The 144,179-nt window shown below is 43.6% G+C and overlaps 3 protein-coding genes, 2 long non-coding RNA genes and 1 pseudogene across 5 annotated transcripts in view; 5 read left to right on the top strand and 1 right to left on the bottom strand.

Annotated features, from left to right (window-relative positions):
* LOC138957210 (uncharacterized) overlaps positions 1–10,251 on the top strand; it is a 14,785-nt gene extending 4,534 nt beyond the window's left edge. Inside the window, exons 4-6 of the mRNA XM_070328362.1 lie at positions 1,723–1,950; positions 9,790–9,919; positions 10,233–10,251. Coding sequence (XP_070184463.1) covers positions 1,723–1,950; positions 9,790–9,919; positions 10,233–10,251 — 377 coding nt within the window. The remainder of the gene's footprint in view (positions 1–1,722; positions 1,951–9,789; positions 9,920–10,232) is intronic.
* Positions 10,252–23,117: 12,866 nt separating this feature from the next.
* LOC138957208 (uncharacterized) lies at positions 23,118–44,703 on the top strand. The gene is made up of 3 exons (XR_011452964.1): positions 23,118–23,191; positions 40,026–40,091; positions 44,613–44,703. It is a non-coding gene; the product is annotated as an uncharacterized lncRNA (long non-coding RNA).
* Positions 32,251–32,369, top strand: LOC138957212 (5S ribosomal RNA; annotated as a pseudogene).
* A 26,027-nt stretch (positions 44,704–70,730) lies between the features above and the next one.
* On the top strand, positions 70,731–73,737 carry LOC138957205 (uncharacterized). Its single transcript, XR_011452963.1, has 3 exons — positions 70,731–71,922; positions 73,076–73,212; positions 73,593–73,737. It is a non-coding gene; the product is annotated as an uncharacterized lncRNA (long non-coding RNA).
* A 5,840-nt stretch (positions 73,738–79,577) lies between these two features.
* LOC138957209 (polyamine-modulated factor 1-binding protein 1-like) lies at positions 79,578–142,649 on the bottom strand. The gene is made up of 13 exons (XM_070328361.1): positions 142,590–142,649; positions 141,530–141,610; positions 139,862–139,963; positions 133,851–133,955; positions 118,988–119,083; positions 113,515–113,613; positions 112,387–112,485; positions 111,728–111,865; positions 106,712–106,804; positions 96,004–96,108; positions 94,444–94,539; positions 91,169–91,344; positions 79,578–80,616 (listed from the first exon to the last, which is right to left on the bottom strand). Exons 1-13 carry the CDS (start codon positions 142,647–142,649, stop codon positions 80,397–80,399), a joined length of 1,470 nt encoding a protein of 489 aa, XP_070184462.1. The 3' UTR covers positions 79,578–80,396.
* On the top strand, positions 99,733–100,656 carry LOC138957207 (tigger transposable element-derived protein 4-like). Its single transcript, XM_070328360.1, is given in 1 exon segment — positions 99,733–100,656. A coding segment is annotated over 1 exon segment (924 nt).
* Positions 142,650–144,179: the final 1,530 nt, after the last annotated feature.

Genomic DNA, 144,179 nt, shown 5'->3' with positions numbered 1-144,179 from the left:
GAATATAAAAAAAGTGTTTTCCAAAATTGTTTGGGCTCTGACCAGTGGCAAGGCTACAGTTTGGCAATGGTATAACTTTTTCGATTAAACAATTTATTAAAATTCGACAAAAAAGCGCTATAATTTGTAAAAGGCACAACCCCCCACTTTTAAGGTTAAAATAAGAAAAATCCTCACAATAGGCGCTTACCCTGTATTGGCCGCACCTCAAAGGAAGATTACAGAGTGGAACTGGAAATAGTTTTGCTCCCCATGTGCCCTGAGATCAATTTTAGGAACTGCATTGTAAAAGCTGGTTGACCTATGTGACGTCAGGTCCATGACCAATACTTGCCAGCTGAGACTTATATGCCCTAGTTTACAAATTACAGACACTGACAATGAGACTGCCGCCTTTGATGTCTGAGAGGAAACTTTGCCAACGGTCATATATATACCAGAGACATAGATAGAAGAGATGTGAAGCGCTGTCTTCCCGCTCGCGTTATCTTCGCCTACGGCAGGGGCAAGTAATCCTCCCACTGGCGCCAAGCTGGCAATTGTTCGCGTTATCTTCGCCTACGGCAGGGGCAAGTAATCCTCCCACTGGCGCCAAGCTGGCAATACATGTGTTTTTAAAGAGTTATAACTGTTTCATAGACAATCATAGATAATAAAACATGCAAGATGTTGATTATTTACACTCAAGAGAAACAGAAAATCACAAGAAGAAGATTATTGCATTATTTGGTGATTAGAAGATGAATCCTAAAGTAAGCAATTTCGCTCATTTTATCCACACACCAGTGTAAGTGCGGGAACCACTTGAGTGAGACTTAAAAGCATCATATTTAATTACAGCGCGTCAAAAATTATACAAACAGATTAATGTATACACCAGTAATGCATTTGCCAGTTAAGGGAAAGCAAAGTTGCGCACAAAAGAAAATATTAGCTCCCAAACATTGCCTCCACGCACAATGGACTTAGAAACAATGGCCGCAAGAACCGAAGGAACCGTTTTTGACTCACTTCGGGAAGCCAATCCTCTCAAATGCGTTCGTGTGCACACTATTGAAGCTACAGAATATGAATCAAGTTTACTTACCACTGATATCTCTCGTCTGAAGCTGGATATATCCAAAGAAATATGACAGAAAAGCACTTCAAATCGGTGTCAGAGAGCAAGCGAACAACAACTTAGTACGGGATGATGGCTAACAACCGCGAGAGGTCACGCTGACCGAGCGCGATAGCCCAAGAGTTCACGCGAGCGGCCCTCGCTTCGCATCTCTGTATTATGTCTCTGTATATACTAATAGTAGTAGAAAAGTGCTTATAAATCACTAGAGAGGGAATGTCAGCTTGTTTTGTGTTGCCGTGTGGGTACAAGTTTTTTTTTTAGCCATACACAAGGCGATAGCAATTAAAAGGGCACAGGGGTTAAAGTTGAGGGAAAAAGTTCTGAAAGTTCAGTACTGTACCTCCTTTTTAAAACCTGGTTTTCTCAGATTTTTGGAAGTCTTAACAGGAAGGTTCCACCAAGACGAGCACTGTCGGAACGAGCTTAAAAGATCTTTTTGTTTCAGGACAACAGATCAACTAAATCGTTTCATAATTATATCGCTTTATGTGACCAGTCTACAAATAATTTTGAAGGCAACAGCATTTTTAAGAATCTCCATGTTAACTTGCTCTGAGAAGAAAGGTGTGATTCGTTTTTGTAACTTTTTGTGTTTGCAGTGGAAATATTGACAGCCGCAACATGGGACGCATCGAAAAAATCCTTTCTCTGTTACTGGAAACATGAGTATGCCAGCAACTGCAGTCTCAGTGAAGATGGGAAAAAGATCATTTTAAAGCTGAAGCTGCAGCTATTCGACAACTACACTGTGCAGCTGAGGGATAGTTCAAGTGCAGGCGAGCAAAAAACAGCAAATCCAATTGCCTTTTCCTGCTCTGATTCATTTGGTAAGAACTTGTAGAAGCTCTGTAACTTTTAAGTTGAGCTCTACAGGAAGCTGGTACATATATATACTTTTCAAACAAAGTTAGGGACCGGTCATGAAATGTTCACAACTTTTAGAATATTCTTCAAAAATCAAGGGTTTGACAATTTGATTAAAACGTGACTTTTTTTAATTAACAAAAGGCGTCTTGGGCTAGGAACATTTTTGGCAGGCACAGTTACTGTGTCACCCTATACATGTACATGCGTAAATAGTGAGTTCAGGGGCCAGTTTCATAAGATAGCAGTGAACCGACTGACAGTCGATCGACTGCCCAGTCGATGGACTGTGGTTGATCGCCGGGTCACCGAAAAGCGCGTTTCATGAGCGAATCACTATCACACGCGGACAACCGCAGTCGACCGACTGTACAGTAATCCGAATGGCCAAGTCGAGGGCTAAATTTATCAACATTACCACTTCCGTTTGCTCATTCGCACGTGGAAATGGCCGATTTCGAAGAAAAAACAAGTCTCGGCCCGCTCAAAATAACAATGACCGAGACTTTCAGTAATTCCTTCGCGTGACGTCGAACCCTCTTACGCCATAATGTGACGTCTTCAAGACATAACCCTGACTTGTCTCCTGGATTACTGCGTCATGATAGATACATTTCGAAGAACAATCACAAGGTTTGGCTCACAATCCAAACAAGTGTGAGCATTCTGCCATTGACTGTGCGGATAATTACATTTATTTTCGGTTTACCGCAGTAAGCCGAACACAGTGTTGGGGGGAGAGCATCACCGTGTTTGGCCAACTTCCGGTGAGACGACCCGTGAAATTTTGTTCGTAAAACCCGATAACGTCGGATTACTGTGGTTCTCTCGGACAACTGCAGTTGGTCGACTGTGTTTCTGGCTTATGAAACTGGCCCCAGGGGTGGGAGTTTTTCCGTCCCAGGAAGAATTTGGGCAATATTCATTTTTTTTAATTTTTGTATAATCCCTGTCAGCTGTTGTTTACAATTGGGTCAGTTTGCCAGGTTAGCCACCTTTCAGAGAGAGAGGATTCTGAAAAGGTCATAGTACAAGTAGGAACAGGGATGTCAAATCATACTGGGGAACCTCTCTTAGTTGCAATCTATTTGAAAATTTGCACTAGCTATATGCACTCGGAGGGAATACAGGGGTCAGAATCTTGTATACACTCTGGCTTTAACTTTCGGTTGCGAAGTGAATTTGCCACTTTGCGATAGGATTAACGCAGAGCAGTTGATTTTAAGAGTACACAGAAATGAAAACAATCTGATGCTGCACGGCCTTTGTTGTAACATAGATTACATTTTCAACACTGAACTGCAACAACACTCGGAGCATCATTCGACACCATTTTGCGAAGGCACGCTTCACTTTCGATTCATGGTATCAAAGTACGCTGGGAACAAACACAGACAAAAACAAACACACACACGAAACTGTTGCTTCATGGAAGTTTATTGTTGGAGTTTGGAACACACTTGGAGTGTGTGTCGGCCTACTTCTGCTTCTTCTGCGTTCGTGGGCTGAAACTCCCACGTACACTCGTGTTTTTGCACGAGTGGAATTTTACGTGTATGACCGTTTTTACCCCGCCATTTAGGCAGCCATACGCCGCTTTCGGAGGAAGCATGCTGGGTATGTTCGTGTTTCTATAACCCACCGAACTCTGACATGGATTACAGGATCTTTTCCGTGCGCACTTGGTCTTGTGCTTGCGTGTACACACGAAGGGGGTTAAGTCACTAGCAGGTCTGTACATAAGTTGACCTGGGAGATCGGAAAAATCTCTACACTTGACCCACCAGGCTTCCGCGGCCGGGATTCGAACCCACGACCTTCCAATCAAGAGGCCGACGTCTTACCACCCCGCCACAGCGCCCGTCGTGTGTCGGCCTAGAAACGGAACTTGTATACTATGTGAATGTACATTATTTGCCAACCCTCAACACTCCGAAAAGGAGATAGCGGTAGTCCATACGTCAGACTGATTTTTTATTGGCTACTTCCTAATGACTTGTTAGGGGGCATTTCATTTTACAGATTTGTAACAGAGTTTTTTTATTGCCGGAGTGCGTATAGTGATGATAAGTAATGTTTAACGCCCTCATGGTACAGCAGTCCCTCTCATGAACGGACACCCTTGGGCCATAGCAAAACTGTCCGTTCATTGCAGGTGTCCGGTCACGGGAGGGGTGACCACACCACCCCCTCCCCCATACCGGCACTCACACAGAGACACTACACAAACAACAGGATTGAGTCTATGCTAATCACTTCTTGTGGCTACTAAACAATAACAATAAACTCCTAATACTTCTTTAAACGTTCTGTAAAAAGGATTTGTATGAAAAGTGTTGAAAAGAAGAGATAAAATAAATCCTCAAGGCAGTGAACACACTCACCATGCACTGACATACGAAAGCAGCCACACAAACACAGCACAGAGGAGCGTGTGCAGATGCTTTGCAAGAATAAGCTTGAAAACCAGTTTGAATAAATAGCAGCAGATAGAGCTGCATGTCATAATCAAGTAATTTATTTGTTTCTTGTCTGGCTTTATTGACTGCATGCCGATCATGTGGCATGGCAGTGACTTTTCACTCTTCAGTCGGAAATACACAGTACATAACACAGCTCCCACTCTCCCTCACTAATGCCTACCCCAAGCCGTGACAACTGATGCTTGGAAATTGTGTGGAAGAGTACACCTCTCTATTTCTCTCCAATGCTCTTCCTGCTGACATGCGGTGACACCGGACACCCCACAGAGTTTAGCCAGCTAACCCTCCACCCCCCCCTTTCTCTCTCTCACTCCCTCCAGCCATGTACTGTTGGGGGCTGTGGCCAGAGAGGTCAGCTGCACTGTTCACTCAGAGCAAAACCAGTTGACTGTGTCGTAACTTTTGACAAAGCAAGACAACTGAAGGGTTCATAGATTAGGCAACCGACTCACTGGTCAAGGCTGAGGGGAAACAAGAGTATCTTGTCAATGAAAGAGGTTACACACAGACACACGATGGGTACACGTGCACTCAAGTTATCAGTGACTGTCATCACACCATTGCGGCTGTGATCTTTGTACCAAGAGCCGGACTGCTCTGTTATCGATTTTGTTGTGGTGAAAATTTGACGATGGTCTGTCCGTACATTGTCCGGACCTGCTGTTGGGACCGAAAATGAGTGTCCGCGTCCACGTTTTGCAGGTGTCCGTTTAAGGGGGGGCAAATATAGAAGGAAAACACTCCGTGCCGAGCAAATGTGTCCGTACATGTCAGGTGTCCGCTCACGCCGGGGGCCGTACATTGCAGGGACTGCTGTAAAACCATTAGGGGCCATTCTGATCATCATCGGTCCATGCCGTATCGCCGGCATATCTCTCTGACCGGGTGCATAATTACTGCGCGGAATCTATCAAAATAAGAATACAGAGTTATCTCCCATGTTTTTTGCTAATGTTTCTGAGAATAGACGAACTGAGACGAAAGTGATTGCAGATTGGCCGACTTCTTCTTCTTCTTCTTCCATATTGTGACTACGGTCATTTTGGCTGACCATTATGTCACATTGTGGAGGGTTGCAGATTCCAAAGAGTGAGAAAAAAAAAAACAGTGATCTCCGTTCTGTTCACAGTTATGATAAAGACATGGTTCTAAGGTTAAAACAAGTCGAAATGTTGAGACTGTTGTTGGAAGGAGACCGTGATATTGTTGCATCACTCCCAACTGGTTACGAAAAAAAGTGTCGTCTGCTTCGTAGCCAAAGTTGATTATCACGTGACACTTTTGTCATAATTATTTAGAGTTGTTTGCACAGTAAATACACCCGCAAAAGATAGCTCGCTTGAAACTGTCTTACATATCAATTCCTTTGTAATTTAAAAATTATACGACACCATGATCGCGAATCTGCTTAATATCCATAACACTTTACGAAAAGCTCTAAATATGTAAAAAAAAAAATCGATTTCAAGTGGGCGATCATTATAAGACTTTCTACTCGCCCACACTCATTTCTGGTCGCCTGTGGCGAGTGGGCGACCGGTCTTGCTCATACCTGTTCTGAATTTTAAGTTTTTGTTCAAGCGCGGAGAGGTTTCTAAAACCCTTCTTGAAATGTGTTTACCTCTTGTTTTTGTTGACCCCCTAGCAAGAGTGATGCAACCAAAACACCTTCAAGTATAGAGGTTTTTGATTTTGTGCCCCCCCCCCCCCCCCCCCCCCCCAAAAAAAAAAGAAGCTTTTTTCAATTTTAAAGCCAGGAGAGGCTCAAATAGTCCCTCTTGAAATGCTAAAATTCATTTTCAGTTATGTGGTTACAAATACGTTCAAGTTTACATGATTATTCATATTATGCATCGCCAAAAAGCTTGTTTGTTCTTAGATTTAGAGTCAGGATATTTAAGCCACCTAAATCCTCCCTGAAATGCTAAAATTCATTTTCGGCTGGGTGGTTAAAAATACATTCAAGTTTACAAGATTGTTCATATTATGCATATCTAAAAAGCTTGTTCCTAGATTCAGAGTCAGGAGAGGCCCCCTAAACCCTCCCTAAAATGCTAAAATTTGTTTTTGGTTGGGGGCACTGCCCCCCCTCCCCCCCCTAGACCCCCCAGCAAGGGCGCTGCTCCTGCACCCCGCCGGGCCTTGGCGTCCCCCGGACCCCGGCCTTCCAAAATGTTCCGTCATGGCAACATGTTGGGCTCCCACCCATGAGTGAGTTATTCTTTAAAAAAAAAGGGGGCAGTTTTCGAAGTCCTATTAAATCGGTACAAGACATGCCAGGACAAAAAACAGTAATGCACGTGCTACAACAGGGTTCCAGCCACGAAATGTGCTTATAAATTTGTCTTTGTAAACTGATACACTGACAAAATAATGCAATGAAACAACATGCCCCTCTCACGAAATCAGAGCGACTCGGATCAGGTAAGGGCAGTTTGCTTGCTATAAGATGTTGTTTCTGCCAGGCAAGTGTTTCAGAGTGTTGCAGTGTCTCACTTCATCAAACTGAAGGAATGGCTTCAAGCAATAGGAAGGTTTCCGCCAGTTATCTCTTTGAGGTTTTGGGTGCTTACAGAGTACCGTGCCCCTTGTGGGGGCATCAAACATCAAGGTCACAAGCAGGGTCAAGGGGAAGGTCGGCTGGGCGGACAGGAGACTACAATAGGAAGGTTTCCGCCGGTTATCTCTCTTTTAGGTTTTGGGTGCTTAGAGAGTACCGTGCCCCTTGCGGGGGCATCAAACATCGAGGTCACAAGCCGGGTCAAGGGGAAGGTTGGCTGGGCGGACAGGAGACTATTGGCAGAGTACTGAGTTACAACAATGGTATGGTCGGCCTACAGTCACCACAACAATGAAAGATCGCCTCGTCCAAATGAAGGTCATGCAGCACACACAAAATGACTGAAAAGGTAGCAGGCATCGACCATGAGCTGCCTCCACACACTTTTGTCAGTAATCAAAGTGTTACAAACTGCTTACATGCTATTAACTTCAGGAAAAGACGCCCAATCCGCAAAACAGCATTGACTGCCAACCATCCAGCTACCCACTGAGCCTGGTGCACTCAATATGTGAGGTGCTTTTGCACGTTGGTCCTGCCTTTTCTAGAGTCCTGCTGATGGACACAGAGAGTTTGGAGGCATAGTAAAGAGCGCTTTACAGATAGCGCTGTTCTAGAATAAAAACGTTTGATGGGGGCTCTGTTATGGTCCCGGGAGATATCACCTCACATCATAGGGCATCTCACTACCCATTTGTGGATATCTTAACTAGTGATCACTGCCAGGATAAGATTTTGCAGTTTTTCGTTGTAAGGAATACATGTACTACTGTTCTGTATTTGAAATTGGAGGGTTATCTAGAGTTAGAAGCTCTAGCATTGTTTTCGCTGGCATGTTTGACGCCACATTTTCTGGAGATTGTCTTCAGTTCTTCATAAAACAATACAGACAAAATTAAACCATTTAACCTTAATTGTCATTTCTGTATGGAATGCGTTTAAAAAAGTGGTCCTTAACTTTTTTTGAAGGATATAATTATACCAAATTTTAATCTGACAGCTAGCTACAGCATCAGTTACATTGTTTGTACATGTATCATGTACGTGTTTTTGAAATGTTGTGCTTATGGGTGGGTCTCGCACACTACAAACACAACGGGAAAATTCCCACGATCTGAGAAAGGTTGAGAAATACATGTAGGAGGATCATTTGCTAGGGTAGTATAGTTTGGGAATTTCAGGTGAGTTTGTGACATTTTTGGAATACCAGCAATTGTGTACATTGTACTATATCGTTCGGCATACAAGGCGCATCTGTTTTATTCCATTCAGACTCCTGAACCTTTTCTCTGTCATTGAGTTATGAGGTAGGATTTTGCAGGACGTAAAATCTGTTTATTACGTTGCAGATTAAAACTTACCACAGCATTTAAATTTAGGAAACATAACTCGGTTATCTTGATCATTAAAAATCAATCACTGTGATCTGATTGGCTGTACGACATATTTTTTCTGGATTGAAGGTGAAAATAAAAACCAATGTGTAGATAAGTCCTCAGTTGCCAGGGCATTTACATACACAGTGATGACCCCTTTACTTCAAATTCAACACAGCCCGGCCCCACGCCATCAGAATAGGAATACACTTTTTTCTGCCTTTTTGCAGAGTATAGGCCGTACATGACCCAGGCCATCCGAATAAGGATAAACTCCATAAAATTCCTATTTTAATTCCACGATCCACACGATCCAGACTGTGTAGTTCACATTACGTCATCATTTTTTTGTTTTTTTGACATGAGATAATCCTGCAATAAGTAGTGGACAGGAAGGTTTTTGACTCACATGCGAAGCAAAAGTGAGTCTATGTACTCACCCGAGTCGTCCGTCCGTCCGTCCGTCCGTCCGGAAAACTTTAACGTTGGATATTTCTTGGACACTATTCAGTCTATCAGTACCAAATTTGGCAAGATGGTGTATGATGACAAGGCCCCAAAAAACATACATAGCATCTTGACCTTGCTTCAAGGTCAAGGTCGCAGGGGCCATAAATGTTGTCTAAAAAACAGCTATTTTTCACATTTTTCCCATTTTCTCTGAAATTTTTGAGATTTAATACCTCACCTATATATGATATATAGGGCAAAGTAAGCCCCATCTTTTGATACCAGTTTGGTTTACCTTGCTTCAAGGTCAAGGTCACAGGAGCTCTTCAAAGTTGGATTGTATACAATTATTTTGAAGTGACCTTGACCCTGAACTATGGAAGATAACTGTTTCAAACTTAAAAATTATGTGGGGCACATGTTATGCTTTCATCATGAGACACATTTGGTCACATATGATCAAGGTCAAGGTCACTTTGACCCTTATGAAATGTGACGAAAATAAGGTAGTGAACCACTAAAAGTGACCATATCTCATGGTAGAAAGAGCCAATAAGCACCATTGTACTTCCTATGTCTTGAATTAACAGCTTTGTGTTGCATGACCTTGGATGACCTTGACCTTGGGTCAAGGTCACATGTATTTTGGTAGGAAAAATGTGTAAAGCAGTTCTTAGTGTATGATGTCATTGCTAGGTTTAGCTGAAGGTCAAGGTCATGTAAAGGTCAAGGTCAAGCATGTGAGTCATATGGGCTTTGCCCTTCTTGTTTGGTGTTTGAGGATTACATTAAGTCTAGATAAAAAAAAAAAGATTTGAATAGTTTTAGAGATACATGACATGTACCACACTTTTGTGAAGCTCTGGGTCGTCAACAACCAAGGAAGCATGGTGAAGGCCAGGTTAATCAAGTTTTTTTTTTTTCTTGTTTCAGATGAACCTAAGCAAACAGTAGCGGCTACTCCTAGCAGTGAGTGGATGCCTATCCTGAGCATGGTTGTGAGTGGTTTTGCTTGCATTTTAACCCTCAGAAGTGAAATCAAGTGGATTTTTAAGCAGATAAGGTGAGTTTTTTAACAATTGTTTTTATTATACATGTCGCATGCATTTAGAAGCTTATTTCCCTTGGTTTATCAGAATTATTCGGAATTAATACTTGAAATCGGCGTATGCTGCCTGAAAGGCTGATCAAACTCCCCGGTTCACTTCTGGTTTTGCACGAGTGGGTTTTTACGTGTATGACTGTTTTTACCCTGCCATTCAGGCAGCCATACACCGCTTTTGGATGAAGCCTGCTGGGTATTTTTGTGTTTCTGTAACTCTTACATGGATTACAGGATCTTTTGCGTGTGCACTTGGTCTTGTGCTTGCATGTAGACACGAAGAGATCTGCTGATTGACTTTGGGCTGTACTGTAAAACAATGATTTGCCATTTGATTCTATGTCGATCAGGTCAAGATACTCTCAATGGAAGAATGGCATTGCCACGGATGAGCCTGATTCGAATTCCACTGATGCCACGGAAAGTCAGGAGAGCACAGTACATAGAAACAGGGACGATAGAACAATTACAGTGGACAACAAGGTAGGAAATTGCTCAAAAGCAACGTTGGAAAAGACTTTAATGTTATCTGCTGCTTAATATCTTGTAGACAAATTAGGTCTCATAATGGCGGGAGTCTAAAAATAGTCAAGAAAATGTACAGACTTTTTCAAGAGAAAATCTAGGAAAACAAAGGTTTTATTTAAACAGGGGGGATCTTAAAAGATCAGTTTTACTGTATACAGTTAAAAAAAAAACAAGTCGCGTAAGGCGAAAATACAACATTTAGTCAAGTAGCTGTCGAACTCACAGAATGAAACTGAACGCAACGCAACGCAGCAAGACCGTATACTCGTAGCATCGTCACTCCACCGCCCGTGGCAAAGGCAGTGCCAGTGGAATTGACAAGAAGAGCGGGGTATTCGTTGCGCTGAGAAGGATAGCACGCTTTTCTGTAGCTCTCTTCGTTTTAACTTTCTGAGCGTGTTTTTAATCCAAACATATCATATCTATATGTTTTTGGAATCAGGAACCGACAAGGAATAAGATGAAAGTGTTTTTAAATTGATTTCGAAAAAAACATTTTGATAATAATTTTTATATATTTAATTTTCAGAGCTTGTTTTTAATCCAAATATAACATATTTATATGTTTTTGGAATCAGCAAATGATGGAGAATAAGATGAACGTAAATTTGGATCGTTTTATAAAAAAAATATTTTTTTTACAATTTTCAGATTTTTAATGACCAAAGTCATTAATTAATTTTTAAGCCACCAAGCTGAAATGCAATACCGAAGTCCGGGCTTCGTCGAAGATTACTTGACCAAAATTTCAACCAATTTGGTTGAAAAATGAGGGCGTGACAGTGCCGCCTCAACTTTCACGAAAAGCCGGATATGACGTCATCAAAGACATTTATCAAAAAAATGAAAAAAACGTCTGAGGATATCATACCCAGGAACTCTCATGTCAAATTTCATAAAGATCGGCCCAGTAGTTTAGTCTGAATCGCTCTACACACACACACACACACACACACACACACACACACGCACATACACCACGACCCTCGTCTCGATTCCCCCCTCTATGTTAAAACATTTAGTCAAAACTTGACTAAATGTAAAAAGAAACAAGTCGTGTAAGGCGAAATTACAACATTTACTGATTTAGTCAAGCTAATTGCTGAACGCACTGCTTTTTTTTCAGCAAGACCGTATACTCGTAGCATCGTCAGTCCACCGCTCGTGGCAAAGGAGGTGAAATTGACAATCCAGAATAGCACGGTAGTGGTTGCGCTGAGCAGGATAGCATGCTTTGCTTTATCTCTATTTTTTTAAAACTTTCTGAGCTTGTTTTTAATCCGAACATATCATATCTATATGGTTTTGGAACCAGAAACCAACAAGTAATAAGATGAAATTGTTTTTAAATCGATTTCGGAAATTTTATTTTAATCATAATTTTTATATTCTTAATTTTCAGAGCTTGTTTTTAATCGGAATATAACATTATGTTTTTAGAATCAGAAAATGATGAAAAATAAGATGAAATAATAATTAAAATTTTCAGATTTTTAAAGACCAAACTCATCAATTAATTTTTAAGCGGCCAATCTGAAATGCAATACCAAAGTCCGGCCTTTGCCGAAAATTGCTTGGCCAAAATTTTCATCACCTTTATTAAAAAATGAGGGTGTGACAGTGCCGCCTCAACTTTTACAAAAAGCCGGATATGACGTTATCAAAGACATTTATCCAAAAAAAAGAGAAAAAAAACATTCACACAAAATTGATCCTACTGTCATCAGTGTATCAATCAATTCAGTTATCAAACCCTGAGAATATCCCACATATACAAAGACATTTTTTAGTCATGTCTGCTGATTATCAACACCTACAATTGTGTGCATTTTGGAGGCTCCCAAAATAACTGAGTAAATCTCAACGTAAAGTTTTACGAACATGACCCCGCTGTAAAAAAAGAATGTGACCGGGGTCAACTAAACTAGGGTCATATCGGCAGATTATCAAACCCTTGAAATGTTTAAAGTTTCAAAGCTCTAGCGTCAAAAACATTGGTGATAACCTAAACGTTAAGTTTTTATGAAACAAACAAGACCTCCTGTGACACCAACATTTGACAAGAGTCAACCAAACTGGGGTCACTTCGTGAGACCATCGAACCCTACAAGTGTGTGAAGTTTCAAAGGTCTAGCCTGTAAAACATCCGAGATAACCTCAACCTTAAAGGTTTTTTTGTCCACGGACAGATGGCCCTCCATTATAACAGATACATATGCAGACCTGTTTACCCTAAACCTGAGGCAAGAGTACTTTTTCAAAAAGTTGAGTGTATTTTTCAAAAAATTGGTGTACTTTGCAAGCAAAGCCATATGGGCTAGGGAAAACGTACGCGTGGGTGCAAACGTGTTTGTGTAAGAATAGCATGTCTTGTGAACATCTTCAGAATTTAACTCCTTCCGATACAACAGGGATAAAACAATTTTATTTACCTGTCAGTTTATAACATTATAACCAGTGTCTTCCAAGCAGATTGATAATGAAAAGATGAAGTTCGTGAAATAACATCTGCGGTTGACAGTGGCAAGTTCATTTTTGACTCACATGCGAAGCAAAAGTGAGTCTATGTACTCACCCGAGTCGTCCGTCCATCCGTCCGTCCGTCCGGAAAACTTTAAGTTAGTTTAACGTTGGATATTTCTTGGACACTATTGAGTCTATCAACACCTGATGTGGCCTGATGGTGTATGGTTACAAGATCTCAAAAAACATGTGCGGCAACTTGACCTCACTTCAAGTTCAAGGTCACAGGGGCCGTAATTGTTGTCTTAAAAACGACCATTTTTCACATTTTCGCATTTTTTTCTGAAGTTATCGAAAATGGCAACCTTAGCTATGTATGCTATACAGGGCAATGTAAGCCCTATCTTTGGACACCAGTTTGGTTGACCTTGCTTCAAGGTCAAGGTCGCAAGGGTCCTTTAAAGTTGGATTGTATACATATTTTGAAGTGACCTTGACCCTGAACTATGGAAGATAACTGTTTCAAACTTAAAAATTATGTGGGGCACATGTTATGCTTTCATCATGAGACACATTTGGTCACATATGATCAAGGTCAAGGTCACTTTGACCCTTATGAAATGTGACCAAAATAAGGTAGTGAACCACTAAAAGTGACCATATCTCATGGTAGAAAGAGCCAATAAGCACCATTGTACTTCCTATGTCTTGAATTAACAGCTTTGTGTTGCATGACCTTGGATGACCTTGACCTTGGGTCAAGGTCACATGTATTTTGGTAGGAAAAATGTGTAAAGCAGTTCTTAGTGTATGATGTCATTGCTAGGTTTAGTCGTATGGGCTTTGCCCTTCTTGTTACAATCTTCTCAGAAAAGATTGCTTCAGCACGGACTACAGCCTTTTTTTCTGGCAGGATTTGCTTTGCGGGAATGAACTTCATAATTCCTTGGCAGCTTTCAGCGGATTTCTTTGCAGCAACCTTGTCCATGTGAGTTTTGGAACTGCAGTGTCGTTCGATGTCATATTTCCCAGCATGGGCAACGGAGAAATCTGATTTACAATACTTGCAGTGTGCATACTAGACTTCACAATTCCTGGCTCTTTCTTATATTTCTCCAAGAAAATCTGCTGCTAATCTCCTGTTTAGACTTGGTACAGTCATCCGAAACTGGCACATTTTACCGCTTCATTTTGCCACAATTGTCCAGACGATCACACGTGCCAACAACTAAACAAGGTTTCCACAGCTGAAGACTCGCTGTCATGGTTATCTCCCTTCGACCGAAAACGGTATGAGTTGTACCATCCTGTAATCAGCACACCAACACCGGAAAACGTATTCTAGACTTTTTCTTATGCGTATTTTGTGCGTGTGTCGCGTATTTGCGTACTGATAATAATTTGGCGTACAAAATACGCCCAAATCGTACTGGTAAACAGGTGTGCAAATGAATACTAAGACTCACCCATAACAAGACTCGCCCATTACTCAGATTAGTAAAAAAACAAAAGACAAATTATTGTATTCAACGTTTTTGAAGCTAGATCTTTGAAAATGTACACATTATTAGAATTTGATGACCTTTAAGACTTGAACCAAGTATGCTTTATGCTCATGTATTTTCAAGGTGACAGAGGGGTTGGGTTAAAGTTGAAAAACAAAATGTTATTTTCTTGAATGTTTTTGAAGTGATATCTTCTTATTACACATAACGAGGGTTGAATCACCTGAGCATTTGCATTTCCTGTTTCCCATGATGCATCAATATCCTTTGTTTTTCCTTCCAAGAGGTGTGACACGTCTGCATATTTTGAAGATGTGGAATACGACTTTGCACATCATAAAAATGTCACGTGAAATTATCAGGGCCTATTCACGACTTGAAGTAGGGTTTGGGTCTTGGCACATGGTGGCCGCCATTATTATTGTTGGCTTTCCCCTTTGTTGGGGGACAACAAACTTCCGGTGTTTTTTTACAAGATTTAGAAATAGCGTCGTCGCAAATGTGTAAAATGTTCCATTACCTCATGTTTTTAAACAAAGGGACGTAATCGCTTCACGGTTTTTATTCTGAGCTGAAAGTGGTTGTAAATCTCTCACTGTCTCTGTGGAAAGAAAAATCACAAAGGTTTCCCCCTGTGATAATTTTGTGAGAGAATGTTTTATCAAGGATTTTAACTTTAGCAATAATGAGTAGCTGCAGCTTGGTTACGGCGAACATGCAGGGCTCCTGTGTGCTGATCATGAGTCCTGCAAATAAAACCAAGTTGTAGTGAATTTTCCACATGTTTTGTTCACATGTTTTTAACCGGAAGTTCATTGTACCCCAACAAACCTTCACCTTGGGTCTATTAATTATGCTGGGTCACGGGGTCCTGCAAGTCATGAATTGCTGAGCTGAAAAAAGAAAAAGCTGTTTGTACATGTATACAACTACTACGTACATTATCTCAGCTAACTGCAGTGTAATCAGCAGTGGGTGAAATCTGATGCCACCAAGATCATTTCATGGACATTAAACCACTGTAGGAGTCTAATCTTATAATCAAAACCACTTATTTTACAAACTTTGTTCATTGTCATTTAAACAGATGGAGGACCTGAAGGAAAGCCTTGGCAGCACCAACAAAGTTCTCGCAGGTAATAATGTGACATTAACTTCTATTCTAATCACAACACACATTTCCTTTTGGGTATTGATTCAATAATGTTGTATCATCATTGCATTTTTTTCAGTCTGTTATTTTTAAGTTTTGAACAGTTAATTTTAACTCAATGGTTAGGTTATGCAGTCACCTGCTCACTCCTCACATTTCTCTTGTTTCCTCTTTTTCCTTTATATATCGATTTTCCTCTTTTCTGCCTAGATGTTTCTCCTTGACCTTGTGAATACCTCAATTTTGAAACATATTTTGATACAGTGAAACCCCTTTTTAAAGATCCCCTGATTCAAGACCCCCTCTCCCCCCTTCTTTTGTTTTTAATATGTATTATTATATTCCTGATTTCTAAATAAACTTTAAAAAAAATGTATGCATATATATAGTCTTGCACAAGGTAGTTTGAAATGTGAATGTAACCATTTGCTTCGCTGACAATTCCCAAGAATTCTAAATTGTTACACTTCAGGCTTCACAGCGGTAATGGCAGCTGTCAGGTCTTTTCTACAATTGATGGAAATCAAGGATTGAACTTTTATCTCCAATAGTGGAGCTTCAAATATTTTATAATTACTGTGTCTTTTCGTTACGATTGACCATTTTTTTTATAAAATTCACAATTTGTTTCCTCTCTTTTGAATTACAGTTTAAAATGATAGCTTTTATTCACACCTGCCTGAAAAAAACTTAGTTGAAGGGCATATGTAGTTATTTTAGGCTACAAAATAAAATATTTGTACTGTTACCTCTTTACAGAACCGTTACGATTGACATACTGTGTCTTCAGCAGGCCGTTATGATTGACACACAAAAGTCTAAAAATCACCCAAAGCAGCATGTGTCTTGCTTCCCTTTTTGCAAAGTTCCTGCGGTTGGTATTCTTAATGATAATGAGCGCTTCTGCTGGAAACACGCTTCTCCGGGTTTACCGCTAGGTGGCGCACGAGAATCAGGCCTGTGCTCCAGCGGCGCGCCCGCAATTTCGCTTCGCTGCGGAAGAGTAACACAGTCGTGTCACTGACCGGGACACAGCGGCAGAGATAATATTTTGCGGAAGAATGCCGAACAAGTGTTGTGTAGTGAACTGCAACAAAGCAAAGGGATTTAAGTTTTCCAAAGATGTTGAGAGGAGAAAGCGATGGATGGTTAGCAGGCCACAGTCATAGTTGTCTGTGTGCTTTGCGCTTTGCAACTTCAGGAACAACGTCAGTCGTGTCTAAACATGCATAATGTTTGTTCTTGTTCTTTTAGTTAAATCCAAAGCGTGTTTTATGCAGGCATGCTCACACTGAGGTAGACGTGTCCTAACTTGATATGAATGCGTACTTTTCTTTCTACAAGTACTGCATAATACTACAGTCATTTGTGTTTTCTTGAGAAAATCATAAACTTTTTTTCACATCTGTTTCTAAAGGCATCTGGGATAGTGGTATTCACCTGAACATCATAGGGCACAAATAAGCCCTGTTGCACTGTTTTGTTCACTGGTTATATGAATGCAGCTGTGGATCAATGTATTAGTGATACTAATGGGTAAATTCCAAAATTCATTATCCGATTTGAGTAAAGACCAGTGATGGCGCTAGTATTTTTTCAAACCGGTACGCAAACTTTAATGATGCAAACAGTCCAGAAAAAAACGGTAGGCAGGTCGTTGGAACCAGTAAGAGTCCAACTCAGAGTACTGATTTTATTTTTTAACCAGCGAAAAAAAACCCGGTAGTTCTAAAAATCAATCTCGTCGGTCATACCGGCAGCCAATTTTGTTCCGGTATTTTCTCGTTTCAACCGGTAAAATACCGGTAATTAGCGGTTAACGCCAATACTGAAAGACATGAGCAGAGGTTATTTAGTATATGTGTGAGTGTGCTATATAGATATATGTGTGACTGTTCACAGTTCAGTGTACACTGAACTGTGAACAGTCACACATATATATTATAGCGTGTGCTCATCTATGCAGGTGTGAGCCATTGTGACTGACCAAATATCTGCTGCTAGCTGGAACTGTTTAGTGTGTGGTCACCACCACAGAGCCATAGTACCTGGAATGTCTGTTTAGTCAGTATGTGATATGGCAGGCTTGAATCTGTTTGCCAAGATATATTTCATATACTGAATGTTGTATAATGGTGCACATCACTGTTGTTCACTTTTTGTGCTGGTCTGTGTGTTTTGTTTAACTGTTGGTTATTACTGTACTAGTGATTAATCAACTGAAACTTTACACTTACATTTGTCTGTGTGTACAGTTTATTTTATGCATTGATTTTGTGAGCAGTGAATACTGAGTCTTGTGCGTGTGCTTATTTAGTTTTGTATGTGCATCAGTGAGTGAGAGTTAAGCCTACTCTATGAACCAGTACATCTTCAGTGCTAATATTCCATGCTGGCCATCATACAGACGTGTTTTCTCTTGCAAGATTACAAGCAGATAATAGCTATACAGTAGTTCATTCAATGCTCAAATTAAGATCAAAGTGATTATTCACAGATTAATATATTCTGCCAAATAGCACTACACAGTCTTAGCAATCTGATTCTGAATTCATAAACTCACATTTGTTTTAAACGATTGCAAAATGATTGACAGTGTGTTATGCATCCTCCTGATATTTCATACACAGCTAATGGATAAAGTTGAATTGACCGATCAAGTTCAGATACTAATTTTATCTTTTGCTGCAAACTGCAAAAAATATTATATTATCAGAAGTCTGCCCAAACACAAAATGCCATCCATGCATTGCACAATTCTTCGTTCATTTATCACTCTCATCACACACAGACATTCACCAATTCGTTCAGGCATATATATGACACTTTATTCATCACACAGTGACACAAGTAAACCATGAACAACTGAAACTAACCTGACCTGCAACAACTCTTAAATTTAAAGAATAGGGGTTAAAAATCAAGAGTCTGCGAAACCCGGCAAATGCAGTTGGCAGCCCAGAAATCCCTAAGTACCTCTCCCAAAGATGGTACTTTTCGGCTATATTTACAGTTTCAAGCTGTTTGGACAACTTCTTTGAATGTGTGATTGTATAGTGTTTTTTTGGGGGAAACTGAAAGGTAGCCTCGTCAGGGGACAACTATTTAAATCCATATCCTTATCATTTTGTTTCTCGATTGAGAATAATCATTTATAGATGACTATTACTCATTTCCCTTGTTGGGGTGTACTTGTATGTACTGGTGGTTGATTATCCAAATGTCCTCTCAGTGATTGAGGCTTATGTGAGGATCAGTGATTGTAAATTTCTCTGTTCCTTTAACGGGTTTATCCGGTATTTTTATGTGTACTTATCCCGTACGAAACGTTCTTATAAGAAATTGGACCCAATTTCATATAAGATTCTTATAAGAGTCTTGTATGACAATTTCATATATGTAGCTTATAGGTATTTTAAATGCAAATGAGGTAAATTCTTATAAGAAACTTATATGAATCATATATGAACCTATAACCTGAGCTCATATAGGTCTCTTATATGAATCTTATATTCTCTTATAAGAAAGCTATAGGTCTCTTATATGAAATGTTCATATATGAGACTTATAAGAATCTTATATGAAACCTACATCTCCCTTATAGGATTCTTATATGTCTCATATATGATATTTATATGTCTCATACTAGATACACGACCTTGACCTACATTTGTGTTTACAAGGGAAATAACACCTGCTTAACCCAATTTAACTGTCTTGACTTTGAATTATAATGAATCCAACTGCAAAATACCTTTTGGTTCAGTATATATACATATCTTTACTGAAGTTGTGTTTATTTTGAGGGCAAAAACAAACAGATCTCTAAATCACTGGTCACAAGAAGAGGAGTAAGACATGCATTGTCCTCTTCAAATTCAATACTTTGAAACTTGAAATTATGAACAAGAAACAACAAACAAGTTACAGCCACAAATAATTTTCTTGAATATGCACAGCTGTCACAGTTTCTTGTTTCTTGAACCAAAGTAGTGCTGGTAAACATGATTTGATCACCTGATGCAGAACCAGAACTGTAAAGTAAAACAAATAATGGAGGGAAATTCTGGATTTTGAATAAAAACACAAACCTGTCAGTGTCAAGCTGTTGGGTTGGTTGGGCTGCCAGCCACCCACAAACATCAGCATGACATAAACATTCTCTTCACATATTCATACATCAAGTCCAATTATTTCTGTAAGAACTTTGCATTTTAGTCCTGCTCTTTCACTGATTTTCTGCTAAACATCCTCACAGAGCTGCTGTCACAAAGATGGCCGTTCAGTCAGGGGGAGATAATGCTCAAGGCAAACCATCCACTTCCTGTTCATATATGAAACATATATGAAAGCCAGTATTGCCAGTAATTCAGCATTGTCCAATATTTTTTCTAAGTCCTGAATTCTCCTATGCAGAAACTAAGTGATGATTCATATAAGAGTCATATAAGATTCATATAAGAAACATATAAGAGAACTATAGGTTTCTGGAAGTGCAGGTTCTCATATATGATTCATATATGATTCTTATATGAATTGGGGTCTTTTTCATATAAGAGACTTATAAGAAACCTATTCCTACAACTGACATACATAGCTTTTTACTTGTCATATATGAAACTTATATGTTTCTTATAAGAAACTTATAGGTTTCTTATATGTCTCTTATATGTTCATTTCGTACGGGATGGTACAGGTAGATGTGGGGAGTGATGTAGTTGTTTGTTCAGCCCATCCCATAGAACTCCAACCTGAAATCACACAATGGGTATGAAATTAATGTGTGCATATTTAAATGTTCATATGTAAACTCTACAAGCAGTAGAGCTAATACATATAAACTAAATATAGCTGAATATTCAAAATATTGTCTTCTGTTATTTATGTTCTGGGACAGTCCAACCCCCCTCACCCCCCCAATAAAAAAACAATTTCTCAATGCATCACTGGGCCATGACAATGACTCAATGACTATAACTAAGTAATTAAGTTGCTAAGTCTGATTTTCACAATTTTAATTCTAATTATGATTTCTTTTTGTAGCAACGTGTCTGTATCTGCATTACATTTTAATTTAAACTAAGTCTTATCACACAGTGGAGGGAACATGACAGCTGATCGGTGGGAAGTGTAGTGGGAGAATATTTCACGAACATCTCAAAACATGCCTACTCAGTCAGCACAAGAGTCAAGAGTGCCACTATCATAGTAATCTGGGCTAAATTTTAAACAAGAACCTTTAATTTTTCCGCAGTAATTTTCTCCAAACTAAGCCCAAAACAAAGGCTACAAAACCGTGCCGACGTCAGTCTCAGTCAGTTTCGGCGATCACAAACTGACACACACTTGACAGAAATCACTGAACTTCAGTCTGAAGCAACTTTGAACTCACCTTTCAACCAAATCTGCTTTCCGACCCGAAGTTCGTGCATCCCGCTGTCGCAGTTCAGCTTTCAACTCGGACAAAGTCCAGGTACCATACGGCCTCGACATGTTTTGATGCGAAAAAAGTAAGAAGTGTCGAACTGAGCGTGGAGTGAACGAGTCCAAAGCGAAAGCGTAGATAGCGGACAGGCGGAAGTAAAAGCGAGTCCTGGTATTCGCGCGCCCCCAGCGGCGAAGTACCGAAGTGTTATCCTTCTTTGCCTAGCAGAAGCGCTCATTGAGAAAGATTTCAATGTGGTGTCTTGATGTCTTGTCACAGCAGTTATTCATTGTTTGGGACATTTTTAATGTCTTCCGGGACATGTTACAGTTGACACACAAAATTTGAAAACTCATCCTGTGTATGTTTCTCCTGTCTCATTTTGTATTCAAACAATAAGTATGATATAGCTCAGTTGGTAGCGCGCTGGATTTATATTCAGTTGGCCGCTGTCAGCGTGAGTTCGATCCCAGGTTCGGCGGAAATTTATTTGACAGAGTCAACTTTGTGTGCAGACTCTCTTCGGTGTCCGAACCTCCCCCCGTGTACACTACATTGGGTGTGCACGTTAAAGATCCCACGATTGACAAAAAGGTCTTTCCTGGCAAAATTGCTTAGGCACAGTTAATAATTGTCTACCTATACCCGTGTGACTTGGAATAATAGGCCGTGAAAGGTAAATATGCGCCGAAATGGCTGCAATCCCGGCCGCGGCTGCCTGGTGGGTTAAGTGTGGAGATTTTTCCGATCTCCCAGGTCAACTTATGTGCAGACCTGCTAGTGGCTTATCCCCCTTCGTGTGTACACGCAAGCACAAGACCAAGTGCGCACGAAAAAGATCCTGTAATCCATGTCAGAGTTCGGTGGGTTATAGAAACACGAAAATACCCAGCATGCTTCCTCCGAAAGCGGCGTATGGCTGCCTAAATGGCGGGGTAAAAACGGTCATACACGTAAAATTCCACTCGTGCAAAAACACGAGTGTACGTGGGAGTTTCAGCCCACGAACGCAGAAGAAGAAGAAGAAGAAGAAAAGGCTGCAATCTACTGGCCGTATAAAATTTCATCTCACACGGCATCACTGCAGAGCGCCTATACCCACGGAATATGCGCGATATAAGACTCATTGATTGATTGATTGATGAGTTACTTATTACTAATTTTGTCCAAAATTACATCTTTTTTTTTAAATAAGTGAACAATATGCTTTGAAACAAAATTTCATGTCTCGTTACGAGTGACACACAAATATGAGTATCTTAGTAATCAGAATAGAAATCCAACTAAGTTTGGATACCAAAACATTTACAATACCATAAATACAACATAGCTTCTTAAACTTTTGCTCTGAAACTATTTTTGGGTTTGTGAGAAGAAAATTTTGACTTGTTATGTGTCAATCGTAACGGAAGACACAGTGGTTACATCATTTTTTTAGTCCAGCAGTCTCAGCTATGTGAGCAATAGCAATATATCCTTAGCTTACAATGCATGTATGTATAAAAATGTGATTTTGAGCCATTTAACACTTTTTATGAACAAAATATTAAGCATAGTACTGTGTCCTGCGTTACAGTTGACACACATAAATATCAAGCTTTGTCCTGGCATTATCAAAAAGGTATGCTACCAGTTATCTTTTAACTGTCAAAAACAGAATCCTAAAACAGTCAAAATGACTATATTAAATTTGCAAAGCTCTGTTTGCATTCTGAATTTTGCATGTGAATGTCCCATTTCAAGGATCACCTTTTGGCACAGGCTCATATAGTCAATGTTTGTAAAGATTTTAGTCAAGCATTTTGTAAGAAATGTTAAGTCCTTTGTACTGGAAACTTGCATTCTCCCAGTAAGGTAATATATTGTACTACGTTGCAAGCCCATGGAGCAATTTTTTTATTAGTGCTTTTGTGAACAAGAAACAATTAACAAGTGACTCTATCCCATCTCCCCCCCCCCCTTTCCCCGTCGCGATATAACCTTCGTGGTTGAAAACGACGTTAAACACCAAATAAAGAAAGAAAGATAGTTAATTGAGTATCTGTTTAAGAAAATTGTTTTCACCTATGCTTTTTTTAACAGATTTCAAGATGTTCTGTTCATCGCTGGTAAAGAAGTTAGAGCAGGAAAAGAAAGAAAAAGAAAAGCTTCAGTATAAGGTAAGTGCATAATGTCGTGCCCAGTTTGCTGAATTACCTGTCTTTCATTTTTTGTGTCACCAAAACATTGTGTTTGCAATGCTTTAGCTCCCTATTAAATTACATAACTTTACCCAACTCACGTATAGCAATTAACTCTAGTTCAGTGCTGGTAACGCTGTACGCGTCCCCTTGGTAACAAGGGAGACCACTCTAAAAAAGAGAGTGAGCCATCCCATAATGCCAGACCAACTACCGGTCTGACTTCCGTATGCGTGCGCATAGGCCGCCATTTGTATCATACCATACTCAGCGTTCAAGGGAATTGGACGTGTTTACGTACGCTCTGGCTGTGCTCAGCCTTACTCCTTCGTCTTAGGACTTGGATTTTGCCCCTTGGTCGCCGCCTAAGCCTTGCACCTATACCTCTGCTGTATTTGGTGAGATCTTTCTGTTTTACTTGAAACTTTAGCGACATTTTGTCGCTCATCTCGGACTTATGAAAATTTTCTCTGAAATTTTTTTGTAAGTTTTTGTTTGTTGTCATGGCGGAAGCTGCGCTGAAAGATAGCGCAAAGAGAAAGCCTAGTGCGAGACAGGTTACTACTGATGCCACGCCCAGTAAGAAAGGGTCTCGTAATACTAAAAGTGCCGGTCATGACATTTCTGCCTTTTCTGACTTGTCCGCTAAATCCCCGGTTTTGGCGGCAATGCTTGCTTCCCCCGTTTTGTCTACGCAGATTACAGATAAGAGTACTCCTGTAGATAATCCTGCTGTTGTTTCTGGGACTCCTAGTTGCCCAGTTTTGGCCGCTGCAGACGTAGCGTCTTTGTTGCTCACTTTGAGCTCACAGGTCTCAACTTTGGCGGCCGAGTTATCTTCAACACGGGCGGAGTTGCGCTCCCTCCCTTCCGGTGTTGCAGATCCGCCTTCGCTTGCCAGGATCCGGCCCTCGCCTTCTGCTACTGCTTCTAGGTCGACTTTCACTACGTGTGTTGATGTTCACGCTTCTCAGGACGGTGACGTTCGCCGTGTGTCTCTGCTGAACTCGCCGGTTCATGGCAAAGGTATGTCTACCCCACGAGTAGCCAGGTTCTCCGGCGAAAGGGGGGTGCGTGTACAGGAGGAAAAGGCGACCTCGGCTGCAAAGCCTGCAAGCCGTAATAGCCCTGACAGCCTGGCTGACCCCTCGCGCGGAAGCGCCCTGTCGGTTGGGTCGACGGGCCCTGTGCAGCGAAAGGGTGTTGCGCTCCTACCCCCTTCTTTGGAGGAACGTGGGGAGCCGCATCGTCCTCTCCCGCCCGGGGGGCAGGGAGTGGTTGACCTGGATGACCTTTCGATTGACCAGGAGAGTCTCTCTGGGGGTCACCTTCCCGATTGCGCTTTTGAGCAAGAGGGAGAGGTCGACGAGGGTACGTCCGCTATGGGGGATGACCTTCAACTTAATTTGCCGTCGAGGTTGCCAAGCGCAGTGGCGCTGGCCGCCGAGACGGCATTTAAGTATTTTCCGGAAGGGGTGGCCGAAAGTAGGTCAAAGCTTCCTCCACCTCGATCCGCCTTTGACGATTTCCGGTCGGCACGAGAACAGAAACCTCAGTTCCGATTCCGCGAATCTTCGTCAATTGCCTATGAAATGGCAAATGTCTTTAAGACCAAGCGTGGTCCGCCGGTTCCTCTGTTGTTGCAACATGGGGAGGCACCGGACGATGTTACTGATTGGCTTGCGAAGCCTGGGGGTCAAGTTTCCGGTTCCTCGAATTGCAGGTTCGCCCCTCAGTCAGTCAACTTGATTGAGTCTTTCGCCCTGCCTTCGGCCGTGCTTCCGGTTTCACCGGGAATGGCTGTGCTGCGTGAGGACGTGTACAGTAAAGACAAGCCTGTTCCTTTTACTGACTCTTCGCTTGCGTCTATTGAAGAAGCGGGAAGATCTTTGTTGGAGCTCTCTTCTGTGTCAGAGTCTTCACAAAGATCGTTGTCAAGATCGATCGCCACATCACTTGACCCTTTCGAGTTCAGGTTCGACGCTTCAGCTTTGGATGTCACCACACTTCTCTCCACGCTGGCTAAGGTTTCGAAAGAACAGATGTCTCTTTCGGCTAAACTTTATGCCCATGCAGTGCACTCCAGGAGATCTGCCTTCTTGGCAGGTTCCAGGATTCGGGATAGGGCGAACATTGAGAGCTTGAAGGTCTCTCCGTTTACAGACGGGGCTCTTTTGGGTCAGTCGTCCATTGACGCGTTCCAGAAAGAGTCACAGGACGCAAGGGACATTGCTTTCTCTCACCTTGCGCTACAAGGTTTCCAAAAGGCACATAACAAGCCTCAGACTCAGACTCAGTCCGCTAGCAAGCCTCAGACCTCTTCGTCTGGCGGCGGCGGCAAGTCACAAAAGCAGTCTTTCTCGTCGAGGGGTGGGGGCCGCGGGGCTCCTTACCCTAAGAGGGGTCAATCTTTTGGAGGATCTAGGGGGTCGGGGCGCAAGCCTCACCCCCAATGATGCGTTCCCGAACCTCTCATCCCGGTAGCCCCCGCACTGGTTGTAGCGGGCGGCCCGTCCAGGGCCCTCACTTCCTGGCTGCAGCTAGTGGACAGCAAGTGGGTTACCGGGATAGTGAGTTCGGGATTCTGGCTTCTCTGGTCAGGGGAAAAGGCACCTCTGACCAGGATAATTCCGCCATGCAGGGCTCCAAGGGATATGGAGGCAAGGGCCGCCGTACAAAAGGAGGTGACTGCTCTCCTGCTCAAGGGAGCGATAGAGGAGGTCACGGACCTACAGTCCCCGGGGTTTTACGGCAGACTATTTGTAGTGCCGAAAGCCTCGGGGGCGTGGAGACCTGTCTTGGATTTGTCTGCCCTGAACAAATTCCTACGGGTGATCAAGTTCACGATGGAGACTACTACCTCAGTTCGGGAGGCGCTGTGTCCGGGGGACTGGGCAACGTCTGTCGATCTCACAGATGCATACTTTCATGTACTGATGCATGTAGCAGACAGAAAGTGGCTACGCTTCCCCTGGGGAGACAGAGCGTATCAGTTCAGGGCTCTTCCTTTTGGCCTGTCTCTAGCGCCGTGGATCTTTACGATGATCGTCAGACAGCTTTGTGCTCTGGTAAGAAAGAACGATGTTCGTCTCAGAGCCTATTTAGACGATTGGTTAATCCTTCATCAGGACAAAGAGCTTTGCGAGGCTCACACTCGGGGAGTGCTCAGTCAGGCCTCTCAGCTAGGATTCTCAATAAATCTGGCAAAGTCGGAGTTGGTGCCATCTCAGAGATTTGTTTATCTGGGCATGGATTTCGACACCCGAGACTGGTCTGTCCGTCCTTCTCAGAGAAGGATCGACAAACTCCAGGATCTGATACGTTCTCTTTACGGAGAGAATCGGGCCAGCGTACGGGTTCTGGCCTCGGTACTGGGCCAAATGGATTCGATGGCGACGCTCATCCCGTTAGGCAGGGTACACAAGAGGCCTTTCCAGTCTGCTCTGCAGGCTCGTTGGGATCAGTCATCCCAAGGCTGGAATTTCCAGATAGCTCTGGGTTCATGGTTTCTGCGCACAACTCGCATATGGTTGCTCCCTCTGTTGTTCCAGGGAGTTCCCATTGTTCGCAAGCCTCCAGAGAGCGAGCTCTTCACGGACGCCTCTCTAATGGGGTGGGGAGCTCATCTAGACGAGCAGACAGTGTCAGGGGTTTGGGGCTCAACCCAGTCCTCCCTTCACATCAATGTGCTGGAATTGGAGGCCGTCTCCTTGGCCGGGCCTGCATGCGTTCAGGCCTTTTCTGGTGGGCAAGCATGTCAGGCTCCACACAGACAACACTACTGTGGCGTCTAATGTGAACAGACAGGGGGGGGACGCGTTCTCCCAGCCTGTTAGACAAAGCATGCTGTCTTCTGACCTGGTGTCACACTCAACACATTCTGCTTTCAGCCGTGTATCTGAGGGGCAGTCTGAATGTCCTTGCGGACACTTTGAGCAGAGGGGACAAGGTGGTTCACTCAGAATGGACTCTTTCACACCATTCCCTGCAGCGTCTCAGATAGACAAGCCCATGATCGACCTTTTTGCGACGAGATTCTCGGCGAGACTTCCTCTCTTTGTTTCGCCCTTCCCGGATCCTCTGGCCTGGAAGGTAAATGCATTGGAAATAGACTGGACAAACCTGGCAGCGTATGCTTTCCCTCCGTTCTGCCTTTTGGGCAAGGTACTAAGAAAGGTGGACTTGGAGAAACCAGCGCTGGTTCTGGTCGCTCCTCTTTGGCCAAGCCAGCACTGGTTTCCCGACTTACTGCGCCTAGCAGTTCGGCCCCCTATCCCTCTCGCCGTGAAAAAGGGAGACCTCGTTCAGCCTCGGTCAGGCATCCCCCACGAAGATCCGCGGGTCCTGAGCCTTCACGCCTGGATTCTGTCCGAAGCTCTTTGTTTAAGGCAGGGGCCTCTTCCTCCACTTTGAAATTTGTCCGTCATGCCCATAGGGAGTCCACGACTTCTGTGTACTCCTCCCACTGGGCGGCATGGTCTAGGTGGTGCTCTCTAAACGGGGTTAAACCCTTATCACCTAGATCGATGCAGGTTGCCAACCACCTGGCTTGGTTGGCAGAACAGGGAGTTTCACCCTCGTCTCTTCGCGTACGGAGGTCTGCGATCTCCTCAACTCTTTCGCAACTTGGTCACAAGATTTCACTCGGCGGAGTGGTGGCTAGTGTCATTAAGGGTGCCTCCCTTACTGATGCTAGTTTTGCGGTTTTTAGCCTCGGAAGATTTTGAACCCATTCTCTCGGCTTCTTTGATTAATGTGACACGCAAGGCTGTCTTTTTAATGTTGCTCGCGACCTCTAGGAGAGGTAGCGAGGTTCATGCCCTGTCAGGATTAGAGAAAGATATCGCTTTTGAGAAAGATGGGTCGGTTTCTCTTAAGTTTACTCCAGGTTTCCTTGCTAAGAACCAGAAGCCTGGTCAGATCTCGCCCGTACTTCACATCCTGCCCTTGAGCGATATTCTCGCTCCGGGCGACCCTGATGTAGTTAATTGCCCTGTCAGGTCTCTCAGTAGTTACCTGTCACGCACAAGGCATCTCCGTTCAGAAAATCAAAAACTGCTATTTATATCTCTGAATACGGCTAGGCATAAGGACATCGCAAAGGTTACGTTGACCAAGTGGGTCTCCAATCTTATCAAACAAGCTTATGCCTGGTGGGAGGTTCAATCCGGAGACATTAGGGCAGTCTTGCCTCTCACGGCAACCAGGACACATGAGGCAAGAGCATGGGTTTCCTCACTGGCAGTCCTCAAGTCTGGCCGGCTTACTGAAGTACTGGAGTCAGCCTATTGGAGATCCGAGGACATCTTCATCAATTACTATCTCAGGGACATCTCTTCACTGAGACAGGACGGCAGTTCTGCGCTACCTGCTTTGGTAGCTGCAGGGCAGGTCCTACATGCTTGAATTTTGGTAAGTACCCACCACCTATAGTAGCAATCTGCTATACGTGAGTTGGGTAAAGTTATGTAATTTAATCCAAAATTTTAGTAATAAATTTTAATTAAATTACATATCTTACCCAACTCACGTCGTTTATTCCCTCCCGCCTCCCCGCTGTGGTTGGTTTTGGGGCTAAAAAAGAAGTGAGTTGGGCTTCGTATGGTATGATACAAATGGCGGCCTATGCGCATGCATACGGAAGTCGGACCGGTAGTTGGTCTGGCATTATGGGATGGCTCACTCTTTTTTAGAGTGGTCTCCCTTGTTACCAAGGGGACGCGTACAGCGTTACCAGCACTGAACTAGAGTTAATTGCTATACGTGAGTTAGGTAAGTATATTAATTAAATTAAAATTTATTACTAAAATTTTGGATTATGGTTTGTAAGGTCTGTGTTGGTCTGTATCGAGCATAAACTCGGGAAATGCATGAAAACTTAACTTTTTGCCGTAACTTTCCACAACTTATTCCAGCGAAGCTGGTTGGTATCCCTATACTCACTTCGACTCGAGGCATGTTCTTGCCGATAGTACATGATTAAGAAGCATATTCTTTGTTGCAAAACTGTGGCTACAGCTGGGGGTGGAAGCATATTCTTTGTTGCAAAACTGTGGCTACAGCTGGGGGTGGAAGTTCACAAAAAATTGGGAATGTGCTAACTTTAATATAGTGGGTAAACATTCAGAGTCTATAACATAATGCTCACGCAAGTGGACGACGTCATGTATTGACGTCAATGCGTTTTGACGTCATATCCCCTCTCTGGGTTTTGTCTTGGTTTTTTTTTGCTTTTTGAGTGTATGTATGTGTCAGGCTATCTTGTGATTTTTGGCTCACGTAAGTGTAGCCTATGCGATGATAAACTTTGTCTGTCTGTGCGTGCGTGCGTGCGTGCGTGCGTGCGTGCGTGCGTACGTGTGTGTGTGATAGAAACTTTAACATTTTCGAGTCTATGGATAAAGCTCGCACAAGAAGATTACGTCTCGGTCAAAAGTGTTTGACGTGTGTGGTAGAAACATTTGAAGACGTCACATTACATTGACGTCACATTATGACGTAAGAGGGTTAGATGTCACGCGAAGGAATTACTGAAAGTCTCGGTCATTGTTATTTTGAGCGGGCCGAGACTAGTTGGCAGATCTAGTGTCTCGCTTTCTTGCACATCCCGCAGTGGGGCACTGCGGTTATGAAATTAAAAGCCCCTCCTGTTTTTGGAACCGCAGGAGCTTTCTAGTTTGCTGTTAGGTAGATTTTTGGTTCCTCTTTCCTGTCATGCTCTCTTTTTCTTAATGAATTCTTTTCTTTTTTCTGCCTTCTTGCTCATTCACTTGTATTTTTTCCAAAAATCTCTTCTCTTGCCGCTTGTCTCGCGATTCATGTATAGTTTAATCTGTTAGTGTTCTGATGTAAGTCCAGCAGTAGATAGGTTAAGCCTATTTTAACATACTGGAAACTGGTAATCTTCCAGTAGGTATTAATTTAGTTTTACTAAAGCCTGCTGGGACACAAGTAATGGGTTAGTGCATTTGTAAACAGGAATCGCTTGACAAGTGGCCCCCTTCATCCCCCCCCTTCCTCGTCCTGATATGGCTCTGCGTAGTCGGCTGGACGTTAAGCAACAAATAAACAAACAAACAAAATTTCTTGCACAGTTTCACCTATGCTTACTGTGTGTGTGTGTGTGTGTGTGTGTGTGTGTGTGTGTGTGTGTGTGTGTGTGTGTGTGTGTGTGTGTGTGTATATGTGTGACGGAGTGATTGAGTTTGTGTTACTGTTTGTCGATTTCTTACGTGAGCCTTGAAGGCTTCGCCTCTTGTTCGTACTTGCACGCATGTGTTGATGTAGTTGTTCCTGTGTGTGTGTGTGCATATGTGTTAGTGTGTGTGCGTGTGTGTGTGTGTGTGTGTGTGTGTGTGAGAAATAGAGAGAGAATCAGAGAGAGAGAGAGAGAGATAACTGTGAGTGTGGGGGGAGGTTGAGACAGAGAGAGAGAGAGTGTGTGTGTGTTATTAGTAATTGTAAGTGTGTGGGTGTGTGTTTAAGGGACGGGAGGAAGGTGTGCGCCTAGTCTCTAAGACACTTTGTCACTTACTATTTTAATTTATCTTCCTCTTTGTATTAATTTGCGTCTAAAGGGCTCTCTCCTCTCTCTCTCTCTCTCTCTCTCTCTCTCTCTCTCTCTCTCTCTCTCTCTCTCTTTTATGAAAAGTGTGTGTGCGTGTCACTGTGTGTGTGACTTGGGGTGAGTGTGAGGGCGAGGGATGACCGATTTGTCTTTCGCTGGAGTGGTTGGCGTCTTTGCAAAAAGCATTGAACTTCTACTAAATCAATTAGTGCGATATTGATCCACTCTAGCATTTAGTGTACATGTTGTGATTTGAGGCATTTGAGAACTTAAAAACCCAAAATTGGCTGCCGATTAAATTACATATCTTATCCCGACTCACATATAGCATTAACTTCAGTTTAAGTGCTAAGACGCTGAACTACGCTTCACCCCAAAAAGGGGAAGCAACCCCTAAAAAAGAACGGGCTTGACCTATAACCAATCAAGACAAGGGTCAAGGCCATACTGTCACGTGACCAAGCACGCGTGACTCCAACCGCCGCCATGTTGAAATGTGCACTCTCACTTCAGCGTCCGAGACGCTCTGATGTGTTTTCACTACGCTACAGGCTTTCAGCCTACTGTTTTCTAGACAGTGTTTTCTTCACCCCGTTTCACAGGTCCCTGCTTCTCATGCACCAGTTTGGGTGAGCTCGTTCTAGTTTGTTTGCATTTGTTTGTGTTTGTTTGTTTCTCCGTTTTTCGGTCTGTTTGTTGTTTACTAAAACTCAGACAATGGCTGATAAGGATAAAAAGAAACCGCAGACTAGACAGGTAGCTGCTGACGCTTCCCCTGCTAAGGTTACACACAAAGACCAATTAAATTACATATCTTACCCAACTCACATATAGCAATTAACCCTGGTTCAGTGCTGGTATCGCTGTACGCGTCCCCTTGGTAACAAGAAAGACGCCTCTAAAAAAGAGTGACCGAGACCCGTAAGGGTGTCTAGGCCAGCCCGGAAACGAGGCTGCCTTCCGTATGCGCGCGCATACTCCGCCATATGCATCATTCTAAAAACTCAGCGTCAGTGGGACTGGTCGCATTTTATGTACGCTCTGGCTGTTTCAGCCTTTGTTACTTAGTCTTTTTGACTTTGTTTCGTTCCTCTTGGTCTCTTCTTGTCATCTGGACTTCACAACTATGTTGAGGTGAGGTCGTTCCTTGTATTTTGCTTGATTTTGGCAGTTTTGTTGGCCGTATTTTGGACTTGCGATGTTTCTCAGAAATTTTTTCGTGAGTCGTTTTTCCGTCATGGCTGACAATGCTAAGAAGAGGGCAGCTTCTTAATAGGTAGCTGCTGTGCCCTTTTCTCCTTAGAAAGCTTTTAGGAAGTCTAAACAATCCGGTCTATGTCCGTTTCTGTTGTAGATTCTCTTGCTAAAAATCTTTTGATGTGTTGATTGTTTTACCCGCTAAGCCGGTAGACAAGTCCGCTTCCAGTTTGTTTACTACACTGGTGACTATTCCGGAACCCCCATTTTGCCGGCCAACGGCCTCGCCACGTTGTAAGCACCGGTTCTCGTCCTTTCATCGAAGTTAAGCAACGTCGGGCCCGGTTAGTTCTTGGATGGGTGACCGCCTGTGAACACCGGGTGCAGTGGCCACCTTTGTTTTAAGCCTACGGATTAGTCCGGGCTCGGTGTTAAACATGTTGTTATTGGGCTTGCGTCTGTAGACGTGGCCTCTTTGCTTTTGACTTTAAGTTCACAGGTTTCTGCTTTGGCAGCTGGCACTTCGTCATCAAAGGCAGAACTACGTGCTCTCCCGGCCGGGGTTGCTGTGTGTTCGTCTCTGGACAGTGGTCGTTCGTCCCCTGCTGTGACCTTATGTGGGGAGTTCACGGTCTCCGGCGTCTGTCCTTCTTCACAAGGTATGTGTACTCCACGTGAGCGTTGTCTTGAGGGAGTAGCCTCGGGTCTAATCCCAGGTGAAAGTTCTGAAACACTGGCTGATATCCACCGCTTAGTCGGGGTGTCAGTGGGTGCTAAGGGCCCTGACAAGCGAACAGATGTTCCTATTCTTCCCGCCTCGTCAGTAGACTGTGGTCAGGTTGAAAGGCATCTGCTTCCGCCCAGGGGGCAGGAAGGGGTGCGTCCACGGTGGTGGACGACATCCAGCTTACTTGCCGTTCAAGTTGTCCAAACGCCGTGACGCGGGCAGCGGAAAACGGCATTTAAGTTTTGTGGAAGTTGGTGGACCGCGAAAGGCGGGGGTCACCTTCCTGATTGCGACTGCGAGCATGAAGGAAAGGATAACGAGGATACTTCCATTTGAGGGTGCGTCCACGGGGATGGACGACACCCAGCTTACTTGCCGTTCAAGTTGTCCAGCGCAGTGGCGTGGGCGGCGGAAAACGGCATTTAAGTTTTGTGAAGGTTGGTGGACCGCGAAAGGCGGGGGTCACCTTCCCGATTGCGATTGCGAGCATGAAGGAAAGGTTAACGAGGATACCTTCTTATGAGGGTGCGTCCACGGGGATGGACGTCACCCAGCTTAACTTGCCGTTCAAGTTGTCCAGCGCAGTGACGTGGTCGACGGAAAATGGCATTTAAGTATTGTGGAAGTTGGTGGACCGCGAAAGGCGGGGGTCACCTTCCCGATTGCGATTGCGAGCATGAAGGAGAGGATAACGAAGATACTTCCATATGAGGGTGCGTTCACGGGGATGGACGACACCCAGCTTAACTTGCCGTTCAGGTTGTCCAGCGCAGTGACGTGGGCGGCGGAAAACGGCATTTAAGTTTTGACTGGAGGGGGTGGTTGAGAGCAAAGCTTTACTTCCTCCACCTCTATCCGGTTTGATGACTTCTGGAAGTTCGGAGGAACAGGATGTTCACTTCAGCTTCCGGGAATCGTTGTCCATTGCCCTGGAGTTGGCAAAGGGCCGCGTGTAGCCGGGTTCTCCGGTGAAAGTGGTGTACGTTCGCAGGAGGTAGCAAGCTTTGTGCGGTGAAGTGTTGAAACCGTGTCTGTTCTTCCGCTTTCTGGCGCACGTTCAGCAGCGGCTAAGAGCCCTAGGCAACGTAAGCTTCCGCCCTGGGGGCAGGAAGTTGGTGGGCTGGGTGATTCTTGGGTTGACCATGCGAGTCTCTCTGGGGGTCACTTTCCTACCTTTGATACCGAGCAGGGGGGCAGGAAGCGAGCAGTAGGGCTGATTCTTTGTTGGAGATTTAAGTCTAGCATGGAGTCAGCTTCCGGTTTGCACGGAGGTGCATGAAGGCTGTTCAGTTTAAGGTGCTCCTGTTTTTCTGTAAAGCACTGATTTTAGGTTCTGTTTCAAGTTAGCAAGTGCAGTGGCGCTCGCAGCTGAAATGGTTCGAGGTACAACGGGATCGTCCGGTGTGTTTCTGTGCAACCGGTTGGTCCTGATGTTTACTTATCCACGGCCTGTTGCGCTTTCGCTTTTGCGGCTGTGACTTCTGGGTGCAGGACGGGATATCCTTCTACTGTTAACACTGTGGTGTTGGTAGTCGGCACTTTTCAGCTTTTGGCTTCTGGTTCCGTTTCTGCGGTTCCTTTGCCTTTTTTACAGGCTGTTTTCACTTTCTCTTCCAGTCTTCCAGCTGGCGTGAGTCAGGTGGATGGAGATCTGGCATGGTGTTATGACGTTTGAAACTTTTCAAAACTTTTCCGATTGTTGGCAAGTTTTTGCCTTATCGGGATGGGTGACTGGTTCTCATCATTTCGATGTTCGTTATGATGCTGGAACAAGAGGAGGAAATGGGGAGGCTCATACTTCAGCTGTGTCGCGGTTCGCGGCATTTTGTAGTTGGTTTGAGCTTTCTGAGGAGAATCTTCGAGTGTTAAGTTCTTAGATCCTCTGGCGGGGTCATCTTGTTCTTGCGGAAGTTTTCGCAAGCGAGTCTTCTTTGTCACCACTACATTTGTGGGCAACGCACGACTATTTGCCTGTGGTGGTGGTGGTGCTTTAGCTTGTTTCTTACGCCCAAGTAGCGTGTCACTCGCGGAGCGCTTTCTGTAGGCTTCGGGTAACTCCAAGCTTAAGGACTTAGGTTCTCTTGTTTTTCGTTCTATGGAACCGCCCTCGGGTTTGGTGATGGCGATAGCAAGGAGAGACTGTCTGTTAGATCAAGGTCTCCTAGCTCTGGGAGATTGCGGCATCTTTTCTTTATGATTGGCTCGTTTGAACGAACTTGCTTTTAGTCTCTCGCTCGGGCGGTTACGTTTAACAGGTTATCTTTGTGGTCCAACAGGACTCATATACAAAGATTTTACTTTGCCGTTTTTTACCTGAGAGTAAGCCTCTGCCCTTTAAGTATTATTCTGTTGGCTAGAGGTTAATCTCTTTCTTGTTTGAAAGGTCTCTTTTTGAGCCCGCTTCTAGGCACGCGGGTTCTCTAACTAAGAGAATCTCACGGTAAAAGGAAAGCGCAGGGCAGGTCTTGGCTGTTTTTCGTTTCCAAACGAAAAGCTTCAGGCTGGCTGTTATCCACTTTGGGTTGGGGCTCCATACCCTCGCTTTCACAGGGCTCTTTTTGAGTTAGTTTGGGCGACCTGTTGGTCGCACAGTACGGGTCTTTGCAATCTTGGTTTCCAGACCTCTTTAGGCTGGCAAGAAGGCATCTTTGCTTTCTCACATTGGAATTACTTGAATGTCTGCTGTAAGGGTTCACTTGAGATACTTAGGGGCTTCTGCCTCAACTCTGGATTTGGTTCAGAGTTTCTGTGTTCTATGCAGAAGGTTTTTTCTGGCTAGGTTTGCTATGGACAGCTTTTTGGAGAAAGACTGATCTATGGTTCTTAGGGTTCCTTCAAATTTTCTGGCAAGTAAGCAGAATTTGGAGAATCCAGCTTCGTGCACATTTTAAACCTTTTAGCAATATTCTGGCTCCTCCAGAGCCATATTTAGCCTTTTGATCATTTCGAGTTCAATGATTTTTCTAGCTTGCATGGATCTTTTCAGATTATTGATTCTAACAGCTCTTGTTCTTATTTTTCAACTCCGTCGCTTTTTAACCCTGACTGAACGGTTAGAAACGACGTTAAACACTGGTTAAGGATAGAAAGTTTTTCTATCGACTTTGGTGGAGGTAATGACTTACTTAAGTCAACCTTAGCTTTATAGACTGCCACATTGTTTAGGCATGCCTTCAAGTGTTGGCAAGGAATTAAAAAGGGGGGGGAGCAGTCAGTCCTCTCTCTTCGGGTGGCGCGGACTCAGCTTCCCTCTCTTGAGCAAGTTTATTGCTCTTGGAGATCCTGATGTACATTTTTGTCCTGTTAGAGCCCTCAGCAGATTTCTGTTTCGGACTGTGCACTCTCGTTTGGAGACTCAGAAACTTCTTTTTATCTCATTCATCATGGTACGGTTTAGAGATATGTCGAAAGTCTCGTTAGCCAAGTGGGTCTCCACCATAGCTAGGCAAGCTCTTGGCTGGTGGCAGAGTCAGGCAGGGAATGTCAGGGCAGTCTTGCCCTTTACTACAGCCAGGCCTCATGAGGCAAAAGATTGGGCTTCCACTCTAGTTGATCTTCATTTTAATCTCCTGGCGGAAGTTCTTGAGTCGGCTTACTGGCTTTCTTGAAATGTTCTTCATTGATGTCTTTCTCAGGGATTTCTATGCCTTGAGACAGGATGCGTTTCTGGGTTACCTGCTCGGGTAGAGGCAGGACAAAATCTCGATTCCTATTTGGGTAAAGTGCCCTCCAACCTTTAGTAGCAATCTGCTATATGTGAGTTGGGTAAGATATGTAATTTAATTAAAAATTTTAGTAATAAATTTTCATTTGATTAATATACTTACCCAACTCACATCGTTTATTCCCTCCCGCCTCCCCGCTGTGGGGTTATATATGTCTAAAAAAGAAGTGAGTTGGGCTTCGTTTTAGAATGATGCATATGGCGGAGTATGCGCGCGCATACGGAAGGCAGCCTCGTTTCCGGGCTGGCCTAGACACCCTTACGGGTCTCGGTCACTCTTTTTTAGAGGCGTCTTTCTTGTTACCAAGGGGACGCGTACAGCGATACCAGCACTGAACCAGGGTTAATTGCTATATGTGAGTTGGGTAAGTATATTAATCAAATGAAAATTTATTACTAAAATTTTAAAGTTAAGGGTACTACTGTTTCTGTTCTTGACCCTTTTTCCCAAACAACAATGTCTGTAAAGATTTCGGACCCCCTGAGTCCAGCTATGCCAGTGCTCAAGGAGGTTAAAAGTAAGGCTACTTCAGCCAAGGTCAAGAAGCGCAGCGGAAAAGATAAACTTTGTGATAAGAGGACTTTTCCTCCCTTTTCGAGACGTTTTCAGCTCAAATGAATGATATGTTTGTGCACCAGCTTCAGCTCAAGTGCTGCGGATTTGCAGGCCACTCGCAACGAGCTACACTCTCTCCCGGCGGGAGTGGGCGACGTGGCTTCGTTGTCTCACATCAGGGTTCCGCCTTCCTGCACAGTCACTTTGGCTGACGTGCACGATTATGGCTAGCCTCAGACGTACAAGCCTCTTCGGTTAAAGATAAACGGCTTCATAGTCGCACATCAGTGACTATTGCCGGACAACACGAAGGACTCTCAAATCTTCTGAAGTTTCAGCGATTCACATTTAGAGTTTGGAACATAACTAAGAACACCATTATGTGGCTACTCTTACGTTCTGCACTGAAGTTTGTTTTGTTTTTTCGCATTTGGGGATTTTTTCCCAGACGCAAAGGATAGTGAAAGTTTATGTTTTTGACAATAACAGATAGAAACACATACCTTCTGGTTCAGTGATTCTACTTCGGCATTACGCCTCAAAGGGGCCTTTTCTACTGCGGTAACAAACTACACTCTTACTGTAGTCTTTCCAGCGGCAGCCCCAGGTGTTTTTTGCAACTTTACAATGTGCTAGGAGTCCTCTCCTACATTGCAGAGTAGTATATTTAGTTTTGTGACTAGTCAAAATTGTAAGCCTCCTCGGCTAAGCCATCCAAGTGACGTCGCACTCGTCACCGTACAGATGGTATAGGCTTCCGGCTTTGCCGCGGCCATCCCTCTTTTCCTCTGGATTAAGCGCAATGAAGGCAGAATCACGGAACTCCAGTCTCAGGGATTCAGCTTCGGATACATACTCTTATCCCTCTGCACGCTTTTCTAGCGACATTTTAGACTGAGTCTCTTCCACACAAAGGCAGAGGAAGGTTCTACTTGCCTTTACCCTCAGGGGGTTTCCAACTTCAGGTTACCGGCACTTGAAGTTTCAGTAAACAAAACCTTGGCTATACAGCGGCCTCCTTTAACAGAGGCCACCTCTTTTCCAAAGCCAATTCTCTTCTCTTGAAGATATCTTGCCAAGGTTTCTAAACGAGCTTCATCTACCCATACAGTCATCGGGAAAAGGAAAATCACCCCTCCCTCGGGACGGGGATTGATAGGAGTATGGTCCGGGAGCGGATCAGGTTACTGATAACCACACGTGTCATTCCCCATTGCGGGCTGGATTAACACAGAACTAACAGGCAACTTGGTTTTCAATACTCCCGTCTTTTCACCCCTGCTTTTGCAACAGGGAAAGTATACCCGCTTCCTTGCAGCCATGGCATAGACTTTCTTGTTTACAGCCTAAGGCAGCAACACGGTCGCGTCCGACCACTGAGGTTAAAAAGCATCGGGCGCGGTTAATACGGGATGGCCCCGGTGACCGTTTGGAACACGGGCCCGGCCGGCAATCTTTTTAACGTGCAAGCTGCTAATTTAGGGCTTCAGCTATGGTACTGTCCTTTACTATCAGCAGTACTTTGCTCCCACGAGGGCTCTACTTCCGGTTTCACCGAAGTTTCGCCCTCCCTTTCTTTCAAGCCAACACTTAGGGACACGGGTATATAGTTTTCACTGATACCACTCCCGTAGCCATTGAGGACAACGGTTGTCTTCTCTGGAGCTTGATTGACACTCAGAACTTCATCCTTTTTCTTTAAAAAGACCAGTGACAGTCTGTCACACCCTCGCGAATGGGTCCTTCCCTCTCACTCATAAGGCTTATGAGACAAAGTGGAAAGGATAAGAGGGGGGTTTCGTAACTTGGACAGTTCTCCCTTGGTCTCCGTCCAGACTGTGCGAGATAGAACATGGACCTACTCCTAGGTCTTGCCGGAATTAAGAAATTTCTTCTTCCTTATCTTATCAGTGTGACTTACTTAGCTCGCACTATAAGATCACAGGTCTCTCTTTAGCAGAGAGACCACATGCTAGATAGGGTTCATAAACAAAAGGTCACAGCAGGGCAAGTCCGAGTCTTTTTGGTGCTGGAATTTCTAGCTCCTCAGATTTTGAACCGCTACAGTCCGCTCGCCTTCATAAACAGGTGACGCGAAATGCTCTCCCTTTTACTTCCAGCTACAGCACGCAGAGGTAGCGAGTTTCTTGCACTCTCTGGCTTACCGGGGGAGTCATAGTTTTCAATAGAGGCGCTCTATTTCACTCTGTTTCTGGCTAGGCTTCTAGCCAAGATTCAGAAGCCAGGACAACCATCTCTGATGGTCTAAATTACTCCCACCACCTACATTAGCAATCTGCTATATGTGAGTCGGGATAAGATATGTAATTTAATCGAAAATTTTATTAGTAAATTTTGATTTGATTAATATACTTACCCGACTCACATCGTTAATACTCTCCCACCTACCCCACTTAGGGTTTCCCTAAAAACGAACAAATCACTTCAGTGAGAGTGAACAGTTCAACATGGCGGCGGTTGGAGTCACGCGTGCTTGGTCACGTGACGGTATGGCCTTGACCCTTGTCTTGATTGGTTATAGGTCAAGGCCGTTCTTTTTTAGGGGTTGCTTCCCCTTTTTGGGGTGAAGCGTTCAGGTGAGATAAATCTGTGTCAGTTGTGTATAGATCATTGGGAATAGAGACACATCATCAGTGTAAATAATGAGCTCCAATCTGCATGCTTTCGAAATGAAGACTAGGGCATCATATTGAGTGGAAACTGCAGCGGATATACAGCCTTTTTATTTTAAAAGCTGAGGCAGGACAATATAGCTCAATAATTACTGTGGCATCAGCGGTGTTTCTCTACTGGGTATTCCCAATGAGCTATTTAAAGCTAAGCTTGTCTCACCTTTAGGGAATTTGAACCCCAAATATACAACTCTTCCACGGCCCATAAAATCCAGAGACAGTTATTTTCAGAATTAATTTGTTTGACACTCCTGACTGTATCTGAGCATTATAATGATCAATAATATTAGTTTTCTGTGTGACCCTGAAAGCTGCTGTTTATAATTAGTTCATGTCTTTGTTTTTTCAGGTGACGTCCCTTACAGTAGAGGTTGGCGATTTACGCAAACAGATAGAGGATATCATTGCATGGAAGGTCAGCAGTGGGATTTTATTCCTTCTTTGTTTTTTAATCAAAGTGTTTGCATTTAGATGTATACCAGTATACTTTGAAATTTGGAGCTAAGACACTGACAAAATTACATGAGAAGGTGTGTTTTTTGGGGTAGTGTTTTGGTTTTAGCTACTAACATTTGAACTGTCCATGAATGGTACTTAGACTGTTGGTTGTGGTCATACTAGATCGTCTCACAAAACTGTCATGCTTTATGAGGGTGGTACGTTGCCCATCCCCTCTCCCTTATGCTGCCTTTACATTCCGCGTCCCCCATCCATGATTCAGTCATTGGAATCAGGTACCCGTTTCATCACATTTTTTTTCTTCTTTTTTCTTTAACTATAATGCACATCCAGATAACAGCTCCAAGCGCTTGTTCAAATATTTAAAACAAAATTAAAAATGTATGCAGGTACATGTACCTAGCAGAATATAGAGCCCTAAAAAGTTGTATGTAAAAATTGCCTGACAAGTTCCTGACCCCTCAAAAACCAGGACGCCTCATTCGTCCACGTCAATCTTCCAGAGACTTTAGCACCTCGAATCCAGTAGACAACTACATCAGGAACAATAGCAGATGCTTCACTGTGCCACGCTGTAACACTGAGCAATACAGACATTCGTTTTTTCCAAAGACTGTAGTGGCCTGGAACCAATTAGATGAAGAAACTGTAACCTCGGCATCGACCGAGAGCTTCAAGTCGGCGCTGGCAGTAGCCAGACGACGATAAAGAACTAGCTGCGCACCCCCCACTCCGCTGCAACAATGCCAGACATCTGGATGACTTGTTCTAAAAGTGCAGCGTAACAGACAGATACAGATACAGATACAGAATTGCCTCGAGTGGGAGTTGAACCAGACCACCAGTTTGAGAGGCAAGCACCCTGACCATTAATTGCCTCTCCGGATTGTAGCACTGTGCTTAGGTCAAAAAGGTCTAGTGGCTGGCAGTGCTGCGGTTAAATTGGCTTCCTTTTGATTATTATTCCAGAGATTATGATGCAATTTGTCCGGAATTTCCCAGACAGCTTAAAGGTACTGAACTTGTCAAATCCAGGTGCACGGAGCCCCTGGGGCTTTTAGTCATACCTCAGGCAGCTATCCGTTAGAAGAACTACCAAGTTTCATTGACTTGCACCCAAAGAGTCAAGAACTGCGATTTTTTTATCGAAATAATTTCGTACTCGGACCCGGCTGGTCTTGACCTATTTTGGGATCTAAATTTAAATCAGGTCACCACATCATGCACAAAAAGACACGTCACTAGTAGCAAACTATGTCAGACATCATCATGAGTTTGTGTAAAACAAAATGGAGGCCAGAATCACTCAGTTGAATCGAACTCCGACCAAACACCACGTAATAACTAGGTTAATTTATGCACTCGCGTGAACAAGAAACTGTCGAGCTTCACAGATGTCGTCGTTGGGTAGTTTTGTGTTTGTTTTACTACCATAGGAGGATTTTTGAACTGTAAATGCACTCAGCTGCAACAAAAACGCAAAACAAAGGCTGTGAGCTGCACTGTGCCTTTAATTAGTAGTGAGTTTATTATATATTTCCAAGTTCATGCCAAATTTGAAGCAAATCTGGCAAGAAAGACCTGAGCTAATTAAGTGAAGGAAAGCATGTGTGAGCGCTTAATCGCATATTAACATCAACATTTGCAGAGCGATTAGCTGGTAATTTCCCCACAAATATGCCATAAGGTGTACAGTGGTACCTGCCATGTGTGGCCCCTCTGATGAGAGGACACGAGTCTCTTTGAAGGACAGGTTCTGTTGTCTTGTTTTCTATTATCTCAACCAAAATATACCTGTCATGACAGGCCACCTGCAACGGAGGGACACTTTTGGCTGGTCCCAAGGGTGTCCTTTCATCGCAGGTACCACTGTATGTCATGCCAAGTTTAATGCAAATGGGCTGATAAACATCAGAGTTGTAGGCAATGACAAGTGTGACGACAGAGGGATGGATGCAGGGCAGGGCCTTCAAATAAGATATACAGTCGAACCCACCTAAAACGAACACGCTAGTTACGAATTTTGACTTATAACGTATTAGTTTTAAGTTCCCAACTGAATACCTCTTTCTTCATGCTTAAAAAAAATGCTTGAAACGAATTCTTTGTAACGAATTTATGCTTATAACGAGCACTTTTAGGATTCCCAAGCATGCATAATGTCTGTAATTTACTCACGCTTATGACGAAATCTTTAAACTCGTCCCGAGATCGACATATCATATCATTTGCATAACGAACCCCTCTTTTAACAAACACGTTTTCATCGCCCCAGAGCCGCTTTGTCTCTAAAAGTCACAATGCTACAAGGATCTGCGTGTGAGGCGAGATCAAAGGCAGGTCCATTGTGATGGCTGGGTGGCCTTCTTTATAGACACTGACCTTCTTCCCAGGGGTCATTGACCCAGTTTTAGCTATGAGAGGTGGTTCCCCTTTCATATGAGAGAGGAAACACTTCCTGCACCCGGGTCAGTGACCGAGTTTAACCTATGGGGAGTTTAACCTATGGGGCGGTCTCTTTGATGTCTTGAGAGGAAACTTGGCCAGGGTAGTACATGCACCAGAACTGGTGGACACCATGAAATCGGAGATTGATCAGAATGTACATGCACATGCTTTTACACGACTTTTTAAATTTTACTTCTAAAATTGTGACAGTAAAAAAAAAATCAATCAATTCTCTTAATGCGAATAACCGGCACGGTTGGCCTAGTGGTAAGGCGTCCGCCCCGTGATCGGGAGGTCGTGGGTTCGAACCCCGGCCGGGTCATACCTAAGACTTTAAAATTGGCAATCTAGTGGCTGCTCCGCCTGGCGTCTGGCATTATGGGGTTAGTGCTAGGACTGGTTGGTCCGGTGTCAGAATAATGTGACTGGGTGAGACATGAAGCCTGTGCTGCGACTTCTGTCTTGTGTGTGGCGCACGTTATATGTCAAAGCAGCACCGCCCTGATATGGCCCTTCGTGGTCGGCTGGGCGTTAAGCAAACAAACAAACAAACAAATCTTAATGCGAATTTTGGTTAAGACGAACTTATTTCCCGATCCCCAGTGATTCGTCTTAAGCGAGTTCGACTGTATTTCAGTTTGAAGAGGGCAGCACACAGCAAGTAATGATGAGAACATGTAATGGGGTGGAAGGAAGTGGATTATAGTTGTGTTTAAAGTGAGATTAGGTGTTTCTCAGGATAAGGAAGACCCAGTCTTGAGTGTCTCTTTGTGTTTTACACTAGATGCACAAACCTTGAACTCATCCTTGACTCTGACAGGCATGTGCAGTCAGACAGATATAGAGTTCACTGGCATACAGAGATAATTTACTGATAAAAGAACAGATTAATGACCTTATATGCTTGTTCGACACTTCTCTCAAATTTCTCTCAAATTTCTCATTAACAAAATTGGAAATGGATTGTATTTTACAGTAGATTTTAATTGTCCTTTTTAGTTTAGGTTTGTGTTTTTCTTTTTCTGTTTAAATCTTCTTTTTACTTTATTGTTTTTCGCTGATGAAGATGCAAGTTGAAACCGGTTCATTGTGTAACTGTTAGTGTTGCTTGGTTACATTAATTTTTTGACTCACATGCGAAGCAAAAGTTAGTCTATGTACTCACCCGAGTCGTCCGTCCGTCCGTCCCCCCCCTCCCCCCGTCCGTCCGTCCGGACGTCCGTCCGGAAAACTTTAACGTTGGATATTTCTTGGACACTATTCAGTCTATCAGTACCAAATTTGGCAAGATGGTGTATGATGACAAGGCCCCAAAAAACATACATAGCATCTTGACCTTGCTTCAAGGTCAAGGTCGCAGGGGCCATAAATGTTGCCTAAAAACAGCTATTTTTCACATTTTCTCTGAAGTTTTTGAGATTCAATACCTCACCTATATATGATATATAGGGCAAAGTAAGCCCCATCGTTTGATACCAGTTTGGTTTACCTTGCTTCAAGGTCAAGGTCACAGGAGCTCTTCAAAGTTGGATTGTATACATATTTTGAAGTGACCTTGACCCTGAACTATGGAAGATAACTGTTTCAAACTTATGTGGGGCACATGTTATGCTTTCATCATGAGACACATTTGGTCACATATGATCAAGGTCAAGGTCACTTTGACCCTTATGAAATGTGACCAAAATAAGGTAGTGAACCACTAAAAGTGACCATATCTCATGGTAGAAAGAGCCGATAAGCACCATTGTACTTCCTATGTCTTGAATTAACAGCTTTGTGTTGCATGACCTTGGATGACCTTGACCTTGGGTCAAGGTCACATGTATTTTGGTAGGAAAAATGTGTAAAGCAGTTCTTAGTGTATGATGCCATTGCTAGGTTTAGTTATTTGACCTTGACCCTGAAGGTCAAGGTCATGTAAAGGTCAAGGTCAAGCATGTGAGTCGTATGGGCTTTGCCCTTCTTGTTCTTGTTATCTTGTTCCTCATTAACATTAAATTCCATCTGCATGTGTTTGTGTATTCAGACCTCCCGCGGCAGTGGTAGCAAGAAACCCAGACCAGTACCAGGAGTTGAGATGCAAAATAATGTTGGATCAGTAACACCAGCTGCAGCTGCCGCTATAAGGTAACATAAATAATAGACTGCAATAATCTGATAGTCAATTGTTTGCTCATTCCTTTCAGCTGTCTCTGTCTTCTCTGTACCCACCAATTTAATTCTTCACGGGTCTCATGACAAAGCTATTTTTTCAGTGTGAGATAATTGCTACTGCATGAATAGAAACAGTATATTATCTGGGGTGTCACTCATCGGTGTTGTCAAAGTTTGGAAGGCTGAAAACAGTTTACTTTATGTGGTGAAAAGAAAAAAGGATGGTTTTCATAGCTGTAAGACTTGAATAGGGACAGTTGAAAACTTGATTACATTTGTGTTGGGTTATAGGAAAATTGCACAGGCTTGAGTTTAGTGCATGTAAATGAGAAAATCAAGGGAGATTATCCAAGAAGATTTAAATAGTAATTAAATTACATAACTATTCCCAACTCACATATAGCATATAGCAATTAACTCTAGTTCAGTGCTGGTTACGCTGTACGCGTCCCCTTGGTAACAAGGGAGACCACTCTAAAAAAGAGAGTGACCAATCCCATAAGGCCAGACCAACTACCGGTCCGACTTCCGTATGCGTGCGCATACCGCCATTTGTATCATTCCACTCTCAGCGTCCAAGGGTCTGGTCGCATTTACGTACGCTCCTGCTGTTATCAGCTTTTCACCTTGGTCTTAGGACTTCGGATTCGCCCCTTGGTACCGCCTGAAGCTTTACACCTGTTCCTATGCTGTGTGGGGTGAGATCTTTCTGATTTATCGCAACTTTAGCGACGTTTTGTCGCTGCTTTCGAACTTATACATTTTTTGACTGAAAATGTTTGTGAGTTTGTTGTTGTAATGGCGGAAGCTGCACTCAAAGACAGTGCATTGAAGAAGCTCAGTTCGAGACAGGTCCCGGCTGACGCGACTCCTTCTAGGAAATCTTCGCGAAGGTCTAAGAACGCTGGACTTGACGCGTCTTTGACTTCAGATTCGTCTTCCGCTAAGTCACCCGTTTTGGCTGACAAGACTGTTAGCCCCTCTTTGACTAACGTTGCCTTAGATAAGGATAATGTTTCTGGCTCGGCCTCCGGTGTTTCGGATGCCAAGGCTTGCCCAGGTTTAGCTGCCGCAGACGTAGCTTCTCTGTTGTTGACGCTTAGTGCGCAAGTTTCGACGTTAGCGTCGGAGTTGTCATCTACTAGGGAGGAACTTCGTTCCCTCCCTTACGGTGTTTCGGATGTTTGTTCTCTCTCCAGGATCCGGTCGTCTCCTTTGACTTCCACACCTCTACTTCCGCCCGTCCTTCTGCTACTGTGACTCAGGCAGAGGTTCATGCCTCGCAGGATGGCGGCGCACGCTGGGTGTCTTTGCTGAATGTGCCCTCACATGACAAAGGTATGTTGACACCGCGAGTAGCTGGGTTCTCTGGCGAAAGCGGTGTGCGTGGTCAGGAGAGAGTAGCGTGCCAACGAAAGTTGCGCCGCGAAAGCTCGGATACTGCGGCTGGCCCCCCCTGCCTTGGCATGGGGTCGGTTGCGGGTATGGGCCCTGATCAGCGAAAGGATAAGGCTCTCGATCCGCTCCTCACAGAGAGTGCCGGCGAGCAGCTGCGTCCTCTTCCGCCCGGGGGGCAGGAAGTTGTCGGTAATGATCCTTGGGCGGAACACGAGGGTGTGTCTGAGGGTCAGTTTCCGGACTGCTTTCAAGAGCAGGACGGAGATACTGACGAGGGTGCTCCTTCCGTTCCGGGGGACACCCAACCGAACTTGCCCTTCAAGCTGCCTGCCATGGTGGCACTGGCGGCGGAAGCGGCGCATAAGTTCTTCCCGGAAGGGGTGGTGGAGAGTAAGATGAATCTTGCCCTACCTCTTTCGGCGCTTGATGATTTCCCGTGTGCGAGGGAGCAGAAGCCTCACTTCCGCTTTCGGGAATCACCAACTGTTGCTGTGGAGATGGCATCTACCCTTAGGGGTAAACGGCACGCTCCGGTTCCTCTGCTGGCTCAGCATGGTGAGGTTCCGGAGGAAGTGTTGCCTTGGGTTGTGAAAGAGGGGGATCGTCCTGCTTCCTCTTTGCATAACTTCAGGTTGAATCCGTTTCCGGTCAACTTGATCGAATCTTTTGCTTTGCCATCTTGTGCGCTTCCGGTCTCACCGGAACTGGCTGGTTTAAGAGAGGATGCCTACAGGAAGGACAAGCCTGTCCCTTGCACTGAAGGTTCTCTTATGGCCATAGAGGAGACTGGAAGGTCTCTTCTCGAGTTGTCCTCTGTCTCTGAATCGTTACAGAGGTCGCTTTCTCGATCCATTGCGTCCTCGCTCGACCCTTTCGAGTTTCGATTCGACGCTTCTCCTGCTGTGGCTACTACTCTCCTGTCTACTTTGGCTAAAGTGACGAGAGAGCAGATGGCTCTGTCGGCAAGGCTTTACACCCATGCGGTGTTGTCTAGGAGGTCAGCCTTTTTGGCGGGTTCAAAGATCTCAGACAAGGCGACCATAGAGAGTTTGAAGGTCTCGCCTTTTTCAGAGGGGGCTCTGCTGGGACAATCTTCTCTTGATGCTCTCAGGAAAGAGACCCAGGATGCGAGAGACATTGCGATTGCGCGCATCGCGCAGCACGGTTTTCAAAAGCCTCATAGCAAGTCAAGCACGCAGACTCAGGCTACCAGCAAGCCTCAGGCTTCCTCTTCTGGAGGCGGCAAAGCGCAGAAACAGTCCTTTGCCTCTAGGGGTAGGGGCCGCGGAGCGCCCTATCAGAAGAGGGGGCAGTCTTTTGGAGGCTCTAGGGGGTCGGGGCGCAAGCCTCACCCCCAATGAAACTCCCCCGAACAGCACGTCCCGGTAGCCCCCGCGCTTGTTGTAGCGGGCGGCCCGTCCAGGGCCCTCACTTCCTGGCTACAATTAGTGGACAGCAAGTGGGTTACTGGGATCGTGCGTTCGGGGTTCCGGCTGCTCTGGTCAGAGAAGAAGGCTCCTCTGGTCAGGATAATCCCGCCCTGCAGGGCGCCAAAGGAACAAGAAGCACGAGATGCGGTTCAAAAGGAAGTCACTGCTCTGTTGCTCAAGGGAGCAATAGAGGAGGTCATAGTTCTACGGTCTCCGGGGTATTACGGGCGGCTGTTCGTAGTACCAAAAGCCTCGGGGGCTTGGAGGCCGGTCTTGGATCTTTCATCTCTGAACAAGTTCTTACGAACAATACGGTTCACCATGGAGACGGCTACCTCAGTTCGGGAGGCGTTGCGTCCGGGGGACTGGGCGACGTCTGTGGACTTAACAGACGCGTACTTCCACATCCTCATTCATGTTTCGGACAGGAAGTGGCTCCGCTTCCCCTGGGGGGGCAAAGTGTATCAGTTCAGAGCTCTGCCGTTTGGCCTGTCGCTAGCCCCTTGGGTGTTCACGATGGTTGTGCGGCAGCTGTGCGCTCTTGTAAGGAAGGACGGGGTCCGCTTAAGAGCTTATCTGGACGACTGGTTAATCCTACACCAACAAAAGGATCTCTGCGATCTGCATACTCAGAGGGTTCTGAGTCAAGCTTCGCAGCTGGGGTTCTCGATCAATCGCACAAAATCGGAACTGGTTCCATCCCAAAGATTTTCGTATCTGGGCATGGAGTTCGACACGCAGGCTTGGTCAGTTCGTCCTTCTCAGAGGCGAGTGGACAAACTCCAGGCACTGATACGCTCTCTCAACGGAGAGAATCAGGCCAGTGCTCGGGTTCTTACGTCGGTTTTGGGGCAAATGGAGTCTATGGCAACTCTTATCCCTCTGGGCAGAGTGAACAAGCGGCCGTTTCAGGTCGCTCTGCAGTCAAGATGGGACCAGTCAGTCCAAGATTGGAACTTTCAGATCCCTCTCGGGACGTGGTTTCTGAAGACCACCCGCGCATGGCTGCTCCTGGCGCTCTTTCAGGGAGTTCCCATTGTTTGCCCTCAGCCAGAGAAAGAGCTCTTTACGGATGCTTCTCTGTCAGGGTGGGGGGCTCATCTAGACGGGCAGATGGTGTCGGGGGTGTGGGACTCAACACAAAGCTCCCTTCACATCAATCTGCTGGAGTTGGAGGCAGTCTCTCTGGCTTTGCGGGCGTTCAGGTCCTTGCTGGAGGGCAGACATGTCAGGATTCACACAGACAACACGACGGTAGCGTCTTATGTGAACAAACAAGGGGGGACGCGGTCTCCCAGTCTGTCGGACAAAGCCTGCCTCATTCTGACGTGGTGCAACTCTCATTGCATCCTGCTTTCAGCCTTTTACCTGAAGGGAAGTCTGAACGTCCTGGCGGACAGTTTGAGCAGGGGGGACAAGGTGGTTCACTCGGAGTGGACTCTCTCACACCAGTCCCTGGACCGTCTCTGGTTGCACATAGACAAGCCGGTGATCGATCTTTTCGCAACGAGGTTTTTGGTGAGACTCCCTCTCTTTGTCTCCCCCTTCCCAGATCCTCTGGCCTGGAAGGTGAATGCCTTGGAAATCAGTTGGACAAACCTGACAGCGTATGCTTTCCCTCCGTTTTGCCTTCTCGGCAAGGTTCTCAGGAAAGTAGACTTAGAAAAGCCAGTGCTGGTTCTGGTCGCTCCGCTTTGGCCAAGCCAGCACTGGTTTCCCGATCTACTGCGTCTAGCAGTTCGGCCTCCGATCCCTCTCGCCGTGAAAAAGGGGGACCTCGTGCAGCCTCGGTCAGGCATCCCCCACGAAAATCCGCGGCTCCTGAGCCTTCACGCCTGGATTCTGTCCGAAGCGCTTTGCTTAAGGCAGGGGCCTCTGCGTCTACTGTAAAGTTTGTCCGCCACGCCCATAGAGAGTCTACGACTTCCGTGTACTCATCGCACTGGGCGGCTTGGTCTAGGTGGTGCGCGCTTAACGGGGTTAATCCCCTTGCACCTAGGTCTATGCAGGTAGCCAACCATCTTGCTCCCTCTTCTCTTCGAGTACGGAGGTCTGCGATATCCTCAACTCTTTTACAGCTGGGGCGTAAGATCTCACTTGGCGGAGTGATCTCTAGTGTTATTAAGGGCGCATCCCTTACGGCCGCTCGCGTTAAATCGCAGCTCCCTGCCTGGGACTTGTTGTTGGTTTTACGTTTCTTAGCCTCAGGGGAGTTTGAACCCATCCGTTCGGCTACTTTGATTAATTTGACTCGCAAGGCCGTGTTTTTAACTTTGCTTGCTACTTCCAGGAGAGGTAGTGAAATTCATGCTTTGTCAGGTCTAGGAAAAGACATTTCTTTTGAAAGGGATGGGTCGGTTTCTCTCAAGTTTATTCCTGGCTTCCTCGCTAACAATCAGAAGCCCGGTCAGATTTCGCCCGTTTTGCATATCTTACCGTTAAGCACGGTTTTAGCTCCTGGAGATCCAGATTTAGCTAATTGCCCCGTCCGGTCGCTCAGCCGCTACCTGTCACGAACGCGGCACATTCGTTCAGAAACCCAAAGGCTACTCTTTATTTCTCTAAACACAGCTAGGAATAAGGATATTGCAAAGGTCACGTTGACCAAGTGGGTATCCACACTGATCAAACAGGCTTACGCCTGGTGGGATGCTCAATCAGGGGAGTCTAGGGCAGTCTTGCCTCTCACCGCTGCCAGAACTCACGAGGCAAGAGCCTGGGCTGCCTCTCTGGCTGTCCTCAAGTCTGGTCGTCTGGCTGAAGTGCTAGAGTCAGCATACTGGCGATCAGAGGATATATTCATAAACTTTTACCTCAGGGACATCGCTTCACTGAGGCAGGATGGCAGCTCTGCGCTACCAGCGATGGTAGCCGCAGGGCAAGTCCTGCATGGTTGAATTTTGGTAAGTACCCACCACCTTTAGTAGCAATCTGCTATATGTGAGTTGGGTATAGTTATGTAATTTAATCCAAAATTTTAGTAATAAATTTTAATTTAATTAATATACTTACCCAACTCACATCGTTTAATCCCTCCCGCCTCCCCGCTGTGGTGGTATTTGGGACTAAAAAAGGAGTGAGTTGGGCTTCGATGGGAATGATACAAATGGCGGCGTATGCGCACGCATACGGAAGTCGGACCGGTAGTTGGTCTGGCCTTATGGGATTGGTCACTCTCTTTTTTAGAGTGGTCTCCCTTGTTACCAAGGGGACGCGTACAGCGTAACCAGCACTGAACTAGAGTTAATTGCTATATGTGAGTTGGGTAAGTATATTAATTAAATTAAAATTTATTTCTAAAATTTTGGATTCTGTATTAATGACCTTGTTATGATTAAAATATATTTTGTTGTTGTTGCAGACCTGTCCAAAACCCACTTTCCATTGAAAGCCCGTCGTTATACCTGGGTGAATCTGTTAATCCGGTAAGTCAGGTCACTCACTGTCATTGCCGATTGGGAATTTTATCAATTAGTGCCAAATAAATCATTACTTTAACTCACTTCAATGTAAAACTGAGCATTTGTTCTTTTGGCAGGAATCAGGTTAAGAGGGAGGGTATCTTGAAGGTTGAAGTCTAAAAATACCAGCAACAAAATGGGCAACTGGTCAGACATTCTCAGCGTTGTTTCCAGACTCAGAGGACAATGAGTCAGATGGACCTAGATTGAAAATATGTATAGATTCAAATGTCCTGGATAAAAGGAAAAAAACATTGTTCTGTTCAAAGACTTTGTTCGAGTCAAAACTACCAGACACTCGACTGGCCAGGGTTCAGAACAATGCGTCTCACTCTCAGCTCAAAACAGTATGCATCAGTTTCTGCAAAAGATTGAGGCCTGAAAACTGTACTGCATTTTCAGGTTAACGTTTTCCCATATACAGCCAGGAAGTCCATTACATCACACATTTGGCTGTATTGGGGTGGAATATATTGACCCCCCCCCCCCCCCCCAAACAACAACAGAACGATGGGCCGTATAAACCTACCCTTTTCAGAGGTCATCAAACTTGGAACATGTACATCGCGCATCAAACTTGACACCCCTCAGCCTGCTACAAAGCAGGCCATGCGTGTGGGTGGGTGTGTTTATTAAGGTGTAATTTTCTGAAGACTCTTGGTTGAAAGGAACCACATCTATGATTACAGTTTAAGTGAAGCTGTCTTCTTGCCACAAAACATTTATGAAGCCGTTTCCGTTTTTATAGTCATTATTCGCACATGATTTTCATTTCATAGCCTTGGAACGTTTCTTGTCGTTACATTGTTCAGCTATCTCTTAGTTAATCATTGAGTGTGGGGTATTCTTGCAACTTCTTTTGTCCTCTGGTTGAAAAGATTTCAGATAGCTGTGGAATATTAAGAGCCTGTGTTTGTTTCAGACGTCCACAGGCCCCGCAGCACCAGCAGACGGTCAAGTACCAGCAGGAGCTGGAAAAGGCACTGGCCAGGAGACTTTGTAAGTCAATTTAAAGGTTATATGCCTGAGGGACTAATTGTCATTAGTTAAGACAAGCATTTGGCTTTACCTTAGCCACTAGGTTCAGTGTAACTAATACACCTTTTCGTATCAGTCTGCCTTCGTATCAAGGTGAGCTAGGACAGATGGCCGGAATAGCGTGGTGAAGTTTTCTTCGTCAGCCGGAAGTTTAACATTGGTGTGCACTGCTCACAGCCCTGCACACGTCACTGTGAACAGCCGCCACCTCACTTCACCTCTCTCGCCACAATCGGTCCTAGCCTTGGTCTCAGAACTATCATCGCCTGACATGTCCCACATATCTGAATCATACACTGAAAGCTAAGCCACAGTCTCTTTGGGGAAATTATTTTGACAAACATGCAATAATTTACTCGAAAAATGTTTCTCAACTTATAATGACCCTTAAGGCCATGACAGATGCACAACACAAAACAGTGTTTTCCTTCAAAACAAACACAAAACAGCGTGTTTCCCATGTGACATCCCCCACAACGCGTTTTGGAAAACACTGTTTCGTGTTTTCGCATTGTGTTTTGGGTTTTAGAGCATGCTCTAAATCTGAAAACACGTTTTGGTAGTCAGCCAATGAACAGCGGACGATCAACTCACGTGACTCGGTTTCCGGCACCAAGAAGAGAGAAAACAAAAATAGCCGACCCAGAGGCAGTACCGATTCAGGGTAGTACTGGAGCCCTGAATCCTTACTAGAGCTATGTGGAGCCTGTAACGTTTGACAAGAGGCAATAATATCAGTGGGCGCTTCCAGCCGTGTTGTTTACAAACCTGAAACCCGAACAAGCGCAGTAGCTGTACTGGGCGGGTCAACCTGACAGTGGGCGCTGCATGCATGCCAGCCGTATGTGTACAAACTGACCCGCACACAGCGCGGTAGCTGGAACCAGTCAAGCTGACACTGGCTGATATTTCTGTGAAAACAGGAAGCGTGCTAGTCTGTGTGTTTCGCGTGTGACATCCCCGCTTTGAAAACGTGTTTTTCTAACGTTTTGAGTTGGAGTTTTTGTCCAAAACATTGTTTTGTGTTGCCCGTCTGTCATGGCCTTTACCTTACATTTTGTGAATGTTGTCACCAGCTTGGTATATCTGCACTTTTCCCAATTTGTCCTTATCATTCTTCCCTTGCACTGTCAGTGACATAGTTTAGCAGATGAACCCCATAGAATTTGAGAAAGTTCAATGTAGAATCCAGCAAATGCAAACAAGTTCCTCGGAGTGTTGTCTTTGGAAGATGAAAGGGTAAAGGGAAAAAAAGCAAAAGGGAAAATCTTCCTGATAAAAGGGGTGTGTGTGCACAGTATAGTTGTGGTAATGAGCCACTTGAAATAAATGAGTTTTCTACTTTTTGTACAGTTTAGGTGTTTGTTTTAAAATGAACAGCAGCATATGATATGCAAAGAAAATACTTACCTTGTTCAAGTGTGTTTGTTTGTTGTTGTTTTTGTTTTATTTCAAGTTGTGTTTTTTGTGTGTGTTTTTACTGGAAATAGTATTTAGTGCAGTTTTAACATGTTATAATTCTTATGGTTATTAGAGATCTTAATTTCTCTTTTTCAGTTCCAGTTCTACTCCAATAGTTCCCTCGGTGCCATCAGCACAAAGAAGTGGTGGACGGACATTGAATGTAAGTGCGATTGACAAGTAAGATTGGGCGATACTTTTAGAGCTAGTCAATCATGCAAAGTCCAAATGAGGTACCGTATTTTACGGACTATAAGGCGCAACTTTTTTTCTCAATCTTGACCCCTGCTGCTTATCGAACGGAAGCGCCCTATGTGTTGTTAAAATAAAAATCCCTGGCCAAGTTTCATCTCAGACATAAAAGAGACCCCTGAGTACCAGTCAAACAACTTGTGATAAAGCATGTTTCAGCTACTAGGTAGGCCTACTACCCTGGCCAAGTTTCCTCTCAAGACATCAAAGAGTTAAACTGGTCACTGACCCCGGTGCAGGAAGTGTTTCCTCTCTCAGATATGAAAGTAGAACCACATCTCATAGCTAAAAGTGGGTCATTGACCCCTGGGAAGAAGGTCAGTGTCTATAAACAAGGCCACCCAGCTATCACAATGGACCTGCCTTTGATCTCGCCGCACACACAAAGCACATGTATTTCCACTCTGTATTCTTCCGTATAGACCGGAAGTGCCTAATGTGATTTTTTTCTCAATTTTACCTCAAAAGTAGGGGTTGAGCCCTATATAACGAAGCGCCTTATAGTCCCGAAAGTACGGTACATTTTAAGTATACCTCAAAATTAATGTCCTGAATCTTGTTGGTATAACACTATTGGTATATTTGAACCGATTGTGTGGATTTTTCTTATTTTAACCTTAAAAGTGGGGGTTGCGCTTGTACAATGAAGCGCATTATCGTCCTGAAAACATGGTACCTCGTTTTAGAGGTCATCAAACTTTGAACATGTATAATCGCACATCAAACTTGATACCCTTCTTAGGCAGCCTGCTACCAAAGGCAGGTTGTGTGTGTGTGTATGTGGGTGTGCAGAGCTGCCAACTTTTGCGCTATGTTTTAAGACAAATTACTACGCTGTTACACCAAGCTTAGAATTGCTACGCTCAAACAAATAATCACAAGCATGCAACTGTTTGATCTTTCTTGTGAGTCGTGGTGCACATTTCTGATTCTCACTTCGTGTAACGGTCAGAATTTGTGTCATAACACATTGTCCACACTGAAAGGTGGCACGGCAGAAACGTACGTACTCTTCATTGGCCATTAAGTTTCTTTTTTCTAAAGAAACTTTTAAAATTGTTGATATATATCCTTCCGCAAAATAGCCTAAATGTGGATGTGCCATAAATTTTAAACAATGCTACAGTTAAACACTATTTGCTATGCTGAAAATTACCCTCAAAATTTAAATTGCTACAATTGGGTGTTTTACAGGTCATGGCAGGTCTTTGTGTGTGTGTGTGTGTGTGAGAGAGAGAGAGGCATGGAAATGGTCCTCAGATCCGCAAATTTCAGAGGTTTAGAAATGAAATTTCAGATGAATAAGAACATTTTCTGTGGGAAAAGTCAAAACTTCAAAATTCGCAAGAGCATTTTATTTTTCTGAAATCGTTCAGGCATCTTTAACACTATTGTGACTAGCATTGCCAGGGCGTTAACGTCCTGCCTGCCCATAAGCTTGCCACCAAGAAACTTCCCAAAAAACAGTAACTGTAAAGAAATCTGTCTAGCAAGCTTGAATTAAGTCCAATCACCCCCAAATTTTGTGTACTAATTAAAAAATGGATGCCCAGTTCAGTCGTGCTATTTATATTGAGTTTGTCACGCGATTTGTTTTAGCAAAGGGGGGGTGAAAGGGGGATAATTTGTGTTTTTTAACGTTTTTTTGTGTGTTTTCTTTTCCACTGCTTTTTTAAAAGTTATTTTTTAACAGAAAGTATTATAAATAATTTTATAACCAAACAAGGTGTAAAACCTATGAATTAGCTGAAATATTGTGAAAATTCTACACAGAAATAAGGAGACAGTACAAAGAAAAAAACAAGCAAATCCCGCATTCACTCACAGCATCCTGACTCAAATGAAACAAAACTGTGACACTCACCAAATGATGTCTAGGTAATCCATATTGAATATAAGTCACATTTTCACAACAAAGTCCCAACTGTACACCTATGAACATTTCCAAAAGGATTAGGCTCCAGCCATCCATTGTTATCAGTGCTGCCACGCCCCCCTTGCAACTACACATTCGAAGATTCATGCAGTACCACCCTAACACGTGTAGTTTGCCGACTCACACTAGCAGCAACAACGGGACTGTTTCTTCCTCAATATCACTGCTATTATCGCTTTCTTAAGGCGAAAACAACACGTCGGAATCATGATCTACAGGGTTTTCAAGATCCAACATCCGGAGAATCTCCTCCCGTGACAAGGCTCGCCTTCGATTCAATTTTTTTCTCGAAAAAACCGTACAAACTAGGTTAATTTTACATATGGCGGAAGGGCACACCAAGTGTGTCAAGGGAAACAACTCAATTTACTGCAAGCTTCAAAAACCGGGAAGCAATCACGAGTCGTGTACCTTGATAGTCACTTCCCGTCCGTGGGCGTTGCAGCGCTATTACTAATATAGTCACCTCCCGTCGCGAAAGTGTTAAACCTCCTCAGATTGGGTAGATTTTAAATTCGCCTTATTTTCTTTTTCCTTTGGGGAAGCATTTATTCCCCTGTTGCCTCCTAGATTTCAGAGGTTTTTCTTCTCAGCCATTCCCATGGCTTGTGTGTGTGTGTGGGTGTGTGTGTGTGTGTGTGTGTGTGTGTGTGTGTGTGTGTGTGTGTGTGTGTGTGTGTGTGTGTGTGTGTGTGTGAAGACTATGATATTAAGTTGGGATATTCTAGCTGAAGGATTGAAGTTTCAGTGATCTTTTTGCTCAAAACATTGTTGGAGCCGTTTCCATTTTTATACTCACTATTCGTTCATGATTTTCATTTATAGCCTGGAGACATTTCTTGTCATAAAAGTGATGGACTATTCCTAAGTTAATCACTGAGGGCCATGGGTATTCTTGCAATTTCTGTTGTCCTCTGGTTGCAAAGATTTCAGATAGCTGTGGAATAAGAGCCTGTGTTTATTACAGACGTCCACAGGCCCAGCAGCACGAGCAGAGGGTCAAGTACCAGCAGGACCCGGGCAAGGCACTGAAGAGGAAAAATTGTAAGTCATTTTCAAGCTTGTATATCGAAACACTACAAAAACACTTTCCCAGACAACTATGACACACCAGAGGTTAAGCGACATTCTCGGTGCTGAAATTAAGACATGCATGCAATGATTTAAACTACAACAGTTACCTGAATGATCTTGAATGTACAATATGTCACCTGAGCTTGATACGTCTGCATCATAGTCCCAGGCATTGGCTTGAGTTTTGTCCACTAGAGGTCCATTGACTGACTCGGCCATGAATCAATCAGTCATTTTGCAAACCAATCAGTCAAGAAAAAAAACCTTTCTTTCCACCACGGGACTGCCGCAGTTGTGCATTACGGCAGTGAGGAGAAACCTCTAAAAGTCGTTTACAATGTACAAATGAGAGGAAAATTCAATTCATTTCTTCATTTTCTTGTTTATTTTCCAATACAGAATACAGAATCAATTTAATTGCCCAAGGTTGGGAATTTGTGATGACATTGCGGTTAAGAAACATTTCGATCCAGCCATTTACACCAATACACACATCAACAAACTGATCAACAGCATTAATTTAAAACAACACTGGACAGCATAAGTATAAACATACATTCACTAAAACTAGCAGTATACACACAAGCTTCCTCGCCTCAAGTCACACACACCCACCCACCCACACACGTCACTGCCTCATGCATGAAGAGGAATAAAAGGTCTGAGGACACAATAACCATATTTATTTCAATTAACTAAGGAAGGGGAAAAAAATAAAGAACAAGACAGCAGACAAAAATAAGACTGATTGACTCTGCTGTATGTCTATATCGGTCAGTTGACGGATTAATTGAGACCCATGTGTTTCGGTCTTTTCCGAATTTAACATGGCAAAAGACCTATGACCGACGCCCAAGCCAATCCCTGTAGTCCCCATTCTTCCTTATATCGATCTTTCCTTACATTGTCAGGGACATAGTTATTTTCTAGCAGATGAAACCTGTAGAATTTGAGGAAGTTGAATGTAGAATCCAGCAAATGCAAATAAGTTCCTCAGAGTAGGCGAAGGAAAAAGCAAAGCAAAAGTGAAGATTTTCCTGATGAAATAAATGAGCTTTCTACTTTTTGTAGAGTTCACTGGTGTTTGTTTTACAAGGACAGTGGCGTGGCCGAAAAAATAAATGATTACCTATGACAAGTGTTGTTTTTTGGTTTTGTATTTATTGTTCTGTATGGTTTTTAGTGTAGTTTTAACTTGTGACCTGATTCTCATGGGTTATTAAGGGATCTTAATTTTTCTGTTTCAGTTACGATACTACTGCAAAAGTTCCTTCAGTGCCATCAAAACAAGGAAGTGCTGGAATGAAATCGAATGTAAGTGCCAAAGACATTTCGTTGAGTGGGGATGAAGTGTACTGTGAGAAAGATTATCAGACTTGAGAATTCTTTGTTGAAAACTTCATGCTCTTTACTATGTGCAACCTTTTTTGCTTTGATACCAGCATAGTTATAGTGGTTGGTATGAGTTTTTAAAAAAAAAGGATTTTTTTTCAGAAACATGGTACTTTATTCATTCTGTGACTGATTGAAACTGGCCTTAATTTTACTGTGGCAAAAAAACAAAAACAAAACACAAAAAAACATAAACAGCTGGGGATTTAAAAAAATGTCAATCCAGATGGCACAGTCTTTGTACAAAAGACACATAGATTTGAACTGCTATTCTTGCTGTTATGACATAAAAGCTTTATATCCTGTTTGGTATATAAAGCACAGATTTGTTTCATTTATGACTGTATTAATCAAAGAATTGTTTATTAGTTGTAGAAACCAAGCATGGACTATATAGAACGAATGAGGCTGAGTTTGGTCCGGAGCTTAATCAATTGCGCTTTGGCTAATTTCAACCAGTTCATGATAATGCATCAATGTTGGTTCGATGCCCATGTACGGCAGGGGATTATTCTAATATTCCTTTGAGCCGTTCATTCAGTTAAGATTCCAAGTGGACGGAATCGTTCCACCGTGGTGTGCAAACGCACGCAAAAAGACCGATGTGCATCGAAAGATCCCGGGTTTCCAGCAAGAGTCTAGAGACTTGGAAACACACAGATCAACCTATCTATGTATAGCACATGTTCCCTCGAAGATGGTGTTATACTTATACTGCCCAGGTCGCAGGGTAAAAAACTGTGTGGCACACAAAACTCTCAGCATTGGGTGTCCCTGAGAGTGAAAAGTTCAGGAAGAAGAAGATTCAGGCTAGTCAATTGTATGACCATTAATTGCTGTTTAAAACCAGTTTAAAATACAGAGAAAGTGTGTTCAGGTGTATTTAAAGGTTTTCTTGCAGTCAGGTATTTGTTCATTGTGAATTGCTTTTATCTGTCTCAGCTTTTCATTTTTGCCATTCTTATTGAAAACATTTGTGTTCTATTTATATCATTGTGTTTTCAGACAACCCCATTGGAATGCGCCATGGAAGATAATTATGAGTCCTTCAAAAATAAGGTACGTGTATTATAATAAAAAATGTCATCACACTCATAAGAAAAATACCTATCTCAGTGTTACGCATTTCTGTAGTTAAATCATACTACAGGGGAAGCTACTGGAAGGGTATCTATCATGAGTGTTAGAGAGAACAAACTCTCAGACCATCGGAAACCATTGCCACGGTAACGTAAGCAAAACTGCTGATCTCGTTTCTTGAGTTAGGCACTTTTTCTTTATGATACATGAAGACTTGTTTTGAGAATGTGAATAAGGCATGCAAAAGCTCTTTGTGGGTTGTTATGCAGTTTTGCTGATTGAAAATGTTGCTGTCAGCTCTTTATATCACGTTGATCCAGCTGTCACCGCTGGAGATAGGCAGTTTGCAACTTATAACTAAAATGAGATAGGCAGATTGTTCAGAAACCAAAGAAGTTTTTTTGCATTTTTCTCAAAACACCAAAAAATGACATGTAATATAACCCTTTAGTTCATATGGAAATTTTATCTTACCATTTATTGTATAGATAATTATCAGTGTCAAAACCAGTATGTTCAATTAACTTCACCCCTTCTTTAGGGACCAAGTTAGGAATCTTAATGACTAATTAATATGTACTGGGCGGGGATGTAGCTCAGTCGGTAGCACGCTGGATTTATATCCGGTTGGCCGCTGTCAGCGTGAGTTCGTCCCCACGTTCGGCGAGAGATTTATTTCTCAGTCAACTTTGTGTTCAGACTCTCCTCGCTGTCCGAACACCCCCGTGTGTACACGCAAGCACAAGACCAAGTACACACGAAAAGATCCTGTAATCCATTTCAGAGTTCGGTGGGTTATGGAAACACGAGCATGCCTACTCAACGAAGCGGAGTGAGCTGACTATGCTCTCAGAGTATAGTGTGGGGAACCCAAATGGGCAAACGAGCTCACACGTAACCAGAAAAAATTCTGGAACGCTGAAGAGGAAGAAGAAGAAGAAGAATATGTACTGATTTTGATAAATTAGGTTTACACCATAAAGTTCTACAAGTACTACAAATTTGATAAGTAGATTGATTCAAGTTGCCAACTGTTCACATGTACATGTAATGCAAAGTTATCAAATGGAAACTTCATGAAATACTGTTTTTGAGATATCGGGGAAACCTAATGTACTGATTTTGATAAATTAGGTTTACACCATAAAGTTCTACAAGTACTACAAATTTGATAAGTACATTGATTCAAGTTGCCAACTGTTCACATGTACATGTAATGCAATTTATCAAATGGAAACTTCATGAAATACTGTTTTTGAGATATCGGGGAAACCTGGGATAAAGGATAATTAACCACACTAAAACATCATTGGAAAAGAAAGTGAATCAAGTTTTTAGAGAACTCACAGTGTCAGAGTAACACATTGATCTTTCCGAAAAGGCATTTTCTGTGGTATTGTGAAGATGTCGAGATTTGCTGAATGATGAAACGATTACTTGACTGACGTGTGGCAGTATATATGTCTAAAATGCAAACGGTGCATGAAAAATGCTGTATTTATGCAAAATTATGTAGTCTGTATGACCGATGTGCTATGTGAAAATGCAGTGGTTTGAGATGCTGTTTCTGTTGAAAGCCCAACTCATGAAATATTACCCCAAAATGCAGATCTACAAAGTAACTTTTGTGTTAATCTGATTAGATCACATAGCATACATTCTTCATGTGTTGTCTGGTTGTTTTGCAGGGCAAACAGCGAGGCGAGCGCCCTGAAATTCCACCAAAGTCAGGGGGTCCACCAAAGTCCAAGATAGTTTAGTAACTACATTCTGCAGAGGAACAGTTCCTAATGGATATGACTGGGGACATGCTGTTGTCATTACCATGACAGACCAGTGTTGTTTAATCTTCAGTCACTTTTTTTTTATCTGACACATTGGATTCACCCCTGACTGTTCGACCATCAGATAGTTTTGACATGCAGTACCCCCAGTTCTTATGACAGAAAAAAAAGTTGTGTTTTTTTGTTGTTGCGAAAAGCACAACTCAACCTGACAACTCAACCTGTACAGAATTTCAATCCAGGTCCAACTGAATTGGCATTCTCTTGATCTAGGAAGAACACTGCCAAACTATTGAGTAGATGGAATGTCACTAGGTACGGTACCTATCTCTACTGGATCCCGCAGTGGGGCACTGCGGTTAAGAAATTAAAGGCCCCTCCTGTTTTTGGAACCGCAGGAGCTTTCTAGTTTGCTGTTAGGTAGATTTTTGGTTCCTCTTTCCTGTCATGCTCTCTTTTTCTTCATGAATTCTTTTCTTTTTTCTGCCTTCTTGCTCATTCACCTGTATTTTTTCCAAAAATCTCTTCTCTTGCCGCTTGTCTCGCGATTCATGTATAGTTTAATCTGTTAGTGTTCTGATGTAAGTCCAGCAGTAGATAGGTTAAGCCTATTTTAACATACTGGAAACTGGTAATCTTCCAGTAGGTATTAATTTAGTTTTACTAAAGCCTGCTGGGACACAAGTAATGGGTTAGTGCATTTGTAAACAGGAATCGCTTGACAAGTGGCCCCCTTCATCCCCCCCTTCCTCGTCCTGATATGGCTCTGCGTAGTCGGCTGGACGTTAAGCAAAAAATAAACAAACAAACAATCTCTACTGGATGGTCCTTTTGTCTGTCAGGGTTTATGGAAGCTTCTAAAATAGAGGGGTTCCAGTTTGGACAAATAGTCTGACAAATATTGAGGATAGTTAAATGGAAAGTTCTGGAACTGCAGCGGAACATTTTCTGAAGTCATTTAATATGAGAAGAAATTCATAAGGCATAAATTATTATAGCACCCTATTTTCTGTTTTATCTCATTTTTGACTGCGAAGAGAGATTTAGAAAATTTCTTCACAAAACAATAGCAGAAACATGGCAAATATTGTCTTGTAAATTTGGTTGAAATTGGTTTGTTCTTAGTAGTTGATAATCTGCTCTATCCAGGGTCGTCTTTGTAGAAGAACTGCTGCAACACAAACGTTGAAATTGTCCATGACTCGTTCAATCATGTCAGCTGTCAGCTTGTATGCGCCTGATTTCCCTTCAGATGTCGTCCTACAGATCGAGCTGCCAGGGTCTGGGAATTGATGCCGTATATTGTCTTGGGTACCCCCACAGAAAGTAGTCGGGTGGGTTGCGATCAGGGGAATAAGGTGGCCAAGGGAACTCGGTGCGTCATGAAATGAGCCTATCGCCAAGAAAGAGGAGGCTGGATAGAGAATAAGTGGATAATGTGTTGCTGTAAGTTTATTAGTATGGTTTTATTCATAGCTGATATGTAAAGCGCGGAGAGCGCAATATAAGCTGTCATTATTAGTTTTATTATATTATTATATTACCAACTGCTAAGGACAGACCAATCCTGGAGAGGGACTGGGTGGCCGAGTGGTAACGCACTTGCGCTCGGAAGCGAGAGGTTGCGTGTTCAGGCGTGGGTCAGGCCGCAATTTTCTCCCCCCTTTCCAAACCTAGGTGGTGGGTGCAAGTGCTAGTCTTTCGGATGAGACGAAAAACCGAGGTCCCTTCGTGTACACCAAATTACCTGTGTGACTTGGAATAAAGTGTAAAAAAATTCCATCTCACACGGCATTAAGTCTCAGGGCTTGGAAACATGAATACACGCATGCAGGAAAAAAAAAAATGGGTAGCGCCGTATACTGTATGGCAGCTCGCTTTCCCCAGGGAGAAAGCAGCCCGAATTTCTGTGAGGTTACCCTCATGGACTATATAAAATCTTATCCTTATCCTCCTTTCTACCACAATGTGCAAGACATAATTTACCATCATTCTGCTATTGTTTGGTGAAGAAATTTTCTAAATCTCTCTTTGCAGTGAAAAATGAGATCAAAAACAAAATAGGGCGCTTTTTTTGGACCAGTTCCTGTATACAAGTTTATTTTTTGTTTGTCACCTATTATCTCCAGTGGCCATATTTAATATTTCTGAGAGAAAAAAATATATATGTAAGCTTAAAGTACAACAAAAGCAACCTTGCATATTCCATTTTGTTTTTACATTTAGTCAAGTTTTGACTAAATGTTTTAACATAGAGGGGGAATCGAGACGAGGGCCGTGGTGTATGTGTGTGTGTGTGTCTGTCTGTCTGTCTGTCTGTCTGTGCGTGTGTGTGTGTAGAGCGATTCAGACTAAACTACTGGACCGATCTTTATGAAATTTTACATGAGAGTTCCTGGGTATGATATCCCCAGACGTTTTTTTTCATTTTTTGGATTAATGTCTTTGATGACGTCATATCCGGCTTTTTGTAAAAGTTGAGGCGGCACTGTCACACCCTCATTTTTCAATCAAATTGATTGAAATTTTGGCCAAGCAATCTTCGACGAAGGCCGGACTTTGGTATTGCATTTCAGCTTGGAGGCTTACAAATTAATTAATGACTTTGGTCATTAAAAATCTGAAAATTGTAATTAAAATTATTTTTTTATAAAACGATCCAAAATTACGTTCATCTTATTTTTCATCATTTTCTGATTCCAAAAACATATAAATATGTTATATTCGGATTAAAAACAAGCTCTGAAAATTAAAAATATAAAAATTATGATTAAAATAAAATTTCCGAAATCGATTTAAAAACAATTTCATCTTATTCCTTGTTGGTTCCTGATTCCAAAAACATATAGATATGATATGTTTGGATTAAAAACACGCTCAGAAAGTTAAAACGAAGAGAGGTACAGAAAAGCGTGCTATGCAGCACAGCGCAACCACTACCGCGCTAAACAGGCTCGTCAATTTCACTGCCTTTTACACGAGCGGCGGACAAATGTCATTGTGAAAAAATGCAGTGCGTTCAGTTTCATTCTGTGAGTTCCACAGCTTGACTAAATGTAGTAATTTTGCCTTACGCGACTTGTTGTTTTTGGCTCACGTAAGTGTAGCCTATGCGGTGCTAACTTTGTCTGTCTGTGTGTATGTCTGAGGTAGAAACTTTAACATTTGACTAAACACCGAAATACTCATTTCACCTGGTTATTATTCAAGCAACAGCTTCAAAATATCGAAGCAATGATCAACATTTCGTCGGCACGTATGTAGTTAAAGTGTGTATCCAAAGAAAACGGGTGGTGGGGGCTTTTGGGGGGGTAAAACAGGTGACTGGTTTGTGTCGTGTGTGGTATGTAGACCGGGTCAAGGTTAGGTCAGATCGCGAAAAAGGATTGTGGTATAGATACAGTTATCACCGGGCTGCAGTTCGCCGATTCGGAGAAGACGATTTCACATTGTTCGGTTTCGTAGCTCCAGAAAAATAGATAAAGAAGATACCAAAGGAGATTTCCCACAGGTTAATCTGCACAGCGTGTTTCCAGTGTCTGCGCGAGGAAGCGCTGTCGAAAGCGCAGTGTCGATCTGGCAGTCGTGTCCCCGTAAGTAGGCTACAGACAGACAGATCTAGATCTATTTTCTCGCACTCTTGCACCGTGTCACCTATGCTTACTGTGTGTGTGTATGTGTGACGGAGTGGTTGAGTTTGTGTTACTGTTTGTCGATTTCAGTCTTACGTGAGCCTTGAAGGCTTCGCCTCTTGTTTTGTTATGACATTAGTTTCCGTCCAAGTGTGGCATGAAAACCTCGTAAGTTTAACCAAAGTGTGTTTTTTTTTTGCGCTCCCTATGAAACAAATGAAGGTACGAGTTTTCTTCTCAAGAACTTTTTCTCACACATAAAGAATAGCTGGACATACGAGCTTTTCTTACCACATGTGTCAAAAAAATAAGGGAGTTTACTCTTGTTTAAATTTAGTTCCAAAACCTCAAACATTCTGATACGAGGTTTGTGAATTACAGCGATGATATGAATATTTACATAGATTTAGTGCATTGGCTCCGTCCAGTGAAATGCTTTGATTATGTGACACAAGTCTCATACTGACTGAAAATTATTGTTATCATTGTTAAATTGTTTATCACAGTTAAATCTACACTCCTTGAGAGAGAGAGAGAGAGAGAGAGAGAGAGAGAGAGAGAGAGAGAGAGAGAGAGAGAGAGAGAGAGAGAGAGAGAGAGAGAGAGAGAGAGAGAGAGAGAGAGAGAGAGAGAGAGAGAGAGAGAGAGAGAGAGAAAAGTCGGGGGCATGAATGAATAATAGTTCAGCATTAGGTTCTTACCTTGTAATTGCTTTGTTAAAAATGGATGCTGTGATCAAGCATACTTTTCTGTGGTTTGAGCATACTGATAGTGCATTACTTTTTATTATTAGCTGGTGTTCTATAATTGACTGCTTGATGGCATGTGACAGACAGTGAATTAACATGCATTTCTGTTGGCTCATTAGTATTTTGAACAACATTCATATTCACAGTAAACATTCCGTCAAGTTGTACATTCTTAAAACTGGAGTGTACGTTTTATTACTTATATTATGTACATGTAGATGCTTTTTTTTCTTTTTTACAATGTTTGCATTTGCCTGTTTTCAGTCTGTGTGAATCATATGATGGAGGTATATGCGTGAAGGTCACTGACTTTCTTGTGTTGGAGAGTTATTTAATCAGAGACAATTATTTATGCTTTTGAGAGTTGGCATAATCGTTGTTTTTTTTTATTCCACTTTAAAAGTATTATATTTTATGGCACACATGGATGTGCAGATAATGCTGTTACTTGCCCAAACTTGAAAAGAGATTACATTCCAATGTATTTTATAAATGCATTTCTGATTTTGTCAAAGTTTGCTGCTTGCTTGAACGTTGAAAGGTATTTCAGCAATTTGTGTCAAAAGAAAGAGCACCGGTGAGAATGTGTGACAAGGTGCACTCAGTCACCAAAGATAGAGTGAAGTTACTCCCGGTCATTTCTTTGTCCCTCTCTTTTAGTCCCTGTCTATTATCTTCCCCTCACCCAAGTTGTGTCTCCCGCCAGGATTGTTGTGTGCTGTAGCTAATTGTAGGTGTGTATGGAGGCTGGTCTCTGATTCGTTGATTGTTTGAACGGGTGCGCGCGGGAGTCAGAATGATAGCGTGGGCTAGATGAGTACCCGGTGTGATTTCGAAGTGTTAAGACGTGTCAGTGTGCGTATCTTGGATTGTGATGTCCGACGAGTTTTGTGTGGCTGAATATTGAGGAAAGAACTGTAAGTAGATATATTTTTCTTTTGTATTGTTGTATTTGCTATGTTTGATCAGTTCTATGATGTGTTCTGAGCGTATATGATGGATGCTTTGGTGTGTACGTATGTATGTGTGTCGGCCATTTTCTTTCCTGCGACAGCTGAGTGTCTTTGTTCAGATGTAGCGTGCCTTGTGACGTCATAGCTAGAGTAACCTCCCCTTAGTAACTTGTAGTCTTAAAATTATCGGTCCTCGTCACGCTTCAATGCGTGCAGACGTGACGTGTCCTCGGAGATCTATTGTGTTGTAAGGGATAATAGGTTCTGTCTCCCAATCGCTCTCCCACCCCCCCTCCTTCTTTGTTCTCTTGATAGTGTAGGTTTATTGTGGAATGTGTGTATGGTTAGATTACATTGGTATGAATGGTGCGTTTACACTTGTTATGCCATGTACTTATATTATGTTTTCTTTCTTTCATGTGTCAACATCAGACACTGCCTTCTGGTAATAGTTAAAATATAGTCATGTCACTACAAACCCTGACTTGGCGTTTCTATTCAATGCTTCCTGCCTGAGCACCCCCCTTCTCCACTCCACCCCATCACAAATGTATCTCATAATATTGTGGCAAATATGATTGTTACCGGGAGCTGCCCTGGGAGGTTGTGAGGGATATTTCTTTTGAATTTAGCCATATTCCTGTTTTCTTTGGGACCTTAATGCGTTGTGGTTATGATGTGCAAAGAATATTTTTTGTTCCCCCTTAGACCCCTGACACAGTCAGGAAGCTCTCAACAAAACACTCACAATCTTTCAATTTATGTAGCCCACACCGTGGTTAAATAGTTCATTACAATCAAGTAAACACGTCACCGTTGTTATCTCGTTCTTTTCACATCTCTTCTTTCATCCTCTCATGTCAAATTTCCTGTCATCAGTATTATCCCCGACTACACTACAGTCTCGTCAATACTTCTTTTAGCATAAGATTTAGTGCTGTAAAATGATCCGTTCCATCATACTATCCTCTTTTCTGAACCAATCATCATCAAGGGAAAACTACAAGATGATTTCAAAGACCTATAAATAACTATTTTAAATCAAAGAGACACCCCCCGCGGGTTAGGGGGAGTCCCATATTGAATGGGACAAGAAAGAATTTACCCGATGCTGACCCCAGCATGTTGTAAGAGGCGACTAACGGATTCTGTTTCTCCTTTTACCCTTGTTAAGTGTTTCTTGTATAGAATATAGTCAATGTTTGTAAAGATTTTAGTCAAGCAGTATGTAAGAAATGTTAAGTCCTTTGTACTGGAAACTTGCATTCTCCCAGTAAGGTAATATATTGTACTACGTTGCAAGCCCCTGGAGCAATTTTTTGATTAGTGCTTTTGTGAACAAGAAACAATTAACAAGTAGCTCTATCCAATCTCTATCCAATCTCCCCCCTTTCCCCTATCCCATCTCCCCCCTTTCCCCGAACCTTGAATGGTTGAAAACGACGTTAAACACCAAATAAAGAAAGAAAGAAAGAAAGAATCAATGAGACCGCAATTGATTACGATCAAAAAGTTTATATATGCACCCCAGAAAGGCTTGAGGTCCAGAGTGCAGAAATGTAGGATATTTTATGGACCTTGAATTTGGCATTTAATTTGTGTACCTGTGTACTCTGAAAACAGCCTTCAGGCCACGACTTTGCAATATTTAATTATCTGGAATTCTAATTTATACAACGCTGTTTTCCAACAAACCTCATTGACCACTAATATACCTTTAAATCTCTTTCAACATAAAAAAGCCTAGTATTTTAACAATTTATTATGTTAAATCAATTTCAATACAGTTAGCGAAAATGATCGCTGACGCAGATAGAAAAGGTTAAACTTCTGCTCGGGGCCCTATTTTCTGAGCTATGAAGGCACATAATTATACTATAGTCATAGTCAGAAATTGTTCTTTCTCTCATTTGCCCCATTGGTTGATTGGGGTCCTGATTTGGCCTATTATGGTCCGCTGGACCCAAAAAGCAACAGCTAACTAACTGGTTGATTGGTTAAAACGGGTGCGCGCGAGAATCCTACTGTAGCGTGGGCTGCGTTAGTACCTGGTGTGATTTTCGTAGCGAGAGGTTGTGATTTTTGACTCACATGCGAAGCAAAAGTGAGTCTATGTACTCACCCGAGTCGGACGTCCGGAAAACTTTAACGTTGGATATTTCTTGGACACTATTCAGTCTATCAGTACCAAATTTGGCAAGATGGTGTATGATGACAAGGCCCCAAAAAATATACATAGCATCTTGACCTTGCTTCAAGGTCAAGGTCGCAGGGGCCATAAATGTTGCCTAAAAACCAGCTATTTTTCCACATTTTTCCCATTTTCTCTGAAGTTTTTGAGATTCAATACCTCACCTATATATGATATATAGGGCAAAGTAAGCCCCATCTTTTGATACCAGTTTGGTTTACCTTGCTTCAAGGTCAAGGTCACAGGAGCTCTTCAAAGTTGGATTGTATACATATTTTGAAGTGACCTTGACCCTGAACTATGGAAGATAACTGTTTCAAACTTAAAAATTATGTGGGGCACATGTTATGCTTTCATCATGAGACACATTTGGTCACATATGATCAAGGTCACTTTGACCCTTATGAAATGTGACCAAAATAAGGTAGTGAACCACTAAAAGTGACCATATCTCATGGTAGAAAGAGCCAATAAGCACCATTGTACTTCCTATGTCTTGAATTAACAGCTTTGTGTTGCATGACCTTGGGTCAAGGTCACATGTATTTTGGTAGGAAAAATGTGTAAAGGCAGGTTTCATGGTATTAGGCCATTTTGATAGTCTCAGATTTGCTTAGTCTTTTAAATCCATATCTGTGAGAATCTGCTGTATTTGTTGTATTAACATGCAAACTAGTTGTTTAAATACTTTTTTGAAAATAAAAGTTGAAATTTTTGATAATGTGTTTATTTATGTGCGTGTGAATGGTGGCGATCGTCAAAATACGGACGGATGAATTTACTTTTGCCACAGCATCACTAAACAAAGAACTAAATTCCAACACACACATGCACAAGTATCAATGCTGTGGTGGTTGAGAGTGCCAGAACACATTGAAATGATTGTTTTTCAACAACAATCGATATCCATAACACAAATTCTAACTTATACTAGCTCCGCAAAAAAAATGTATGGGGATTCGGATCTGTCCGTCCGCATAGCGATATCAAGAGCATCGAAACTAATTGTGATTTCACAGGACAAAAACACAAGTTTACCTAATTTTGTATACTGTAAATACAAGTTTGTGCACCCTTGAAGTGAGTTATAATGTTGCCGAGGTCAATTTGCCCCTGATCGACGCACGGTGACCCGAGTTTCAAAGTTGCGATCCAGTCCGTCTAAACAATGTAGCGATCGCCACATTTTTCTTTTCATTCAAAAACTAACCGTTTGGGGAGGAAGTGACCTCACGTTGTTTTACGTTGACGCTCGCGCTCGACAGAAAAAGACCGCAACAGTTTTTCAGTTAAAAAAATCGCAAAGTAATTACATTTTCTGAGGTTTTCTAGTGTCCGTCTAGTAACAATCGCCACTCTAGCAATCGCCACTGAGTGTTGAAGTCACATTTAACTCCATTTTCGACTGTTTTAAGAAATTATTTTGACGCTCAATCGTCACGTTTCAGTGTCGAAACACGTACTGTGCATTTGCAATCAGCCGGTGTGTCCAAACTGAAATGCGAGTGATGCCTCGATTTGTGGCGATCGCTCACGTGGTTGACGGACAGAAATACCTTCTTAGGGGGTAGGGGAACAGTTACTCCTCCATACAATAATGGTGTTTACAAATGATTGCAAACTTGTCTCTTTATAAACTGTTCAGACATGTCTTCTCTTCAATAATTTTCAGTTTTGCTCGGTTTGTTAATCAGGAGCACCCTGCAGTAAATGTTTCATCTGTGACAATGCTCGAAATGTTGACGTAATTCCAATGCCCATATCCTTCTCTTGTTACCTCATCTAGCCAAACCATTGAAGATAGAAAGACATTTATTGAACAAACTAGATGCACAACACCAGTCTTAACACGTTTTGGTCTTACATGTATATGAAAATATTGATGGCCATGGAATGGTTTGAAAAAAAAGACGGTTTTTTCCTTCAAAACGGTCTAGGTCTGCCGGAAGTCGTATTTTTTCAAACCATTCATTTGAGAATCAATATTTTGATATACATACAAGAACAAAACTTGTTAAGAATGATGTGGGGCATATTTTTTGTTCAATAAATGTCTTTCTATCTTCAACGGTTTTGGCTATATGAGCTATATGCATGCATAGGATGACCGTATTGCTTTTTTTGCGTTTTCAGGGTATGCCGCTTTGCGCCTGGTTTTTAGATATAAATAAGGACCAGGACTATAAAAAAAATTACTGTTTTTAGTTGTAACAAACTCACTTTGTTGGAAAAACATGTCCTTTGAATTGTGTGCCAACATTTATTTTGTAGAATTTGAGTGTGTAAATAGTAAATTGTTGAACACAATACTGTGAAACCTGCCTAAAGCAGTTCTTAGTGTATGTCATTGCTAGGTTTAGTTATTTGACCTTGACCCTGAAGGTCATGTAAAGGTCAAGGTCAAGCATGTGAGTCGTATGGGCTTTGCCCTTCTTGTTTGCCTTGTGTTGTTCAAACTTGTGATTGAACGATGGCTGTGTTAATGCAGGGAGTGTAGCAGAGCCCTTATTAACTTCATTTGACAGGAGCAAGTGAAGAGACCCTTTGTGTATGTTTGAACCATCGTTTTAGAGCTGGTTTTATATCAGCGAGGTGTCCGGTTTTCGGCGGAGGAAAGTCAGTTGTGTGACGAGTTCTCTAGGAGTCTTCGACTCGTCGGCATTATACTTGTCTCGTCTAAATATCTGGCCCTATTGCTACGCTGAAAACACAATAGCTGTTAATCTATTTGATACTCCAACTGCGTTTTGTGTTTGTTTTTAAAAATTTCCATTTTCTTCTTTATTTAATTTAATAAAAGGGGGGGGGGGGGTGGTGCAGACTAGAACAGACCAGATTTATTCCAGTGATGAATTATTTTTGTTTTTGACGACAGTAAATTAAACGATTGAAAAAGCTCTATTTTCTGCCTCTGTCTATATATGATATATAATTACCTGTCAAGTGTGTGTGTGTGTGTGTCAGTGAGAATTGTGATGAATTGTGAACTTCACTACCCAGTCTTGAGATCAAGATTTAAGAAAATCTTGCACAAAGGCTAGCACCATTAATTAATACTGACAATTCGTTCAGAATGAGGTTTGCTTATTTTATTCAAATATCATTCATACATTTTTGGGTTTTTTGTTGACAGTATAAGCTGGACAAAATGAATCCTTTGGTAATACCAGGGACCTATATTAGAGGGATAGGAAACTCCCCCGCCTCACGCGAAATGCGTGCCTACCGCGATGCGCGAGACGCGTCAGCTGACCTGTGCCAGAGGTCACAGACTTTGCGCATGGGAATTTACCGTCCAGTTTATTTCTGTTTACTGCATTTTCACTTGGAATTCGACATCTCTTGTTCAAGGTGAGTGTTTATATTTATCAGGAGTCCAAGTTGTTGTTTTCTTTTTGTCATTCAACTCATGAAAACCGACGTAAGTTAGCATCGAAGTTGGCAGTCGGTTACTCCGCTGGTCACGGCTTTGAGAAAAAATGGCGTTTTCATGCACCAACACGCGATGGTTCCATTTTCATGATGAAATCATTCATTGTGGATTTTTTAAAAATCGGCAGAGGGGCAAGCATTCACTAACTTTGTAAGTAATAAAACTAATTTTGAAATTTTAACTGATTTACGCTAGTTGTTATTGTTGAAAGTAAAACTGAAAACGGTGTCCCGTGAAATTATTCAACAGGGCCGAAAAGTTTCAAAGTCCGATGTGCAAAAGTTGCATTTTGTGTCAAGAAAAATACATAAAAAGAAGCATTTGATTTTAAAGCTGCCCTGTGTGTGTTCTAATTTGTTTATGATAGTAATGCATGGCGGCGAACTTTGTAAACATAAAGTCCACGATTTATACTAAAAAGTCTCCTCAAGTCTCAGAATTAAAATGTTTTCAGCAGGGAAGCCTCGAAAATGCGTCTTTTTTTGCTAATTTCCAAAAGTTTTGCAATCAATATCTTCAACAGGAAAATTCAGAAAATTTCAGAAAAAATGTAATGGTGTTAATGATTATGTTTTTGAAAGCAAGGTGCATCCATTATTCCTTTCTTTTTCTTACTTTAATTAAATCATTGCATTAAAGTTGGGATATTTGGACATATTTGCAGATATGATAACAGAATTTCAGTCCTAGTCTAAGAGCTATTGCTGCATGACTCGATCTACCGACAATCAAAGAGTCAAATAAATAATAAAATCTGTCATGTCATATATGAAAAGAAAGGGATTTTCCTGTACAATTCATCTGTACATGTGTCATATCTGTACTGCTGCTTACCTGACTTTAATTTCATATAATAATGATAATTTAACAGATTTACAGTTACCTTAAAATCAAAGCGTATACATTTTTTTTTAAATTTTGTTAGTGGTGAGCTGTTAATTTTATGCTTATAATAATAATTATTGTTTGCAAAGAGTGTTGCAACAAGGAATCAGAAACACATTTAATTGCTTATTTATGTAGGGGCATTTGTAATATGTTTATGTTGTCATTATTTTAATGATCTTCCAGATGGGGCGGTGAAAACGTGTTGGAATGCCTCGGAGAGGATCGAGATCCAAACAGGGTGCAGCATGCAGAAAGAATGCTGAAGAAAGGAATATGAAGACTGAGGAAGACAAGTTGTTGCAGTTTTGTACTCAGATCCAGTAAGTATTTTTCATAATTTAAATTTAAAATAATACACTATATTGTCAGCAGTTTTGAATGTAGAAGGGATGACAGAATTTAGGTATGTCAAGTACTCTAGCCTGGATTTATGATTTGTGAAGGGAAATGCAAAAAGGAGGGACTAACTACATATTTCTCCTGTTCCCAACTGTGAGACAGAGTTAAAAGCAAAGCCATACATAATAACATAACACAATGACAACAGGGCCAATGAAATTTTCACAAGGCAGAGCCTTTTTCAGTTTTTGACTTGAAAGAACCTACTAGTCTTTCTATAAACACATTTCCAAGGCTACTTCTGTACTTGTTGGAAATATCAAGTTAGATTAAATGACTATATTTTCTTTTTATTTGTCAGGCTTGACGAGGGTGCTCAAGCAGAACCTTGGGAGTGGGGTGATTTTCTGATTGAGGACTGCCCTGGGCCGATGTATGCGGAGCTAACTGTTGATCCCGATTCATCAGGAACCGAAGATTTTAAAGATTAACTTAGTTTAACTGATGACAGGTGTTGTGTTTGGGCAGGTTTCACGGTAATCAGACTCTTTGATGTGTGTAAACTTTGCCTTGAAATTACTTGCTTACTGTGTTGATTTTCATCATTTTTTCTGCTTGGCATGAGTAAGTATGGTATTTGCAATACAAAAAAATAAATAAAAGCTAAAATGTTTGTGTTTGAGCAATTATTTGAGCGAGTTTTTCGAAGCGAACGTGTGAATCCTGACAGACACCATTTCCTTCTGTCACATGACCCCATCTCAAAGTGTGATTCAAGCAGACACGAAATATCACACAAAACATATGATAATGGGGTTATTAATTCAATTAATACACAAGGTTAGTCTCTGACTAGATAAAATAGGGAAAAAATATCAAATGGGAGCATAAAACCGTTTCTGGAAAATTTTTCAATCGCCACCGAAAGTGTCTGTCAGTAAAAAAAACACGTGCTTTGTTTGCAAAGCAAAGCCTAATTTTACACATCGCGTGCTTTTGTCTGTTATTCTTGCTTGTGAACATCATTTTATTGATGTTCTTCACTGGAAAGCAGGTGTATCATCAACAGTATCACAAAATCGCAAAGAATGAACATTTTTGTTGTGATCCGACCGGTGTCTGTAGACGGAATCACACGTTCGGCAAACTTCGTTTTTAACGGAAATAACCGAGCCTTTCATCGGAAACGACGTTTCAACCGCTTCATATCGTCTGCAGGAAGAAAAAGAGGAATGCGATACCCAGTAAGTAAAACATTTAATCGTTTTTAGTGCCTTTTGATCAAGTTTTGTTGCGTCTGTCAGCAACGTTCGGCAACCCAACGTTCGGCACAGCGACGCGCGCATACGGATTTGCAGCATTTGCATTCGGAAAGTGAGGGATTTGTGAGTTCGTTTGCATAATTTCAATCGCTAGTAGGTTTTCCCTTCGTCTCCCATTGTTGTGTTTGCATGTTATTGGCATTTCATTGTGTAAATTGAAAGTTTGTGAGTAACAGTAGTACAATCTGTCGAACGTTGGCGACGCTGACAGACGCAAATATCGAACGTTGCCTTCAATGACAGAAGGGCTTGGCGATCATACTTTCGATTCGTAGGAACACAATATGGAGACAGCAATGTGCGCTCGTTACCACAACGGTCATGAACCGGTGTAACACGAAATTTTTACTCCACGAAAAATTGACTCCGGAGTAAACTTCCAGTAAAAATCTTGTACGAAAAAAGAACTCCACAAGGAACTAAATTTTTACTCCCCAAATATTTACTCCCAGTAAACATCTCGTACGAGAAACTTAGGGTCTACTCCTTCGTTTATAATTCGCGCAATATCCCATTTACGTGCAATCCCGTTTTGCCGCCGTCCCATTTTGGCGACATTTCACAAGCCAAGCGTCATCTTACTATCGCATCCCATTTTGGCGCAATCCCGTTTCGCCGCTATCCCATTTTTTTATTTTTTATTTTTTATTTTTACATTTAGTCAAGTTTTGACTAAAATAATGTTTTAACGTAGAGGGGGAATCGAGACGAGGGTCGTGGTGTATGTGTGTGTGTCTGTCTGTGCGTGTGTATGTGTGTGTGTGTAGAGCGATTCAGACCAAACTACTGGACCGATCTTTATGACATTTGACATGAGAGTTCCTGGGAATGATATCCCCGGATATAATTTTTTTTTTTCGATAAATACCTTTGATGACGTCATATCCGGCTTTTTGTAAAAGTTGAGGCGGCAGTGTCACACCCTCATTTTTCAATCAAATTGATTGAAATTTTGGCCAAGCAATCTCTGACGAAGGTCGGACTTCGGTATTGCATTTCAATTTGGTGGCTTACAAATTAATTGATAACTTTGGTCATTGAAAACCTGAAAATTGTAAAAAAAAAAAATTTGTTTTTAAAACGATACAAATTTACATTCATCTTATTCTTCATCATTTTCTGATTCCAAAAACATATAAATATGTTATATTCGGATTAAAAACAAGCTCTGAAAATTAAAAATATAAAAATTATTATTAAAACAAAATTTCCGAAATCGATTTAAAAACAATTTCATCTTATTCCTTGTGGGTTCCTGATTCCAAAAACATATAGATGTGATATGTTTGGATTAAAAACACGCTCAGAAAGTTAAAAAGAATAGAGATAGAAAAGCGTGCTATCGATCCTTCTCAGCGCAACTACTACCCCGCTCTTCTTGTCAATGTCACTGCCTTTGCATCGAGCGGTGAACTGACGATGCTACGAGTATACGCTGTTGCTGTAAAAATGCAGTGAGTTCAGTTTCATTCTGTTAGTTCGACAGCTTGACTAAATGTTGTACATGAACAAAGTATGCAAACCAGATGATCCAGCGACGTCCTTCCCAATTTATGTCCAATGGACGTCTACCCACAACACGCCACTGGATGCCGCGTGGTCAGCCAACCATGTGGTGCCAGTCGTGAAAACCAGGTTCTTTGTCCCACAAAGAGACATTCAAGTTTGGGACTTTGTGACCGCTGACTTTGTCAGCATGGATGGAAAGGTGGAGAGATACAGGGCGGTGATCATCCCCAAGTCAACCCATTTCCCCGATGGGCCAGATCGAGAGGAGATTTGTGTGAAGTGTTTGCGCGCAAAAGACAATGAGAGATACTATGTCTTTCCTAATGTTGATGACATTTCATGCTTGCCAATGGCTCAGATAAAAAAAATCCCACCAACCAACCATGAACAACAGGGGGGATTACTTTTTTTGACATGTGATCAAGTCTCATTTGAGCGTTCACAGTGTTACCTGAGAATAGCACACCCCCTTGAATTGGGAACAAAGAAAAAGCGTTGTATATATGCATTTTTGAATGCTTTTCTAAAGTCATAAGTTCATTATTTGTGATTTTTTTTTATGGATTGTTTTGCTGAATACAGGCAGTTAAGAAATTGACCCCGTTTTCAAATTTAGGGGGTAGGGTTGCCCTATAGCCCACGTATGTCTGTGTGACTGTGTCAAATATCAATCTACTCTGCGTACAAAATGTATATATGTTTGTTTTTCGATTTTAGAATGATTTCTTAAGCTGGCTATAACTTCTGAGGTCTACAGGAAACGATAAAGATAAAAAATGTACAAAATATAAGTAGCGTCCTTTATCTTACCATTGTTCTGATCAATGCTGTCCCTTTATTTGCAAGTTAACCATTTTTCTTAATGTGTTCAAGGAGTATGTTAAAAATTATTATCAATGGTTGCTTTAAACTGCACCTTTGGGCAGTTATTATGCACTAAAGTTGTAAAAGCATGTTTTGGGGGTTTTAGGATATAGCGTCTTGGAACGCCAATCATCTTGGAAATACGAATGTTCATATAATTTTTTTTACTGTTTTGGATAGATAAAAAGTTGAACTCTTGGTGCAAACTGTTTTTTGGTCCCTGTTTGACTATTTATTATTTTGGAATATTGTGTGTGAGGGGGAAACTGCAATCCTCAATATCATGAAACGTGCCTTTAATAAAAATTACTTAAATTTGTTTTTGATTCTTTGCTTTGTTCTTATTTATTGTGTATGCAACAAAACAAAAAAACACTAAAATAGGGAGAGGTGATAGAAAAGAAAGCACGCATCATCACCTTCATACCAAGGTCAAGGTCATGCAACACAAAGCTGTTAATTCAAGACATAGGAAGTACAATGGTGCTTATTGGCTCTTTCTACCATGAGATATGGTCACTTTTAGTGGTTCACTACCTTATTTTGGTCACATTTCATAAGGGTCAAAGTGACCTTGACCTTGATCATATGTGACCAAATGTGTCTCATGATGAAAGCATAACATGTGCCCCACATAATTTTTAAGTTTGAAACAGTTATCTTCCATAGTTCAGGGTCAAGGTCACTTCAAAATATGTATACAATCCAACTTTGAAGAGCTCCTGTGACCTTGACCTTAAAGGTAAACCAAACTGGTATCAAAAGATGGGGCTTACTTTGCCCTATATATCATGTATAGGTGAGGTATTGAATCTCAAACACTTCAGAGAAAATGGGGAAAATGTGAAAAATAGCTGGTTTTTAGACAACATTTATGGCCCCTGCGACCTTGACCTTGAAGCAAGGTCAAGATGCTATGTATGTTTTTTGGGGCCTTGTCATCATACACCATCTTGCCAAATTTGGTACTGATAGACTGAATAGTGTCCAAGAAATATCCAACGTTAAAGTTTTCCGGACGGATGGACGGGGGGGACGGACGGACGGACGGACGACTCGGGTGAGTACATAGACTCACTTTTGCTTCGCATGTGAGTCAAAAACAACATGGAAAACTAGATTTCAAAATTGCTGAACTGGTACATTTCATTTCAAAAGGAAAAAACAACATGGAAAACACTCCTGCATTGAAATTGACTAGTCTACACGTACACAGATGCACACACATACCCCCAAACTAACAAACAAATCATGCAGAAGCTTCCCACACTGACACACACAAATAACAGCATTTTACATGTTTTACTGAGATTTTTTTTAACCATATTTTTAATAGAGTATATAAATAAAAAAATTGTATAGACAGTTCAGCTTATCTCTCAAGAGTTACATTCACCTACTCTTTCCACACATACTTCACACATTCTGGATTGCTTATTTGCTTCCAAAAAAAATATGCACCATTCAGTCAGCCGTCACATGTTCATCACAATATTGTTATGAGCTGCTCCCCTACACACTCTTGTCAGAAGCAGCTATAAGTACATCAGGCATGGGAATTGAAAAGTAAAAAAGGCTGAAGGCGGAAGCCTTACTAGGGGGGGGGGGGGGGGGGGGGGTCCGGGGGGGGGGGGGGGGGTCCGGGGGCATGCCCCCCTCCCTCCCCGGCCCTCCCCCCCCGGAATTTTGTTCTCTCCAAAGAACCCAAATGGTGCAATTTGGTGTCATCTGAGCTCCAAGTTTGCCATTAAATTCAGTTTTTATAACCATTTTTGCCTCCCCATTTATTTTTTCGGCGGACACTAGCTTTTTTGGCGGAACAAAACAAAATTTCAGCAGAAAATTTGCCTTTTGGCGGACAATAAGTAAACATCACACAAAATGGTTGAATGCAACAAGAACAGTTTTCTTTATAAAATAAATTGCACATCTTTTCATTTTACAACAGCGGCATGGTTACAACACTAATTAAAACTCCCATGCAAGATTTAAATGTTGAGTCAAAAATAATGAATGTGCAGATGAACAAATTATATAAAAGAGATTCTTTTTCATATGTATAATAAATATTCAAACACAACCTAAGTACAAATTGTAGCCTTCAACAGCATATCTATCTAGACATCTGGAAAAAAATAATCGACAACCCTGCTCCAATAATATGCTGGCAGCTGCACTTAGGTATGCATGGTACTTTATGAAACGATACATGTACTTTGTGCATGACAAAGTCTTAATCACGTGTTGTCCCAAAGAAATACAAATTAACTCGATCTACACAGGTAAACTTGTAATATTCACAACAAAACATGATCTTAATTTTGAAAACAAAACATACTTTATTGCAATACATACTGGCAATATGGTGACATTGAAGCATCATGTCACTTCAAAAACTGTAAGGGATATGTACCATTAAGTTGACATAATTACAAAGAAACAAAGAAAAGGTAACCTTGCTCTCCAGAAATTACAATCTTAAACAAGTCGCGTAAGGCGAAATTACTACATTTAGTCAAGCTGTCGAACTCACGGAATGAGACTGAACGCACTGCATTTTTTCACCAAGACAATACAGCTTCGTCAATCCCCGCGTGAAGGAAATCGCTCACTTTCCACATGCAAAACGCAGCGAAATTGACAAACCAGAATAGTACGGTAGCGTATTGCGCCAAGCAGGAAAGCGCGCTTTTCTGTATTCTTGTTATTTTTCTGAGCTTGTTTTCAATACAACAGATCATATCTATATGTTATTGGAATCAGGAAATGATAAAGAATCAGATGAAATCATTTTTGTATCTAACATTTTAATCGTAGTACTAACTAATCTATTTTCGTTAATTGTGATCACAGTTTAAGAGTAAACATGACATATCTATATATTTTTAAATTTAGAATTTAATGAAGAATACGATGCAATATTTTTTAAATCTGTTTGCAAAAAACTGATTTTAATGACAACTTTAATGAGCAAACTCATTAATCAAATGTTAGGCCTCCAAGCTGAAATGAATACCAAAGTCCGGGCTTCGTCGAAGCTTACTTGACCAAAATGTCAACCAATTTGCTTGAAAAATGAGGGCGTGACAATGCCGCCTCAAGTTTGACTAAATGCCTGATGCGACATCATCAAAGACATCTATCGGGAAAAAGAAAAAATGGTCCGGGGATATCATACCCAGGAACTCTCATGTGAAGTTTCTCGGTCCAGTAGTTTTCTCGGAACTGATCTATACACACATACACACACCACGTCGACCCTCGTCTCGATTCCCCGTCAATGCTAAAACATTTAGTCAAAACTTGACTAAATGACAAAATGTTTTAAAAAAAAAATATATAAAAAAACCCAGCAACTACTCAAATTAGGCAATGAATGTTTTTCTCTTATAAATTTGTCTTATTCTACAGGATTCTTGTCACTGGCATCTTAACAGGACGGCTGACAGAAGAAATTTCCTCAGATAAACTTAAGGTGTGGTTGAGCCTTCAGTCTTTTCAGACTGAGTGTCACTGTTAGCAAATCTACTCTGTGGACCAGATACATAGGCTGCTGCATCATCTGATTGGGCCTGGGGGGAAACATGTTTGAACCTTTGTATCCCTTGTGCACTGGTGCTACTGTGACCAGCTTGCAGAGGTTGATTGAGATCATAGCCGTCTCCTCGCAAACGACCCCTGGGTCTGTCCCTGGAAAAGATTAATTACAAAATTAACATTATATGCTAATTTTCAGTATTTATCTATTAAATCTAATGTTCATGCCTGCCTAAGATATTTACAATTCTTCAGATTTTCTCTCCCAGACTGCAATGCCGCCGAGCACATCTTTTATCTGATAATGAAATGTTGATACGCTATCCATTAGAAGTTTAAAACACATCAGTTTGAAAAACATCTCAATAGCAGACATTTAATGCCCAGAACATTGAGACTCTGTGGGTCCTTGGTGCCAACAGGGGAGAGGTTTTGCATATCCCAAACCCGAAGACCAATTAGCCTTAAGCATTTAGCTTAATTTACATTGGACTCCACCAAGGTAGGCCTGTGAAATGTAAATAAATTAGTCATGGGTGGGAGCCCAACATGTTGCCAGGACTAAACATTTTGGAAGGCCGGGGTCCAGGGGCCGCTAAGGCTCCGGCGGGGTGCAGGGGCAGCGCCCTTGCTAGGGGGTCTAGGGGGGCAGTGCCCCCCAGCCGAAAATGAATTTTAGCATTTTAGGGAGGGTTTAGGTGGCCTCTCCTGACTTTAAATTTTAGAACAAACAAGCTTTTTGGAGATGCATAATATATATATATATATATATATATACATCTTGTAAACTTGAAGGTTTTTGTAACTCAGACCAGCGGACAATTAATTTTAGCATTTCATGAGGGGGCTATTTGAGCCTCTGCTGGCTTAAAGGCACAGTAAGCCTCCCGTAAACAATCACAGAGCTCCCCGAGCGTCTACCGTAAAATCCCTAGCATAAGCCCACCATCTAGCAAACGCCCACCCCCCACTTTGGGCCAAAAGTTGTGCACAGGGGTAACTACCTAGCAAACGCCCACCCTGATTTTTTCAAAGAGACTATAGGCTCACTTTCACCAGGATTTGTGCAGACTGTTCTAAAAGTCATCTTTTCCCCTTCTTTACCTTTTCGTGTTTCTTTCCTTTTTTCTTATTCTTTGTCCCCTCTCCTAGCTCACTCCCACCCATCGTTCATGTTTTTTCGAGTTTCTCTTCTCTTTTTGGCTCACGAAGTGTAGCCTATGCGATCGTAACTTTGTCTGTCTGTGCGTTTGTGCGTGTGTGTGTGTGTGTGTGTGTGTGCGTGCGTGTGTGTGTATGTCTGTGGTAGAAACTTTAACATTTCCGAGTCTATGTGTGAGTGGTTATCCAAGACTATGGATAAAGCTCGCATAAGATTACGTCACGGTCAAAAGTGTTTGACGTCAATTAATGCATCATGACGGCATGCCTCCCTGTAGTCTTTCTCTCTCGCGTGGTGTGTGCAGGTCTCGGTCATTGTTATTTTGAGCGGGCCGAGACTATTTGGCAGTCGTGTCCCTGTAAGTAGGCTACATGCAGACAGACAGATCTAGATCTAGTGTCTCTCTTTCTTGCACAGTGTCACCTAAGCTTACTGTGTGTGTGGGTGTGTATGTGTGACGGAGTGATTGAGTTTGTGTTACTGTTTGTCTATTTCTTACGTGAGCCTTGAAGGCTTCGCCTCTTGTTTTCCTAAGTTTGTGGGTTTTTCTTTCTTAGAAAGATTGGGCCTTTTGAAGACAAAATCCAAGTTCAGTTAACGTTTCATTTCCAAAGACGATCGTGTAATTTCTTCCCTGTACAGAAAGAAAGGGCTTCATTGGTGTTGACATTTCGACATTTCATCAAGTTTCTTTTTCCCGGAATTGTGTTGTTATTGTTTGTCCTTGCAAAGGTCTGGCGATTTTCTTTTTACTCATAAATTTATATGAATGACTATGCTCGTGTTGTTTTCAGAAGAGCCAGTCCTTTTCTTTCTCTCTCTCTCTCTCTCTCTCTCTCCCTCTCTCTCTCTCTCTCTCTCTCTCTCTCTCTCTCTCTATCTCTCTCTCTCTCTCTCTCTCATGGTTGGCCTTCTTTGCCTCAAAGTCCTTTTTTTTCTTTTTTCCTTCACTTCTACTCACACGACCTAACTTACATGCTTTCTGGGTTTGTATTCACTCAATTACACAGTTGAGCACAAAACTTACTTTGTGCAAAGGGGTCTATCCCTAGCAAACGCCCACCCCCCAATTTTGCCCTAAATCTGTGCACAGGGGGGGTGGGCTTATGCTAGGGATTTTACGGTACATACAGTACAAGCATACTTCCATTTGAACGCTCACCAAACGGGAACATCCTAGGTGCCCTACGTAAAGAGCGAGCAATTTTTAAAGAATTAATTTTGCAGATTGTCTCGAACACTTTTTGGACCTATCCTGAACTCAGGTCAAAAATGAGTTACTTCCCTTCGGGTCTCATTCTATCGATGTAAACTGGCCATAGCCGTGGATCGATGATTATCAGAATGTTTTTGTTTTTTATCTGTACATATTTATTATGATATATGCGTGTGGAAGGAGTGTGAAGTTTTATGCATACACCATAACAAAATCCTGTGCTTTGAATTTGGTAAATTTGTTTGACTTTGACTTTTGACTTTGACTTGAATGTTTACTGCATTAAAGAAAAATCGCCATGCAAACAAAGCAAACACAGAAAATAGCAGTCACCTCCCTTGTACTACACATTTTTACTTGTAGCTTATGATTTTATCATTGTAGGTGGTATATTCTCAAATAATTGTTGAACCATAGCTTGAACCAAATGAGAAACAAGTTTCAAGTCAGTTTGTTTCAACTGAACACCTTCAAATGGGCTAACTGCTCAGGTTATAAAAGAAGAAGGTTTAGACAAAAACAGAAACCGCCAGAGTTATATCCCGTGCTAATTTTATACACAGTCTTCTGATGCTGCTTTTCAATTCATCATTTCAGGAGTTATATTCTAAAATTATTGTTGAATCATAGCTTGAATTAAAAGAGAAATATGTTTAAAGGCACAGTAAGCCTCCCGTAAACCATCACAGAGCTCCCCGAGCGTCTACATACAGTACAAGCATACTTCTATTTGAACGCTCACCGAACGGGAACATCCTGGCTCCTTTCTGTCGAGCGTGAGAAATTTTAAAAGAATTTATTTTCGTGGACAATCCTCTACAACAATGGCGCCTCGTTTTGGTGCTGGACGGCTGTTATGAATATTCAATACCGGAAATCACGGACAGTAAGCCTCCCGTAAACCATCACATATACTGTCAGGCTTTTACACACAGTACAAACACCCTTCCATTTGAACGCTCACCAAACGGGAACATCCTAGGTGCCCTACGTAAAGAGCGAGCAATTTTTAAAGAATTAATTTTGCAGATTGTCTCAAACACTTTTTGGACCCATCCTGAACTCAGGTCAAAAATGAGTTACTTCCCTTCGGGTCTCATTCTATCGATGTAAACTGGCGATAGCCGTGGATCGATGATTATCAGAATGTTTTTGGACCGTGGTGCGTTTTTGCGCTAGACCTAACTTTTAAAATCTAAATAATAAATTGACAGCTTGTTACACAAACATTCTTTAATCATAAAATAATTCTTTTTTTCATCAAGACAAGATCAGTACAATTCGAAGTTGTGAAAGTTTGAAAAAAGAAAAGCCCGGAAGCAGGGTCATGCAAGGGTCGTAGCAGACGACGGTTTATGCATATCGCCGTTCCTCTCAACAGTCAAAAGCCATCGCAGTTCTTGTGAACCACAGCCGTTTGTTTCGTGCATAAAAACGTGCTATTGTAGATAAGCTCACATCGAGTCGCATTCAAATGACTAACTGACGACTACATTGTGAAAAAGGGAAACTGGATCACACGGGTTCACGATGGCTCAGGGGTAAGAGAAACCACGCAAAAATAAATTCTGTGAACATTGTTCGCTCTTTACGGAGGGCACCTAGGATGTTCTCAATCGGCGAGTGTTTAAATGAAAGGGTGTTTGTACTGTGTGTAAAAGCCTGACCGTATCTGTGATGGTTTACTGGTGGCTTACTGTGCCTTTAAATTATGTGTGTTTCACTTGCAAACTTTCTATAGGACTCAATGTATCAGAAGGTTCACAGATCAGGAATGCACATATTTTCTACCACACCACTGAAGGTCTCTGAATCCCTGACTCCAATGATAAAGATGTGGGTGAGCAGAGTTTTCAAATAGATAGCAACTAAGATGCCACATTCAAGGATGACATGACATTGCTGCTCCCTACATGTCAATGTCACTCAATTTGGTATTGGTGAAAGGTAGTTGACCTTCTGTTCACAGAACGGAGTGTAAACAACAGCTGCCAGGGATTAACACAAAAAATTAAAAAAATACAAAATTCTTCCTGGGACGGAAATCCGTTAGGGACGGAAGAATTAAATCCCACCCCTGTATTCATTACGTGGAACCCCCCATTTAAGATCTCCTAAAATCAGGTCTTAAAAAGGAGGGAGTCTTAAAATCGAGGTCGATTTACAAAGGTTATGAACAGAAAATCTGAAAAATCAAGGTAATGAAAATCGAAAATTTTTAAGTAAATTTTCATTTCATTAATATACTTACCCGAATCACATAAAGAGCATTGACGCAGTCTGAAAAGCTAAGGTCTGAAAAGGCTACCCGTCTTAAAGTTTAAAAGGGAAGCAACCCAACCACAAAAAAGGTAAACACAGCTATGGCAACGACCGTATACCCGGGGAGTTACCTCCCCTGCTGGGTATGTGACGTCACTTCCAGTGCTGCACCACGTGGTATACTCATTCGACATTAAAGAAAACTAAAATATCATAAGCGGGGTTGGCGGGAGGGAATACACTATGTGATTCGGGTAAGTATATTAATGAAATGAAAATTTACTTAAAAATTTTCGATTAAATTACATATTCTTACTCCGAATCACATAAAGAGCAGATAGCATCAACAAGGCGGTGGGAATGAAAAACCAAACTCACCTCAAACCCTTGAAATGAACTGGCCACCTGCGATCAAGGCAGGCAGCGTTCTTGAACCATCCTGCCGAACAGCGGAGACATCTCTGAGGTAAAAGTTCAAAAAGACATCCTCAGAACGCCAGTAGGCTGTGCGTAGAACCTCGTCCAGCTTTCGTGACCGTAGGACGGCCAAAGATGACGCCCAAGCTCTGGTTTCATGAGCTCTAGCAGAGTTCAGAGGGAAAGCAGGCAGTGCCCCCCCCTTTTCCGCAAGGTTCCACTCATATGCTTGTTTTATCAGAGCGGACACCCACCGAGCCATTGTCGTCTTTGCAATATCCTTATTTCTCACAGTATTAATGGAGATAAATAAGAGTTTTTGAGATTTCGACCTAAGCGGTTGAGACCGGGCAAGGTAGATGTCAAGGGCTCGCACAGGACAATTAAGGGCGTCCGGATCTCCGGGAGCCAGTATGCTAGTCAGAGGTTTGACGCGAACCAGAGGCGAGGCCTGGTCTGGGGTCTGGTTCTTAGCCAGAAAATGTGGCCGGAAACGCAAGGAAATAGAACCATCAGGTTCTTTAGAGATATCCTCCGGGTTTCCGGAGAGCGCATGGATCTCACTTCCTCTGCGCGCAGAAGCTACTAGTAGCAGAAAAAGAGTTTTGCGCGTCAGGTTAGCGAAACTCGCCGTGACCAGAGGTTCAAATCCTGCAGAACGTAAGAACTCGAGTACCAGGAAAAGATCCCATTTTGGCATGGGTGCACGAGTAGAAATCTCTTTAAGGGCAGCGCCCTTAATCACCCGTGAAATGACTCCACTGACGTCAATAGAGCGGCCCATCTGACGTAAGGTTACCGCAATGGCAGATCTCCTAACTCTCAAGGAGGAAGCAGAGGCTCCTTGAGACGCAAGAGAAGAAAGATGGTTTGCCACGTGCATAGACCGAGGGGCTAGCGCGTTCAAACCCTGGGCCTGACACCAGGCAACCCAGGCCTTCCAGTGGGAAGCATAGACTGACGACGTAGAAGCCCTATGAGAGCGTTCCACTAAGTCGAGAGTCTGCTCAGACGCACCAGAACGCCTCAGAAAGGACCGGACAACCTCCACACGTGAAGATTCAGAGACGAGGGATCCTCGTGTGGTATGCCGGTGTGAGGCTGCACCAGTTCCCCTTTTGTGAGAAAGAGCGGAACTGGTGGACCGTGGGCGAGCCTTAGAAGGTCCGGGAACCAAACCTGAGACGGCCACAGAGGAGCGACCAACAGGAGATCCGGACCCTCCATTTCCGCCTTCCGAAGTACTCGACTGAGTAGCTGGAAGGGAGGAAAGGCGTAGGCCTGAAGCCCTGTCCAGGGAAAGGCCAATGCATCTGTCTGCCAAGCCTCGGGATCCGGGAATGGCGAGACGAAGATTGACAGCCTCTTCGAGAAACGGGTGGCAAAGAGATCCACCAGAGGCTTTGGGACGAGGGCCCAAAGGCGAAGCAGTGCCCCTTGAGTGATCGTCCACTCTGATTGAAGCACTTTGTCGGAGCGACTGAGCGCGTCCGCCAAAGTGTTCAAGCTCCCCGGAAGGTACCTGGCTGTGAGAGTGATCTGATGGTGCCAGCACCAGACCAGAATCTCGCAGGTCCTTCTCGAAAGAGAAGGGGACCGCGACCCCCCCTGCTTGTTCAGATAAGCTGCCACAGTCGTGTTGTCTGTGAACAGACGAACATGATGGGCGTGAAGGGAGGGCCGAAACTCCTCCAGAGCAAGAGCCACAGCCTCGAGCTCCAGCAGGTTGATGTGCCAGTGGCTCTGCTCTGCCGACCACAGGCCCGACGCAGTCTGTCGGTCTGTGTGCGCTCCCCACCCCGACAGAGACGCATCTGTGAAGAGGTCCGTGTCTGGGGGAGGCAAGGCGATCGGCACACCTCTGCAGACCCAGTCCGAGTCCAACCACGGAAGGGTCGCTGACTGGAACCATCCCTGGAGAGGGACGAGGACGTTCCAGTCCACATGAGCAGAGTCCACGTACGGCTTCAGAGCAAGCTGAAGAGGCCGCTTGTGAACTCTGCCCAGAGGCACCAAGAGAGCCATGGATTCCATCTGTCCCAAGATGGAGGCCAGCGTCCGGAGGGAAGCCCGCAGGAGAGGCAAAGTGGACCTGATAAGCGCTTGGAGCTTGTCCACCCGCCGCTGAGAGGGTTGGACAGTCCAAGGGACCGTGCTGAAAGACATTCCCAAATAAGTGAACGTCTGCGACGGAATCAGCTCCGACTTTGTTGTGTTGATCGAAAAGCCCAACAAGTGGGCTTGTCGAAGAACAGACTGGGTATGACCCGAGCAACCTGTCCGGCTTTGGTTCATGATGAGCCAATCGTCCAGATATGCCCTGAGCCGGATACCCTGCGACCTCACCAGTGCGCATAGCTGTCTCACGACCATGGTAAAGACCCAAGGTGCGAGAGACAGCCCGAAGGGAAGAGCGCGGAACTGGAAGATCTGATCGCCCCACCGGAAACGGAGCCATTTCCGGTCGGACGGATGCATGAGAATATGAAAGTATGCATCTGTCAGATCGATGGAGGTCGCCCAGTCTCCTGGACGGAGGGAGTCCCTGACCGAAGCCGGCGTCTCCATCTTGAACCGTATCGTTCTCAAGAAAGTGTTGAGCTGCGATAGGTCCAAGACGGGACGCCACCCTCCTGACGACTTGGGAACGGCAAAAAGCCGCCCGTAGAAGCCCGGAGAGCTGTGGTCTAGGACTTTCTCCACCGCGCCCTTCTGCACCAGGGTGACAATTTCCGCCTGAAGGACGGACCTTGCCTCCTGCGAGGAGGGGGGCTTGCATGCCGGCGGACGCCGGGAAAGCGGCGCCTTTTTGTCCAGCCAAAGTAGACGAAAACCCGATCCCACAACGCCCACTATCCACTGGCTGTGTATGGTGGCCGACCAGTGTGATAGAGCCCGGGAGGGGCCCCCCGCCATCACCAGAGTGGAGGGCGGGGGGAGGGTGAAACCGGGAACACTTCATTGGGGGTGGGGCTTGCTGCTAGAGCCACCCCGCCCCCTGCCGGACGCTGATCTTTTTCTCGAACCCCTCCAGGGTTGAGAAGAAGACTTTGTCTGCTTCGTGCCGGCAGGCTTAGACGAGCCGGAAGCCTGAGGAGGCTTGGGCTTAGAAGTCTTAGCCTGCTTGAAAGCCTGAAGGGAGAAGTCCGAAAACTGCTGATCCCTGTTGGACTGGATCTCTGATCTTCGCGCATCGAAAATCAGAGGACCGAACAGAGACCCCTCCACAACCGGCGAAGCTCTGAGTGTGTCAAGCGTCGTTTGCTCAGAAAACTGAGAGTGAGCGAGGAATAAATCCCGACGACACGAAACAGAGTGCACGTACTGAAGGGCAGACAGACGCATCTGTTCCTCATTGACCCTGGCCAGGGCCGAGAGGAGCGTGGACACGTCATCAGCGTCCTGCTCACGACTGAGCAAGAAAGGATCAAGCGTCTCAGTAAGAGCGCGAGAGAGAGATCTGATCAGAGTCTCCGAGATGGAGGACAACTCCAGGAGTTGCCGACTGATCTCTTCAGAAGCCAGAAGAGTGTGATCAGGCAAGACCACACCCGAGGAAGGCTTGATTGGCTTGGCCAACAGAGGATGCAAGTCCGGCGTAACAGACAGAGTTGTACGCGGAAGAGCAAAAGAAGCCAGTAAGTTGCGAGAAAACTTCGGCAGCACGAACTTCTTAAGACCAGAAGGGGTAAAAGAAGAAGCGTGAGCCATAGAAGCTAGGTAAGACTGAGCCTCTTCCGGAACTGGACCGTGCGGAACCAGTAACGGAACAGGCGTGCAGGGGAGACCACTTCCGGCAGGAGATGGACGAGCCAAAACCTGAGACAGCTGATATGCCACAGAAGGAGATTCGGCAAAGCGGAAGCTCTCGTCGCCCTCCTTCGCATACCGGAAGTCAGCCATAGCTGACGGAGCCGCTGAGGTTGAAGAACCCTTAGCAGAAGCACCTTCCGGAAAATACCGGGAAGTAACTTCCGCGGCAGCTTCCAAAGCACGCTTGAGCTGAGCCGGAAATCCCGAGCGAGGTTGCTCACTGGCTACAGACTGAGTGTCAGAATAGCCATGATCAACTTGACCAAAGTCAACTGAACCGGAAGCAAGCTGGCGGTCAGGGTAAGCCGAAACCGGAAACCCCCCAGACCGCAAACCGTCATGTCCCGTAACCATACCAGCAGGCAGAGAAGGGAGCGCTGACGACAAGCTTGAAGCCGCCGGAACCGGAAGGGGTGTCGACCCAACACCAAAGTGAAGGGAAGAATGCCCCAAACGTCCGTAGTCAGGAAGCTGACTCTCAACCAAGGACATCCGAGAAGGAGTACCCGGAAGAGAGAAAGCAGATCCGGTCTGAGCCGGAAACACGGCCGGCGAAGCCACACCTTGATGTGGAAACGCTGGTCGTGATGACTGAGGCCGGAAGCCCTGCTGCCCGGAGGCCAGTCCACAGTCAACTCCAACACCTGCCGCTGAATGGGAGTGTGAAGGAGGACCTTCGCTTCCGGAAAAACCCGGAAGCGCGACTTCCGAAGGAAACCGCCCTTGCTCAGAAACGAACTCACGCTCAATGGGTACTGAACGAGACTGAGCAGGAAAGCGGGAGTGACCCGCGCCAGGTGAGCTCCGTCCCAGCAGGGACAGTCCAGTGGCTTCACTAGAGCCGAAGGACAAGCTCGACGTACCTTGAGAGCTTCCCGCGGAAGCAGAAGCCGAAGGAGTAGTCGAAGTTCCGGTAGCACAGGAAGCCGTCACCACAAAACCGGAAAAGGAAGCCAAAGAGCGGGCATCGCTCACTGCAGGCGGATGTACGGTGCTTTCCGGTGGAGTAGCACGCTTAAGTTCGTCGCGAACTAAACTGCGAATCTCTGGAACCAAAGAGCTCAACAACGAAGACACAAGTGAAGCTTGCCCGTCTGAAGAAACGGAGGACGAGCAAGCCGCCGACGTAACGCAAGTAGAAGTAGTACCGCTCGCGCTAGCGTGTCCGGGAGGAGAAATGGTAACAGACATGACAGTGTTTTTCTCTTTGTCCGAAAGGACAACTAACACAGGTTTAGAACCTTGAGAGGATGATTTAGGTTTAATTTTGCCCTTAACATCGCCCTTGCCACGTCTACTCGCGTTCTCTGCCATGCCGGCCAAAATGCAAATGGCGGCCAACACAACAACAACAACAGTTACTGACAAAAATTTCACAAGTCCGAAAAGGACGAAAATTATCAATAACCAGCCAAAAGTTCTTACGATAGGTAAGGTAAAATGGAAAGAGCTCACCAACTACCAGGTAGAGGGAAAGCAGACGGGTAGGTGGTCGGTGGGTGTTATGAAAAACTCCAACAACGCACAGAGCCTATGGAAACACGACCTCTCGTCAGAACTGAAAGATGTCGAATGAGTATACCACGTGGTGCAGCAGTGGAAGTGACGTCACATACCCGGCAGGGGAGGTAACTCCCTGGGTATATGGTCATTGCCATAGCTGTGTTTACCTTTTTTGTGGTTGGGTTGCTTCCCTTTTAAACTTTAAGACGGGTAGCCTTTTCAGACCTTAGCTATTCAGACTGCGTCAATGCTCTTTATGTGATTCGGAGTAAGAATATGTAATTTAATGGGGGATTCCACTGTACACATCATTAATGTTTCTCTTTACTTACAACCTTATGGACAGCGGCCCTTCCATTTGACTGAACTCTTGAAATTTAATGTACTGCGGGAAAGACCTGTCTTGAGTGAACGGTGTCCTGTTCCGTTGAAATTCAGTCCCAGAAGGCTCAGGACTTCCCAGTTCGCTTCCTCCCGTGGCACCTTCTTCGTCTTTTTTGTTGAGAGTCTAAAGAATACAAGCAGAATTTCATTCAGCATCTGACTACTCAAGGTAAAGCCTCAGGGAAACACCATTAACATTCTAGTCAAGGCGGGGATTTGGGAGACATATCAGTTACATATATATAGTAGACATAACCAAGCTAAGAGAAGGTAACTCTCGCGGAAAATCGGAAGTCCCCAAAACAGGGAGACAAAATAACACGCTTTTACCTTGTGGAGTTAGACAGTTTGAACGTGTCTTTTGCGTTGTTTTTGGTGTTTAAAACTGACCTACGATTAAAGAGCAGACATCGGCCTCGAGGTGCTCCGTAATTTGGAAGAATTCGTAGCCTTTTCTAATTGAGTATTTTTTCTGAAAAATATATTCAGGATCATCAAGACTTGAAACATAGAGTGCACCCTGCTAAAAATACGATTTCTTGGTGGTTCGTTCGTTACTCTTACCGTCCTGATCACTTAATTTACATTAGCACAAGAGTGTGCGAAAGACTAAAAAATGCAGAAAAAACACACCAACCTCGCTACTTCGGAGCTATTTTTAGCGTTCTCAGTCACTAACTATTTTTTGATCAAATGCTCACGTGAAACCAAAACATCAAAAGATGTTCAAATTTGTGTTTGCAACAATGTTCATCAAATGATTTTACAAACAACAAAACCACTGTAATTGGGAAAATGTCTTAATTCGCTGAATAACATTGGGTTCTTTCATACGTTAAATCCGGAAAGTCATAGGCCTATCTTGCATAATACAGAATTCGGGTCATAAACCTAAAAATACACTAGTCTGTTGCGAAAACTATAGTCTGTTTCAATGACTGTCAGCAATGTTCAACGTTATAAATCGAGATAACTAGACACATTGAAAGAAATTTGATGCACTAAACATTTTCCTGATCACGAACCATTGTGTGAAACTTTCTTTATAACTTTCTTTCAAAAAGTGTTTGTATTTTTTCTAGAAAAAGGTGTGTCCCCAGATGGACAGAAGAGCCAAGGGGTCTAATTCGACCCAAAGTGGGTGTATTTCTTGTTGGTGCACTTCCTGTTATTGTTTTTTTCCCTGTCTACAGGGAATGCATGCATGGCAGGTGCAGTTCTCGTGAAAAACAGATCACATTCAATCTCACAAGACTCCAGTAAACTGCTGAGTCCTGATTTTCACTTTCAGAGGAGGTACTCATGTGTTAAACAGCTGACAGCAGTACCACAGTACTGTGCTGGTCAAGTGGTCATAGATGTATTATTACACTACGTTGACAACAAAACTGTCGAACTAATATGATTTGACACATGTTTTTTTTTATGTCATTCATTCATTGTAAATAAAGTAACAAGAAAAGCAAATGCTTACAGGAGTCTCCTTCACCATTTCCCATTACAGTGGAACCCGGGCCTTTTGAGACCCTCCACCCCCCCCCCCCCCTCTCCCCCAAAATAAGACCCGGGTCCCCCATTCCCCAACCATGCTACTACTCCAAACACATCTCCCTCCATTTTAAGTCCCCCACCGGGGAAGTAGCTCAGTCGGTAGTGGCGCTGGCTTCAAAACCAGTTTTCGCTATCAGCGTGGGTTCGATCCCCACGTTCAGCGAGAGATTTATTTCCCAGAGTTTGTGCAGACTCTCCTCGATGGCCGAACAACCCCGTGTGCACGCATGCGCACGACACAGAACCCAAGTTCACAAGTCTCAGGGCTTGGAAACATGAATACAAGCATGCAGAAAAAATAAAAAATATGGGTAGCGCCGTATAGGGTAAAGGTATCTAATTCCGACCGATTTTTGTGGTACCTAAATCCGACCGATTTTCCCAGTCACATCAAAGACGATGTGCGCACGTCACCACAACAGAAGGAATGCCATTCATAATAGGGCCAGTCATGAACAGGTTGATGACGCGACTTTACGGACCAATCGTTTTGTCACGAGAGTTGATTTGCGTCATCGGCTCCGCGGCGCGAAAATTTGCCTTGTGTCGTCTGCTTCGCCAGATCCCCCGCAGAGCGAAACTGCAACTTTGTAGCGAAAAAGTACGTCATACGTTTCTTACAAAAAGGTAATAAAACTTGATGAACAGAGTTCTGTTTGATTGAAATGGTTGTTACAAAGTGTTTTTGGAAGTGTATTTTGATAGTTCGGACTAAGTCTTCTGGCACTCTTTAATCGGAAAGGAGAAAATCTTATAGGTCGGATAAAGATACCCAGTTTTTGAGTGGGTATCTAGGGGGAACCGGGGCACGTTGAGACGTGGGGCACGTTGATACAGCCCCAATATTATCCAAGTAAATTCATTTTTCAGTCGTTTCTTTACCGTTACACAGTTTGAAGTTTGTTTGTTTGTTTGCTTAACGCCCAGCCGACCACGAAGGGCCATATCAGGGCGGTGCTGCTTTGACATTTAACGTGCGCCACACACAAGACAGAAGTCGCAGCACAGGCTTCATGTCTCACCCAGTCACATTATTCTGACACCGGACCAACCAGTCCTAGCACTAACCCCATAATGCCAGACGCCAATTTTAAAGTCTTAGGTATGACCCGGCCGGGGTTCGAACCCACGACCTCCCGATCACGGGGCGGACGCCTTACCACTAGGCCAACCGTGCCGGTACACATTTTGAAGTACCCACGCATCATCGTCCGTCATTGTGCGGAGGAGAAATATATCCATGTTTTGCAAGGGTAAGTAAATTTTTGACTCTCTTGTGTTTGGTTAATATCACAAAGAGTTACGTGCCAAAGTCAATGATATTTGGCATGCAGGGATATAATGCATTCAGTCATTATATAAAAAAAATGGAGAAAAAAACCAGTACAAAAAGGCAAAATTCTCCATGGAAGTCCAAATGACCCCTGGCTGCCACCAATGCAATGAAGCCATTTCTATGCCAGATCAACAAAAATCACATCCAATCTGCAGATTGGCCTTAGGTCAACTGTACATAATTATCTGTAAAACTGTAAAAATCTGTATTCTTCTGATTTTATATCTGTGACACAATTTTGAAAAATGTATGCTTTCTTTTGCTCCGGAGTACAGATAAGTTATGATCATGTACATATTCTGGGACATACAGATGAGTACTTAAACCATTACATACATTATCACTGTATTTGTGCTGTGTTGGTGTGCCCGGATCGAGGCGTATTAGCTTTTCCTCAAGGTCCTTCATCATTTTTTGTGGCATGGCCTGCAACTGCAAAGAAAAAAAAAAGAAAAAGAAAAGAAAAAAATATAGCTAATACAGTAATCTTACTAATAACATGGTTTATGTCAGCATGCTTGTACTGGTAGCTACCTCGATGATCATGCAGTGCTAAAGGTCAAGGGAGCATATGCTAGGCAGTGAAGTGAACTGGAAAAGAGGCAGCTTGTTACAATGGGTATAGGTAGAGAGAGGGTGGGAAGGGGAGTACTAAGATTTACATAATTGATAGGCTTTCATTTAAAACTTTTGAAGGAGCGAACGAGAAGAAGAAGAAAAGATGTGAAACTTTGAGGTGATCACCTTTGGATTGACGCCATACCAATTTAGCCTACTTGAAGCCCTCTGTTGCTTCATTCCTTTAGGTTTCAATACAGCAGACAATTACTCTGTGATTATGCTAATTGTCGGTTTAACATCAATAGCCTACAAGGGTCCAAGACAGGTGTAAGGCATACTCAGACTGTAAGCAGCTGTCTCTTTGTGGTGATGGAGCCAACCTTTACGTTATATATATAACAAAGAAAGCCAAGATCAATGCAACTGGCTCATTTACTGTGTTATTAATCCCAGCAAGTATTATGGTCCAATCTACTTCAAGACACCATTGAGTCCAAAGGTCAACATCTTTGGAGTTTGCTGTGAAGACTCAGCTATTATACACAAGTTCCCTCAATCTCCTTCTCTCTTCATGCAAAAACACACACACACACACACACACACACACACACACACAGGTTTCACTGAGTACATGTGCACACATTGTGCTCGCTAGCTAGATGTTAAGGAGGAACTTTGGAATGGCAATTTGAATAAATATACTTAGCATGCCAGATTTGTTGAATGAATACATATGGCGGTGTATGCGCACGCATACGGAAGTCAGACTTGCTATTAGTCTGGCCTTATGGGATTGATCATTCTTTTTTTAGAGTGGTCTCTCTTGTTACCAAGGGGACGCGTACAACGTTACTAGCACTGAACCCGAGTTAATTGCTATATGTGAGTTGGGTAAAGATATGTAATCTAAATGCAAATTTCCAGTACAAAGGACTTAACATTTCTTACATACTGCTTGACTAAAATCTTTACAAAAATTGACTATATTCTATACAAGAAACACTTAACAAGGGTAAAAGGAGAAACAGAATCCGTTTGTCGCCTCTTACGACATGCTGGGGAGCATCGGGTAAATTCTTCCCCCTAACCCACGGGGGGAGTGTGGCACACTGAATCTTTCGCCAGGTACTGAACAGTGAAGAGCACAAATGAAGTCATCAGCATGGTGCATCACTACTTTGGCACAGATAGTTTGGGGGGAAAACTGCACAATCAGTTTCTTACTGACGTGGCAGAAAACCATTAAGGAGAGAGAGAGAGAGAGAGAGAGAGAGAGAGAGAGAGAGAGAGAGAGAGAGACAGAGAGAGAGAGAGAGAGAGAGAGAGATGATGTACCTGCTGTGCTTGCTCATGCTGCTGCACCGTCAGCGAATGGACACGTTCCTCCAGTAGTTGAAAGCTTTGCATAATGGGTGGATCATGTCGCAACTTTTTGATCAACTAAAAAAAATTGAATAAAAATATGTTTCCATTACCCACAAAGGGCCTCAGCTTGACACCTGCAACATTTGCTACTATAATGTAACCAATGCCAAAACAGTGAATCATTACCACTATGCCTCAAATGGCTCATAGTTGAAGTTGTTGGACGGCAGCATTTGCTCTGATTGAAACACACACTGGTGTCATGGGAAATGTTCACATGAACAACATGATCGAGTTTGTTCACTCCAGTTGCATGGGGATGTATAAGGCACAAGGGTGTGTACAGCAGCATCCCTTCATCATGCAGTTTTATTTCGGGGAGATTCTTAAATAACAGTCCAGGGGAATTAGGCTGGCTTTGGTAATTTGCAAATGTATATATGCCAGCACGTAATTTAGTGCTGTGTGGAGGTTATACGGCCTCAGTTCCCCTCGTGTTTTTACGAATGTGTTTAACGTAACTTTGTCTAAGCTGAGGGCAGAGAGCCATTTGAGAGATGTGTGTGTGGCTGTGTTTGTTTTTGTGTGGGGTGATTGATTGCGTGATTCGTTAATCAACAAGAAAAGCAAATGCTTACACAACTCGCCTTCGTTACTCCCTTCCCTTTAAGACCTCAAACCCCTGATAAGACACTGAGTCCCACCTTTCCGAGACCCTGTTTTCTGAAATATTCTGTTCATAACCTCTGTAAGTTTAACCCCATTTCAAGACCTGATTTTCTCAGGGTTTTGTGGGTCCAGGGCTTATAATTACACACACAAAAAGTCAAAAACCTGAAAGGCATTGGTCCACGGCAGCAACACCCTGAAGAAGCTGAGGCTTTTTTTTTTTTTAACTTGCAGCTCGGCAAAGAACAGCCTCTCCTGCTACCAAAATGTATGTTAATTACACATTAATATGCTTCCATTTGAAACTTCGAGGTCTTCATCGGGGATTGACGCCTGACCAAAGGTAATTGAAGCCCGACGGAGCGAAGCGACGGAGGGCTTCAATTAGACTTTTGGAGGGCGTCAATCCACGATGAAGACCGAGAAGTTTCAAATGGAAGCATGTTAATGTTATTGTAATTCAATCTGACGACGATCTCTTTCCTGCTTTCATGCAGTTGTAAACAGACAGAATTGGTTCTGTTCTGTTCACACACTACTTTCAGTCCACCTACCTGCAAGGGTCAAGTCCCAAGAAATATGTCTCTGTATTCCTATCGTATCACTCTGCTCCTGTTTTGTTTTCTTTCACACACATTTTCCCTTCTTTTTCGACGGGTTTCTGGACAGCAAACTCTAAAACAAATTCGTTTTATCACAAAAGCGATCTTTGGAATTGACTGACGTAGTCCGGAAGAATTCATGCATCAACTTACCGTTCACGTATTCGACGTCATCACTTCGCATACCTTATGGTCTCGGTATTTCGTTGGCCTTCATATTTCCTACTTGTAAAATGACCCTCAAAGCTAACCGAGACTAGTTGAGGCTGTATCAATGCGCCTCGCCAGCAGGTTGTTAATGGATTTTTTAGCGAGTGGTTATCGACAATTAATGACCGGTAATTTTTAATGAGTTGGGGCATTCTGACCAATCACAGGATCTGTTTCATTAAAACGCAAACTTGATTGAATTACAATAAATGATAAAATAATACACATTTTGCCTCCACCATCAAAACTTTAAAAAAAAAAATCTTTGAAAAGTTTTCAAAAACCAGAACAATTAATTAAGCCCGTCCTTAATTGAGCACAAAGTCGACTTGGCGAAGCTTTGCGAAGTCTTCGTACCACAGCTACGGCGTGGTACCCTGACCCCTACTTCGCTTCGCAAGTTTTGACATGCGAAGCTTCGCCGTAGCTCGCAATGAAGTTGCTTTTTTTTTGTTTGTGTCAGAAGAGCGCTTTTCGATTCAAGATGGACGAAGTAATCAGACTCAATATCGGAGTGAAGAATTAATTTATCAACTTTGGTTGACCCGAAGTACAAGAACTAACCTCCTACCTTTATTATTTCATAGTGCGATGCATTGACATGTTGAATCAAACTCAAAATCCTAGCGCCCAGCGCCCCGGCCGTGCTCAGTAGAAAAAAATAATAGAACACATAAATATGTTTTACAATTAACTTACGTCATCATCAAGTACGTAAAGTACAATTTGTGACGTAAAGTACTCATAAAGAAGCTCACCACGCGCTGGTCGAGACTACGCGCATGCGCTTTCTGGCTAATAAGATTTGAGGCGCCAAGACAAGAAAAGATAACTCTTTTCCGCCTTCGTGCCTAATCCCTTGGACTTCGTCAAAGCTTTGACAAATTCTAGTTCCGGAAGCTTCGCGAAGTCGACTGTGTCCAGTTAAGGACAGGCTTTAACCATCGCCAGTCCAGGTTATTGACTACACACGGAAGACATCGTGGGGCCGTGCGAACCCATGCTTCTCAAAGATGCACGCTTTTCCTTCTTTGAGAAACATGGGTCCGCAAGGCCCCACGATGTTTGTAGTCTAAATTTGACCTCTTTTTTTTTAATTACTTCTCGCTGAAATTTTAGGACATAAGAGCTTTTTAGGTGCCTGAGGCATTCTTACAAGCTCATTAAAATTCCAACTAGTTAAAGAAATATTTGCAATTAAACACCCTTATTCCCCCTCTGCTTCTTTCTCTCTGTAAACTTGTAGGGCTAGTTATTTTTCGGTAACTTACCCGGCAACCAAAATCACTTACCCAAGAACAGGCCTGAATCCTCGATAGCTCACAGGTTGAGGAGCTAGACTTAGAGGGAACTACTTTAACGATTGAAAAGTTTCGAACGCTCTAATGTACGAAATATACATCTCTGGAGCAAACAATGCAAACATACCGTATTTAAACTATAAACTACAGTGGAGTCCAGCTATAACGAACCCGGTTATAAAGAAATCCCGCTTTTAACGAACTGCCATTGATTTCCTGGCAGACAGCCTTCTATTTCTTACTTGTTACTTTCCGGCTACATCGAACCTTTTGAACTCATTTGCATAACGAACCCCTCTTTTAACAAACACGTTTTCATCGCCCCAGAGCCGTTTTGTCTCTAAAAGTCACAAGGCTACAACGAACTGATGTCAATAATTGTCTCCAAAGACAAAAATACACAAAAATACACAAACACAAGTGCACATCGCGTGATGAGCGAACTCTGAACAAACAGCGGGAGGTGCACGGAACAGCCACCGCCGCTGTGTTTTCACTATTCCAATCAGCTGCTAAGCTATGACTGTGCTCTAAAAAATAGCAGTACACATCGGGAGTTTAGCAGAGTGATCATGTGATTGCTTTGAATGTGAGTTACGCTCAGTTGATACGGTTTTCTGATCAGAGCTGATCGACTTCACTCCACGTTCAAGATGTTGAAGAGAAAACGCGAATCTTGTTCCCTGGAAAAAAAGAGACTAATTCTCGCTGACGTAGATGAAAATGTGTTGAAGAAATGTGAGATCGCGGAAAAATATGCGATACCAAAGTCCACTTTGTCAACCATACTCAAACAAAGAGAAAAGATTGAAGATTCAAACTTTTTACCTGCGCGCAAACGCATGAGATCTGGACCAACTGAAAAACACACTCAACTGGAAGACGCAGTGCTAGCATGATTCAAACAGACACGAGCAATGAATGCCCCGATTTCGGGACCAATCCTCCTTATGCGAGCACAACAGTTCGCCACAGAACTTGGCATTGACAACTTTGTTGCATCGAATGGTTGGCTTGATCGTTTCAAGAAACGCAAAGGGATTGTGTACAAGTCGATCGTGGGGGAGAGTGCTAGTGTGTCATCTGAAATGACCGACGAGTGGAAGACAACACAGTTGCCTGACATTCTGTCTCAGTATCATCCAAATGACATCTACAATGCTGACGAAACTGGATTATTCTACCGCTGCTTGCCGAACAAGACTCTTGCCATGAAGGGTGAAACTTGCGCTGGAGGAAAGCAGTCCAAGGAGCGTCTGACTGTGATGGTGTGTGCCAATATGAGTGGCACTGATCGGATACCGCTCTTAGTCATTGGCAAATTTGCGAAACCTAGGTGTTTCAGTGGTATCGGCACTCTACCATGCCAGTATGCAAGCAACTGAAAAGCCTGGATGACGTTAGTGCTGTTTGAGGGGTGGGTGAGAAAATTGGATGCCAGGATGACTTTAGAAAGACGGAAAGTGGCGCTTCTGATCGACAACTGCCCAGCTCATGGAAAGATTCAAGGCTTGTCGTCAGTGAAAGTTATTCTCCTCCCCCCCAACACCACTTCTGTTCTCCAGCCTTGTGACCAGGGAATTATTCGCAACTTCAAATGCAACTACAGACAGATTGTCATTCACAAATATCTCCTGCATCTTGAACTACAGAAAGAGCCTGACTCCTTCCATCTGAACGTTCTTGACGCTATGTACATCGCTCGATCAGCTTGGCGCAGTGTGTCGGAGGACACAATTTCGAACTGTTTCCGACATGCAGGGTTCGTTGACATGAACGCAGAGAGTGTCAGTCAACCCCAACCATCAATCCAAAGTGACACTTGTACAGCACCAGCGTGATATGACAAACTGGATGAGAAAGTGCCCTTCAGCGATTATGTCAACATGGATGAAGCAGTGTCCACAACAGAAATCGCGAGCATCAGAGACATTGTACACAGTGTGCAGGGGGAAGCATCGCAAGATGGAACAGCCAGTGAAAGCGGTGAAGACGATGACCCAGAACCGCTTCCAACACCAACTGCCACAGAAGCACGTGTTGCTGCCAATATCCTACGTCGCTACTTGCAGGCAAAGTGCAGCGATGTCTGTGAGTTGGATTTGCTCTCCAAATTGGATTGTACAGTGGAGAAGTGTGCCAGTTCTGAGCAGCGTCAGACAAACATTCTGGACTTTTTCAAGCCTTAGTACGTGTGTCGCGGCAGTGTCAGTGTCAGTGTGTGCAGTGTCTTTTTTGACGGACACGGAGATTGTACATGTATATGCTTTTACACGACTTTTTAAATTTTACTTCTAAAATTGTGACAGTAAAGTGTAAAATTTCAAGAATAAATTTTGATTTAATTAATATACTTACCAACTCACATAGGTAGCAATAACTTCGTTTGGTTGCTAAAACATTGAAGCACTCTTACATGGTAACATGGGGAGATAACTCTAAAACAAAAACCCTCATGCCATATATGGCATGGTCCGTGGTGGTTATCTCCCCTTACCGGTGCTGTGCGCATGCGCAGGAAGTACACCGGTAATACTCATTCCGCCCTGAAACACATACCCCTTTAAACAATTTGCGGGGCAGGTTGGGAGGGAATTCAATATGTGAGTTGGTAAGTATATTAATTAAATCAAAATTTATTCTTGAAATTTTACATTAAATTACATATTCTTACTCAACTCACATAGGTAGCAGATTGCTAATCTAGGTGGTGGGTAAATTTACTCACAGTTAACATCTTGCCAGTATCTGGCCTGCAGCTACAATAGCTGGCAGACCGAAAGTTCTGTACTGCCGGACACCAGATACGTCCCGTAGGTAAACATATAAAAAGGCATCTTCTGATGTCTAGTAGATGTGTACTATAATAGCGGGTACTTAAAATATCCCGCAGATAGAAACTCATGACTACGTTCTTGCACGTTCAATGAGCTGCATTCATGACTTATGTAAGTCTCTCAGACTTGAGAACAGGTAAAGAAGAGGCCCACACTCTGACTTCTTGAGTCCGTGCTGCCTGAAGAGGGAGGACTGACTGCCCCCCCCCCCTTTCTTGCCACCACTGTAGGCCTGCCTAATCAATGTGGCAGTCCATCTAGCTAAGGTTGACTTCGCTAAGTCATTGCCTCTACAAGAGTTGATGGAAATAAACAAAAGCCTTTGTTCTGATGATCTAAACGGACCAGTGCGAGTTAGAAACATATTTAAAACTCGAAATGTTCAATACAAGGGAAAGAACGAATCAAAGTCTTGTTCAAAGACGATAATAGAAAGAAGTGCGGCCACAATCTTCCACAGCCAGGAGATCATTGTTCTTGAAAAAAGACAGTTTCTCCTTGCTATGAACATTAAGATGTATGATCGTCAAGTCCGGTGTAACCGGGAGCGGTTCCGTAGTAAGAAGAAAAGAATAAAGTTCTTAGGCTTGGTGTAACCGAGGCCTACGGATAGCGCTCAGCGAGTGATGCGTTACTTGCGCGGGTGACGCAAGCGAAAACAACGCCGCCTCGCTGCCCCCAAGGAAGTGGTGGCAAAGGAGAATCATTTGATAAAACTTCCACAAGTTCAAATGCCCCCGAGGGAGGATCTAAGAACTTAAAGTTCGAAAAAATTTCCTGAAATAAGGTTCAAATCAGCCGAATGTGACACAAGCCACAGCAAACCTGAAGCAGGAGCCTCCCCAAATCAGTGATGCCGGCAAAGGCAGAGGTGGGGCAAAACCTCGTGTGAGAAAACTTTTATAAGTTGAAAAAGCCACGAAAGGAGACTCTAAAACTTAAAGTTCGCAGATTGTTCCTGAGAAGGAGCAAAATCAGCCAAAGCTGATAGTGAAGTAACGGCAGATGACTATGCTACTGCTAACCCCTCAGGGAAACAGTGCGTAGTAACCTCTGCGGCTAGTGCCAAACACGATGGCAGCTTCCTGTTCAGTAGTATCCCAACGATCGTTGAAAGGATAAAAACAGGAAACCAATCCCAGCAAGGCAACATCTGCCGAAACCGGAAAAGGTTGGGGAAAAAGAAATTCCCGGAAGCCAGAACTTTCGGAACCGGAAACCAAAGGCTGATGATTGCCGACTGCCAACACCAAAGTGTTAACGGCGGAAGGCAAAACCATCCTGCTACCGGAAGCGACAGTCGCCGAAGCGGAAGTCGAACCAGCAGTGGATTGGTTAGCATCAGAACTAATTGGTACCAGAAACTGGAAACCGGAAGATCCTGTTGTCCTACTACCGGAAGTAGCGGACCATGCTCTTCACACCCCAACCCGTACCCCGGAAGGGAATAAGGCTGACGTGAGGAACGAACCTTATGGCTGGTATGCACTTCCGCTAAAGCGGAAACCGTTGCCGCAGGTTTGCGTCCTGCTACAGGAAACCGCAGCGGCCGAAACGGCGGAAGCGGAACCAGCAGAGGACTGTGTAGCATCAGCATCAACCGGACCCATTAAATGGCAACCGGAAGACCCTGTTGTCTGTCTACCGGAAGTAGCAGACGCATGCTCATCACACACTGTGTCATGTGTCCTACCACCGGAAGCCGCAGCTGCCGAAACGGCGGAAGCGGAACCAGCAGCTGACTGCATAGCACCAGCATCAACCGGACCCGTGAAATGGTATCCGGAGGACCCTGTCGTCTGGCTACCGGAAGTAGCAGACGTGTGCTCATCACACCCCATGTCGTGATCCGGTTGTCGGTTACAGGACAGGTTTGTGGAATCGACCTTACGTCCGGTGTGCACTTCCGCCGAAACGGAAACCGAAGTCAAAGGTTTGCGTACTTCGCCAAGAACACCGTGAGGTGCTGATGTCTGAGAACCAGACAAAAACTTGTCAAAAGGATCTGACAATTCCAACACCGTTGTTGGATCTGCGACCACGCCAGCGGACGTGACCGTCGCAGATGGTTCTGAACGAACCCGCGCAAAATCGCAAAAACACCGCCCGCGACGCTAAAGCGCCGAGAGGACTGGGCGGTGCTGGTGTCTGACAGGCAGACAAAAGCTCGTTGACAGGAAAACCTGACGTCGAACTAAACACATCTGTCACCTCTGCAACAACGTTTGGTAGACGTGACGATTCCAACACCACTGTTGGTTCTGCGACTACGTCAGCGGACGTAACCGTCGCAGTTGGTTCTGAACGAACCCGCGCAAAATTGCAAAAACACCGCCCGCGACGCTAGAGCGCCGAGAGGACTGGGCGGTGCTGGTGTCTGACAGGCAGACAAAAGCTCGTTGACAGGTAAACCTGTCGCCGAACTAAACACATCTGTCGCCTCTGCAACAACGTGGGTAAACGTAACGGTTGCACAAGACTCGGAACGAACCCGCGAACGACAGTGCGTTACTTACTCCTGAAGGGAGCATAAGAGAAGCCTAACATGCTATTTGTTTACAATCAGCAGTAAACATTCCCTGAACCTCAGAATAACGATGCAAACGGTCAAGCGGATCCGCTTGCTTAACTTCATTATGGTTGTAACACCTAAGGTTATAAACCAAAACTGAGAAGTCAACTGAGGGAGAAGCGTTATCTATCAACAATAGAATAGAAAGCTGCGTATCAGGGTAAAGTCCCAAGCTAAAGACAGCTTCTCGTTAAGGAAACTTTAGAACTTTGAGAGCTATGAGTAGTAGAAGAAGTTCGTGTTTAGCGCCAGCTTAAATCGTTTTGCCCGATTGAGAACTAGGTGAGCGAGTCTGCTTGGCAGAGCTCTTATTTTCTCTTTATGTCTAGGATGTCGGCCATTTTGACAGTCAAACATGGCGGACAAAAGTTCAAAAGACAAGTAGCAAAACCTTCAAAACGCTAAGAAATCTTCTCGTTATACAAAAAATAAATGCTCTCACCAATTCCTGAAGAATTAAAGAAGGTCGTTGATATGTTACCAAAATCCGATGGCCTTCCCTGAGAGAAAGGCCGATGGCTTAAGAAAAAGCCTGAGCGCTTCAAAACACGTCAAGCACCGTGTGTTGAAGAAAAAGGAATGAGTATTATACTGACCGGTGTACTTCCTGCGCATGCGCACAGCACCGGTAAGGGGAGATAACCACCACGGACCATGCCATATATGGCATGAGGGTATTTGTTTTAGAGTTATCTCCCCATGTTACCATGTAAGAGTGCTTCAATGTCTTAGCAACCAAACGAAGTTATTGCTACCTATGTGAGTTGAGTAAGAATATGTAATTTAATGAACATTTGAACTATGCCTCTCTATGGATTATATTATGAAGCTGTTGAAAACATACAGAGAGTGTACTCTCCAAGAAAAGATCGATGGGACGATCATTTAAAGGTGAGTGGGAAAACTTGTCTTAAGGCCATTTAGGGTTGAAAACTCTACAGCGGATTACTGATATAACGAACTAAAATGTATCTCCCCTGAGATTCGTTGTACCCGGACTCCACTGTACTGGCTTGAACACATGAATCTCAATAGTTTGGTTGTTTTCTCAATCCAGATCTGCCGTGCACAAACGTTCAGCAAAAGCTCGCTGAATTTCGCATTTTTCATGATCCGCTAACTTCGACTATTATTTTTCATATTCACTGAGACTCGGCATGTAACCTCTACTTCTGGGTCCACACGGACCCACGGCCACCGGCGAAGGTTAAGGTAGGGGTCAAAATCAAAATTCAGAAAATTGTCAGTGTGCTGACTTTCCTCTCTTTTTGACTCGACAGCTTTTATATATAGGTTGTTTTTAAATCGATGCAACACAGAGCTATTCACTTGCTTGTAGCAGACGACCCGTTTGTCAGCCTGGCTTGCATAGATGTAGAGGTTACATACCGAGTCTCAGTGAATATCAAAAATAATGGTCGAAGTTAGCGGATCATGAAAAATGCGAGCTTCAGCGAGCTTTTTCATGACCGCGAACTGAGACCATTATTTTTTTATAATCACTGAGACGAGGTATGTAACCTCTTTATTCCTCCTTTCTTGAGTTATTAAAAAAAAAAGAGGAGTTTTTGTGCGAAAGTTTGATCGAATCATAGTCACCCAACCAGTCTACCTGCGCAGGCGATCGATAAATGCGCGGTTGTATAGTTCCGTGCAAATCATTCAATTTTGTTAACACTTCTTGTCAGTTTCCATGTTTTGAACTAAAATCAAGTACACAGTTATGTTGTCATTCTGCTGTGGCGGTAAAGGCAGATAGTGTGTGTTCTGTTCATGTTTTGGTATTACTCAGGAAATGTTCTTTCCTCGAATGTGACCAGCAGACAAAGTTTTACACCTGTGTTCCAACATTAAAAACTGTATGAAGTTCAGTTTTCTGGGGCAAAATAGTGTATGAAACCGCTGCATGTTCTTTACGTTGATTAAATGTTTGCAATTGATTGCGTGTGATCTGTTATAAAATGAAATATTGTTGAAAACTGACCGTCGGATTGCAGTCTTGTCGATGCAGCCGAAATCTGGAAGGGGAACTACTCGTGTCGCTAGACAAATTATGAGAGTTACTTTTCCTTGGAATCTTGCTAGCGATAAACGATTGTGCACGGCAGATCTGAATTCAGAAAACAACCAAACTCATGGATTTTATATTGAGATTCATGTGTTCAAGCCTGTAGTTGCTTGTTTAAATGCGGTATGGTTGTATTGTTTGCTCCAGAAATGTATATTTTGTACATTAGAGTGTTCTGAACTTTTGAGTCGCAAAAAGTAGATCCACAATGTGTACAGTCTCTACCCATGAGCTATCGAGGATTCAGGCCCGTTGTTGGGTAAGTGATTTTGGTTGTTGGGTAAGTTACCGAAAAATAACTAGCCCTACAAGTTTACATGCAGAGAGAAAGAAGCAGAGGGGGGAATAAATGGCTTATAACTGTACATGTACTAGCAATATTTGCATATATCCACACTGCACTGCCAAATTTACTTCACCTGCTCATGTATACTTAGCTCATTTTGGAGCTTTGTATACTCCGATTCCAGTTCTTCAATCCTCTGCCTGGATCTACACAGCTCTGCGCTTGCCTGCACATCCAAAAAAGAGCAGCATATGCTTTATCTAATTTAGAAATTTCAGAAACATCCCACAATGCAAGGCCTCAATATATACACGTCTACTTGTCAAATTGCTCAGATCTCACCCCAATCCTCTGTCAAATGGTTTGTGAGCAGACAACAGTCATTGCAGGCACTCAGTCAACTCCCTTGAACTTCCATATCAAGGTCAAGTTAACTTTTTCATCAATTGAATCAATGTCAACAGTTCCCTGAGATGCAAAACACTTTCAGGTGTCTAAAGGTCTATAAGGTCTCAATTCATCCTAGGAATATAAATACACCTGTATTTAATTCTACAAAATCAAAATCAGAATTTAAGAGGTCAAGCGCTTTTCAAGTTGTCAAAACCTGAAAAAGAAGTACAAGATCTCTGTACACAAGGCGATAATGAGTGGAGTTATGCAGAACCAGTCTCCTGGATTTGTACACAAAAAGAAAGTAATGAATGAACACGCCAATTTCATCCTCAAAGTTGAAATAATAATGAACTGTCACATTACTCCAAATGGCTCCTGCATGTACGAAAATGACATAGACAATTATATATACGTTTAGAGTGTAGGTATATATATATAGGTTACACACTCCAAGTTCTGAATATCAGAGGCTCGGTAATACCTGAAAATCGACCCTTGGGAAAATATGCACGATATTCAGGTCGTCAGGTGTGTAAGTTTTTTATCCCATTACTCCGACGTTTTTATTAAAAAACCGAACTTTTTGACACAAACTCTGTGAGTGCCTGTTTACTGCTCATCAAACCTTCTGCAATAGAAAATCGTGTCATGATATTCATGTGCGAAACGAGTCCCCTTTTGTCTTTTTGTTTCCAGGATTGTGCCGTTGAATGTATTTGATACTGTGCAGTTACCGGCCGGGTTCAGTCGGTTACCCGAGCTGGCATTCGTCAAAATTTCGAAAGACCGCGTTCTGATAATCTTCGCTTCACAGCTAGCGACGGGAGAGAATGATATCCGAAGGGAAGTAACTCATTTTTGACCTGAATTCAGGATTCGAAAGACCGCGTGTGTGATTTTACAAGCGATGAAGATGATTGCTGAGTTTGTGCTTATTCGAGCCTTTGTGCTTCAGTGTTCAAATTTGTATTACCAACTTCTTCAATCGTCACTTACTGATTTAGGTGAGCCTAACTTTGCAGCAGACGACAGATCTGTAGCAGACGACTGATGAGACAGCCTTGTTCTATTGAACCATATTTAGCAATCAATGCTCTAAAAGCGATAACAAATGAACAAAACTATAAGCATACTGTTTTAGTGTAAGTTTTATTTTGTCGCTCAAGATTTCGAATCAGGATGCTCTTGGGATCTAAGCGGTTGCCCATGAAGCGTACCTCGTTACGACAACTTTACTAAAGTTGTGTGCCTTGATTCACTGTGTATCTCTGTCGCTCTCTCTCGTGCTCTCTGTCTCTCTCTCAGTCTCACCGCGTCGGACAACTCATAATCTTCCCTCAGCTCTATTCACCCAAACAGATTATGTACTTCTTTGTTGTTTTCTTTATTTCTTCAATGATAATGTTTGTAGATCGTTAGCCAAACGTTAGTTCGACTTTTATACCGCAGAATATCTCAATCGTTTTGCTGAAAAAAAGTAGTCCCCGAGTTAACGATAAATATGCAGATGACCTCTAAATTATTCAAATGTACTTTGAGATCAAAGACAATGACCAATGACAGGTGAGATCGAGACTCGGTTGTGATAGGTAATCCATATGGTTGTGATGGATTATCCAGAATAATCCCCTCTACAGCTAACAGAGACACAGAGGCAGGTCATGGGATAAATATATGTAGTGTACGTAAACTACCTTGTATACGCCCCGATTATCAAGTAAACGCCCACCCCCTACTTTTGGGCGAAATTGGTGCATAGGAGGATGGACGTATACAAGGTAGTTTACGGTTCTATATAATTTTCACTTTAGACATAGAGTCACAGTACTGTTACATGTAGAAGAAAAAGCTGGTCTACATAGAAGCCATCAAAAACGTTGAAAAAGAAAGCTGAGGGTGGTGGGTTAGAAATGTTGTAAGTTCAAAGAAGTGTAAGAAGTTGTGGAAAAAAAGCCTTTGCACCCATTGATTAAATAAGATACCACATTCTACTTATTAAAAATACTCAGAAAAACAGTGTTTGGTCATATTATGTTTGTAATTTTTGAGCAGTCACTGTTGGAATATTCTCTTTCTGCGTGGTGTACGTGTGTGTGCATGTATGTGTGTGTGTGTGTAAATATTGTGTGTGTGTTTGTGTGTGTGTGTTTGTGTGTGTATTGTATGTGTGTGTGTTGATGTGGCTGTGAAAATTAATTTCTATAATAAAAACAAAACTACACTGAATTTAGCCTCTTCTCTGCACAGAGCTCCTGGCGCGCAGTTCTTAACAGCCAGAAACCAAGGGCCAGCTTTCTGGTCAGAGGCAGCTGAGATACCAGGTGTGATAATTAGTTTTTGAAATAAATGATTTCCCATACATATATATACTAGAGGAATACCCGCTTCGCCGGGTAGCCGGCTTCGCCGGGATGAAATACTTAGAGCCGTACACCGGCTTTGCCGGGTCCGAACAATGGACCCGCCAAGCTTAGGTCCCTCCCAGATTCGTGGAATGGGAACAGCACGAAAATGATTCAGTGGCCATAATGCCATTCCTGACCATATCGAGTCCCATCCTTGTCGACGAATGTAACCGTGTTAATCACCTTTGGAGGCGAACTCCACTCAAACAGGATTGAGCAATTTAGAGCTTACCTCTAAGCCCTTTTGATCTGTTATGGCTTCTCAAAGGAAGGCCAGTACATACAAATACACAAAAGCCGCCAGACCACATCACAAACAGAACTGAACAATCCACAGGTGTTGCCCACATAGAGAGAGAGACACACACACACACACACACACAAACACAGAGAAGCCGTATATATAGAGAGATAGATGACAGTGTATTTTTCGCGTGGCTATAAATTGATTCGACCTTTGCACTTTTACAGTGAGGATAATTTACGGGTCCAATTTACGTTCTGGACACTGCGGTGACCTTCTAAAAATAGTAACAGAACGCCGGGAATATCCGAAGATGCCCCACTCATACTATAGTGCACCATACGAAGGAAGGGAGGTAAACGCTGAAAACCTGGAGAAGATAAGGAAGAGTTACTTATAATGGTGAAATGAACACAAAAACCAAAATCGGTTCAGCGCGCGGACGGACAGACGACTCACTTTTGCTTCGCATGTGAGTCAAAAAGAAACCACGTAAGTACTATCTTACGAGTTACCCTTCCCTGAGTAAGTTTTCATTTTGAGAGTCCATGAATGAGCACTGATTTGGAGATAAATGACGCAAAACATCGTACGTGTTGCACACGTGCTTTCTTGGTTCTGCGCACATGCATTGACTGCATGTGTGAAATCTCATACTGTTCTTTTTTATCGCGTATTCCGCGTATGTGAATTATTAATCGTTTTTAAAATTAGAATCCAGTTCAGGAAGGAATGCGAAGGGCTCACTTCCTTCATTCTGGCTGTGGAAAGTCATGCAGATAGCAATGCGTACTCAGGGACTGATACCAAAATACAAAAGGATAAGTTGGGTGGACTGCAATTGAAGATTGGTTGCAGAAAAAACCCATTGGGGCTTATAGATGTGAAGTTTGATGTAATTGACACCCGCGGATCAGATCTCTCTCTCTCTCTCTCTCTCTCTCTCTCTCTCTCTCTCTCTCGCTCTCTCTGTGGATTGATGGTATCTTCACATGATTTAATGTTCATCTACCTTTTTGCTTATTTCTATTTTCTTTTGTCAGCCAATGGAGCTTTCTTTTCGAGTATTTTTCTTTTTTTTCTGGGTGCATGTTTCTCAGGTACTTCTCCCATCAAAAACTTGACTAAATGTAAAAAAGAAGAACACAAGTGACCTTGATTTTTCTCATTCTCAGAATAACGTCAACACAAACACAGTTTCTTCTCTTGTTTGGAGATCTGGTAGTGTTGATGAAGATGCTCATTCTAGTCCTTCGAAGTCAACATCATCGTCTGCACTGTCGTCTCCACTCTCAGCTTCTTCTGGAGCATCCCCATTGCCGTGATCGCGAGGCAGAATAGCGCCGATTTCATCTGGAAACCACTCAAGTATTTCATCATCTTGGGAACCATCCATGGCGTTTGAAATTGCGCACATGAGAAAGGACGTAACGATCGTTTCAGGTCGTATGTTCTCCAACGCCCTGCTGACCCAGTTGATGACGTTTTGCCTTCTAGGCTGCTTGAGGTTGCCAGCAGCTGCCGGTGGTCTTGCTTCTCTCAGTTCACTCAACCCAGCAGTCTCTGATGCCATCTTTAAAGGGTTTGGCGAAACCGACATCGACTGGCTGGGCTAAAGCTGTGCTGCCTGCAGGCACAAAGACCAAGTCAAATTGCTGTGCGGCAAGTGCTTCCAGACTGACTTCCTGGATTTTGTGAGCGCTGTAGCAGTCCAGAAGTAGGAGGTGACGCTCGTCTGCTGGCCTAAGAACACGCTGAATCCAGGTCAGGGTGGTGTTCCTCGTCATCCATCCATTTGTGGATGCATGCAATTGCACATTGTCTGGTACTCTCAACTGGGGAAGGACGCGAGGTCAGTGGAATGTGTCCGTTTCTCTCCCAAACCCTGAACCACCCCCCCCCCCCCCCCCCCCCCCCAAAAAAAAAACCCGGGGTGGGTGTTTGCTTTGGTAGTGACCCCTCTGCACAACTTTTGGCCCAAAATGGGGAGTGGGCGTTTGCTAGATACTGGGCGTTTACTAGGAATTTTACGGTATAATAAGAGGCAAAAATCAAACAAACTAACAGTAATTTTCATAACAATGGCCATTTTCATAGGACATACCTCTTGCAGTTGTTGCTCGGACCTCCTCACATTTTCTTGTGCCTCTCTGTCTTTGCTTGCAATCAAGAGCATGCAGAGACTCACGTTGGTTTCCAAGTCTGTAATCCGTTTGTCAGACTGACGTTTAGCCTCTTCATACTTTCAAAAGAAAAAAATGTTCTCATTAAACTTGCACTCACTCTAATGCAGGTGTAACATCATCTGGTAACATAAGGTCTTGACACTTTGAAAGTGACAGCTATAGGGTGCCCTCCACAGAATAAATGACCAAGACTGCAACAGCATTTTACGAAAGTTTCTGATCCATGCAGTCATTGAGTATCAAGGCACAGCTGACAGCAAGACTGTTGTCACAGGAAGTGTAGTAGATCACCCCCCCCCCCCCCCTCCCCTACCCCAATTCCAACAACCACAAATAGAGCCATGCGTGCGTGTGTGTGTGTGTGTGCGTGTGTGTGCGTGTGTGTGTGTGTCGTTCGGTGCACATGCAGTGTGTGTTCTTGGGGGTCTAATTGCTGCTCTTTTCCTTTTAACTGTGCTGCAAAGTAATTATAAGCAAGGTTGAATTAATGAGGGTACAATTAACCAAGAAATTAGTTACACCGTCCAGGTAGTACACGGAAGAAAAGAAAAGATAAGATATGGTTTCAAGAACTTACTTTTTCTTGAAGATTCTTCAGTTGTTTGTTCCTCTCCTCCAGCAATAACTGAAGTTCACTGCACTGGTGTTTGGAGTCCTTCAGTTTTTTTCCAGACTCCTGAATAAACACAAGTCAACCCCAAATTAAAACTAAACCAGAGTGAGGGGGGGATTTTTGCGGCCAACTCTTGCGGCAAATGTATGTCTGCTGTCGTCATTCACTTATAAGTAACACAATTTTGAGTGCCAGAGATCGAAAGATCGAAAGATCGAGAGAGAGAGAGAGAGAGAGAGAGAGAGAGAGAGAGAGAGAGAGAGAGAGAGAGAGAGAGAGAGAGAGAGAGAGAGAGAGAGAGAGTGCTATAGAACCATCTCACTGGAAGACTGCCATACAGTGTCATGTTCTTTTGTTCCAAGGCCGCAGTCTTTGGTCATAATGATGCATACTTATTTTGAACCGACGCATTTGTCTGACCCAGGTGGCCTGTTGAATTTTTGATAGTTTTGACATGAAGGAGGTCTCCTGACATCAATATTTCTACTAAAATGACATTTGGACGCATGCATATTTTCAATCCACGTCCACTTGACCTTATGACCTCTGAGGCTGGGAACATACACTGAGAAAAAATGCTGAATCAAAAAATGCAAATTTTTTTTAAAAGTTTATAACTGTAGATATATGCTCTAAACAGGTTTAAATCCGGTCGAAAAAATTTTCAGTACAAATAAGAACAATACTATTGGGGTGTGCTCGTTAAAGATCCCACGATTGACAAAAGGGTCTTTCCTGGCAAAATTGTACAGGCATAGATAAAAAAAATATGTCCACCAAAATACCCCTGTGACTTGGAATAATAGGCCGTGAAATGTAGTATATGCACCGAAATGGCTGCGATCTGCTGGTCAATGTGAATGCGTGATGTATTGTGTAAAAAATTTCATCTCACACGGCATAAATAGATCCCTGCGCCTTGAGTCCGAGTCTGGAGATACGCGCGCGATATAAGACTTCATATAATATTTAGGAAAGCATTAGCACTCTGATGTTCATGAATCTGAATTCAAATAGTACTATTAAACATTCTGAACACCAAAAGACAGAGATTTGGGCTGAACTCTGTAAGTACGTTGTATGCATATGTACCTTAACTTCATCCGTAAGTTTTGAAATTCTGTTGTTCATTTTTGTCTTTTCTCTGTCAAGTTCCCTGCGGTGTTCCCCTTGCTGTCTTTCAGTGGTAATCTGAAAAAAAAAATGTTTTAAAGTAGATAATCCACGAATAATGTTGATGTAGCAAACAAAACATGCAATAGTTAGCAAACACGGCTACACCCAAAAAGGAATATGACAATTAAAGGGCAACTGTTGGGTTGTGGCTCTCAAAATCTGTTCCTTAGAATGAGTTATCATGTAACTGAAACTATACTTAAAAGTTACTTGGTGATTTTGACAGCTTGATAACACAAGTCCAAAGATTTTAGACATGCTACAATGTCTTTAATCGAAGAAAGTTTGCATTCTTGGCCGAGTCAATGCAGCCCGCTCGAAAATTACTTCCCTTGGACGCGTGACGTCAGCCGCGGAATCGGCCGGGTTGAACGGTGCTCTCTTTATGCCGTGTAATGGGCGCAATCGGGTTGTCTAGTCAAGCCCTCAAGCATACTTCACGGGTAGGTGAAGAGAAACTTAGGATGGGGTGACTTCTCCCAGGCCAAAATTTCGCAGTAAAAAACGGAGTTCATAACATGTCTTCCGTCCCCCTCCTGCTTTTGTTCCACTTGAACCCTGTTTTTGTTCAACTTATTGGCAGATATTGTCACGCGTCGAGGAACACAAACACACACACACAAACACACACACAAACACACAGACACACACACGTGTTATCACACATATACACAGACACACACACACATACGTGTTATCACACACACACACACACACACACACACACACACACACACACACACACACACACACACACACACACGATAACCATCACAAACACAGTTTGACAAATTCATCTTTGATTTTTTGCGGCCGAACCCCCCTCCCCCCATTTTCCACACTAGATCCACTGTTTCATCTTTGTCTTCGTCTCTCTTCCCTTTATCTTTTCTCGTCTACCTACTTGAGTGAGTAACTGAAGATGTATTATCATCATCATCTCTTTCCTAGATTTTCCCACCGACAGAGTTGGCTTTTGTCTTGAATTCAGTACCTCACACGTACACGGTAATTGGTGTGACACCTCAAGCGGACCTTCTTCATAAGTGTACAGTGTCTGCTGACCAGGGACACGAGGGTCTGTGGTTGAGCAACTTTATGGTTTAACCGGGTGGACTGGAGGAGTAGCAACAGCATGTGAACCACTTTAGAAATGACTTGTAAAGGTTGCAGTCGGTCAGATCAAAGAAGAGAAAATGGGAACGTGGGTCTTGAGAAGATACCACCATCCTAATACTTTACTTTGTGCAAGAATCAATGACGCGTACGGCATTACAGATGTCCAGCTGTAGTCTACATTGTACTGTAAACTTCACAGCGGCCTTATCGGCTTCCTCGAGTGACGTCACAGCAAGGCTAACGCTGCGGCGTCTTTTCTTGCGCTGACTTAGTTGTCGGACGCGGATTTTGAGTCGTTTCGGCCTGCCAACTGCTTCGTTTTTTTGCGGATTGTGAGAACTAGCAGAAAGTTTCACGCATTTTAATGGTTTCAAACTAATGATGAAAGTGTCTTCTTCTGGACCAAATCAACAGTCTTTAGTTGAATCAACTCGGAAAACTCTTAAACGCGTTTTTGCACGCGACTCCGCGCATTTTTGAGACCAGGCAACCCGACAGCTGCCCTTTAAGGCCTGCAAACACACAAGTGAAATTACCAATGACAAGGCCAAACAAAATGGACAATAGGTCAGGTAAATTTGTTTTAACTTTAGCTTTTTCAAGGATTAAACTTAAAGCATCAGCACATGTGCATTTAAAAAAAAAATTGTGCAGTAACTCGTGCAAGCTGTGTCCCCTAGATTTCATAGAAGAGTAGGAGCTTTCCTTCTTTAACTAAGTCATTTTTAGAAGTACAAAATGGTGTCAATTAGTCCCACCAAAAAGTTCTAGGGTCAGGAGAAAAAAATAGGGTCTGCTGTGGAACTGGAAAAACTGAAGTTTGCTAAGCCTAAAATATTAACAAGTAATACATGTATTAGTCTGACGTTAAACACCAAATAAAGAAAGAAAGAAAGAATGTATTAGTCTAAACTGAGCAAACAAATTATTGCACCCATTTTCGTACCCCAACCAAAACATTCATTCCAGTGTTGTTTTATTCAAACTTCATATGCCATTAAAGGCCCTTCACTTGGCTACCTTGCACACTTTTCGGATCACAGATTTCTGTTGTAAGTATCACGTGACCGCTACCCAAGTAAGGGTACCCCCCAAATCGACCTGTCAATAACGTCAGGTACCAATTAAAAAATCGACAAAACTTCAGAATAGGCGCAGCTTGGCAACTTTCACATACGAGAAGAAAGAATAATCATTTTATTTTTCTATCTAGAACAGGTTGTTTTGGTTTGTTATCTTGCGTATCTCTTGTGTTATGTCATTTCTACTGATGCAGGTGTGGCACGCACGAGCAGTAGAAAACGAGAGGATTTTGAGGGGTACCATGACAAAAAGCGCTTTATTTCAGCAATGCCTTAAAGTATTAATTCGAAACTTTTAGGAGCTGAAGTCTACATACGAGACTCACCCTGTGTGACATTTTGGATCACTACATGCTTGTACTCAGATGCTATGCGCTCTTCCGGAAAATGTGTTTAAACCCATCACAGATTTGTGAATTTAAATCCTAAAAATTCATGACTTTGCATGCATACAGACAAATGGTTGTTACAAGAACGGCCAAAGTTTCATTTGGGTATGGCGACTGACGGACATTTGCTAGCCATGTAAACACGAGAGAAACAAGTCGCGTAAGGCGAAAATACAATATTTAGTCAAGTAGCTGTGGAACTCACAGAATGAAAGTGAACGCAATGCAACGCAGCAAGACCGTATACTATAGCATCGTCAGTCCACCGCGCACGGCAAAGGCAGTGAAATTGACAAGAAGAGCGGGGTAGTACTTGCGCTGAGAAGGATAGCACGCTTTTCTGTACCACTCTTCGTTTTAACTTTCTGAGCGTGTTTTTAATTCAAACATATCATATCTATATGTTTTTGGAATCAGGAACCGACAAGGAATAAGATGAAAGTGTTTTTAAATTGATTTGGACAATTTAATTTTGATAATAATTTTTATATTTTTAATTTTCAGAGCTTGTTTTTAATCCAAATATAACATATGTATATGTTTTTGGAATCAGAAAATGATGGGGAATAAGATGAACGTAAATTTGGATCGTTTTATAAAATAAATTTTTATTTTTTTTTACAATTTTCCGATTTTTAATGACCAAAGTCATTAATTAATTTTTAAGCCACCAAGCTGAAATGCAATACCGAAGTCCGGACTTCGTCGAAGATTACTTGACCAAAATTTCAACCAATTTGGTTGAAAAATGAGAGCGTGACAGTGCCGCCTCAACTTTCACGAAAAGCCGGATATGACGTCATCAAAGACATTTATCAACAAGAAGGGCAAAGCCCATACGACTCACATGCTTGACCTTGACCTTCAGGGTCAAGGTCAAATAACTAAACCTAGCAATGACATCATACACTAAGAACTGCTTTACACATTTTTCCTACCAAAATACATGTGACCTTGACCCAAGGTCAAGGTCATCCAAGGTCATGCAACACAAAGCTGTTAATTCAAGACATAGGAAGTACAATGGTGCTTATTGGCTCTTTCTACCATGAGATATGGTCACTTTTAGTGGTTCACTACCTTATTTTGGTCACATTTCATAAGGGTCAAAGTGACCTTGACCTTGATCATATGTGACCAAATGTGTCTAATGATGAAAGCATAACATGTGCCCCACATAATTTTTAAGTTTGAAACAGTTATCTTCCATAGTTCAGGGTCAAGGTCACTTCAAAATATGTATACAATCCAACTTTGAAGAGCTCCTGTGACCTTGACCTTGAAGCAAGGTAAACCAAACTGGTATCAAAAGATGGGGCTTACTTTGCCCTATATATCATATATAGGTGAGGTATTCAATCTCAAAAACTTCAGAGAAAATGGGAAAAATGTGAAAAATAGCTGTTTTTTAGACAACATTTATGGCCCCTGCGACCTTGACCTTGAAGCAAGGTCAAGATGCTATGTATGTTTTTTGGGGCCTTGTCATCATACACCATCTTGCCAAATTTGGTACTGATAGACTGAATAGTGTCCAAGAAATATCCAACGTTAAAGTTTTCCGGACGTCCGGACGTCCGGACGGACGGACGACTCGGGTGAGTACATAGACTCACTTTTGCTTCGCATGTGAGTCAAAAATGAAAAAAACGTTCGGGGATATCAATCCCAGGAACTCTCATGTAAAATTTCATAAAGATCGGTCCAGTAGTTTGGTCTGAATCGCTCTACACACACACAGACAGACAGACAGACAGACAGACAGACAGACACACACACATACACCACGACCCTCGTCTCGATTCCCCCCTCTACGTTAAAATATTTAGTCAAAACTTGACTAAATATAAAAATGGAACGTTCAGGACAAAAAAGCGCTATATTTCAGCAATGCCTGAATGGATTGCTTCAAAACTTCCAGGACAGTCTTACGAGACATACGTTACAGATATTTGTTGAGATGAAATGCAATCTTCCGGAAAATGCTATAAAATGTGTCATAAGTTTAAAGGTCTACATCCCAAAAAATCAGGACTTTGCATGCATACAGACAAATACATGTTACAAATACTACCAAAGTTAATCATATAAATACAACTACTAGTTTACGTTTCCTAAGTCCTGTAAATATGATCAAATATTTTTGGAGGATTGCAGTGCGACAGTCATGTCCAGTCATCCGTGACCGTAGCATGTTTTGAGAGGCATTCAGCGATAACCGCTGTTAATAGCAAACAGCCTGAACGTTCCATTTTTTTTTCCTGTGTGTTTACATGGTGAGCAAATGTTTGAATGAAATGACACAGCAATGAATGTTTTAGTTGGGGTACAAATATGGGTGCAATAATATTTTGCTCAGTTTATCACAATCTTTGACTGAATTCCCTGCACAACGAAAACCAAGAAGCTGTGAATATAAAAGACATGCAAATATAATTCAGTGTTTAACACAAAACAGGTACTAAGAATACATTTGTGAACATTAATTGTAAACTTAAACCGGGCCAAAAGATTATTACACTGTTTTTAATTTTGCATCACAGGCATAATATCAAACGCTATGGATTCTTGCCTTGAACACAGTTCACGAAGACTTGAAATGTCCAAATTTACTTGTGAGAACTTACAACGATTAATGGGGAAACCGAATAAGGAAGAAAAATATCCAATAATTCTGATACGCAGACGAATCAGGCATTTTGGAGTTTCTGGAGTTTTTCAATGTTTTATCTTATATAAATTTGGCAGCCAAATAACCATGCTGTGTACTATATTTTGCTGGAGGGCATGTAAGCATACCTTCAAATCCTTCTCTTTGTCAGCAAGTTGTTGTCTTGAATCTCTCTTAATTTCTGCACATTTTTCTCTCATGGCTTTCAGCTCATCGTCAGATTCCTGAAAGAAAGAAATTAGATCAGACATTAGTTGGCTAGAAAGAATGAACAAGAGATCAGGCAAATTTGCATGCAATTCACCATATTCATACATACTAATAACTGAATTAGAAACACATAATCTGCTATTCTATAGCTCCCTTAAACCATAACAACAACAAAAAATGTCCTTCCATAATGCAAACTTGACTCCACTGTGACCTTGAATTTTGACCAAGAGCGAAATGTGCGCATGCGTCAAGATAGACGTGTTTTGGAAATTTCTCTCGTCCTTGCATCGAATTTATGTGAAATTCAAAGTTTGTGACTAAAGACATTAATATTAGGGTGGAAAGATCGTCAGTTTAGACAATTGTGCAACGGACTTTGGTACTTTTACTTGTTTTTTAGAAACTTTGTGGACCTTATTCGGAAAACTAGCCCGTCAGTGACTCGAGTGAGTACCCGCCATTTTCATTCTCACTCGATTGTGAACCAACCCTGTTACGTTTGATCGTATCATCGTAAATCAGCTTTCAAACATTGTGAAACTCATCAGACACACAAGTGCTGATACGGATAGTGTATGATGTGCTAGCACAGATAATTCATTCGCCGCCGTCATGCCACCTCGGCACTGTGAATGATGTGACAGTCACGCGACACTGCCACTATTATTATAGTAGGCCTAGACTTTTCTTTTCTCGTACACAGTGAGACAGTGCCGCAAATCTGATAAGATCAAACCAAAATGTGTTCATTCAGGCTCGCCTTCGGGCTTCTTAGCTTGTTCTTGTTTTTCTGCCACATTGGCACCCAGCGATCACCACACTTTGACCTAAAAACACCAGGGCAGTGTACTGGGAGAAACATCAGGAAAGTGTTAAACTTAGACTCAAAGCAGCCTCGTCGTCAAGCTAGCGCTCTTGCTTTGCTCTCTCTACTACTTGCTGGAGATATTCATCTCAACCCTGGTCCACGCGGAAAGATCTACTACCCTTGTGGTTTGTGCGATAGGGACGTTGAGTGTTGTGACTGCATTCAGTGTGATGACTGTGACATCTGGTTCCATAAATCATGTATTGAACTATCTACGCCTGATTTTGAAGCCCTTCAGAAACCTAGTGCAGTGTGGATCTGCCCGAGATGTGACAGCCTAAATTGTAGCTCATTCACATTCAGAAGTTATTCTCTTGACTCGGATAACTACTACTCCCCCCTCCAGTGCCTGGATGGCAGCATTCCTTCCCTAAACCAGAGTCGCGGATTTAGCCCACTTAAAACCAGCAGCCCCCATGGTGCTTACCCCACCCCATCCACGGCAAGCAAACATCGACCTGCAACAGCATCAGCAGGCAGCCGGAACACCAGTCTCCATGATGAAGACTCACCACGTTCACCAACCCCACCCCCCCGTGACCCCCCATCCTGCCACTCCGCAAACGCCAGCTCTGTATTCGACCTACCCAGGAAGCAGAACTTACGGATAATGACAGTCAACTGCCGTAGCATCGAAAAGAAGAAGGCAGAATTTGCTGCTGTCGTGAACTACACTAAGCCGGACGTTATCTGTGGAACGGAATCATGGTTGAAGTCAGACGTGCAGCAGAGTGAAGTCTTCCCTGAGGGATACGTCAGCTACAGGAAAGATCGCAGTACACTAGCTGGTGGTGTTTTTATATTAGTGCACAAGAGCCTGGTATCGTCACTCCAACCTGAACTTGATGAGGACTGTGAACTGATCTGGACCCGTATTCACCTACAACGAAACAAAGACCTATCAGTAGGGTGTTTTTACATGCCTCACCGCAACCAACGCGACCTCGATGAACTGGATGTATCCTTGTGCAAGATCACAGCTGACAACCGCCAAGAACACGTACTACTTGTGGGCGATTTCAATTGTCCCAACGTGAACTGGAGCAGTGGCGCTGTAGAGGCAGGAGCTCCAGAGAGGTCAGTGCAGCAATTCCTGGTTGACACCACCACAACCAACTTTCTCACTCAGATTCATGACCAACCAACGCGTGAAGACAACATCCTCGACCTGGTCTTCACCTCAAACCCATCACTCTGCAAAAGTTCCAGGTCAATACCAGGCATATCAGACCATAGCATCGTCATCACCGATGTGGATATCCACCCCCATCGCATCAAGGAAAAACCAAGGAAACAACTCATCTACTCAAAAGCCAGATGGAGTAACATCACGACTGAACTAGACCACCTAGCAGAAGAGATCAACACCATGAAAGAACAGGGTGAATCTGTAGAGGCCATGTGGACCCGCTTCAAATCGTCACTCATGGCTGCCGTCGAGCGTTTCATACCATCCACACTCCGGCGAAGTAACTACAGCCTACCGTGGATCAACCGCAAGATGAAGAAAATCCTGCAACGCAAGAAGAGGCTATACAAACAAGCTAAAAAAACTGGCAACTGGACGAACTACAGATTCGCCCAGAAAGAATGTCGACGCCAGATGCGGCAGGCGGAGTGGAACCACATCAACTCCACCATCGAGGAGAGCCTGAAGACAAACGACACCAAACCCTTCTGGCGATACGTCAAGTCACGCAGACAGGACAACGCTGGAGTCTCGCCACTCTACAAAGAAGGCTCCTTACACAGCGACAGCACCTCCAAAGCCAAGATACTGCTACAACAGTTCCAGTCCGTCTTCACAAAGCGTGATGACTCTCCTCCACCAGAGTTGAAAGGCACCCCAGTCCCCCCACTTGAGAAGATTACCATCACTACCGAAGGTGTTGCAAAACTCCTGAGGAACCTCAAGCTCAACAAAGCATCGGGACCAGACGGCATACCAAACCGCATCTTGAAGACGTGCGCTGACTCCATTGCCCCATCCCTGACGGCGATATTCACCACCTCCATCGAGTCAGGCGAGCTCCCGAAAGACTGGCTATCAGCGAACATATCCTCTGTCTACAAGAAGGGAGATAGGAACAAAGCTGAGAACTACCGCCCAGTATCCCTGACCTCGGTCGCCTTTAAGCTCCTTGAGCACATCATCTGCCACCATCTTCACAAGCACTTCGAACAACATGGAGTGCTATCCAGCCGCAACCATGGGTTCAGGACCGGCCACTCATGTGAAACCCAGCTGCTCACCACCATGCAGGACATTCTGTCGTCCCATGATGCTGGCCACCAAACTGACGTCGCCATCCTTGATTTCAGCAAGGCCTTCGACACTGTCCCGCACAAGAAACTACTCCACAAGCTGGCCCACTACGGTGTGCGGGGAAGTGTCCACAACTGGCTGACCAGTTTCCTGACCAAGCGGAAGATGAGGGTTGTACTGGAGGGCGAGGCATCTGAAGAGGTAGAGGTCGAGTCCGGCGTCCCGCAAGGCACAGTGCTGGGTCCGTTGTTGTTCCTGTGCCATATCAACGACCTCCCAGACTCAGTCCAGTCGTCTGTCACACTTTTTGCGGATGACTGTCTCCTCTACCGCCAGATCCGCACCTTTCAGGACCACCTTACGCTACAGGCAGACCTAAAGAGCTTGGAAGAGTGGGCCAACCAGTGGGGGATGAGGTTCAACGCTAAGAAGTGCTACGTCCTCTCCACCAGATCCACATCCCACTACTTCTACAGCCTCGGAGACACCATCCTCCAACAGGTCGAACAGAACCCGTACCTCGGCATACAGATCTCAGCCGACCTGAAGTGGGGCCCCCACATCACCAGTCTCTGCAAGAGGGCAGGATCTACCCTGGGCTTCTTACGCCGGAACCTCCGGAACTGCCCACGTGAGTGCCGTCGCCTTGCCTACATCACTCTTGTCAGGTCCACCCTTGAGTACGGGGCGGTGGTCTGGGACCCCTACTACAAACAAGACATTGAGAGACTCGAACGCATCCAACGCCTAGCCGCTAGGTTCATCATGAAAGACTACGTGTCCAAGGACCCAGGCTGCGTCACCAAGATGCTAGAGTACCTCCAACTTCCTACACTCCAGGAACGCCGTCAGCAACTTCGCCTGACGATGCTGTTCAAAATCATCAATGGACTTGTACCTGCCTTACCCCCTGACTCCTTCCTCACCCCGGTGAGCGTATCTCGGCGCCGAGTCAAGCCTAAAGCCTACGAGGGGTATGAGAGCCAAAACATCCTCCAGAGACAGGCAACCAACAACAGCCGCTGTTTCAAAGCTCCTACCTCAAAGACTGATCAATACAGGAACTCGTTCTTCATAAAGACAGTGATCGAGTGGAACAATTTGAGCGAAGCCACCGTCACCTTGACCACGCCCAGCGCCTTCTCATCGGCGTTAGGGGGGCAGAAACCAGTGTGAGAGCCTCAGTAGTTTTTATCCAGTTTTTAACATTGTAACATAGCATTTTTTAACTGTGCTTGAAAAGCCTACATTCTAGGGCAAACGGACTAAAACCGCAAGTACAGCAGCAAGAAGACCAGCTGGAGTTGTACACTATATCCACCTTGTGTACAGTGAACTTTTAAGACTCTTTTAGATGCGCACACCCAAAAAAACGTCACATTGATAATCGTCGTCGGCTTCTGTGGCGCACCCGCCAACCACCAACCCAGGCGGGTTATCCAGATCCAGATCCAGATCCAACAAGATAATGACAGATCATGTCTAGAGGTCATCAAATAATAGAAGTGTCTGCAGTTACAAGGATCTAGCAGTAAAGACAATTATAATTTTTCAATTGTTGACCCTCACACAACTCTATTGTGACCTTGAAATTTGACGTGAATCAACACGTCTTTATCCCATTGCTAGGAATATCCCAGTATAAAGCTAGCAGCAACATTTTTGTTATATATTCGAAAGGCAACTGCAGATCAGAAATATTTATTTTTGATTAAAAAGTTCCAAAACAAATATTTAACAATTTTTTTTAACAAGAAGGGCAAAGCCCATACGACTCACATGCTTGACCTTGACATGACCTTGACCTTCAGGGTCAAGGTCAAATAACTAAACCTAGCAATGACATCATACACTAAGAACTGCTTTACACATTTTTCCTACCAAAATACATGTGACCTTGACCCAAGGTCAAGGTCATCCAAGGTCATGCAACACAGAGCTGTTAATTCAAGACATAGGAAGTACAACGGTGCTTATTGGCTCTTTCTACCATGAGATATGGTCACTTTTAGTGGTTCACTACCTTATTTTGGTCACATTTCATAAGGGTCAAAGTGACCTTGACTTTGATCATATGTGACCAAATGTGTCTCATGATGAAAGCATAACATGTGCCCCACATAATTTTTAAGTTTGAAACAGTTATCTTCCATAGTTCAGGGTCAAGGTCACTTCAAAATATGTATACAATCCAACTTTGAAGAGCTCCTGTGACCTTGACCTTGAAGCAAGGTAAACCAAACTGGTATCAAAAGATGGGGCTTACTTTGCCCTATATATCATATATAAGTGAGGTATTGAATCTCAAAAACTTCAGAGAAAATGTGAAAAATAGCTGTTTTTTAGGCAACATTTATGGCCCCTGCGACCTTGACCTTGAAGCAAAGTCAAGATGCTATGTATGTTTTTTGGGGCCTTGTCATCATACACCATCTTGCCAAATTTGGTACTGATAGACTGAATAGTGTCCAAGAAATATCCAACGTTAAAGTTTTCCGGACGGACGGACGGACGACTCGGGTGAGTACATAGACTCACTTTTGCTTCGCATGTGAGTCAATAAAAACAATTGTAAATGTTACCTTTACCATCATTACCCCCCCTGACCCCCCCCCCCCCCCCCCCTCCCCTTTCACTCTCTCTCCTTCCCTCTTTCCTTCCCTCTCTCTCTCTCTCTCTCTCTCTCTCTCTCTCTCTCTCTCTCTCTCTCTCTCTTTCTCTCTGTCTTTCTCTCTCTCTCTTTCTCTCTCTCTCTCTCTCTCTCTCTCTTTCTCTCTCTCGCCCTCTCTCTCTCTCTCTCTGTCTCTCTATCAGTACAGAAATATGTCTTTATAATGAATTGTCAGGAAGTATTCCAAATGAGTGTGGTTAACCGAAAATTTTAATAATAAATTTTCATTTGATTATTATACCGTATTTGACGGATAACAAGACGCACCGTTTTATAAGCCGCACCCCCGACTTTAACAAAAAAATTGGGACGAGCCACGTATAAACCGCGTCACTATATTAGCCGCCATCGAAAAAAATATAATCAGATCGTGTCAATCAATCAAAACAACCAGGCAAACGAAAGTACGGTATTTGGCAAAATCGGCTCCGAGAATAAACAAGTGAAACAAAGAAGAAAAGTGAAAAAGTTTGAAGAAAAATATCACACACACAATTTGTAACCAACACACACATGTAGTCCCGCCCAGAATAAGCTTTTTGGGGATGATTTACGACTTTTGCGCACATTTCGAGCAGACGAAAACACATGGCGGCTCTCGCTCCTCCAACTATCGAGAGACACAAAAAAACAAAATCTCGCATGCGCGAGATCCTGATACATCCGGTCTTTCTCTGTACGCTATCTTGTCACGACGACTTGTTGACAAACGAAGATTCGCGAAAGAAAGAGAAAGGCGCCGAGTCTTGAGTAGAGAGCTAATAAAGTACCGGTAATCGCTAATTGAGCGAAATGAAAATCTGCTGCGACTTCCATTAGGTGAATGCTATTCAAGTTTAGGTAACGTTTTAGCCGCATCTTTTTATAAGCCGCAATGCGATTTTTTTTTTTTTTAAGTCGCGGCTTGTAGTCCGTCAAATACGGTACTTACCCAAATCACATATAAGCCTTGACACAGTCTGAGATGCTACAGGTCTGAAATACGTTACCCGTCAAAGGGAAGCAACCCCACAAAAAAGTGCTGCACTAGTGCGTCGGTTAGGACGCCAGTCCATAGGGGTTATCTCCCCTCTGGCATGTGTGACGTCACTACCGCTCCACAGCTTGTGGCAAGTCATACGACTTTATAGAATACATAGAAGCTATAATGCGGGGTTGGTGGAAGGGAATTCACTATGTGATTCGGGTAAGTATATTAATCAAATGAAAATTTATCATTAACATTTTCGATTAAATTACATATTCTTACTCCGAATCACATATAAGCAGATAGCTTCAACAAGGCGGTGGGAACCTATAAATATACTCTGAAGTGGATTTGACCCGCTCCTGCTTGTCACAAGGCGGGTGTAGAACGGGGAATGTCCTGTCTAGTTCCGACGACGTTTCTCAAAATTGATGAAACGTCATCTGCCTTCCATCATAGAGTCCTCCTGAACTGAGGACTGCTAGAGGCGATGCCCAAGTTCTAGACTCGTGCACTCTTGCAGGTGCTGGAGGAAGGGCTGACTGCCCCCCCCCCCCCCCCTTGCAATCAGCGAATCCAGGAAGACAGTCATAACTCTAAAAAGAGAGCTGTGAAAGTTCAAAAGAAGAAGAACCTTGTCTTCAATAGAAAACGAGAGTAGTGAAGCTAGTATCAGTGTGAACAACGAACTAAAACCTGTGCGTCTACCTTTCGGATCGAACGAAGGGAGTTCCAGCCGACCAGGAGTAACCCTCCGGGGAGTGGAGCACTGATGGAGTTGAGCTTGAGTATTTTAGCCACAGTACCATAGTCTCCATGAGGTAGCTGCTAAATTGTTTGTAATGAACCGGAAACAAGAAGACGTGTCTCTTGTTCGCTGGCTAGAGGCAGGAGAAAATGTCAAGCCTAATTCTGGCATTTTCTAGACTTCTACATGGAAGAATCGTAGAAAATGTCTTAAAACCGAAACCTAAGGAAATAACTTCCAGTTTCGACGAATACGCGTCCTCTCATATAAGATGGACCGAGATTCGCTGATTAGAAAACCTGCGAGCACGAAAATGCTGCCACGTCGAGGAAGATATCTTCTTGCCGCGTGCGCTGAGAAACTGCGACGTTCAGAAAAACCTGTTAATGGGACGGCCCGTGGTGATCGCGCTAACAGGAGTACCGCTTAAAACTGCGGTTCTCTCGCGGGCGCCGTGTATGTTTTGCACGCTGTACATAACCGGCTGGTTAATTGCGTAACGGAAATCGCTGCGCTAGGTGTTTCCCAAGCAGTCACCCATCCTAGTACTAACCAAGCTCGAAGTTGCTTAACTTCCGTGGTCGGCCAAGACCGATGCTCAGGACATGGAAAGAGACGGCCGTGAAGGGGTCTGTGTCAGGAGGGTGTAGCTATAGGGAAACCCTGAGGTATCCAGTTCGGTTCCAACCACTGACTTGTCATGTGTTGAAACCAGCTCTGAATTGGAATAGGCTTGATTCAGTCTTGAGAGGGTGAATCCGTGAGCGGCTTAAGTGCTAGCGGGAAAAGTTAGTGTAGCCCTGGATTCCAATTGACCTGGGATGGAACCAAGAGTCCTAGTGGGCGCTTGCTGTAGTGTCGACATGGAACGAACAGTGCCTGAGGTTTTCCACTCGTTACTGAGGAGGACGAACTCTCCAGGTGACCACAAGAAAATCATGCCAAGGTATGTGAATCCTTGGGATGGTGTGAGCCCCGAAAGGGTCTAGGAGATAGAAGTCAGCTCTAGAGAGGCGCGACCTATTTCCTCACGGTAAGCGAGAGTGACGCCTGAGTACATCATACCAGAGTCCTTCTCGGTGGGAAAAAACTCTTGATAGAGCATAAGCGTTCCTGAAGTTCCTTGAACCTTTGGGAACGCTCAACTTCCTATGAACCGTAGCTGTGAATCACGGCCTGTTCCGATTCGGTTAGCCAAGGGTAGGCTGCTGCTGGTGCATGACCTGCTTCGAGTGCTTGCCCAAGCTTGGCTGGAAGTGTGACGCAGTTCTGCTTTTCTGTGTTAGAGTCCGTGTCTAACGAAGACAAAGACTCATTGTACTCATGGGTTGCGACAGGAAACACCGATGAATGAACATGGCTGTGACCTTGAACGTCGTTACCCGTCGAGTATGTTTGACCAAGGGTGCCGGAAACCGGCAGTCATGTTGGTCTCAAACTGACTTTGAATACTTCTTGCCAAGGCGGAAGAAGTTAAAAGAAAGTCCGAGCAGATTCCGTTGTGAGACCGGAAAAAAAGGTGTGTACCCATTAGCCGACAGCTGTCGTGTATGACCTTCTTGCTACTTCAGATTTGTGAGTCTGTTCATCTGCGTTAGAACCTAAGTCGAATGCTGATACCGATTTGTTGTAATCCTGTGTAGCGACGGGAAACGACGAATAATGGGATGAAAAAATGTCCATAAACATTGTTTCCTGATAAAAAGAGACGGTCGGAGGAACTGGAAACCAGAAACCACCCGACCAGAAGTTGTCCTCTACCACTTCGTGCCTCAGCAGGCGAAGATGGTAGGAGGTAGCAGCCGGAAGGCCGGAAGTGAGAGACGCGTCTGTTCAGCGGCAGTTGACTCGAAGTCAAATCCAAGACAGAGTCACTAACACCCTGAGAAGGGGCCGGAAAGGCCGCGTGATAGGACGGGACGTGTCCGTAATCAGCGGAGCCTGACACAACGGTGTGGTCGGCGGAACCAGAAACCGGAAACCCAACTGACCGCAAGTTATCCTCTACCGGTCCATGCGTAAGCAGAGGGAGACGGTACAAGGATGCAGCGACTTCCGGTTGTGTGTCAGCAATCAAAAGTGCGGAAGTCACGGTGGCCGAAGCCTGGTGTGACTGGTGCTGCGTGGAAAACGGCTGGAAGCCGTAGTGCCCATAGGCCAGTCTGCATATCAAAAGCCGAAACAGACAGGCAAAGACCATAGTCATAGTTGCCTAAATCAAAAAAGGCTGGTCGGCATAACCGGAAACCGGGAAGCCAACCTGCCGGAAGCCTCCAAAGACGATGTGCCCTCAGGAAATATCTGGATGTTACTTTCGCAGCCAGTTCAAGTGCCTCCTTGAGTTTGGCCGAAAATCCTGAACGCGTCTGCTCACCGACGAAAGACTGAGAGTCAGACGCGGAGACAGACGGGCAAAGACCGTAGTCATAGTTGCCTGTGGCAGAAGGGTGATCGGGATAACCGTAAGACGGAAACCCGACCGAACGGAAGTCGTCCTGCCTCACCTCATGCCTAGGCTGAGGGTGAAGGGAGGAAGAGTCAAAATCCGAAGCCACAGGAACCGAGAGTGCATTAGTCGACACAGGCTGAGGCTGAAAGCCTGGATGCCCGTAGGCCAGCCGTTGTTCCAAACTCCCTGAGGTACACAAGTACCGTACTTTCCGGGTCATAAGGGGTGACTTTTTTCCTCGAGTTTGACCCCTGCGTCTTGTATAGTTAGTTAGCTGTTGCTTTTCGGGTCCAGCGGACCATAATAGGCCAAATCAGGACCCCTGCGTCTTGTATAACGAAGCACCTAATCCGTGTATGAAATACGAAAAAAATCAAAGAGACCGCCTGAGTACCAGTCAAACAGACCGCCCCATAGGTTAAACTCGGTCACTGAGTACAAGGCAACCCAGCTATCACAATGGACCTGCCTTTGATCTCGCCGCACACACAGAAACATCACTCTCTCAGACATCAAAGAAGACCGCCCCATAGGTTAAACTCGGTCACTGAGTACAAGGCAACCCAGCTATCACAATGGACCTGCCTTTGATCTCGCCGCACACACAGAGCACACATATTTCCACTCTGTATTCTTCTTTTAATGTGTGGCTTATTTTCTTTCTTCGACCGTTTGTTACGGGTATACTTTTTCAATTTTGGTGCGCCCTATCGGCCCCCTGCGCCCAATGGGTGACTGGATTACAATTTTTTTTTAAAAGAAGGGGGTGCGCCTTATGCGCTGTAGCGCCTTGTCACCCGGAAAGTACGGTAACCGTCAGTGAGAGGAACCAAAATTTCCGGTCGGAACCGGATAGGTAACCCGCTGCCAGGTAGAATAACCTTTCTCTCGGAAGAGAGTGTCTTATTGTATCACGAGTACGTTCAGACAGGTTTGAGGAACCGGAAATGCTGGCAGCAAAGGCGGAACCACAGGAAAAAGACGGAGCACCGGGGGAAGAAACCCTGGTAAACGTAGCCGACGGCACCTTCAAAGACGCTAGAGAACTCCTATCCCCAACAGCAGGGGAAAGAGTGGAGCTGGAAGACGGCGTCGCCCTCTGCATCTCGGCTTGAACAAGATTGTGAATCTCTGGAATGAGAGAACTAAGCTTCTTCTTCTTCTTCTTCAGCGTTCCAGAATTTTCTGGTTACGTGTGAGCTCGTTTGCCCATTTGGGTTCCCCACACTATACTCTGAGAGCATAGTCAGCTCACTCCGCTTTCGTTGAGTAGGCATGCTGAGTATTTTCGTGTTTCCATAACCCACCAAACTCTGACATGGATTACAGGATCTTTTCCGTGCGCACTTGGTCTTGTGCTTGCGTGTACACACGAAGGGGGTTAAGTCACTAGCAGGTCTGCACATAAGTTGACCTGGGAGATCGGAAAAATCTCCACTCTTAACCCACCAGGCGGCAGCGACTGGGATTCGAACTCACGACCTCCCGATTAGGAGGCCGATGTCTTGCGACTGCGCCCGTCAGAGAACTAAGCAAATTCGCCACAAGAGCACTGGACTCCGGTGGGGAAGTAGAGGGCAAAACAAACGAAGTCCCAAAATGGACGCTAAGTTCATTTGGCGAAAAAAATTGGGACTGAAAAAGACGTGTTATTAACAACGTCTGAAACAACAACAACGTAACAACAATGCCTCTAAGCAAGAACAAAGTTGCAAATCTCTGGAATGATAGTACTAAGCAAATTCGCCACGAGAGCACTGTACTCCTGTGGGGAAGCAGAGGGCAAAATAGACGGAATCCCAATGGGGTTGCTAAGTTCATTTGGCGAAGAAATTGGGACTGAAAAAGACATGTTATTAATGTCTGAAACAAAAACCTCCGGTAATTTCTTAGAAGAAGGCTAGGGAGTGCCTTTACCCTTGACCTCCGCTTTTGCGCCGCGTTTAGCTTTGTCATAATGTCAGCCATACTCACAAACCAAAGATGGCGGCAAAAACAATGCTACTGAAAAATACACAGTTATCCGAACTGACGTAAAATAACAGTAGCCAGGACAAAATTACAAGCCAAAATAGAAAGATCTCACCAACTAGCTGGTAGAAGGCAAGCAGTTGACGGGTGGAGACCGGTGGGAACCATGCCAAGCCTGAGCGGCCACATCAGAGCAAAAAATTTTGCAATCGTGAGCTTCTAGCTGAAAAAGTCGTATGACTACCCACGTGCTGTGGAGCGGTAGTGACGTCACACATGCCAGAGGGGAGATAACCCCTATGGAATAGCGTCCTTACACACGCACTACTGCAGCACTTTTTTGTGGGGTTGCTTCCCTGGACGGGTAGCGTATTTCAGACCCGTAGCATCTCAGACTGTGTCATTATGCTTATATGTGATTCGGAGTAAGAATATGTAATTTAATGGTTTTTTAATGCACTCACAGCTTAAGAGGCCTGGAGTGCCAACTAGCGGAGGGTGTATTTTTTTGTATTTTAGTTTAGCTGCCATTTATCAGTCAGTCAAAATGTTTGAAAATTGGGCAAGACATCAATCATAGATAGTAGTTTTCTATGCTATTTTTAGTAACACAAAATATGGAGTTCGTTTTGACACAATATTTTCACACACACTCACTTTTCACACTTTTTTTTCTATGATTGATATGCTTTTTATCTGGATCCTTACAGACAGGCAAGTGGAAATATCCATTAGTCTATAAAGTGTGATAAGTCAAATAATCATATAATATTAAATATGAAAATAAATATATGAAACGAACAAAAAATGAGTTCTTTACTGATTTCAGTCATTTTCTTCTGTAAGGATCCAGATAATTACGAGACCAAACAGCATGCAAAATTCTAAAGCTCTGTTTATAAAATAATTAGAGTGTAAAAAGGAACTCATTCATGTATATATGTAAAGATATTCTTCACATTTACTTCAATTTTGTTTAACAACAATATACCCATATAGCAGTAAACTATTTGTATTTATATTATTGAAATTGTTATATCTCGATGTACAGCGCTAAGAGCATAGTTAAATTTGTGAAGCGGCGCTATATAAGCTATCTTTATTATTATTATTAACTATACTCTATGATTGATACCTTGCCCTATTTTCAAACATTTTGACTGATAAATGGTACCTAAACAAAATTAACAAAAATTAAGTAGATGTGCAACGCCAAGGCACTGCATACCCCAGCGAAAGACAAACCTCTCTCTCTCTCTCTCTCTCTGACTCTCTCTCTCTCTCTCTCAAAAACACACACACACACACACACACACACACACACACACACACACCTCAAGTTACACACGTACACAAATACACACTCACTCACGATCACACGCACTCACTCTCTCTCACACACACTTCAAACACACAAAACACACACCCATACGCACATATAGACAGACGGACATACACACCGTTACAAACAAACACACATACACACACACATACACTTACGCACACGCACAAACACACTCCCACCCACCCACTCTCTCTCTTTCTCTCTCTCTTTCTCTCTTATACAAACAGACACACACACACACACACACACACACACACACACACACACACACACACACACACACACACACACATTGACTCACACAAATCTCATACACACAAAACACACACGTAATACGCACATACACGGTTGGCCTAGTGGTAAGGCGTCCGCTCCGTGATCGGGAGGTCGTGGGTTAGAACCCAGGCCGGATCATACCTAAGACTTTAAAATTGGCAATCTTGTGGCTGCTCCGCCTGGCGTCTGGCATTATGGGGTTAGTGCATGCTAGGACTGGTTGGTCCGGTGTCAGAATAATGTGACTGAGTGAGACATGAAGCCTGTGCTGTGACTTCTGCCTTGTGTGTGTGGCGCACGTTATATCTCAAAGCAGCACCGCCCTGATAATTATGGCCCTTCGTGGTCGGCTGGGCGTTAAGCAAACAAACAAATACGCACATAGACAGACGGACACACACACCTTTACAAACAAACACATATACACACTCATACACACACAAACATACACACAAACTTATGCACACACACATTCCCACACACACACACACTCTTTCTCCCTCTCTCTCAGTCTTTCTTACACACACACACACACACACACACGCGCACACACACACACACACGAGTACAGACTCATGCACGCACACACACACACACACACACACACACACCCTAACACTAACACATGTGCACAAAATGAACACACACACACACACACACACACACACTAACACATGTGCACAAAAAGAACACACACACACACACACACACACACACACCGCGCGAGAGAAAAAGACTACAGGGAGGCATGACGTCATGATGCATTAATTGACGTCAAAGACTTTTGACCGTGACGTAATCTTCTCGCGCGAGCTTTATCCATAGTTTTGAACAACCACACACAAATAGACTTGGAAAGTACAGAATTTCTACCCGTCCAAAGCGGCCTTGGGTGGCGTTTGCTGAAAAAATGGGGGCGCCAATTTTACCCACCGTATTTTTATTAGTATGGTCCCAACGGACGGACGGACGGACGACTCGGGTGAGTACATAGACTCACTTTTGCTTCGCATGTGAGTCAAAAAGGATATCAATTTGAGCGCACACTACATAACATTCACATCAGAGTTATAGTGGTTCCTCCCAGTCGCAGGTCAAAGCCGATGGGTAGCGTAGTACATGTACTTTCTTTGAAAAGTCTGTAAAATAAAGGGGCTTGTAACACTGCTTAAAATTCAGGATAGAGTAACGTTATTTCCAGAAAACGATTCTCTTACCTGCACTTTTTGCTTCAGTTGATTAATTTCATCAAGTTTGGCTTGCATGTCGAGACTTGCAAGATCCTGGTAGCTTTTTCGGAGTTCTCGTTTGGCTTCAGTCTCCTGAAAAAAAAGTTAAAATCAAGTAAGCAACACATCCAGATGTTATTCAAGCAAGCTGTCTGTTACACACACTCACACACAAATATGCACATACCCACACACAAAACACACACACACACACACACAGGCATCATATCAAGCGAAAATGCATGAATCTCCATAGACACGGACACATACACTCAAAATTGTGTACACAAATTGGGGAAACTGTTTGCAAACATGTCGTTTGTCAGCAGAACATAGGTACAGTTTGGATGTTAAAGGATTTCAAAAGGAATGAATTTAGCTGTAAACAAACAAAAGATTTTGGTTCAAATCCAAATAATAACCTCTGTACATGCATGCAGGACCCAGGATCCACCAGAGAGCCTTATCATATACAAAACCACTATACCGTACTTTCAGGACTACAAAACAACTTTTGTCCTCATATTTGACATTTGCGCCCTTTATATTGTTGTCATAATTAAACAAATGTACTCACATTGGCATTGCTATACAAAAAAACATAACAGCTCCCTCTGAAGTTAAATCGAAAATTTCAATAATACATTTTCATTTTATTAATATACTTACCCAATTTTCATAAATGCATTGACATCAATCTCAGATGCTAGATGTCGAAACACTACTCAAATTACCTGCCCTTGTAAGGGTGGTAACCAAGCTAAAAAACAGACGCCATAGCCGTTGCTATGCCTTGAACCTACTTGGTTACCCATAACCCTCCACGCACCACGTGAGCGCCGGCATCAGGAATAATCATTCAAGACTTCTCAAAAACCCTTAGGAAATTAAGTAGCGGGGATGGATGGGAGGGTATTAACTATGAGAATTGGGTAAGTATATTAATCAAATCAAATAATTTTCATTAAATAACATATTCTTACCGCAATTCTCACAAATGCAGATTCCTTCTTAAGGCGGAGGGAACTTACTTATGTCCTTGAAAGAACCTGTCCTGCTGCGACTAACGCGGGCAAAGAACTGGCCCCGTCAAGTCGAGATGTCCCGGAGGTAAAAATTAATGAACACGTCATCAGACCTCCAATAAGCTGTTTGCATAACCTCGCCTAGGCGACCAGAACGCAACACAGCGAGAGAAGAAGCCCAGGCTCTGGACTCGTGAACCCGTGTAGAGGACAGAGGGAGGACTGAACGCCCCCCTCCCCCCCCTTTTTTCAACAAGCCACCACTCATAGGCCTGTCATATGAGAGTCGCAACCCATCTTGTGAGAGTCAATTTAGAGATGTCTTTTTCACGTTTAGTGTTAAGAGATAAGAACAGGAGCTTTTGGCTCTTAGCTCTAATTGACTTAGTGCGAGCTAGGTAGGATTTTAAGGCTCAAACCGGACAGTTAGATAAATCCGGATCTCCCAGAGCAAAAATCGTCCCGAGAGGAGGGACTCGAATCACCGGAGGAGATTGACCAGGTTTCTGATTCTTGGCAAGGAAATCAGGCCGAAAATGCAGTGACACAGAACCATTACGTTCAAAGGCTACATCCTCCGGTAACCCCGAGAGAGCATGGATCTCACTGCCCCTACGGGCTGTGGCCAGGAGTAAGAGGAACAAAGTCTCACGCGTTAAGTTAAGCAAACTGGAAGCCTGTAAGGGCTCGAATGCAGAAGAACGCAAAAATTCCAAATCCAGAAACAAATCCCAAGCAGGGACAGGGGTACGAAGGCCCCTTTGATCACGCCCGCGATCACACCATGAACATCAATAGAGCGGCCAATTTGTTTCAAGGTAGCGGAGATCGCCGAACGCCTGACCCTCAGAGAAGAGGCCGAGCTGCCCTGGGCCGATAAGGAGAGGTGATTAGCCACCTGGTTTGAGCGGGGCGCTAAGGCGTTGACCCCATGCTCTATACACCACTTGGCCCAAGAAGACCAACGGGAGGCATACACTGAGGAAGTGGAGGACCTATGTGCTCTCTGCACCAAGTCCAGCGTCAGATCCGAAGCACCCGAGTTCTGTAACGCTGTCCTCATAACCTCCAGCCGTGTAGGCAGAGGGCCTGTGGGGCGTCGTGCGGGATGCCTGTTCTTGGTTGAACTAGATCGCCCCTCACGAGATTTAGAGGAATGGGAGGTCCTTTGGCCAGAGGCAGAAAGTCTGGGAACCAATGCTGCGCTGGCCACATGGGAGCTATCAGCAGAAGAGTCGGTCGTTCCAGCTCGGCTTTCCGCACCACTCTGCTGAGCAGAGGAAAGGGGGGGAAAGCGTAGGCCTGCAGGCCTGCCCACGAGATCTCCATGGCGTTGCTTTGCCACGCCTCTGTGTCCGGCAAGGGGGACACAAAAATCGGCAGCCTCTTGGAGAACCTGGTGGCAAAGAGGTCGATCATCGGCTTTTCCACCTGAACCCACAGGCGCTGAAGAGCCCCGTGTGTGATGGTCCATTCCGTGTGCAACACCTGAGAGGTCCTGCTGAGCGAGTCGGCCAGAGTATTGAGCCTGCCGGGGAGATATTTCGCTGAGATGTTGACTTGCTGTGAGTGGCACCAAATCAGAATCTCGCAAGCTCTGTCTGACAGGGAGCGAGAACGTGCTCCTCCCTGTTTGTTGACATAGGCAGCAACAGTGGTATTGTCCATATGCAACCGGACATGCCTGCCTATGACGAGAGAGAGAAATGCTTGCAGACTGAGAGCCACTCCAGGCGATTGATATGCCAAAGGAGTTGTGTCGGCGTCCACAGCCCCGAGACTGTGATTGCCGATGTGGGCTCCCCATCCGGACAGATACGCATCTGTGAAGAGGTCTAAGTCCGGAGGGGGCAGAGCTATGGGAACCCCCTGAGCGATCCAATCGGAATCCAGCCACCGACTTGTCGTGTGACTGAACCAACCCTGGAGGGGGACACTCTTGTCCCAATCCTGTGAGGTCGGGTCCCAAAGAGACTTGAGGGAAGCCTGAAAAGGTCTCTTGAAAACCCTCCCTAAAGGGACCAACATGGCCATCGATTCCATCTGACCGAGGATCGAGGCTGAGACCCTCACAGATGTCTGCTGTCTTGCCAGCATGGCAGAGATGAGAGCCTGCTCGAAGCCTCTCTATTCTCTCCTGTGTAGAACGAACCGTCCAAGAGACCGTGTCGAACAACATGCCGAGGTAAATAAACCTCTGGGATGGGGTCAGCTCTGATTTTGCCTGGTTTACTGAGAACCCCAGGGAAAGAGCCTGGTTCAACACCGTTACACGATCTGTGTTGGCAAGCTGATTGACTCTGATTCAAGATCAACCAGTCGTCGAGGTACCTCCGTAGACGGATACCTCTCTGTCTGATCAGAACACACAACTGCCTGACCACCATGGTAAACACCCATGGAGCCAGCAACAGCCCGGCAACGTTCAGGCGGAACGGGAAAACTAGCCCTTGGCAACGAAAAAGTCTGGATCAGATTCCGAGACTCGACATTCCAATCCATCTTCTTCTGCACTGAAGGTGAGAACGAAGTGGCCTGAGAACCAGAAGCCAGCCACTGGCTAGCAGAAGGAGGAGCAGGACCATGCGCATGAAGCAGCGGGAAAGGTGTAGGCTGAGGAAAGATTGCGAGTCAGCCAGCGTAGGCCGAAAGTCATCCGCGGCAGAGGGGGGAAGAGAGCCACCCTGCTCTGAATCCGCCACCCCTTCCGGGAAATATTTAGCTGCAACAGCATCCGCTTTTTGTATAGCGAGCCTAAAAGCAGAAGGCAGCGCTACACACTCTTCCTCCTCCACCGAGGAGTCCGAATCCCCACCAGCCGCTGTGTCAAAACACAAAGGCGGGGAGACGGGGGAGTCAGCGCACTGAAACTCCTGTTGATCCCACTGACCCGAGTGAGAGGGGAAAGCGTGATCAGTCTCTGCCTGCCAACCCCCACCGCTCACCTGCCCCGAGGGGAGAGAGGGATGGGTAGCTGGCACAGCGCCCTGCCGAGAAGGAGGGTGAACGGGGGTACAAGACAAAGCCGAGCGCGGCCCGCCATACCCCGCCCGCTGTGCGAGAGAATCGTCCCAGTGCAGAGAACCGGTCTGACGGGTTTGAGCCACGCCGCACCCCAAGTGGGGAGGGAGGTGGCTTGTCGCAGCAGAAAACTCCCCCGGAGAGGGGAAAGACAGGGTGAGAGACGTAACCGTAAACGGCCGCGCCCCACCCGTCCACCTGCTGACGTCCTGTAGCCCCACCGCTCACCCACCCCAAGGGGGGGCGGTTGCTGGCCGAGGACAATTCCCGCTGGTAAGGCGGTAACGCTCTAGACTGAGACGGCAGTCTGACAGCCCCCACCCGATCCAGCCCGGAGACAAATGTGGCAGAGTGGGGGTATGTAACGTAGCCTTACATCCCACCCCGGCTGTGAATGAGCGAAAGAAATGCCAGGAGGGCGGGAGCCCATAGACTGGCTGTGCTCAGGTTGTAACCCCTCCCTGGGTCTGTCAGCAAACTGATCCTCACCACGCGAACCCATAAGAGCACACTTACCATGCCCCCCCAATCCCCCTTCCCGAAGGTAAGGGGCTGCATGTCCGACTCAGCTACGAGGGAGAGAGTGCTCGCGAACAACACCAGTACTACCAGAGGCAGAAAGGGCTGAACCGAACTGGCCAGGTGCACTAGTCCAGTGCGAAGCTTGAAGCAGCAGGGCGGCCAAAGATAACGTCAGCCGACGTCGCAGAGGCCGAAGGTCGCAGTCTCGCCAGTGAGGAAGAGTCCCCCACGGTAGGCGGAAGAGCCGGAACCACTGAATGTGACACAAACTGCTTGGAAATAAAATCAAACAATTCATCTTTCAGAGCACCTAAGGCAGAAGGCCCAGGCTGATTGTCCTTAGTAGAAGATGCGGGCTGAGGAGAAATCGAAACCTTCTCTGTTGGAATAGGTACTAAAAATGAAGTACTATTCGACGGGTCATCAACCCGCATGGCAGGCAACTCAACATCTTTCTTGGGTTTGCTCTTACTCTTAGGTTTTTTCATAGGGCTATCAGAGCCTTTTCCCCCTCCTGCCTCGCACTAAGCTTTTGCTTGCTATCGGCCATCTTGAAAACAAATGGTCGAAAACAGTCACCCAGAAAAAGAAATTTCTGAAGGTGTCTGTAAACAAGCAGCTAACAACAATTCAATCAAAACAACAAGGAAAAATCTCACCAAAGACTGGCGAACAGGTAAGGCCCCCACAAGACCGGCTAGTCCCAAAGACAGGCGGGCATGCAAAGGCCGAGTGAGCAGACGAAATCTGACACGTCTGACATGGGTCGTCAAAAGTCGAGAATGATTATTCCGGATGCCGGCGCTCACGTGGCGCGCGGGGTATTATGGGTAACCAAGTGAGGTCAGGTCATAGCAACGGCTATGGCGTCTGTTTTTTTTGCTTGGTTACCACCCTTACAAGGGCAGGTAATTTGAGTAGTGTTTCGACATCTAGCATGTGAGATCGAAGTCAATGCATTTATGAGAATTGCGGTAAGAATATGTAATCTAATGCATGTTTCTGCTACTATGACCTCGGCAAAGTTTCCTCTCTCAGACATCAAAGGCGTCTGCACCATAGTTAAAAAGTGGATCATTGACCCGAGGTCAGAAGGTCAGTGTCTGTGAACAATTAGCTAGGACAGGCATCTCAGCTGAAAATATTGGTAATTGACCAAAGGTCACAAGGCCAATCAGCTATTAGAGTGCAGTGGCTTTAATCTCTCCGCACATCTGTGATGAACATAGTATTGCCACTCTGTATACTTCCTTTAGCTTGCGCCCAATACACCGGAAGCGCCTACTGACTGAATTTTTCTCATCTTAACCTTTAAATTAAAGTAGGGGTTGTGCTTTTTACAACAAAGCACCTTGTAGTCCTGAAAATAAGGTACTCAAAATTAAATAAGCCATTGCCACCGTCAACACACACAACACAGAGATGAGTCACCTGTTCACAACCACTGTCTGGTGTGAGGTCATGTCCAGCTTCTCCACTAGAGCTCACTTCTGGTTCTGTCGACACAATGTGCTCCTCCTGACTGTTGGGCACCTGCACATTAATGCAGCAAAACTATGAAAACTAAGTCAGGCATCAGGGAATAGATTTAAAGAAAACTCTCTGAAAATTAAGGGGGTTAGGGGGAGCTTTTTTAGTTAAATCTAGATTAAAATCTGTGCAACCTGGCGTATTCTGGGAGTATGCTTCATGAATTTTACACAGCAAAAAAACTGACCAAATTCCACTTTCCGAAAACACTCGGACACCCTCTCGGACACCCCAATTTTTTCGTTCCACTCCCACTTCTATTTGTTTGGAATAATGTCACCTTCGGCAAAAGTTTCGGCCCGATTACTTATCCATGACACGTACAACATTGTTGCAGCGTAGATGAACGCAGACAGCATCTAATTCAGACACGGCAGAAATGGATGCCACGAAATAGGTCTGTGATCAAAATTATGATTGCCCACTTTGCGTTCACGCATTTTTACACATAAAGAGCTATGGAGACATGCAAGCTCATTAATTTTCAATGTTAACTCTTGACGTCCTGTACCGCCCCATACCGCTCCTTACCTATCATCCTATACCACACCATACCGCTTGTTCTCTGCTAGTGTCATTAAACAAGAGTTACCAGCCTTGCGATGCTCTCCTGCATTGGAAAACAGCTTTAGTCCTTCAACGCACATGTCATGGCAGCCGGTGGATTTTTTCCATGACTTTTGAATGTGATTTCGATTTTTGTGGACGGATTTTGTTCGGATTTTTTGTGTTAGCTTTCAAAATTCAAGATGGAGACTAGTGATAGTGACACGGGTTTGAGGCAAGAAATGTGGAGAATGACTTCGATGGTGGTGATGATGATAGTGGACAGAGTGATCTATCAATTTCCGAGGTTTCAAGCGTACACACAGCCGATTTGAGTGAATTTGAACCTCTAAGTTCGGACGAATCATCCGCAGATGATGACATTGACGAGAATGCACAATGGTGTGGAAACATCGAACAGTGGGAGGAAGATGCATTCCTAGAAAGTGTGGGCCCTACACAGCCTCTTCCATACAATGCTGAAGCAGTCAACTATTTTTACCAGCTGTTTCCATTGGCTTTCATTGAGAAAATCAAGGATGAAACTGAATGTTACGCTCGCCAAAAACGGGATGCCCTATTGGATTTTACGTGGATACTTTACCTGGGATTTTACCTGTGATAACTACCTCCCCAAGAGTAAAGTTGGTGTTATTTTTAATCATAAGATAACAGTGCATGACAACCAACATAAAACACAGACACAACACCTTCATTGCTTTTTGTTTTATTTTATTTTATTTCATAATTTATTTTTTACCTGAAATTATTAATTAATTAGATTTTTATGACAAGTAATTATCACACAAAAAGTACATTCATTCCCCAATGGTCAAAAAAAATATCAAGTAAATCCATCCATAAACAATAAAAATATGATTTTTTTATTGAACACACCCAAATTTTGTCTTTTTCCCAAATCCTTATAGGATTTGCACTGGGACATGCAAAAAACGTTACAGGACATCAAGAGTTAACGCCTTTACCTGCCATAAGAATTACGGGATAAAAATAACAAATTACCTCCATTGTGTTTGGTGTGGCTCCAGCAGGCTCGTTGTTGATGCTGCCTGATGTTGGTGTTCCAATCGGGTGGACCTCAGCCTAACACATCACAGGGAATTAATTAAGACAGTGAATATTAATTAACATTAGTGACAAGTTTCTCTCAAGCAATTATTGCTACCGCTCTTTCTAAACTCGTTTGAACTGCACAGTCAGAGCTTTGCAGTTAATGAGGTGACTTGAAATTGTGAAAGCGGAAATCTGCCTGGCTGCTTTTATGCCAAAGTTTAATCAAATCCTAATTTCTTATCTACCTGTGTTGTGTGCAGGCGAGTGATTATTGCGCAGCTGTATTATTACTTCCATCAAAATAATTTGATTCTGTTTACACTTAAAGGTCCTTGTCTACATTTTTATACCAAAATCGCCATTTGACCATTAAAATGCAGTCTATTATCTACAAATATCAACAATACACCCCCTTTCAATCAAGAAAGACGAAGCCAGTGTAGCCGTTTGAAAATTCATTGTAGTATTCCAGCGTAGTACTCATAGTAGGAAATCCAAAATTTTATTAGTAAATTTTGATTTGATTAATGTACTTACCCGACTCACATATAGCATTAACTTCAGTTAAAGTGCTAGGACACTGAACTACGCTTCACCCCAAAGGGGAAGTAACCCCCTAAAAAAGAACGGCCTTGACCTATAACCCAAGTGATACAAGAGTCAGGGTCATACCGTCACGTGACCTATCACGCGTGACTCAACCGCCGTCTTGTGTGTGGCGCACGTTATATGTCAAAGCAGCACCGCCCTGATATGGCCCTTCGTGGTCGGCTGGGCGTTAAGCAAACAAACAAACAAACAAACTCAACCGCCACCATGTTGAAAGCTCACTCCCACTGAAGTGATCTGTTCATTTTTAGGGAAATCCTAAGCGGGAGAGTATAAACGATGTGAGTCGGGTAAGTATATTAATCAAATCAAAATTTACTAATAAAATTGTGTATTAAATTACATATCTTATCCCGACTCACATATAGCAGATTGCTAATGAATGTGGTGGGTAACTTACTCTATGATCTGGAGAGAAGCTGTCCTGCGGCCACCATAGCCGGCAAGGAGCTGGTCCCATCTTGTCTCGTACTTACAATATCGCGCAAGTAAAAGTTTATAAAAACGTCTTCAGACGTCCAATAAGCTGAATCGAGTACTTCAGACAGTCTCCCTGACTTGAGTACGGCCAAGATGAGGCCCAGGCTCTCGCATCATGAGTTCGTGCAGACGACATAAGGCGAACAGACTGCCCCCCCCCCCTTTTTTTTTCTTTATGCCACCAGTCATATGCTAAGACATCCACCTAGCTAAAGTCACCCGTGACAGGTCTCTGCTGTATTGAGTGAGATAAAAAGGAGTTTTTGCTCTTTTGATCTTAACGGAGCAGACCTAGACAAATAGCTGCTGAGTGTTCTAACTGGGCAATTTGACATGTCAGGGTCTCCCGGTGATAGTATTGTAGACAAAGGCGGAATCCTGATTAAGGGAGAAGGGTGGTGCGGCTTTTGATTCTTTGCCAAGAAATCCGGCCTAAAACGAAGAGTGATAGAGCCGTCACCTTCGATTGAGGTATTTTTGGGAAGACCCGAGAGAGCGTGTACCTCACTGCTCCGTCTAACTGTGGCAAGCAAAGTGAGCAGCAGAGCTTTCCGTGTCAGATTATGCAGACTTGCCAAATGTAAGGGTTCAAAATCCGGAGATCTCAAAAACTCCAAAACTAAAAACAAATCCCATGCTGGGACTGGTGACTTATTTGCCCTGACAAAATCCAATGCAGCGCCCTTTAACACGCTTGAGATAACTCCACCCAGAGAAATAGTGTGACCCAACTGTTTTAAAGTGGAGGAAATCGCCGATCTCCTGACCCTAAGAGATGATGGGGACCTGCCTTGGAAAGCTAACCAAGACAAATGATTAGCCACCTGCATTGACCGAGGAGATGTAGCTTTTATCCCATTATCTGTACACCATGTCACCCATGCAGACCAGTGTGAGGTGTAAACAGAGCTTGTAGACTGTCTGTGAGCCTTCTGAACCAATACGAGAGTACCGTCCGAAGCACCTGAGTGACGCAAAGACTTCCTCACAGTCTCCATGCAGTCTGTAGTATTGATTTTCTATGCTTCGGGGTCCCGGAACGGGAAGACGAACAATCGGCAGAAGGCGCTAGTACCGAGTGGCAAACAATTCTATCAGCGGCTTCTCCAAATTCGCCCGAAGGCGTAGAAGCGCGCGGTGAGATAGAGTCCATTCTGGGTGGACATTCTTGGCCTACCGACTTAGAGAGTCAGCCAAGTCATAGAGGATCCCAGGAAGGTACTTCGCTGCTAATAAGATCTCGTGTTGGTAATACCACATCAGAATCTCGCATGCTCGATGTGGCAGCGATAGGGTGCGAGAGGCCCCCTGCTTGTAGAGATAAAACGCCACTGTGGTGTTGTCTGATTGAATCAACGCATGTTCTCCTCTGATAAAGGGAAAGAATTCCACAAGAGACAGAAAACTGCTTCGATGGTGGGGGGAGAACCAATGGGAACACTTTGCATGAGCAAAGGTGTGAGAATCCATTATTTGATCGTGTCTGAGAACCACTCAAGAAAATGCACTA

This window comes from Littorina saxatilis, unplaced genomic scaffold (genome assembly GCF_037325665.1).
Source record: "Littorina saxatilis isolate snail1 unplaced genomic scaffold, US_GU_Lsax_2.0 scaffold_260, whole genome shotgun sequence".
Lineage (NCBI taxonomy): Eukaryota > Metazoa > Mollusca > Gastropoda > Littorinimorpha > Littorinidae > Littorina > Littorina saxatilis.
Note: the sequence above shows the minus strand (reverse complement) of the source record. Positions and strands in the feature narration are given on the sequence as shown.

Coding starts and splice junctions, on each gene's coding strand:
- LOC138957209 (XM_070328361.1), bottom strand. CDS start 142,649: ATGGGACCAGCTCCTTGCCGGCTATGGTGGCCGCAGGACAGCTTCTCT. Junction 96,109..106,711: donor AGCTAAGTATACATGAGCAG/GTGAAGTAAATT, acceptor AATTTTTTTTAG/TTGATCAAAAAGTTGCGACA. Junction 91,345..94,443: donor AGCACAAATACAGTGATAAT/GTATGTAATGGT, acceptor TGTATTCTTTAG/ACTCTCAACAAAAAAGACGA.